We start from the raw sequence: 144,179 nt of genomic DNA on the forward strand, positions 1-144,179 counted from the left end.
ATAGCTGACGTGTAGCTTCGCTCGGACCACCAATGTTAGGCATTATTCGCATAAGTGATCCATTAACTTTGGTAATTTTCTCCACCACCGCTCTGAAGTGCTCTTTGAAAGTTAACTTAGAGTCAATGTGCACTCCTAAGTATTGTAAGGAATCCTTGGAGGTGATTTGATGATCCCCGACAGTTAAGACTAACTCGTTCGCCGACCGTCTTTTGGCTAGCCAACTCCAGTCCCGTATTGGTCAGCCATTCCTTTATTCTTGCTACGGCGTCATTATATAATGCTTGAAGCAGGTCCAGTTTCTTGGCCACTACTACCACTGCAATATCATCAGCATATCCCACAATTTGCGTGTTTTCTGGTAGATCAATCTTTAGCACTCCGTCATACATTACATTCCAAAGCGTTGGCCCGAGAACAGATCCCTGTGAGACGCCTCCTGTGATTTTGTACTCTTTTGCTCCTTGATCCGTGTCAAAAAGAAGTACCCTGTCTTTAAGATAGCTACCTATTATTCTGCGTAAGTAAGCTGGAGTGCCGAAGCTTTGCAGCGCTGCCATTATCTGCATCCAGTTCGCAGTGTTAAAAGCATTCTTGATGTCCAACATAATCAGTGCACAGAACTTCCTTTTATTTTGGCCTCCAGAGATAGCTTCTGTAGCTATATTGACGACTGTTTGTATTGCATCTACGGTGGATCTTGATTTGCGAAATCCATATTGACTATTCGATAAGCCACCTGGTCTTTCTAGAGTCAGCTGTAGGCGCTCACTAATTATACGCTCGAAAATCTTCCTTAGGGAATCCAGCATACAAAGTGGCCTATATGAGGATGGTTGGTCCGGCTGTTTACCACGTTTCAGCAATAGGACAAGTCTTTGTCGTTTCCACGAGCGCACAGTGGCCTGTATTGCGTACAAGTAGACATAGATAGATGTTCGTCACTCATGCATAATTCAGTGATATAGAGAAAGTGTGTTTGCCTATCATACCGAGCCTAATCCTGTACCAGATAGCATCAAAACCGATCTCTGTGCAATTTGTGCCCTAGGTGGGTCTTATTCCGACGATTTTGGTTCGTTAATTTCTAACTTTGCCTTTCCGTTTGCCCGTTACAATCTTTTCATACACATGTTTCAAGCTGTTGCTATCAGGATATTGCTAGACACGGTCATTAGGATGCTTTTCGAAATTTTAGGGTGTCATCCACTAGGTCTGCCAAGGGAATTCTTTGAGTATATATGTATGGCCTGTTAAGCTGCTGTCGGTCGCGGACTTACTTAATTGGCGCTTAGCCGTCTGAACTGTTTTGTACCTTCAAAGCGCGCCAGTCGTTTCTTAACAGCGATACCTGGCGTCAATTTGAAACACCAAGAGAAATTAAAGTTTTATAGGATTTTTACACAACTCGGGTACAGAATTCAAGCAACTCATTCGTATCAGTGTATAGCAAATTCTAAAACTTTTATTTATTTATTTATTTATATATACGATTAATAATATAATACTTTTCAAGAAATTTCGAAATCTACATTAACTACCTTAATTTAAGTTCTAAAACAATTGCTTTGAGCAACAGTAAAATACATATTTCGGTTCAAAAAAAAATTTATTAAAAGTATAAATATATATTATGAATGAAAAATAAGTAACCTAAATTAGTTTTCGTGCTAAACTTTGCTAAAATATTAAAAAAAAAAAAATTATGAAACTCTAAAATAAACAAAAACTCAATGTGTCTTTGCTTTGTAGGAGATTTTCCAAACTTCAAAAAGACATATTGTTGAGTGGAAACGATAAAATATAGCCAACGGCATGGATATATGCGTAATGATGGTCCAACCCCAAACACCGAAGAATACCAAATTCGTTTGACGAAAGACTGCACGTCCTTTGATGAGCGTGTTGATAAACCATATGGCAATATTGGCCACCAGCAAAAATGTAACAATCTCACGACCCGGCTTACGACGTGCCTGTTTCGAGCCCTTGCAGCGTCGGTGACTAGCATGAAGAATAAACATCGTTTGAAGTGATGTCTCCGCCAAACCAAGAACCTCAGCAATAATACCTTTGGGATAGTAAATATGTTAAATCTTTGTATTAGTTCATATAAGATATATTCGGACTACTGTGCAAATTTCTAATATTAAAAGATTATCTTAATGGCCAGGTAATTTTTGAATATAAGTGGAAATATGACAATACCGCTGTGTCTTATGAGGTCGAGTAACGTTCGTTCTGCTTTTGAAATGGTGGGGGATTGTATATTTACAGAGCCGCTCAACCCCTGAACTTTTGTTTTTGTTTTACCCTGAAGGATAGGCACAGATAAAAATTCACACTTCGAATATAAAAACAAATTTTTATAGCCCTCCCACATATATATTTGAGTCATATGGAAATGCCTGGATTTCATATGAAAGTGCAAAGAAATAGCACTTCCATATGAAGCCAAGGCAATTCGTTATGATATTAAAATTTACATTAACAAATTGACATCTAAAATTTTTTCAAAAATATTGTAGCAATGAGAAAAATTGAACATTTAAAATAATTTTTCTTTTTCAATTTAAGAAAGTTTCAGTGCCCATATAAAGTTGTATATGTATTGAAATTTACACATCAATATAAAAATGTTTGAACAACTCTGTATATTTAGGAACCAGAGTATATACTGAAAGTGATGCCAGTTAAGAAATCAGAAAATAAAAAATTACGTCTTTTAACAAGTGCTTCTTTGTAGTCAGTAAGCGCCTGAGAAAGTTCTCTCTGAAAACGAACAAAAATCATAGATCCCAGAAGCATGGATAGCAAAAATATCGGGTGATATGAACCTTGGACTTAAAGCAAGAGGATGTAATGCTCTACTGAAGATTTATTAACTAGCTAGAGATGGAATTAAATCAATTTGTCTGGATTACAACAGAGCCAAGGTCCGCTCGTGCCTTTCATACGTATCCTGGCAAGAGCATGTCATCTTCAAAACAATTGCTTAACACTTTCTATTTTTGCTTCTTTCCATTAGCTCCGACAGAAATCTTTTGTTCATGTTAATGTTGCAGTGGACCTTAATAGAGATGAATTAAATTAATAAGGGGCCAAGTTTGTCTGGACACCACACATCCAGCCTACAGCGTCTATCTTAGGAGCCAGCACTTGCATAGACACAGCTAGGGCAGGCATAATGTCACTCAGCTGACTTTATTTGGCCTATTCAGTAGGCCTCCTCGCCACTCCATCGCCAGCATAGTGACCCTTATCATTGCTGTGACCCTCTACGGGGCCGTTTCTTTTAGAATACTTAGATAGCAGCCATCAGTGGCTTCGTTTCTGTTTGTTAATTCCACCCGAAGAAGTTACAATATTCCTGTAGCATTATATGTACTTAGAGAGATAGTGAAAGATCTTCTTGGGTCGATACCACGGCCCGCAGTAAGTTTGAGGGCATCTGTAAAGACCCGCGCACTCCTGATCAACGCTACAGAAACCAAGACATTTAAGGCTCTCTGCGGTTATGATCAATAGCTTGTTGTCTGTTTTCGTGACTAGTTCCCCGAATGCTAGCTTGGGCAAATCTAATGCCACTATAGGGCAGGACAGGATGTACTGTGGTCTTCCAGACTATGCTCGAGCTCAATTATGGTTTATAATTCAGCCTGAAAGACGCTAAAATGGCTTGGAAGCCTTATACTTTAGAGAGGGAGAGATCTGCTGAGTCCTATGAACAGGTCGCCAAGAGAAGTGAAAGGTGTATCTTTAGATTAGCCCTCTTTAACATGTCACTATCGTTCGTTGGTGCACGAAATATTCACATTGAATAAGGGAATGATGCAGGCTATATTGTTGTTGTTGGTTCATCCAATAGGCAACCTTTCTTAATATGCACAATCACTCAAAGGTTTGTCACCATAATCCCACAAATTCAACAGGCTCGGCCATACCTAGTGTATTTCTGTTTTGAGCATGTATAAGTGAGAGTTGATCCTGTTAAAATATTCAGACCAAAGTTGGGTTAGACAGGCACGCGTCTGCCTGGTTAGTCGGCTCCCTCTTCTGCAATCATTGCACATTTGGTGCCGATAACAGGTTTAAACAGGCAGAATTGAAGAAGATTTTGTATGGATGGCGCAGATTTTTTACATCTATACCGACTTTAAAACTCTTATGTTTTAAACGAAAAGCTGTCTTTGCCGGTTTCGAAAATGGATGAAAAAGAAAACGTCTTTATCGTGTGTCACAACTTCAGAAATCGGCTTCTTTATAGACGGCGTACTCTTCTTTCATTGTTGTTGTGTTGCTATTGCTTTTGCGACAATCCTTAGCCCTGCTTAAGAGGCTCAATTATTCAAGAAATTTCCATGATTCCAACGGGAGTCCAAGGAAACCACCCGAGGAGACAAACCGTGACAGTTCTTAGTGCAGAGTTTTGGCACGCCTGAAAATTCCCCAGTGGTGTTAGATACAAAGCCCATATTGGCAATGCAAAGCACAAGATCGCCTTCATCGTTCGCCAGCAACGGTTTCTTGTATTTTCCTCAAGTGCTTCCCGTAAGCGACTTGACGTTTTTGTTGCGACTTTGTAGTTGTGTAAAAGTGTTCTCGATACTGGCGACTGGAGAGATATTTGTCGGTACGACGCTCCTTGGCTGGCTGCCTTCGGAGGTTTGGATAGCGTAATTTCCATTTTTCAGGAATAGCCAAGGAGCGGAGGGACATATCGAAGGCATGGGATAATATCTCTCTCCCTCATAGCTAAGATGTTTTAAAATCGAAAAGGCTTTGTCAACTTATATGGTCAGGATGTTATGTGATCAATGCTGTTTCTGTGTTTGGGCGCCCGTTTTATGGCTCATCGTCTGACATTGTCAACCGAGAGATGCAATATAAGTTGGCGGGAAGAAGCGCTGGCCATTTTTTTTCTGCCAAAGTGCGTTGCCAAAGGCGATTGATATTATGACTTTATGTTGCGGAGCTATACGGCGGCGAGGAGTTCGTAATTCGCATCAGATTCTTTGCATATATGGTAGGACGAGTGCATGCCCGACTATTGGAATCTAAGTGTTCTTTGCCCAGTTCACAAAGAAGGCGATATTGCAAACTGCAGAATCAGCCTTCTTAATATCGCATATAGGGTCCCGTCAAGTGTATTGTGCGAAAGATTGAAGCCCACCGTGAATCGTCTGATTGGACCTTATCAGTGCGGCTTTAGACCTGGTAAATCTCTCACAATGCGCCAAATCTTGGAAAAACGCGAGAAAAAAGAATCCACACACATCACCTCTTCGTCGATTTTATAGCCGCCTTCGACAGCACGAAAAGGAGCTGCCTATATGCCGCTATGCCTGAATTTCGTTTCCCCGCAAAACTTATACCGCTGTGCAAAATGACGTTGAGCAACACCATCAGCTCAGTCAGAATTGGGAAGATCCTCTCCGATCCGTTCGAAACTAAACAAGGTTTCAGACAGGGTGACCTTCTATCGTGCGATTTCTTTAGTTTTATGCTGGAGAAAATTTTACTAGCTGCAGAACTTAACCGCTCTGGAACAATATTCTATACAGAAGTGCAATTACTGGCGCATGCTAATGACATTGATATCATCGGCTTGAATACCCACACACTGCTAACTCCAAACTGGAGAAAAATGCGGTAAAGTTGAGTTTGATGGTGAATGAGGACAAAACGAAGTTCCTGCTGTCATTGAGCGAAGAGTCAGCGCCTATGTGCCTTGGCAACCACGCTACTGTTGGCAGCCATAATATAATAAATACTTCGTTTAGCAGCTTTAACACTACCAACGTCAGCTTTGAGATACAGTGAAGAATCACTCTTGCCAATAAATGCTACTTTGGACTAGGTAGGCAATTGAAGAGTAAAGTCCTCTCTCGGCAAACAAAAATCGTGCTCTACAAGTCAGATTTAATGATGAGCTGCACGAGCTACACGCAGACATCAACATAGTTCAGCGAATTAAAACGCAGCGGCTACGATGGCTAGGTCATGTTATGCGAATAAAAGAAAGCTCCGGCTAAAAAGTATTTTTATCGGGACCCGCCTATGGAAGCAGAGGAAGAGGGCGGCCCCCACTCCGCTGGAAGGACCAGGTGGAAAACCACGAAAAAACCAAACTCAATTGGTGTGACCAACCGTTTAAACGGTTAAGAGCCAATTAAGAAAGTTTTACCAATTGGCGCCAGTTGGCAGTGCGAAGAAGCCATCGGCGTGCCTTGTTGGATGGTCATAACCGTTGAAGCGGTTAAGCGCCAATGAAGTAAGTAAGTAAGATCTTCCTATTTGATGTATATTGGAACGATTTTCCGTCATCCCTTGTCAAATTTGGTTTTGAGACAAACCGGTTTCGGCGTTATGCCATCATCAGTGTCGATTTTCGTTCTCTTCCTATTTGGCTCGCACGTGTTCATCCGCAAACCGTCTGTGTCCGCTATCTGAGGCTCTGCTGTCGCGCCAGATCACGTTCTAACACTAGGGCTGCAGCATCAGTAGTGACATTTAGTCTGATTTCCAGGACTCTATCAGCCTGTATGAAGCGAACCATGGCCCTATGGATAATGTTGCGGATCTCGACGCTGTATATGCTTTAAGACCTCTCATTAAAATTTTTTTAAAGTTGCTATACGTGATATCGTGTGATGTCTTCTCGTATAATCCTAGATTATTTTCCTAAAGTCCTAATAGTAGCAGAAAGCACCAGTTCAAGTAAATATTTTTTATTTAACCGAAAACCGTGCCTTATTTATTCAGACTCTGAACGAATTTACAGTGAAATGACTCAGTAACCTTCTTAAATACATATTGTGGCGAATGTTGACATCACTATGCTGTTAGTAAATAATCACAACAACAAAAACAGCAAACGAAGAACATTCCACAAACATAACAAATAGATCGAAGTGAAGAGATATCTCACATACACATATGTAGTCATCAGCTAAGAGAAGAAGTAGTTACTCACACATTCACACGCATATGGCTAGACGAAAAGCATAAACTACCATGACATGTATATAGCTGGGTAACCAAGCATGAGGTGCAGCTGTTCTGGAACACAGGTTGGTGAAACGACTAGACCTTAGGAGAGTTGGCGAACGAGATGACCGAGAGTATAAAAGCAGCGCAAGCTGAGGAATCAGTAATCAGTTTGATTAAAACACGCTATTGTGAGACACGTGATATTGAAGTATAATTGTACTACTCCCAAAGTAGTCTAAATAAATACCATTTTGCAATACTGAACATCGGAGTTATTTATTCGACAGTCAGCGATTCGAGCGTTAGCAGAAGGTGCATAATTATCAGAAATCCCCAGAATCCGTTACAATATATTTCTGTCATTACCTTCAAAACGGTCGGGCACCGTGTCCCATTTGGAGAAATAGCTCCCCAAAATGCTGAACATCCCATAAAGGTAAACACCAGTTTGAGCTACAATCAATAAATGGTTGTCCAGCTCCATTGAATGATGATCGTCACTAGAGTTTTGTACGTATTTGAGATCACGTATCATGATCATACCTAAAAATTTAGAGCGAGAGATTATTATTAACCCAATTTCACGACAGCAATTCTCCACAAACTTACCGGTAATTATCGCTACAATGCAAATAAAATATGTGATAGTCTCCCAAACGGTTACCTCCTGTGTCGCGATCATTTCATAGCCAGGTTGGGTGTACAAAACAAAATACATAATCATAGCTATGATCGTCATCACGATCATTAGTATGCCAAAGAAGAGTCCCTTATGCGATTGTGAACAATCAACAGAGAAATGATGCGCTGGCTTTTGATGTGCTGGCTTCACGGAACTTTTCCTCGAACGGTCAATATCAGGAATAGAACGTACAGTCTTCCACATTTCATAGAGGATCACAGCACAAATCAAAGAATATTCGATGGTGCAAGGGAATAGAAATGGTGCCACCTCCTGCACCAGCGCACCCATAATATTTGTACGCGTACAACCGACTGTTACCTGGGTGGATGCATTTACCACTGCGGACGTTGTGATATTTGTTAGAACGTTTTGGATTGTTGTCGAAATCGAATTATTCATTTGAGATTCATTTATGGCATCCCAATTTACGTTACTATGTGTTGTGGATGCGGATGTTAATGTTCCTTCACTGACATCGCTTTCTTGCTGACCAATATGATAGATTTCGTGTTTGGTCTCCTCCACCAACACGTACAACCATTCGCATAAATTTGTCGCAACCATATGCATTAAACCGAAACGGCATGTGACCTTATGTCGGGCCATATCCAAATATGTTGTATTCAGGAAAATAAATTGTATTTGTATAATTGCTAGTATCATTCGACAAATTGGCGTGATAGCAATGAAGACATCATTGCAACCGGGTTTGCCATTCAACTCGAAATATTGTCCGAACTCCAGACCCGAGTAGACCATAGTGCCGATAGCAAAGGATATGGCACCAACGCGCAAATAAAAACTACCAAAATGTGTGACTTTGTGTTTTAAGTGTACGTTGTTGTTTTGTTCATCTGTGTAAGGAAAAAATACGACACAAGGTTAGGTCAGGTTACGTACATTGGTTAGGCTAAGTTCAAAGACCAAAAAGTGACTTTTCCAGTCCGACCATTAGACTACGATAATTTTGATGCCTCTAACTCTTGCTATACCAGCTGACTTGAGACGAACTATTTTCTGGACTTTCTACTTAATCCCAGACAATGGAACTAACTACTAAACACTTTTCTTTTCCCGGGCTTCGATTATCCCCGCGCTTAGCCATACCTGTCGTAAGAGGCACTAAGCTCCACAGACCCGAAAGTTTGAGGGCTAAAGAATCCTCCTCCGCGGCTGTCGGTTTGTACCGGAATATACCGTATTCGAAAGGCTATACTCTGACTTCAGAATTCCCAAGCCCATCCTAGCGGCAAGAGTATCTATCAAACAGTTTACAATAAGCTCCTTTGCCCTCGTATTTGGAAAGAACTGACCAAACACCCCTTCCTGGTCAGCTCTACAGCACTTTCAACATTCTGTTGTCCAGGTAACCATATAAGTTTGATTTTGAAATGCTGGGCCTTTTCATTCAGATATCTGCGTCATTCAGTGCCGGACTTTGTGTTGTTGACACATAAGTCGAAGGCTTTAAGCGTGGATTGCATCTCTTAGAAAACAGGCATATGCGCCAAATAGCTCTCTGCTTCGGGGATTACGAACATTACCGCTTGATATATGCTAAAATGGTCGGTCAGACAGAAAGGGATTTCTAGTTGCAGGTCCGGTGAAAAAGCTTCCACTCACCTTCCCATCAAGCTTAAACCATCAGTAAATAAGTTGATGACACCCTGACCCTTTTGTCATTTGGGAATGCACATTGTGTAGTTACTAACAAAGATATTGCTAGACGTGAAGTAATCAGTGAGTACTGGTAAAATATGTGTTCAGCAGCTTCGTCGTATGCATAGCAGTACATGTATTTGTGATATGCCACATAATCCACTGGTGATAGGTGCAGAATCTCAATTTTGCCAATAAATGCTACTTTAGACTAGGTAGGCAATTGAAAAGTAAAGTCCTCTCTCGGCGAACGAAAATCATACTCTACAAGTCACTTATCGTGCCCGTCCTGCTATATGGGGCAGAAGCATGGACCATGACAACAGCAGATGAAGCGGCTTTGGGAGTGTTCGAGAGAAAAGTTCTTCGAAAGATTTATGGACCTCTACGCGTTGGCGAGTACCGAAGAAGATTTAATGATGAGCTGTACGAGCTATACGCAGACATCAACATAGTCGAGCGAATTAAAACGCAGCGGCTGCGCTGGCTAGGACATGTTATGCAAATGAAAGATGATGCTCCGGCCAAGGAAGTGTTTCTATCGGAACCCGCCTATGGAAGCAGAGGTAGAGGGCGGCCCCCACTCCGTTGGAAGGACCAGGTGGAAAACGATTTAAACTCCCTTGGTGTGATCAATTGGCGCCAGTTGGCGGAGCGAAGGAGCGACTGGCGCGCCTTGTTGGACGGCCAAAACCGTTTAGACGGTTAAGCGCCAATTAAGTAAGTAAGTAAGTAAGATAGGTGCAGAATATTGTTGAGTCTCTCCATCTGAGTGGAGGCAGGGGCGCAGTTAATGGAGAGCACCGCTAATGCAGAGCTCCAAACCCCTATGGGTTTTTTTCAAATGCTTGAAGCACGCGGGCTTTGTAAGTTTACGCTAATGGGTTAATGGGGGTCCCTCCTCCCAGGGGTTGCTGACGGCATTGCTCCTCTTCATACTGCACAGATTGTACTTCTGTGAATCAGACTGGGATCTTGTAGCGCTGTTGGCAGTGACCAATTCCGTTGAAGCGGTCCAGGAAATAGTTGGACGTGAACAGAAACGAGCCGAGTAGAGGTAGTGGGGGGTTGGGGAGGGAGAGATAACAGAGAGGCAGAGGCTGCTGTCGGTATTGCTTCTTTTCATAATGTAGAGACTTGGAGTGAACAACAGCGTTGAGACTGTCCACCGTGCTCTTAGAAGTGAAATAAAAGTATTGAGGAATCTACGCAGTCGACTTCTAACGTGGTCGAGCTCGGAAGTGTGTTGTAATCACCGTTGTCCGATACCACTGCCAAGAGGGTGATATCTTTTAATTTATCCTTAAATAGTAGATGCTGAAGATCCAATCTCTTGATCCTGCATAAGGTTCAAAACCTTTCCGAAGCAGAAGAGTATAGCGTAAGAAATAATGACCACTTTTATGAGACACGTGGTGCATTTAAAAGGATAATGCTGAAGTAACACCCCTTATACGGGCAAACAAACTCGACTGACTTAGGTATGACACGGCAATGGTGTCTTGTGTATTTAGTACTTCCTTGCACAAAATATATAGACAGTAAGCTGTCATGGAAGCTCAACGTGGAGGAGAGGCCTTCAACGGCACTTTATGCATTTAAAACTGTGCTGGGGTGTACGTGGCGCTAATCGCCTTCTTTTACTCATTAGGTTTTTACAGCGATTGTAAACCCGATTTTATATTATGGAGTTCTTGTTTGGTGGAAAGCCACACAAAAAACAAACCTTACTCAAAAAATTAGAGAGGGTATGCAGACAATCAATGCCCAGAAAACAACACCGACGGCTGCACTGTATGTCTACCTGTCGACCTGGTAGCAACGAACATAGCGTAAACAACTGCAACCAGACTGGGTGCCTCGGGGCAGCTTGAGCGCCAACCTTTCGGCCACAGTAGTATAGTGTCATCAATCACAAGACGACAGACTACCTGATTCCCTATCTGCGCTTCGAGGGAGATCTTAAGGCCACAATAGAGGTGGATGGTTGGCGTAAGGGTGCTCAAATGGCGGACGAGGCGATACATGTGTACACAGATGGCTTCAAAGTAGTGGAAGGGGTAGGGTCTGCGGTATACTGTGCTGATCCGGAAATAAACATATCCTACAGACTGCCAGATTACACTGGAAGATAATAGCTCAAGTTGCAACCGTGTTAACTTTTATATTGACAGCCAAGCAGCAACTAAGACAATAATCTTGCATAGCACAGAATCTAAATGGAGGAGACTCAGGACAGGGAGAAGCATACATCTATATTTGGTCCCAGGGCTTATGAGAATAGATGGGAATGAAAAAGCAGATGAACTAGCTAAAAAGCGCGCATCCCTCTAAGCCTGCTCCGTAGACGACCCAATTAGACTGGACGAGATTAAGAGAAGGCGAGAGGTGCACATGGTCAACCAAGCGGGAAAAGCGTGGGTTCAAGCGCGGGGCTGTAAATTGTCGAAGATTATGTGTAGGTCTAACAACCTTAGACTAACAAAGTTGCTTCTATCATTCAAAAGAGAGGACTGTAGACTCATGACGTGTATTATGACTGGACACTGCCTTCTGGCGTCACATGTCTCTAAATTATGCTTGATCAGAGATATCAGATGTAGGAAGTGCGGGTTGGAGGAGGAAACGATCGAGCACGTTCTGTTATCGTCCCAGCGCTTGCCAGGATAAGACTCCAGCTATAAGGAGTGATACAACTGTCAGATCAAGAAGTAGCAAGTGGCCTAAGTCCTAGAAAGCTTCTAATATTTGCCAAGAGGATGGATTTATTTTATAACATAGGTCCTGGTTTTTGATAGGGTTTTTCAGTTTGGTCGTTAAAAAAACTTCTGGTAACACTACGGACTCATTCAGTGTGAGGTCCTCATGGACCGGCAAGTTCAATCTAACCTAACCTTCCATATTTCATAAATGACAAAGATGCCTTAGTAAGAGTATGAATTCGCTGTAAGGTCTCACGCTTTTGTGGGCTTGGTCTTCTTGAAAAGTGTATCTGAAGGAAGCTCAAATATTTCGCCTCGCCTAAATTTGCTTGCTTTGAGTATCTCAATAAGGTGATCCTGTCACAATTATCAAACAAGTTAAAGGCTACCATCAGCCTAGGAGTAATGAACATAACCTAACTTAATAAACTTATGTTTTGGAATTACAATGAAAAAGAAAACTATACTTACGAAAATTCTTCAATGCATTAAAGAGTGTACGATTGCGCAAAGTTGTCGAATACAGAAAAGCAACAAATAATATGCTGCCCGCATACAAATAGACATAGAATCCTTGATAAACATAGTTGGGTATTTGATGTGAGATCACTTCTGTAATGGGCAAACAGACACCCATCAAAACTAAAATTTTACAATAAAAAGCTGAAAGGGCAGCACTCAGCGCATCACTGAAAAAGAGGAATGATAAAAATTATATATTTCAAAAAATCAGTATAAGGTAAGAGTTTTGAAAAAGCACTCAACACATAACGAAAAATAACGATGACATTGGGCGCTTTCAGCAAACACAACTGTTGATCAATTTTTGAGTGACAAGTTTTTGATCCACCCAACGGTTTGGATTTTTAATCAAATTACTGAGCTGAAATTTTTTTTCGCTACATTCACTCAATGTGTTTACTTTGTTGACTGGCATTTTTTTGACGTTTTGGTTTCGAATACACTTTTTCTTAATATTATAGTGAAGTGCGAAAAATTATTTAAGAAGTCTTTATCCATAAAATTTAATAATAACCATGATTCAATTACTAGAGGTTTCTTCTCCTATGATGACAGATCTTTGACACTCCAAAGGTGAAAAATCTGGATGGGTTGCTTTTACGAAGTAAGGAAAACGGGGAATAATTCAATACCCATCAGTGAAAATTGTAGCAGAAAAATATCTTTGGTAGTATATTAGTAGTGATAATAAATTTCTCAATGCCAAAGGGGAAATAATTCATTTTCTACTAAATATTCAGTGAATTGATAAAGTTATGTTGGTTTGGTCATTCTTTCAAAAATTGTTTGAAGAATGCCGTACGTTAGAATTTTATTCAAAAATGCACTATCTCAAAATTTGTTTCAAAAGCTCCCTATATGAGCATAAGTTCAATGCATTTTGTTATATGAGAGAGTTAATGAAAAGCATTCTGAGATGAAGTGTTCTTAAATCTAACTCTAATATAGGGCGGTTTTGTGACAAATCCTGAATTGGGAAATTTTTGAAAACTCTTTTGAGATAGGACGATTTTGAACAGGCAGCCTACATGGGGTGATACGCTACTCAGCAGCCGCAAAGGACTGACAAAAATATAAAAGAAAATGGCGTATTGTCTAAAACCTTATATTCCGGCATTGACTTTGACAGAAAAGTTCCGCTTTTGTGTGGTCCTGCTACACAGGGAGTATTCAACTTTTTCTTCTGATATTTCGGAAAGCTCTTTACCGTTAAGTATTCATGTAAGTGTTCCGAATAAACCGTTAATTTAGAATAATCGGAACACGTGCATTTGATACTACCTCACGATGTCAGAATATTTCAGATAACTATATACACAATATTCCAAAAATTAACCTATTCCACAAATTCTAAATGGAGATGAATGTTCCGAACATACGGAATAAATAATGAGTATATTTCGTTATGTAATCTCCATTATTTACTGATGAAATTTTTACGTGAATCGATTTACTGGTCCAGCTTTTGACGTTGGACGATAAATTTTGAATTGGTTTAGGTTTCGTATGTTCATAGGTCTACGAAAGTGCACGATTCATGGGTGTACGTACTTTTCATAAAATTACATATGTTCAGCTCATGGCATAGGTAATAAATTGCTCATAAAATAAAAAAAAAATTGTTTTAAGTAATTATGCAGTTCAGTACTTATCGGGTATTGGGAAACTGATTGCTTCCTATTTCTAATACTAATATCGAAAAATCGAAGAAACAACACATTTAACGGATGTCAATTCGATTTGGGAGCAAAATGGCTGCAATTGTCAAAAATGTGTCTGTCGAGCAAACCTTTTGTGATTGAATCATGAATAATAATTATTTCATTGCCAGTTGGCTCAATCAAACGTTAATAAAATGTCTACACTCAAACGACGGAAAAATGTTTGCAACGTATCACTAAAACTGGTGTTCACTGGAAGCACCCATTTTCGGAATTGTATTTGTTCCACTAACAACCGATTACTACTGTACCGATTACTTGCATCCATCTATTTACTTCTAGTATAAACCGTTATTTATACACTATGTACTTACTTGCCCTTGCGGCGATTTTTTTCCTTGAACTGCTTCGCAGCATAATGTTGTTCGGGATCTCCTGGAGCGTTTATGGTGACCATAGAAGTGGTAGCAGTCTCTGCAAGTGAACGACTACAAAGAGCACCAAAAGAAACATTTTATTTAGAATTGTCTCAAAAGGAATATTTGTATATATAAAAGTATATATATATAAAGATGACATATTCTTGAAGTTATACCCGAAAGGACTCTTGGTAGTTCCATTATATTCTTTCTTGCCTTTAAAAAATGCAGATGGTCGGCGCGCCAATATATCATGCAACATCAACGATGGCCGACGTGATACTTGCAATGTTTGCACACTGGAGCCGTTACTATTCTCATGGTAATGCAACTTTTCATTCTTCTCCAACTTTTCATTTTTCTCACCATTTCCAAGCGTTATAGTTGGTAGTAAAGCTTGTCGAGCATTTCCCGTGCTAACCAATTCCAAATTTGTTTGTGAACGCACTAGTGGTGAGATGGGATGTGCCATAATGGGCACGTTATGATAACCGCACTGATCGCAAGGTGTACGAGCTAGACGTTTTGCATGTACAGATTGATTGTAGGAGGGTGTGGTAGGTGAGTTTGGTACGGTAAGTAATGCTGAATCTTTAGTTGGTTCCGGTATAGATGCTGATCGCGGTTTTGTATCGATTGTTTTGTAAAAATAATCGTTGTTATTGGACGATTGATTTTTGCTACTATGTATTTAAAATTAATGATGATGGATAAGAAGCGGTAAAGAATATTTCAAAATGGTTAATTGAAAAAGTGTGGTGTGTTTCTGTGCTAAGCTTTGTTTTGGTGTATGAAACATATGTGACAAATGCCGTGGGAAAAATGCGATTAGTCTAGGATAAATCCGGAATGAGTCGCAAAGGAATATGCGTTTTTGTGAGGTCAATTCTCTTTATATTGGTTTGAATGGTGCCTTTTGTTGGAGCATATCCTATGAAGAGACCAATTGTACTTTTTATGCCTGAACTGGTAGTACCTCCCTACGGGTACTGTCGGACAAATCCTTTTTCTATCCTCCTTTATACCCATAAGGCTACGGTTCGACATGTTCACTTTGTAGCCTTAGGGGTATTGACGGACAAATCCTACCCCTACTGGTACTGTCAGACAGATCCTCTTCATACCCCTGCGGGCACTTTCGGTATTTCTTACAGCTTGTGACATATTTTAAAAATCTAATACAATGAGTAAAATTTTTTTTCCGTATTGGTATTGTAGAAAAATAAGAATAGAACAAACACTCCTATAATGAAATTTTAGCTTCAGTATAGTGCTCCTTATTTTTTTTAAATAATTCGTTTAAATTCCATGTGATATTGTTATTTTTTCCATTTATTTACCGTTTTTCTTATTATTTCTTAAAATTGGCTAGCTTGCTACCTTTTGTTATTTGGTGCTTTAGGTCTAGTTCTGAACCAGAAATTTGTAACCCTAGTTACTAACTTCCCTACATGGTGATTCCAACTATGTCATGTTGGGAACGGTGAAAGTGATATCTTTCGTAGGACTGATTTCCATTCCCACTCCTACTTATCTTTAAACCAAATTAAGAAGAAAGCACATTAAAAAGGGAGACATGAGTCACCCCGAACCCAATTTCGCTCTGGATAATGTAACAGGTTAAACTCTTACTTGTCCAGAATTAACCTCAACATACGTAATGTATGTCCTGCATGCGGTGTGCCCTACATAACACCAACCATCTTTTCAATTGTAATGTGGAACCTACGCACCCAACACCAATCTCCCTATGGTCTGCCCCTGTTGAAACTTACTGTTGTTTTGAACTCCCATTAGAGGACTTTGATGACAATTTGTGAGTGGTCATGCCCATTGAATGGAGCGAAGTACTGTTAACACAACAACAACAACAACAAACTAATCGTGTGTAATTGGAACTTGGAAGGCAAATTTTTGTGTTCACCGGTGATACACTGACCGCTAATCGATTGACAGACAATTTACTCTTAAACAGGTTTTTTCAACATTTCCGGATGAACGCTCAGTGCACACAAATCCAGCGCGAAAAGAGCAACTTTGTGGCTGTGAAGATACTAATCGACAATGAAACCAAAACACAAGCCGTGCATGCAATGCTACAATATTTTTGAAAAATTGTTTGTTGTCAATGTGTTAGTGTAAGTTTGAATATCTTACTTAGTGCTTTTTCTTTGCACTTTCATATGAAATTCAGGCACTTTCTTATGGATCGAATTTATATGTGGGGGCATATGGGAGTGCTATAAAAATTTGTTATATTCAAAGTGGCGGGGCGCCGGCGTACGCCGGTGTTCTTAAAAAATAATATTTAGGAAAGGTTTTTGGGTGTATGTATTTTAGGAAATCAACGTGTTGACCATTTCGGAAAGATTCGGGGTTTTTGCCTCAAGATCTCGCAGACTGTTCAAACATTTTCAGGAGAGGCTGCTTGCGGAGGGATTGTCCCTCCTTCACTTACTCCAGAGAGGCTTCGAACCTAACCCCGGTCTTTGGAATTGGTACTGCTGCGTCTGCTGAAAAGAAATAGAGATACATAAAATAGCCACACTTTTTGTCTGCATATCTCATGCAAAGCGCAGTTTCACCAGGGGTTAACTCCTAATAATCGTCACAAACACAATTTCTTTAAATTATTTGTGGCTCCTTGGCGGTCACGCACAAAGGCGACTTACGGTTGCTATTAATGGTCTATTAATACTCATGACTCTCGTAGCACAGGGCGCCTCCAGTGTTTTCGGCTGTTTTTAAGAGCTACAATTCCCGATGTGCGAACAGTAGCAATCCCTACATCCAGTCGCTATCGCGCCTCCTGACCCTCACACCATATGCCAGTACAGAAGCTATAGGACAGCGACTTCGAACTCATACCTTCGTCGACTTAACTTTCCTAGAAGCTCTAGGTGTAGCCCCGAAGACTTTACAATGGATGGCGCTATGCTGCCGAGCTACACCAGAGAAACGCCATGAAACGTTAGGGATTGATTACTCGGCCAAGGATGCCGCCTTCGAAATCAAAAGAAATCTAAGTGGAAGTCATTGCGTAATGGGTGAAAATCGTATAATCCTCGGCGCATCTGCATGATTAAAATTTTACAAGGACCCTGGATAAATTTTTTAAAATGTAGACCAAAGTTTGCAGACGTTTGTGTTCACAACATTGATTTCAATAGTCTTCCTTAAATCAAAAAGACATTTTATAATGAAAGTGGACCGATTTTAAGTTGAAAGATGCTTACTGCTGTTTTCCGGCCTTATGATATAAGAGCTCATTATGGATGACCGCGTAGCTTCTGTTTTCAGACTTGTTCTAATGTCCACTACGTTAGGGTAGTAGCACACACGGTCATTAGTTCGACTGTCTTCGGAAAGCTTTTGCTTAACCACTTCGAGTGTTCTTGCGAAGGAAAAAACTTCACATTTGTAAAAGGAGCCGTAACGTGTAGTTGATGTTTAAACTTGGTTAATAGGCTATAATCAATGTAATTCACTCCAAGGGACTAGTTTTGGATTGGGCCGCCAACTTTAGGAAATGTGAAACCGGGAGACTTGGGTGTTAAAGGATGAAGTATGAAAATCAAAATTAACATTTCAGACGCTATTGTATAATTTCGCAAATAAACCACAAATGTTTGAATGTAAGCACAAGCGATTTTTCAAACCCTTCTCAGACATACATATATGCTCAACTTAAGTATGAGGTAAGAATCATTTCAATGGACCGTTTATGCCCCTAGAACCTACTAAAGGATTTTGCATCACTGATTTCGATTATTCTTTCAGCCAATCGCAATATAATATTTTAAAAAAATCGGCACCTTTTTTGGGTATTTTGGTTTTTTTTACAACTTGAGGGTAATTTGAGAACAATTTGAAACGCCTTGGGTCATTTTATTTGAATTCATTGTTAATTATTAATTTTTTTTAAAAAATATGCAAAGTGAGCATATAAATTTATTATATAACTTTTCTTTTAGTACTTTGTTTTAATAACTTGGTGAATTGGGTGATGGAATGTCCGTGTTAAGCTGACATTGAAAACGCCTGTTTTTTTAAATAACTTTTGAACATTTAGAACGAGTTAAATTTCGCAATTAGTTTCTTGTAAGTTGCAGTTATGCGCATCCGTTGATACCTCTTTCGACCATATCTGACCAATTTTCGACATGAACAATAAATGGCATAAATAGTCTTAAACGAGTAGAACATATAATAACGCGCCGGACGCCGTCGCCGCCGCCGCCGCGCTGATATTTTTGACTTTCGGCGGCGGCGGCGTTTGTCGGCGGCGTATATCTCTAGTGTATAGGGGTTGAGCAGTTCCGAATATGAGGCAAAAAAATTATTTTGTATGTGAACCGAAAGAAAATAAAAATTATTTTGTATGTTAACCATGTTAACCGAAAGAAACTAATTTTTTTTCGTATTTATTTATTATTCGAATAATAAAGAAATTCGTTAATTTGTCAAACTTTTGCACAACTCTGCGTTTCATTTAACCTTTATGTCAATACGACATACCCGGGTATGTTTTTCACATTTCAAATACGTATGAAAACTTTTCTAATTAGTGTGGAAAATTGAAACTTCTTGAATCCCTGTAAGTATTCAATAGCTGTAATATAAAAAAAATTATTATTTGGACTATTTTTATAGGCGTGGCAGGCATTTTTTGACTTAAAACCTTATTCCCAATACGTATCTACCCGGGTATGTACATATAAATTAGCTCTGCATCCAAATTTTGAATTTGAATTTGAACTCTAAAAGATAAGCAGCCTTTAAAATAAACAGTTATGTGCCAATTATACGAATGTACGAATGCAGCATCAATAGTTTTATTTTTGAAATATGCATGTACATTAGGCCGGGTCGATTTGTGGGGAGGCAAAAAAATCGCCCATTGCTCTGTGAAAATCATATTCTAGGGATCAAAATAAGAAACTTTGACGAAGAAACCATACCTCTAAAACGAATTCTGATGTCCCCCCCTTTGGGTCGTAGGGGCAAATTTTGAAAAATCCCACTTTGAAATGCCTATGTTTTTTCTTTTTGGTGTTTATTTTTCTCTTTAGAAATTTATTTAGTCAGAACATATGTAAATGAAAAAATGAATTTAACTTAGTAATAAAAAAGAAATAAAAAAAAAAATTATTAGAAATTAGCGTTTTTACAACCCCCTTTTAAAACCAAGGCATAACTGTGATGCATTTGCATGTCGTAAACATAGTTGTGTGGGTTTTTTATTCAACCGTTTTAAAAAATGTAGGTATCACTGTGACACAATTGCAGATCGTAAAATTGCTTGTGTTGTTTTTTTTAAGCCACCACAAGACACAGCAGGTAGAATTGAAATTGCCCCTACCCAAAAGTTCGACCCAAAGGGGGGGGGGCATCAGAATTCGCTTTAGAGGTATGGTTCCTTCCGCAAAGTTTCTTATTTTGATCCCTAGAATACGATTTTCACAGAGCAATGAGCGATTTTTAAATCGACCCGCCCTAATGTACGTGTATATACAAATATACGTATATACATATGTACATACATATTTCAGAAATACAACTTTTAATGCTGCTTAATTGATACATATGTAACTGTTTATTTCAAAGGTTGCTTATGTTTTGGAATCAAATTCAAGTTCAAAATTGATATCCACAGCTAATTCAAATGTAATCATATGGTAATTTTCTCATTACGTATTTAGTTGGGCTGCAGTAAGGATCGTTTTATTTCCAATACATTTTTTTCTTAGATTTGAAGGTATACAAGAACGTGAACTCAAGGTAAGCTTTATGAATTTTTAAATTTTTAAATAAATTCCTTATTTATAAATTGCTCCTTCTGGTTTAAACGGCGGTCAACAAGAAAAATCTGCTCTATATGTAAATATCCGTTTGTGCTGATCACAGTATTGATATTTCGAAATGTATTAACTGTCAATAAATATATTTTTAATAAAAACCTTTGAAAAAACTTTAATTACTGGGGAAAAAGGCATTAGTCTTCCCATGAACTCAAAATTTTATATCGCACACCTTCTAACCGTGCGAATTGTATGTGCATACCCGGGTATGCTTCATATTGGGAAGGCGTTGTAAAATTTCGTATTGACACAAAGGTTAAGAACTGACGGTGACAATCGTGGTAATCTAAATTAAGTGCATGATACATAAGTCAGAGAAGCAAATTTTGGGACTGCAAATAGATTTTTCGCACAATGATCATCCCTAGCCAGATATGGGCGAATTCATAATTTATTTAATCTAAAGTAATTTTAATTTCCCGTTGCTTCCAGTAAGTTTGTGTTTGAACTTGGTAGGCATTGTTTGTTTGTGTGTATTTTTGTTTTGTACTTTAAATTAATTTGTCTTTTAGCCACTTATCACTCACTACCGCCAAGTTTACAATTTAAATTTAAACTGCCAGGAAAATAAAGAACGCAACGCAATGACCGAGTAATTTTTCAGTTTCAGCTTAACAATAATTTTTTTTGCAACTTAATTACTATCCAAATTGATAAGAAGATTGATGATGACCCGTTTGTCAGGGAAAAGCGTGATTGATATCATCAAATTCAATTTATTATCATAACTTAAAAAAAATATATTTTGTACAATGGAACAAAATAAATCCATACCACATGCTTGTATGAATATAACGGTATGCACATACCCAGCAAAAACTGGCATAAGCCGTTGTAAGTAATAGGGAATACTGGTTGCACTCCTGACAGATAAACAATATCATAAGACTTTTAGTAACCCCTTATCTCAGCCTTATTTACGCTTCGAATAAGCCTTATCCCAAAAAGTATTTGTGATATTACTTGCTTCGTAACTTAAACGAAGGACATGAAGACTTATCAAAAGCTTTCGATGCAGTCGACTACGGAACGGTACTGCAAGACTTGGAAGGCTCCTCCCGTCTTCCAAGTCTCAAAAGGTGGACCGAAGATAGATAATTACCCAAGAACCTGGGCATCCCAACAGACATCCGATTGAAGAAGCGCCACCTCCCAGGGGTTTAAGAAGTCTTATTTTGTTTTGTTGATTCTCCGACAGGGTGGATAAATGATGTATATTGGAACAATTTCGTTTTCGAACGAAAATCGACACTGATGGTGGCACAACTCCGAAACCGGTTTGTCTCGAAACCAGATTTGACAAGTGATGACGGAAAATCGTTACAATGTACATAGTTTAAGAAGTCATCTCGGCAAGCATTATGAGGAAATACGGCAGCTGAGAACAAGCCGTATGAAAAAAAAAAACACAAACACGGTCCTCAGTGATATTCAAAAAAAAAAAAGGGGACGGACCTCTATGCCAGGAATTTCGCACCGAACCTAGTTCTTAAATATAAATACCCTGAACTCGCAGAAGAGGAAAGCACTCTCCCTACGGAGACGCACGTCACTCTAGCTCAACTTCGAACTGGATACTCTAACAGGTTAAACTCTTACCTATCTAGAATCAACCCCGACATACATACTTCATGTCTTGCTTGCAATGTGTCCCCACATGACACCAACCATCTCTTTAATTGTAATGTGGAACCAACGCCTCTAACATCCCTCTCACTTAGGTCCACCCATGTTGAAACTGCTGTTTCCTAAAACTCCCGTTAGAGGATATTAATGACAATTTGTGAGTGGTCGCGCACCTATTGGACGAGGCGAAGCATTGCTACAGCAAAAACACCAAGGAATCATGTAAGTCTTACTTTATTTGGTTCATAAGCCTTATAATAATGTTGTTATATTATTCCTAGTCGCTTATGATAATAAACATTACGCCTAATGACATAAGTACAGAAAAATAAGGAGGATTATAAGGAATACGCCACACAACTAACTTTCCTTGAATAATTCAGGCCTGCTGACACAGGCTTTATATACGGCTAAAATTTTTTGCTGCGTATGTCTGTACTATGGATGTTGCGAATGAGGAATTTTACACATTTTAAAACGTGATTAGAGTGTAAATACTAAAGTTGATTGAATCCGTCATTTGATTTAAAGCGCCAATAAACTGAAGTTGTTTTTGAATTTTTTATTAGATCACTTATTTATTATGCATAAAATTCGTCTTAATTAATAATTGTAGCAACTGTAGCATTATAAATCTTGATGAGGGTGTCATTTGACAGGATATTACATAATAATTACAAATGTTTGAGCATGGCAATTCGAAGCCGCAATCACTACATATGAAGGCCTAAAGATGTATACTTGCGTATACAGTTATCGGCAGCCAATTAAGAACACGCTAATATATCGTCGGTAGGTATGCCTGTCGTAAGAGGCGACTAAAATACCAAATTGATTCAGGGAGTTGTGTAGCGAAGCCCTCTCAAGGGGTTGCCAGCGCAACATATAGCTTCTCCAACCCAATTGTCAACCTCACCTACCCATGGCGAATCATGTTTCGTGAACAGCCGAGGCTCTGGCGACCCCAAGTTCCTCTTGGAACTGATGGTCCGAGATGGTCGGGCTAGTAATTTAATGGTGCTGTGTTACCGGAACGTACCGGATCTATATCCGGCAAAGGACCATCAACATCGATAACACTCCCCAAAGCCTTCGGGGATGGTCTTTATCGTTAATACAACAACAACAACAACTAGGCTTGTTGCCTTCCGCAAGTTTAGGCAAAGTCGGTCCGACCATAGTTGAACTGGCCGGTCAATAAAGACCTCACATAGACTGAATGTATCCATAGAGTATATATCAGACCATAGTAGTCATATAACATTAGGCGGACAGAGTACCTTCTCCTATGTCTTTATAGCGATGTTGATTTTAGGACCACAATAGAGGTGCGGTAATGGCCAAGGATATGATACACACGTAAACCAATGGCTCAAAACCAATGAAAGGAGTTGTGGCAACATTTACGTGTACTGCTAGTCGTAAGCAAATCGTTCAAGCTGCCAAATTCCTTCTATGGTACTTTAAGGTAGAAGTGGTAGCCTTCTCTACTATTTCACTCTTCTATAGAGCTTCATCAATTTAGCTGTTTAACTGTATAAACATTCTCCACGAAACCCTCTTAGCCTTGTTTATTTCACGTTTATAGATACTCAACAAAGGAGGTCGCAACCCTCGGGGCATATAGAGTAGACGTCCCTATTAGATTAGGTGAGTCAAGTTGAGAAGGTTTGAAACCAAGCGTTGGCCTGCAAAGATAATGCTCAAGTCGTTTGGCTCTAGACTAGGAAAGTTATTCTTATCAATTAAATTAAAGGCATCACACTCAAATAAATTAGGTTTGGTTAGGGGTAGTAGATGTAGAGAGTGCGGGATGCAGGATGAAAAGAAGAACAAGACAAATTTTATGGCAAAAATTCTTTTGTAAAATGTAAGGCGCGATAACCTCCGAAGAGGTCTAAGGCCGAGCTTCTCTTCCAATTTGCGTCGCGCTCCTCTTGATTTTCCTTACAAATTGGCCGGACGGGACCTACATGTCTTTCCGACTCCGAACGGCATCTGCAAAGCAGATGAGTTTTCACTGAGAGCTTTTCATGGCAGAAATACACCCGGAACGCTTGCCAAACACTGCCGAGAAATACTCCTTTAGGAGTATAGGAGTGTTCCAAAACTAATCTGTATTCATACAAAAAATGTGTTCCAATTAACATTGCGATGTCCTAGGAGAGGAGTAGGTGATCCGACTCTCGCTTTGTTTGTGAGTATTCCATAGAGTACATACGTGAGAGTACTTTCCAAAGTACTTTCAGTGTAGTACTCCATGGAGCACCCACAGAGGATCATATGCCAAAGTACTACAGAGGAATTTTGTCGGAAAGAATTATCGGAGTGAACTTAATTTAAAATGAAAGTAAATGAAGAGGGGCAATACAAATTTTATATTTTATACTACGAATATTCTTATGTTATTTAGCATTTGCGTGAATAAAGAAACTAATATTTCTCTATACTATAGTATGTATACATAAAACCAGTGCGCGGTTGCATTTTATCAGAGTTGTCATAGTAAAATTTTATTATCAGTTATTTGTATGCACCGTAGGCACCGTGGTGTGATGGTAGCGTGCTCCGCCTACCACACCGTATGCCCTGGGTTCGCACCCCGGGCAAAGCAACATCAAAATTTTAGAAATAATGCTTTTCAATTAGAAGAACATTTTTCTAAGCGGGGTCGCCCCTCGGCAGTGTTTGGCAAGCGCTCCGGGTGTATTTCTGCCATGAAAAGCTCTCAGTGAAAATTCATCTGCCTTGCAGATGCCGTTCGGAGACGGCATAAAACATGTAGGTCCCGTCCGGCAAATTTATAGGGAAAATCAAGAGGAGCACGACGCAAATTGGAAGAGAAGCTCGGCCTTAGATCTCTTCATAGGTTATCGCGCCTTACATATATATATATATATATATATATATATATATTTGTATGCAATATTTTACTTTTGGCAACTTTGTTCGATCGTCATCGTGTCGTGACCATGGTCGTTAAAATACGAGCAATGATCGGCTGATGGTGGTCCGCAAACGCATTGCAAAGGAGTATTGTTAGAGTACTCCAACATGAAGAAAATGGAACACGTAATCCAACAATTTTTGCAGGGTAGACATTGTTTTTCAGTTTGGTTGTCGAACAAACTTCTGCCAACTCTATGGATACATTAATTCTATATTAGGGCCTTACGAATCGACCAGTTCAATCTAACCTAACTTCTCAATACCACGTACCTACGATCTGTATCTCGGCGAGCCCTTAAAAAGTTGAGTATTTCACCTACTTTGTTTTTTGTAACTATGTTTTCCTATTTTACTGTCCAAGACTGTATATATTTACGTCTATAGATACGGACACTGAAAACATTCGCTACGCAAATATTAGTCGTTTGTATGTATGCTGTAAATTTTATATTTATGTATGTACATACATACATATATGTAAATTGGGTACAATCAGGTTATATGCGGTTTAACTAAGGGCTAACATTTTATGAGGCTAACATTTTATGAGGAAGCTTGTTAACAAATTAAGCGGTCGCCTAATTGCTCAATGTTTATTTGGTCGACTAGTTGTCTAGTTAAGTTGGCTAAATAGTTGATTTCTGGTTAACTTAGTTTTATGATTGCGACGATTGCCGTAAATGCCAATAAATATATGCATAGAAGTATGTACATATGTGTGAATATGGAAAGAAATTTTTAAAATAAATTACCCCTTTCGCGATTTGTGTGGTGGAAAAATTGGTAGGCCATGGCAGGAGTCTTTCACCATTAAGTCGGAAAGTTTAGCCCATACGAAGTAATATCCCTCAATGGAGAGAGGACGATAGTGGAACCAGGTACCAAAATAAAAAATGCAGCTTGGTGTCTTTGTCCCCAGCCGTCTTGATGTTTCTTACTCTTACTCTTTACCAGGGAGGAAAGGCGCACGCTCTTTATCAGCTTTCCGTCTCGGTTTTTGAACAGCTTGTATATAGCGTTGATTCATCGCATTTTATTATTTTCAGTCAGTATTGTGTATCACGTTTTTAATCTCGATCGCTATTTAGTAATGAAGAGAAATAATCTCTCCTAGTAACCTTTCCACGCTCCACGCCCTGTACGACAATTATTAGGCCTCACCTCTAAAAGGTATTCGTAACGACTTCAAAATTCGCCTTCTTTTGGCAGCGATGGAAAAAATGTTTTTAAAAGAATCAGAAAGAGAGCGCCTTCAATATCATGATCATCACCAATTTATTGTTTCGTAAGAAGTTATGTCAGCTATCCCTGTTTTGTGACAACTGACGGCAAGGCAGCACCAAGGGAGGTCAAGTTTTCGTCCACATGCCTCTCCAAACTCAGTGAAGGTCTTCCCCTTCCTCTGCTTCCAAACTGCGGTGTCGACTAAAATACTTTCTTGGCCGGAGCGTCTTAGTCCATTCGCATAACATGACCTAGCCAGCGAAGCCTTTGGGTTTTCATTCGCTGCACTATCGTCATATCTGCGTAAAGCTCATACAGCTCATCATTATACCTTCTTCGATACTCGTCATAGGCATCTCGGACAGGATCACGAGAACTTTTCTCTCGAACAGTACCAGTGCCATCTCATCTTCTCTCGACACCGTCTATCATTCCGAGCCGTCAAACAGGACAGGTACGACGCGCGACTTGCAGCGCGTGATTTTCGTTCACTGAGAGAACTGTTCTTTTCAATTGCCTACTCAGTCGAAAGTAGCACTTGTTGGCAGGAGTTATTTGTGCCCAAAGAGACGGAATCCTTCACAATCTCGAATTTATATCCATATTAAGAGTGACGTGGCTGCCAAAATGCGATTGCAGCGATTCTTTCTTGGATGACAGCAAATACTTCGACTTGTCCTCATTTACCGCAAGACTAACTTTTCTGTACTTCTTTGTCCAATCCCGAGAAGGCTGAACTCACAGCGCGTTTATTAAAACCAAACATTTCAATATCATGAACAAACGCCAGAAATTGTACGCTCTTATAATTGATAGAACTATCTTCCCCAGCATTATGTAAAATAAATCTCATGAAAGGGAGTTTCCTTGTCTGAAGCTTCGTCTGATTTCGAATGGCTGGAAGAGGTCCTTCTCAATCCTTACGGAGCGGCTGGTGTTGCTCCACGTCATTTGGCAAAGCCTTTTTAGCTTTGCGTGGAACTTAAATTCAGACATAGCAGCATAAAAGCAACTTCTTTTCGCGCCGTCAATGGCTGCTTTGAAGTCGACAAAAAAATGGCGAGTGTCGATTATCTTATCGTGAATCTTCTCCAGGATTTGGCGCATCGTGAAGATCTTGTCGACGGTAGATTAACAAGGTTTGAAGGCGCACTGATAAGGTCCAATCAATTTGACGTATGTATATTGGAACGATTTTCCGTCATCGACAATCGACACTGATGATGGCACAATGCCGAAACCGGTTTGTCTCCAAACCAAATTTGACAAGGGATGACGGAAAATCGTTCCAATATACATCATTTATCCACTCTTAACCCACTTAAGCACAGTCTCTACGCCAGTCTCCAGTTCGCCATTATTTGCTAAACCAGCTAAATATCTAATTAGTTATGTATATTGCTATATTAAAATTAATCTAATTTGTGTTCTACTGAAAATTGCACATTAATCATAATTTAACAATAAACATGTTGAATTGAGATGTGGCAAAATGTATTAAAAAAAAAAAAAAACAAATAAAATAAAATAAGTAAGACTTAATTCGCATAAAACACAATACTTTACACCATGCTGTTGGCTTTAACTGCACCAATTGTTGGTAGATTTACCAAACTTTTTATCTGAATTGTATTTTTACAAACAATGTTAAAAGTTTGAATACATCTGAGTTCAGAAACCTGGTTTCAATTTTAAATCAGAGAAGTCTACATTGTTAATCAAAAAACAAAAGAAAAATTCTGCGTTCCAGGCTGGTTTCGAGCCAAAGTGCCTAGATAAAAGTTGTGCGCTATACCCGCTCAGTTATCTCACCTGTATTACGAAATATATGAAAAGACAAACTTTTAAGTTTTATTTTAAAACCAGAGGTTATCTAGATTTTCCTTAAAACTCGAAAACAAAATTTCCAATTTCTGACGATTTTTTAAATTTCCACAATCCATGGACAAGCTAGGGAAAACTTTTTTCCCTCATGTGGCGTTGTCATGGAGTGCTGAAGTATGTTTTTAGTTAAAACAAGTAAGAAAGGCTAAGTTCGGGTGTAACCGAACATTACATACTCAGTTGAGAGCTGTGGAGACAAAATAAGGAAAAATCACCATGTAGTAAAAAGAACCTAGGGTAACCCTGGAATGTGTTTGTATGACATGTGTATTAAATGGAAGGTATTAAAGAGTATTTTAAGAGGGAGTGGGCCATAGTTCTATAGATGGACGCTATTTAGGGATATCGCCATAAAGGTGGACCAGGCCTGACTATAGAATTTGTTTGTACGATATGGGTATCAAATGAAAGGCGTTAATGAGTATTTTAAAAGGGAGTGGGCCTTAGTTCTATAGGTGGACGCCTTTTCGGAATATCGTTATAAAGGTGGACCAGGGCTGACTCTAGAATGCGTTTGTACAATATGGGTATCAAATGAAAGGTGTTAATGAGTATTTTAAAAAGGAGTGGGCCTTAGTTCTATGGGTGGACGCCTTTTCGGGATATCGCCATAAACGTGGACTAGGGATACTCTGGAATGCGTTTGTACAATATGCGTATCAAATGAAAGGTGTTAATGAGTATTTTAAAACGGCGTGGGCCTTATTTCTATAGTTGACGCCTTTTCGAGATATCGCCATAAAGCTGGACCAGGGGTGACTCTAGAATTTGTTTGTACGATATGAGTATCAAATGAAAGGTGTTAATGAGTATTTTAAAAGGGAGTGGGCCTTAGTTCTATAGGTGGACGCCTTTTCGAGATATCGCCATAAAGGTGGGCCAGGGGTGACTATATAATTTTTTTGTACGATATGGGTATCAAATGAAAGGTGTTAATGAGTATTTTAAAAAGGAGTGGGCCTTAGTTCTATGGGTGGACGCCTTTTCGGGATATCGCCATAAACGTGGACCAGGGGTACTCTAGAATGCGTTTGTACAATATGGGTATCAAATGAAAGGTGTTAATGAGTATTTTAAAAGGGCGTGGGCTTTGGTTCTATAGGTGGACTCCTTTTCGGGATATCGCCATAAACGTGGACCAGGGGTACTCTAGAATGCGTTTGTACAATATGGGTATCAAATGAAAGGTGTTAATGAGTATTTTAAAAGGGCCTGGGTCTTAGTTCTATAGGTGAAGGCCTTTTCGGAATATCCTTATAAAGGGGGACCAGGGTTAACTCTAAAATGCATTTGTACAATATGGGTATCAAACAAAAGGTGTTAATAAGTATTTTAAAAGGGAGTGGGCCTTAGTTCTATGGGTGGACGCCTTTTCGGGATATCGCCATAAACGTGGACTAGGGATACTCTAGAATACGTTTGTACAATATGGGTATCAAATGAAAGGTGTTAATGAGTATTTTGAAAGGGCGTGGGCCTTAGTTCTATAGTTGACGCCTTTTCGAGATATCGCCATAAAGCTGGACCAGGGGTGACTCTAGAATTTGTTTGTACGATATGAGTATCAAATGAAAGGTGTTAATGAGTATTTTAAAAGGGAGTGGGCCTTAGTTCTATAGGTGGACGCCTTTTCGAGATATCGCCATAAAGGTGGGCCAGGGGTGACTCTAGAATTTTTTTGTACGATATGGGTATCAAATGAAAGGTGTTAATGAGTATTTTAAAAAGGAGTGGGCCCTAGTTCTATATGTGGACGGCTTTTCGAGATATCGCCATAAACGTGGACCAGGGGTGACTCTAGAATGTGTTTGTATGATATGGGTATCAAATGAAAGGTGTTAGTGAGTATTTTAAAAGGGAGTGGGCCTTAGTTCTATATGTGGACACCTTTTCGAGATATCGCCATAAAGGTGGACCAGGGGTGACTCTAGAATTTGTTTGTACGATATGGGTATCAAATGAAAGGTGTTAATGAGTATTTTAAAAGGGAGTGGGCCTTAGTTCTATAGGTGGACGCCTTTTCGAGATATCGCCATAAACGTGGACCAGGGGTGACTCTAGAATGTGTTTGTACGATATGGGTATTAAATTAAAGGTCTTAAGGAGGGTTTAAAAGGCAGTGGTGGTGGTTGTATATGTGAACGCGTTTTCCATATATCGACCAAATGTGGACCAGGGTGACCCAGAATATCATCTGTCGGGTACCGCTAATTTATTTATATATGTAATACCACGAACAGTATTCCTTCCAAGATTCCAAGGGCTTTTGATTTCGCCCTGCAAAACTTTTTCATTTTCTTCTACTTAATATGGTAGGTGTCACACCCATTTTACCAAGTTTTTTCCTAAAGTTATATTTTCCGTCAATAAACCAATCCAATTGCCCTTTTTTCGTATTTGGTATAGAATTATGGCATTTTTTTTTTCATTTTTCGTAATTTTCGATATCGAAAAAGTGGGCGTGGTCATAGTCGGATTTCGGCCATTTTTTACACCAATACAAAGTGAGTTCAGATAAGTACGTGAACTGAGTTTAGTAAAGATATATCGATTTTTGCTCAAGTTATCGTGTTAACGGCCGAGCGGAAGGACAGACGGTCGACTGTGTATAAAACCTGGGCGTGGCTCAGAAAACAGTTATCGTCCTAGAATCTAAGCCTCTACCAAATTTCACAAGGATTGGTAAATTTTTGTTCGACTTATGGCATTAAAAGTATCCTAAACAAATTAAGTGAAAAAGGGCGGAGCCACGCCCATTTTGAAATTTTCTTTTATTTTTATATTTTGTTGCACCATATCATTACTGGAGTTGAATGTTGACATAATTTACTTATATACTCTAAAGATATTAACTTTTCTTTTAAAATTTGACTTTAAAATTTTTTTTTTTAAAAAGTGGACGTGGTCGTTCTCCGATTTTGCTAATTTTTATTAAGCATACATATAGTAATAGCCGTAACGTGCCTGCCAAATTTCATCATGATATTAATAATAATTTTACTAGTTTTCTTTTCTGCGCCATAAGGTCAACTCACCTACCAAGTTTCATCGCTTAATCCGTATTTGGTAATGAATTATGGCACTTTTTCGATTTTTCGAAATTTTCGATATCGAAAAAGTGGGCGTGGTTATAGTCCAATATTGTTCATTTTAAATAGCGATCTTACTCAAGTTATGGTGTTAACGGACGGACGGACATGGCTTAATCGAATTTTTTTTCGATACTGATGATTTTGATATATGGATGTCTATATCTATCTCGTTCCTTTATACCTGTACAACCAACCGTTATCCAATCAAAGTTAATATACTCTGTGAGCTCTGCTCAACTGAATATAAAGATCTAGATCTACGGGGTGTTACGAAAACAGCGGTCGCAAAATTCCACATTTTGAAAATGTACGTTCTAAATATATTGATCCCTGTCCCATCTAGAAAATTCGTTTATCATAAATATTACATTCTAAGAGAGAGTTCCAATCAAAGTTCCAGGTCTCTGAGCTACCGGGAAGTTTCTTAAAACTCGAAAGCAAAATTTCCAAGTTGGATTTTTTATGAATTTTCGGGATCCCTGGACCAGCTGGGGAAAAAATTTTTCCCTCATGCGGCATTCTCATCGAGTTCTAAAGGACGTACTTAGTTTCAAGAATCTAGCTCTACGGGATGTTACGAAAATAGCGGTCACAAGATTCCACATTTTGTAAAGGGACTTTCTAAATATCTCGATCCCTGTCTCATCTAGAAAATTCTTTTTTCATAAATATTACATCCTAATAGAGCCCAAAGTTGCAATCAAAGTTCCAGGTCTCTGAGTTACCGGGAAGTTTCTTAAAACTCGAAAGAAAATTTCCAAGTTGGAATTTTATGAATATCCCGAACCCTGGACCACCAAGCTAAACAACTTTTTTCACTCATGTGGCGTTGTTATGGAGTTCTGAAGTATGTTTGTAGTTTCAAAAATCTAGATCTACGGGATGTTACGAAAATGGCGGCCAAAAGATTCCATATTTTGCAAATGGACTTTCTAAATATCACGATCCCTGTCCTATCTAGAAAACTCTTTTATCATAAATATTACATCCTAATAGAGCCCAGAGTTTCAATCAAAATTTCAGGTTTCTGAGTTATTAGGAAGTTTCTTAAAACTCGAAAGCAAAATTTTCAAGTTGGAATTTTTTCGAATTTTCTGGATCCCTGGGCCAGCTAGGGAAAATATTTTTTCCTTAATGCGGCATTCTCATGGAGTTCTAAAGTACGCTCTTTTAGTTTCAAGAATCAAGCTCTACGGGATGTTACGAAACTAGCGGACGCAAAATTCCTCATTTTGTATATGCACTTTTTAAATATCTCGATCCCTGTCCTATCTAGAAAATTCTTTTATTATATATATTGTAACGAATTTACTGCAATTCCCCCTATTTGCAATCATCTGCTAACGTTCGAATCACTGAACTGTTGAATAAATAATGCAAAATGGCCTTTATTAAAGTTCTTCACAATATGACGTACTTCACAATAAATAACTCTACTAGTGCTCGCCAGGTGGCTTCTCGAATCAAACTGATTGATTGCTTAAATGAAACTAACTCTCGCGCCTCTACTGTCGCGGCCTTTTATACTTTTTGATTTCTCGTTGCATACTTCTAGGCTTTTCCATTCCAGAACTTACTAGTTAGTTATCAGCTACAAAATCACCAGCCGCAACTGCGTTTATAACTTCTCATATAAAAAAAAAATAAATAAATGTAAAGCGCGATAACCTCCGAAGAGATTTTAGACCGAGCTTCTCTTCCAATTTGCGTCGTGCTCCTCTTGATTTTCCCTACAAATTGGCCAGACGGGTCCTACATGTTTTATGCCGAATCCGAACGGCATCTGCACGGCAGATGAGTTTTCACTGCGAGCTTTTCAATGCAGAAATACACCCGGAGCGATTGCCAAACACTGCCGAGGGGCGACCGCGCTTAGAAAAATTTTCTTCTAATTGAATAACCTTATTTCTAGAATTTCGATGTAGCTTGCCCGTGGTTTGAACCCAGGGCATACGGTGTGGTAGGCGGAGCACGCTACCATCACACCACGGTGGCCGCCAACTTCTCATATGCGCGTGAGTAATACTTGCATAAATTATTGCCCTCTCTTGTGAGCACCTCAGATAAGATACATGCATGTGTTTGTTTCTTCTCCGCTGCGTGTACGTACATATGTGTAGATATAATTATTGATTCGTTTATGTAGATACATAATGATTGATTTATGGATGTGCATGATATCACTGTTTAGCATCGGCTTAAAGATGACAGTACCCCTTAGTGTTGCTAATATTCGTAACAATATTACATCCTAATAGAGCCCAAAGTTGCAATCAAAGTTCCAGGTCTCGGAGTTACCGGGAAGTTTCATAAAACTTAAAAGCTAAATTTCCAAATTGGAATATTTATGAATTTTCATGATCCCTGGACCACCCAACAAGCTAAACAACTTTTTCAGTCACGTGGCAATCTCATGGAGTTCTAAATTAGGTTTTTAGTTTCAAGGATCTAGATCTATGGGAAGTTACTCAAATAGCGGTAGCAATATTCCACATTTTGTAAATGGATTTTCTAAATATCTCGATCCCTGTCCCATCTAGAAAGCTCTTCTGTTCTTTATATCACACAATAATAAAGCCAAAATCTTCGATTTAAGCTTCAAGTCTCTGAGTTATCGGGAAAATCCTAAAAACTCGAAAGCACAAAGTTCAAGTTCGGAGATTTTTTAGAATTTATACAATCCCTGTAGCAGCTAGCAATTGTTTTTCCCTTATGTTAAATTGACACGGGTTGCGATGTGTGTTCCAAGTTTCAAGACTAAAGATCTCCTAGAATTTAATAAAAGTGTATTGCAAGTTTCTTCAGTTTTGTATGGAAATTGGTGGAAAAACATCAAAAGAAACTTATATAAAGCCAGTAAGAAACGCAGAAGTAAATACAGTTTAGTCCAAAAAAGGTTGAAAAATTGCTTAAGCCGATGAGTGGTGTAAAATTTAGACTGTATGATTTAAGCATAATTTTAAAAAAATTTTTAATTCTGATAAGCTCACTTTTTTTTAAATTACTGCCTGAAGCTGCCTAAGATATATCTTTTTTAATTTTATATATCTATTTCTACAAAAGGACAGGGCCGAAAGGATAGCTATCTCCAATGACGCCAGGTCTTCATCTCGATAGATTACTTTTGAGAATGAGCGAACAGTTTAATAGACTGGGTGCCCTCTTCCAGCTTTCACTATATACCATTAACGGAACGAAACGTACAGCTGGGTATACAAAGTGCGGCATGATTTGGGCACGTGCCTGTAACTGAAGCTCTCTCACAAAACTGTAAACAACTCATATATGTGTGTAATATTCCCATATTGTCAGTAGGAAGGTATTACAAAGAAATGTCACCCATGTACGTATGTGTATGTGTGTCGCCTTGCCCGTCTTGATGTCACATTGTTTAAATTTTTCCCAAATTAATAAATAAATTATAATATTGTTACGAATATTAGCAAAACTAAGGAGTGCTGCCAGCTCTAAGCCGATCTAAGCAGTGACGTGAATGCACATCAATAATTCAATCATTATGTATCTACATAAACGAATCAATAATTGCGTCTACACATATGTACACATTCCGACGAGCAACATTTACATACAAGGCAGCGAGAGATGAGATGTCACACACCGATGAATTTACTTATACGCTTATGTGTGTGCGGGAGACTGTAAACTACAAACACATGCATATACCTTATCTGAGTTGTCACAAGAGAGAGCAATAATTTGTGCACGTAGTTGTGGCTGGCGATTTTGTAGCCGAAACAACTAGTAACTTCTGGAAATCGAAGAGCCTAGAAGTATGCAGCGTAAACTATAAAAGCGATGCAGGCGAGTAAGAAGTAATTCAGTTTGATTTGAGTTGTCAAGCAGTTGCGATTAAGACGATATCAAGCGAGCAATAGCAGTACTATTTTGAATAGTAGAGTTTCATTGAGCTATCAGTCAGTGTGGTTATTAAGCAAGCTATTCGTTGCACAGTTGAGTGTATTGTGAAGTACCTTAATAAAGGCCATTTTGCATTATTACAAATTGGAGTTATTTATTCAACAGTTTAGTGATTCGAACTTAGCAGAGGATTGCAAATAAGAGGAGTTGCAAGTAAATTCGTTACAATTGGTGTCAGAAGAGGAATTGTTGAATAAATTCCGAAGATTGGGAATACAACTTGGACATGGCAAAGTTCAGTGAATTGAAGATCCAGCAACTGAAAAAGGAGTTGGAAAACCGGGGATTAAATACAACTGGGAATAAGATCGAACTTCAAGCACGGCTACGAGAGGTAATGGAATCGCAAGGAATTGATGTGGACGAGTTTGTCTTTTATCCGGATGGGGACGAAACAACAACAAAAATTGAAGAGAAAAACGAAACATCGCAGACAGTTACGAGCACAGACTTGAACATGATATTGGCTGCAATAACTGCTCAAACATCGACAGTGGCATCTCAGCTGGAATCGCAGGAGACACGTTTAACATCCAAGATGGAAGAACAGAAAACGTATATGTCATCTCAACTAGAAGAACAGAAAACGTATATGTCATCACAGATGGAATCCCAAGAGACACGAATAACATCGAAGATTGAAGCACAGGAAACACAAATTTCTTCACAACTTGACGAACAGAAGACGTATATGGTATCCCAACTGGAATCGCAGGAAACCCAAATAACATCACAATTGGAAGAACAGAAGACACATTTGGCGTCTCAACTGGAAGCGCAAGAGGCACGTATATCTGCAATGTCGGCACAAATTTCGGAACAGGTATCATCGCAGCTCTTTGTGAAACTGGAAGAACAGGATGCAAAAATTTTACAACTCGAGGACAAAATTGATGCCGAAATAGAAGCGTTAAAAGGTCGTATGGAGCAGTTACAACTAAACCGCCCAGCTGTTTCAGCGAGTAATCCAAAGGTAAAGACACCATCCTTTGACGGTTCTGTTCCTTTTCAGGTCTTTAAGCTACAGTTTGAGAAGACCGCAGCAGTGAACCAATGGAATGCTGAAGATAAAGTTGCAGCTCTGTTCGTGGCACTGAAAGGGCCTGCCGCGGAAATCTTACAGACCATCCCAGAGTACGAGCGGAACCACTACGAAACATTGATGAGCGCTTTAGAGAGACGTTACGGAAGCGAGCATAGGAAAGAGATATTCCAAATTGAGTTGCAAAACCGCTACCAAAAAGCAAATGAGACATTGCAGGAGTTTGCTTCAGATATTGAAAGATTGGCTCATCTTGCAAATGCAGACGCACCCGTGGAATACACTGAAAGGGTAAAAATTCAGAGTTTCATAAATGGCATACGAGATGTGGAAACGAAGCGGGCTACATATGCGAATCCAAAACTAACGTTTGCTGAAACGGTATCGCATGCACTGACTCAGGAAACAGCCTCACTTTTGAGTAAGCCAGCGTACAAAGCTCATCGCGTGGAAGTGGAAAAGCCAGACTGGGTAGACGCAATTTTGGAAGCATTGAAGGGTACGCAGCAGAAGAATAATGATGCAGTCAAATGCTTTAAGTGTGGAAAGCCAGGGCATATTGCGCGTTATTGCAACACCAACCCTAACAGTTCCAACAATGTGGGTGGTCGTAAACGCAGAGCAGAAGGAGATGAGCAAATCTCCAAGACAAATCAATCGTTAAACTAAAGCGAGTCAGCAGCAAGGGGCGACAGCTGACTCCCTCAATTGAATGCCCCATAATCTCTATCTCACAAATTGGAAGAAGGTCGAGCAATCTTACTGTCGGAGGAAATGTGGATGGAAAGGAACGTTTACTGACTGTAGATACGGGTGCATCTCATTCCATCATTCGAGCGGATTTAGTCAACAAGAAGATAAGACCATTGCATGGAGCAATATTGCGTACAGCCACTGGAGAAGACACCCAGGTAATTGGAGAAGTAGAATGTGAAGTAGCAATCGGGAACGTCACGGTACTACACAATTTTATAGTGGCAGATATTGTTGATGAAATCATAATTGGAGTGGACTTCTTAATCAACCAAGGCATCAAAATCGATATGCAAAGCAAGACGATGCGATATAAGAACATGGATGTGCCACTTAATTTCGGCTACGAGAGAGGCTACAGTAGTAAACGAGTGCTGGTGGAAGAGAGTCAGCAAATACCACCAAAATCAGAAGCAGTCATCTGGGCAAAGGTTGATGGAGATTGTGGGACAAACAAATTGTGGGTTGTCGAAGCAGCAAATAAATCAGCACTGAACATACTTGTAGGAAAAACCCTGGCTATGACAAAACAAGATGGACGTATTCCGGTAAGAGTACTAAATGAGTTCAAGTCACCATTCAATTTGACCAAAGGAGCTATTTTGGGAAGATGCCAAGAGGCCGAAGTAGTTATTAACTGTGAACAGCTCCAGGAACACGTTTCATCTAGTAATACTGATCTTTCAAATGATATCACGGCATGGACGCATGGGCTAGAGGAAGCCTATCAGAGTAAGGCAAAACAACTGCTCATAAAATACGCGAACATATTTGACCAGGATGGTTCCAAACCAGGCCGCACCAATGTTGTGAAACATCAAATTGACACTGGAGATGCGAGACCGATCCGTCAAGCTCCACGTAGTGTTCCACTGGCGAAGCGGGTAGTTGTGAGTCAAATCATTCAAGAAATGAACGACAGCGGCGTCATCGAACCATCAGCTAGTCCATGGAGCTCACCGGTAGTACTTGTAAAAAAGAAGGATGGAAAAATGAGGTTTTGCGTGGACTACCGGAAGTTGAATGACGTAACGAAAAAGGATAGCTACCCATTGCCAAGAATTGACGACACTCTGAACTAGCTATCTGGTACGAAATGGTTTTCCACGCTGGACTTGAAAAGCGGCTACTGGCAAGTGGAGGTGAAGGAGGAAGATAAAGAGAAAACAGCCTTCAGTGTCGGTGATGGTCTTTGGCAATTTACAGTGATGCCTTTTGGACTTTGTAATGCACCAGCTACTTTTGAGAGACTCATGGACCAGGTACTGAAAGGACTACATTGGAAAACATGCTTGGTGTACCTGGACGACATCATCGTATTGGGCAAGAACTTTGATTAACATCTTAAGAACTTGGAGGAAGTTTTCCAGAGAATAGCTGGCGCTGGTCTGAAGTTAAGTCCCAAAAAGTGTGCGCTGTTTAAAAAGGAAGTCAATTATTTGGGTCACAAGGTAACGACAGAGGGCATCTGCACTGCGAACGAAAAAATAGAGGCTGTACAGGATTGGCCAAGACCACAGAATCTACATGAATTGAGAAGTTTTCTTGGGCTGTGCACATATTACCGCCGATTTGTACCAAATTTTTCCAGCGTAGCCCATAGCCTCCATGAGCTTACAAGAAAAAACAAAGCTTTTGAATGGAAGAAGGAGCAAGAAGTGGCTTTCCAAACATTGAAGGAGCGTTTGTGCACTGCCCCAATGTTAGCATATCCGATTCCAGGAGCAACATTTATTCTAGATACAGATGCAAGTGGATATTCTATAGGAGGCGTTTTATCACAACTGGTCGATGGACAGGAGAAGGTAGTTGCATATTACAGCCGTTCGATTGGAAAACCAGAGAGGAACTACTGTGTTACGCGGAGAGAGCTGTTGGCATTGGTAGAGTGCATTAAACATTTTCACAAATACCTCTACGGCCAGCGATTCCATGTCAGGACAGATCACGCAGCATTGAAATGGCTTCTGCAGTTCCGTAATCTGGAAGGACAATTGGCACGGTGGATCGAGCGACTTCAAAGCTATGACTTTTCCATTGAGCATCGAAAAGGTAGTACCCATGGAAATGCCGATGCAATGTCACGAAGGCCATGTAGTTTGGAATGCAAGCACTGTTCAAAGGCCGAGGCTAAAGAAGACATTATAGATGTCCGGCTAATGACTATAACGTGTACGGATGAATGGGACAAGGAACAACTAAGAAAGTGTCAGCTAGAAGATACAGATCTGTCACATGTTATGCAAGGGCTCGAACGAAACGAAAGACCAAGCAGAGAGGATATGTCAGCAGAGAGTCCCATTGCGAAGTCATATTGGGCACAGTGGAACAGTTTGGAATTGATATCCGGTTGCTTGCATCGAGTATGGGAGAGTGAGGATGGTCAGTGCAAGAAGAAACTTATAGTTGTTCCCAGAAAAAGGATTCCTGACGTGCTCAGCGAGTTGCACAATGGTCCAAGTGGAGGCCATCTTGGAATCACGAAGACACTCGAGAAAATTAAGCAGAGATTCTATTGGGTTGGTTGCCGTCAGTTGGTCACCGAGTGGATTGCCAATTGCGAGGTATGCAACAGAGCGAAAGGGCCCAAAACCCGAAGTCGTGGCCAGATGAAGCAGTATATTTCAGGTGCACCATTTGAAAGGATCGCCATGGATGTCGCAGGTCCATTTCCTACTAGCAACCGCGGAAACAAATACGTACTGGTGGTTATGGATTATTTCAGTAAATGGCCAGAGGTATACCCAATCCCAAACCAAGAAGCAGAAACAGTAGCAGAAGTGGTTAAAAACGAATGGGTTGCAAGGTATGGTGTACCAATGGAGTTACATTCTGACCAAGGCAGGAATTTTGAATCAGCTGTGTTCCAAGAACTGTGCAAGAAGTTGGTCATTCGAAAAACACGGACAACTGCATTGCATCCTCAGTCCGATGGTATGGTGGAACGTTTCAATAGAACATTGGAGGAGCATTTAAGGAAAGTAGTCGACAAGTACCATAAGGACTGGGATACACACATATCATTATTCTTGATGGCCTACCGATCGGCAGTACATGACACAACGGGCCAAACTCCCGCAAAGGTAATTTTTGGCAATGACCTTCGACTGCCAGCTGATTTGAAGTATGGGATAGATGCCGATGCGGAGAGGAATGTCAAGAAATCCACTGATGTCTTAGAAGAAGAGCTGAGAGAGATACACGATCTGGTAAGGCAACGAGCAAAGATTATGAGGGACAAGATGAAAGCGAGGTACGATAAAGCAATTAATTCGGAAGGGTTTCAGGAAGGAGATTTGGTGCTGCTATACAACCCACAACGGAAAAAAGGGTTGTCCCCGAAATTGCAGTGTAACTGGGAAGGCCCATACAAAGTTGTAAAACGGATCAACGATGTAGTGTACCGCATACAAACCACTACCAAACCACGTACCAAAATGAAAGTGGTTCATTTGGAGAGATTAGCAGCGTTTAGATCGAGAGATTTGTCTGATCGGGACGATCAGACTTAGGTGGAGGGCAGTGTTACGAATATTAGCAAAACTAAGGAGTGCTGCCAGCTCTAAGCCGATCTAAGCAGTGACGTGAATGCACATCAATAATTCAATCATTATGTATCTACATAAACGAATCAATAATTGCGTCTACACATATGTACACATTCCGACGAGCAACATTTACATACAAGGCAGCGAGAGATGAGATGTCACACACCGATGAATTTACTTATACGCTTATGTGTGTGCGGGAGACTGTAAACTACAAACACATGCATATACCTTATCTGAGTTGTCACAAGAGAGAGCAATAATTTGTGTACGTAGTTGTGGCTGGCGATTTTGTAGCCGAAACAACTAGTAACTTCTGGAAATCGAAGAGCCTAGAAGTATGCAGCGTAAACTATAAAAGCGATGCAGGCGAGTAAGAAGTAATTCAGTTTGATTTGAGTTGTCAAGCAGTTGCGATTAAGACGATATCAAGCGAGCAATAGCAGTACTATTTTGAATAGTAGAGTTTCATTGAGCTATCAGTCAGTGTGGTTATTAAGCAAGCTATTCGTTGCACAGTTGAGTGTATTGTGAAGTACCTTAATAAAGGCCATTTTGCATTATTACAAATTGGAGTTATTTATTCAACAGTTTAGTGATTCGAACTTAGCAGAGGATTGCAAATAAGAGGAGTTGCAAGTAAATTCGTTACAATATTAAAAATTGCTTCAAATAAATGTTTTCATACATCTAAAGCAATACGGGCAATCCCCGCTTAACTCATTTATATATTTTTTAATGACCATTGAAGAAGGCATAATGCCGAACCGGTCTGCTTCGAAACCAAATTTAAGAGGGCTGATGACAGAGCGTTCCAGCAAGCATTAAAAAAATGTTTTTTAATTGGTTAAAATAAAAATAAAATGCATTGTAAAATCTATTTCGGGCATGAAAAGCTTCTTAGCAAAAAAACTCGTCTACTTTAGATGATATCATTCCGAGTAGGTTTGTAGGCTCTATCGATTTCAAGGAGCAAACTAAAAGAAACACAACGAAAATTACAGGACAAACTCGGCCTAACCTCGGAGGTAGATATTAAAGCTCGTGATATTCGATTGATAGAATATTCAAATAATTCGTTTGCTTGAATATTCGATTTTCAGAATTCGATTAGTTAAAATCGAATAATCGTATATTGTCTATAGAGTAGAGCCATTGAAGTAGAGCCATTGCATAAATAATGATAGTAATCCTCTCGCAGTGCTATGAACTACGTCGTTTTTTAGAACGCAATTAATAGCAAAACAATAACTACAAACGATATTTTCTTTTTATAGCAGAGCGGTAAGATTGGTAGGGCATTGCCTTCCATGGTCATTTCGGGATCATTTCGGTCACTCCCAGGCACTATTTCGTTGTTTTTGGGGCATGGTTTTATGAGCCATTTGGGGTCACATCGGGATGGTTGTTGGGACTTTCGGAATCATTTGGGGACTATTTCGTTGTTCTTCCGGGGAAATTGCGGGGTCAATTTATAGTAATTTCTTGATGATCTTGGGAACTATTTCGGGTTTCAGCTGGGATCATTCAAGGATCATTTTCAGGTAATTTGGGGATAGTTTTGGAGACTCTTTCGAAGTAATTTCGGGATCTTTTTGAGACTATTTCGGGATTATATTTGGTGGCTGCTCCAGGGTAGTTTCGATGTCAATTTCTGGTTATTTCAGGAGCTCGCGTGGTCATTTTGTGGTTTTTGAGACTCTTTCAGGGTCTTTTGGGAATCATTTTGTGGTCATTTCTCGATGATCTTAAGGACTATTTCAAAAAAATTTCGGGGTGATTTTGTGGATCTTCCGGAGTTATTTCAAATTCAATTTGTAGTCATTTCGTGATGATCTTCGGGACTATTTCGGCTGACTTACATGGTAATCCACACATAGTACATCGGATGCTTTCTTAAACGACTAAACATTTTACCTAAATTTTTTTTCTTTCCACTTGCAGCACCTCAGGCTTCTTTGATCATGAGATATATATATGAGGTTTGTGGTTGTAATGCTGCATACATGACTGATGCACTAAAGTTTCCGGCTTATCTTGCCACTAGTTTCCATATTAGTTAATGGTTGGTCAGGACTATTTCTAGAAAGATTTAAAGATTGGCGGAACAGCAATTTTTGAAATGGTTTAAAAGTGATTGAAAACAATATTGAAGTAAAAATCATAAAAAATGCCGAACATGTCTGGTATTTAATAGCCTCTAATGTAATCCCTTAGTATGTAATACCGAAAACTCCCAAAAATATACCGTAATATACATGAGAAAAAATTCTTTGAGTTGCATAGAACTTTTCGAGAAATCCATATTCAAAGCTCTCATTTGAGCCGATTGTTACTTATCACATCTTTTCATCTTGGAAAGACAAGGCATGACAAGTTGGAAAAGTACAACCTTTCTGTTTTTTTTAAAGCTGAAGATATTTGCGATGACTATAAATAAGTTCCAAAAAATTGTAAAAATGTCGATCTTTGACCAGTTTTTGGCATTCTTCCCAAAATATTGATTTTCCCGAAAGTTTTGTATGCTTATTAATGTTTTTTCCCTGGAATCGGAAAGTCATCATTTTTAAGACAAACCATTCCAAGATTTTGATATGTGCTAACCTATCGAATTAACAAAAATTCAACAAAGAAGAAATATTTGGTACATGCATGGCGTATACGTAATTTTTTTGTTTGAACACTTCATACAAAATCGAATAATCGTTGGATTGCGATTATTGGGCTTACCTAAATAAATCAACTATTCGAATAGTGAAATCCTATTCATAAACGTACAAAAATCTAAAATCGAATACTCGAATAATCGAATTATTCGAATACTTCCAAGAGCCCCAGTAAACATATCGCTCCAAATTAGTATGACTATTTTTACCCAAATAGTAATCGCCTGTCTAACATCAGATCTGCCGATATCTATAAATAAGAAAGTCAAAGTAATTTCTGCTTATTATGATACAGATTAGTTGCAATTGGTTACAATTGCAGCTGTGCATACAACATTTTAAATATATATTTAAAAAAAGTATAAAATAGTAAAAAGCTGTTTTGCATGCACCTATAAATACTGAACTACAAAATAATAATAACAATTGTAAGCGCATTATTGGGATTTGATACATGCAAACATGCCGCCGCTTGAAAAGAAGTTCCAGTACAGGTGATTGTCTTATCGCAGCTGGTGATCCGACAAGGCCTCATCTCAGGAAATGTGGATCCCAGTAAAAATTACTCCATTAAGTTTAAAGACTAATCAGAAATTGATGCAAACTCGCCCATCCGTAGCTATCGCCGCCAAATTCTGAAAGAGGACTTTTATCGCTTTTGTCGGCATTTTCTAGCCGAAAGAATAAACTCGGCAATGTTCCTCTCAGTGAAATTAACTTGTAGTCTAACATTCTTAGATTTTCTGCTTTAAAAATAATCCTGAAGCTTTAAACATTGCAATTTTAAGGAATTTGAAAAGGGGAGAGTTGGTTGACATCGAGGAAACTCACAACACAATGGTAATAAAACAACATATGGAGAAAAAAATTTCATGTTGGTAAAACTGAGATCGGTTGTTAAGCAAATCTCTGATGAGCTAGATACTTTACAACCTGCCAAACTGCCTCACTGACGACAGTTGAAAACATCAAGGATGGTCAAGGCATACTCCAAGTATTCTTTTCAACTGAGTGAAGGGCCCTTTCTTCCACTACTCTCAAGTAAAGTGTTGATAAGAATAACTTCAGGCCGGAACGGCTTTATTAAGTAATGCAGTTACGCTTTCATTCATATTTGTCAATGGAAGGTGAAAATAGCTAAATCGCTTACTGCAAGAACTAGCAGTACTGCGCACGGCTCCATATTTGTATTTATGTTTAGTCCAGAAAAGGCGTAATGTACAGCCGAGTACACGGAGTAAAAAAATTCCAAACGTTTGAGACCTGGACTATATTACGGCAGTTGCTGACCTCCAGGTGCAGAATTTAAAGCATCGTTCGAGGGAGGAATGAGTTACGCAACAAATTAAATAAATACCGCTCTCAGAACCGCCACGGGCTGTATTCTTATGTCCACAGCACACCATCTACATAATGAGGCGAGAATACTCCCCCCAGAAACATGGGCATCCCAACAGACATCTGATTGATGAGCCAACACCGCCCAGGGGCTTAAGAAGTCATCTCCGTAAGCATTATGGGGAAATACGGCACCTGAGAATACAGCCGTATGAAGCAAAAAATACAAGCAGGTCCTCAGTGAACTCCACAAACAGGCGTCGGACCTTTATGCCAGGAATTGCCCAGTGAATTCATTACTCAAAGAACAGTACCTAAAACTTGCGGAAGAGGAACGCACACTTCCTAGGAAAACGCAAGTCACTCTAGCACAACTTCGATCTGGATACTGTAACAGGTTAAACTCTTACCTATCCAAAATCAATCCCGACATACAAAATGTATGCCCTGCTTGTAATGTGTCCCCACATGACACCAACCATCTCTTTAATTGTAATGTGGAACCAATGCCTCTTACACCCCTTTCATTATGGTCCACCCCTGTTGAAACAGCAAGTTTCCTTGGACTCCCGTTAGAGGTTATTGATGACACTTTGTGATGGATCGCAGCTATTGGATGGGGGAAGCACTGCTACAATAACACCAACAGGGAGGAATGATCTTAGACAGTATTAAGGACTTAATTATTTACACAGAGAGCTCAAAAACAGAAGGGGACTGTTTGTGACTTGTAATCGCTGCAAAAACATCAGAAAAAACGACTTCCTTACTCACTGATTGCAGGAAAGTACAGTCTCAGATAGCATTGTAATGATATTTGTGGATAGACATGGTGTCTTAAAGACAATAGAAGCCAACTTCATTAAATTAAAAGCTATACTGAGGTGTTAAGCCTAGCTGGCGTCCATAAATCATCTCAATGTCTGCCTTTGTTGGGATCAGGTATTGAACAAAAGGAATCCTTTGAGGGAAGAATGGGCTTGGATGAGGAATTCTACATAGACTGATAAACAGTGAGGAAGGAAGCTGGGACTGGGCTTTAATCGAAGAATTTGAGGGTCAACGAACTTTATCGACTTCTAGAATATTGCAGTGTATTTCTTTAGTAGGCGTATGCTATAGAGCGAAAAGCTATACTACCCCAGTACAATCCAGCTGCAGGGACTTATGGAATGATGGCTCAGATTATTGGGGGCATGGTTCTGAGACAGCTACGAGGTATATGATCAAGCTAATTTCAATTAAACATAATTTTCCAATGCATAGTTTGCATATGCTTTGCCGGGAACCCCATTTAGGAATAGAAGAATACCAACAGGTACTTTTCAAAACGTGCTTTCAAAAAGACAATAAAATCATGCGTGTATAGTCTCTTATCATGGATCTCTCCAGGTCGATAGCGGACTTACCAAGTCTGAAGCCACACTGACCATGTGTTTCAGTTAATACATTAGATAAGCGGCATTTATGCGCTGTTTTTGGGATCGAGTTTTGTGGAATAACTGTAATTCATTTCAATTTAATATGCGCTCTGGCGCATGCTCTTAGCTTTACTACTTAACTTAACCGTGAAGGAAGCTTTCTTATGCAACTCAATCTTCTTTGCTTCCCGGTGCGCTGCTATGCTGTAATATACCATCATTATCAGTAAGTGTCGCTTAACGGCCTACGCGATTTTGCCGTTTGGTAACAAGTCACACCAGCTATCCCTGTTCCGCAATAAATGACGATTACGATTGGGAGCACCAAGGGAAGCCAAGACTTTCTACACCTGCCTCTCGCAAATCAGTGAAGGTCCCCCCCTTGCTCTGCTTCCAAACTGACGTGTCGACTATTTTGGCCGGAGCGTCTTCGTCCATTCGCATAACATGACCTAGCCAGCGAAGCCTTTGAATTTTTATTTGCTGCAATATCGTCAAATCTGCGTAAAGCTCATTCAGCCCATCATTCACATTTTGCTGTGAAAAACTTCGCTTTGCGAGTTGGAAGCGCTTTCGAAGGCTAGTAAAAGGTACAATTGAAAAATGTAGAAAAATAGCTTAAGCCATTTAAACATTGTGGCTTGGATAGAGATGTGAAACCTGAAATATGCATAGATTAGAACCCGATGATAAGAAAAATAAAGGAAAAACCTTAGAGGGAGCTTGTATCGTGTGATAATGAGAAGAGTTAAACAAGATATTCAAAAACACGCATTAAACGACGAGGCTGCTAGTGGCGGCAGAATTTCCAGATCTTGAAGCAGGTCCTAGAAAACGTATATTATTGGCCATGAGAAACCGAATAATTCTATAAAATACTTATTTGGGGGGTTTTTCGTTTGGTCGTCAAACAAATTCTGATAATACAATGACACATTCAGTCTAGGTGAGTTCTTTATTGACCGGACAGTTTAACCTTACCTAAAACGACGCATGTTTCTGGAGATCTTTTAAAGGTAAGGCCAAATCTAGTCAAAACATAGATACATAACTCCTTTGACCCCCAGCGAGTTAGGGGGCTTATAATATATCCGTCGAAGGTATATCTGTCGTAAAAGGTGGCTTTAATACCAAATTAATTCAAATGGGTTGTGTAGCGCAACCCTTTCATGGGGTTGCCAACGAAATTTATAGCTTCTCCAACACAAATGTCAACCTCACCCGTGGCGAATCCTGTTTCTTTAGCAGCCGAGGCTCTGGCGACCACAAGTTCCAAATGGATGTAGGGATAGAAGGGCAGTATGGCCTAGAAGGTATCATGTGGTCTTACTAAATCGTTCCCAAAATGGTGCTCGTTAGGGCAGCATACCGGATCTATATCCCACAAAGGACCATCAGCATCGATAACACTCCCCAAAATCTTCCGGTAGTGCCATTATAGCTGCGAAAACGACAATAACCTAGCTCCTTTTGGTGGTAAGTTTGACTAAAGTAACAATGATCCTTTGTGACCTGTCCTTTTAATTAAGTAGAGTGAAAAAGTAAAAAAAAAGTAAATTTTTTCCGTCAAATTTTAGGACAGCAATATATATATATAATGAGAGTCATAAAGAATACCCTTGATTTGCATTCGTTTCCATTACTGAGGTTCATTTAATAGGAACAGCATTTTGTCAAAATTGCATATTAGTATCTTATCAGATATTTGAAGAGAATTCTTAATTGACTGAAATCCCTTTCACAGTGTCACTAGGTCTTTTATATGCCCAGTGAATGCTTTTCTGTGAAGCAATACTGGAGACCATGAATTTTTTCCGATTTTCTTTGAATTAGTAAATGGCGAGTGATGTTACAAAACAACTGAGATGTGAGGTTATGTAATAGGATAATTATGATCATCAGGGACTTAGCATGAAAACCAGTGTATAAGAATGAATTTAAGGGGCTTTATATAAACTTAATCAATATTACATTAACAGATTCGCAAGCTTCATATTACTGTTATATGCAGTACACTAGCACTTGAAAATTTATATATTTTATAGGTAAAATAAGTAGGACGATTGCACTGCTCCTTTTCTTATTTCGAAGGTTTCTTAAAAATATTTCAGAAACCGCGAGCACAGTACCAAAACACTACTGTCTTTATGCACATATGTAAGTAGAATATTTTTTCATTTGTATATTTGTATTTTCATTTTTATATCCTTTATTAATTCAAACAAACTTTGGCACATATCCTGGTATGTCATTGTGATAACGAACGCGTTGTTTCGGTTTTAATGCTGCAAATGGTGCAACAACAGTAAAATCGGATACGGTCCAACAGTAGCTGGTCAGAGAGGATTCACGTGCCCGATAGAGATCGCTTAGTGACATATTACGATGAAAGTTTAAGACGAACTGCGGTTAAGTTAAGAAATAATTCAAGTTGCTATTGTAGTAGGATCTATTTATAAATGTGTAACAATTTTTTCAGCTGCGAAAGCCGAAAATGCTCTAGAAATATGTATATTTGCATGGATGTATTACAGCCACATTCTCGGCTCAAAAAAATTAACTTTTTGCACTTACAAGGTGACTAAAAATATATTATAATAGTAATTTGGCGTGAATATAAATAAAATAAATACTTGACGTAATTCACCTACAAGGTGATTTAGGCTGAGCTTCTCCTTCAATTTGCATCGTGCTCCTTTTTAATTTTTTCTACAAATTGGCTTGTAGATCCCATATTTTTTGCCGACTTCTAACGGCAGCTGCAAGGCAGATGAGACGGGGGGCTACCCCGATCACGTAAGCACTTAACGATGAATGGTAATGGTCGTCCAACCAGGCTACTCGCTGTGCTAACTAGCACCAATTGGTAAAACCAAGGGAATTAAAATCGTTTTCCACCTGCCCTTCCACCAGAGTGGGGGCCGCGATCTTCCTCTGGGTTCCGATAAAAACACTTTCTTAGCCAGAGTGTCATCTTTCATTCGCACAACATGGCCTGAGCATTATTTTCGTGTGCAGAGAGAGAACTTTACTTTTCAATTACCTACCTAGTTCAAAGCCGATGTTGTAGTTTGTGTTAATGTGGGTGGTAGCCGTGGTGTGATGGTAGCATGCTCCGTCTACAACACCGTATGCCCTGTGTTCGCACCCCGGGCAAAGCAACATCAAAATTTTAGAAAATAAGGTTTTTCAATTAGAAGAAAATTTTTCTAAGCGGGGTCGCCCCTCGGCAGTGTTTGGCAAGCGCTCTGAGTGTGTTTCTGCCATGAAAAGCTCTCAGTGAAAACTCATCTGCCCTGCAGATGCCGTTCGGAGTCGGCATAAAAGTCCCGTCCGGCCAATTTGTAGGGAAAATCAAGAGGAGCACGACGCAAATTGGAAGAGAAGCTCGACCTTAGATCTCTTCGGAGGTTATCGCGCCTTACATTTATTTTATTTTATTTTTAAATAAACGAAGTGTTCTCTTTCGAAATTATGGCGGCCAACAGTGGGGTGATTACCAAGGCGCGAATGAGCTGGCTTTTCTTTTATGACAGCAGGTATCCCGCTTAGAAAAACTTGCTTCTAATTGAAAGCATTCGTTTCTAAGTTCTTAACGCTTCTTCACTCCAAAGTTGAACCCAGGATTTTCAGCTGAGGATGATACTACCACCACAACACGGAGCCACGGCCAACTTTGATGAATTTTAGGTCGATATTTCCTTTCTATGTGAGAAGGGAAAGACCATAAATCTTCTTGTTTTTCAAATAGGAATTTATTACCTTTTCAGTTTAAAAACCACTGATGAATGATTTCAAAATAGTCCCGAAAAGATTCCTCAATATTTCCTTAATAATCCCGAAATTTCTCCGAAATTATCTTGAAATAGTCCACCTTCAAATGGCCTTGAAGTGATGTCGAAAAGAATGAAGAGAGCCCGAAATATTCTCAAAACAATTCTAAAATATTCCGCAAATTACTCCGAATTTTTTACTGAAATAGTCTAGAATAGATTTCGAAACAATACTGGAATGACAATAAAATAGTAACAAAATATGATCTCGAAATTATCCGAAGATAGTTCGAAAGAGTCACGAAGTTATTGAAAAATAATTCCGAAATGATCTTATAGTACTGAATTGTTCCCAAAAATATCCCCAAATGGTCATCAAGTGATTCCGAAATATTCTTTTAATAATCCTAAAAAATTCGCAAACGATACCGAAATTGACCTGAAATAGTTCTTAATTGATAAGCAAATCAATACATACATAGGTGATAATGAAATAGTCACGAAACTATTTTGAAGGGATCTGCCGATTAGGTGGCACTCTACTTACACTGTGCATTTCGGCCTGATTCTAATACATCTAACCTAATCTGAATAGATCGTTTATATTCAGCAAGTCGTACTTCAGGCATCTTTCACATATTCACTTAATTAGATATAGAAGATATAGCCATTACGATAGAGGAATTGATACTTCACTTGCTAATTCAGTCCAAAGAACTACCCATGAAATGTTTCCAAAATAGTCTTGAAATAACTTCTGAATTTGTTCTGAGGAGGTTCTCGAAATATTCCCGAAAGCAACCCTGAAGTGCATTCGAAATATTCTCAAAAGGATCTTACAATAATCCGCAAATTATCATGAAATGATGCCAAAATTATCCAGAATAGATATTGAAAACAATCCTAAAATGGCAACATAATAGTAACAAAGTGATTCCGAAAACAGTTCTGAAAATAGCTTTAATAATTCCGAATTATTCCCAAAAACTATCCGGAAATGATCATGAAGTTATGCCGAAATGCTTTCTGTATCCTAAGATAGTCAACAAATGATAACGAAATGGTCCACAAATAGTCCTGAACTATTAATTGAAACAATACTGAAATAATAATGAAACAGTCTCAAAATGGCCCAGAAGAGATCCGCCAATTGGGCGGCAACCTATTTAAAAATTATCAGTCAGTTCACAGTGCCATTTAAACTCTTCCGACACGATGATTTTGAACACGTCTTGTAAATTTTAAAAGGTTTTGAGCTTATCGTATTTTATAAGCTTTACAAATAGGTTTACATTTGTTTTTTTTTTTTACAGATATCTATATATATAAAAAGAAGTGTACATTTTGATTGTCACTCCATAACTCGAGAACGGCTCGACAGATTGCCATGCAATTTTTAGGAAAGATACAGGAAGGAGAGATGATGGTTAGTTGATTTTGAAATCCCAAATTGGTTTAGCCATATATATATAAAAATTAAATTCTGTGTGTGTGTGTGTTCGCTATGGAAACGTATTTCCCACACATCAACCATCACCAAATTTTGGTTATGGGTTCCTTCGATCAACGGGAAGGTTTTAGGCTAAAAATAATTTCGATATATAAAAGGTGCGTGGCACCTCCCATACAAATGGAATCTTTGGTACTGCATACCTTTGAAGGTATATATGCCAGAACATTGAAATTCAATGAGGAGTTATATGAGGTCAATCCCTAACACGACGAAGAAAATGTGGAATTTGGAGAAAGGGGGCGTGGCACCTCCCATACAAATGGAATCTTTAGTAATGCATAACTTTGAAGGTATATATGCCAGAACATTGAAATTCAGTAAGGAGTTATTTGAGGTCAATCCTTAACACCACCAAGAAAATATGGAATTGGGAAAAAGGGGGCGTGGCACTTCCCATACAAATGGAATCTTTGGTACTGCATACCTTTGAAGGTATACATGCCAGAACATTGAAATTCAATGAGGAGTTATATGAGGTCAATCCCTAACACCACCAAGAAAATTCGGAATTTGGAGAAAGGGGGCGTGGTACCTCCCATACAAACGGAATCTTTAGTAATGCATAACTTTGAAGGTATACATGCCAGAACATTGAAATTCAGTAAGGAGTTATATGAGGTCAATCCCTAACTTACTTACTTACTTAATTGGCGCTTAACCGTCTAAACGGTTATGGCCGTCCAACAAGGCGCGCCAGTCACTCCTTCGCTCCGCCAACCGGCGCCAATTGGTCACACCAAGGGAGTTTAAATCGTTTTCCACCTGGTCCTTCCAACGGAGTGGGGGCCGCCCTCTACCTCTGCTTCCATAGGCGGGTTCCGATAGAAACACTTTCTTGGCCGGAGCATCATCTTTCATTCGCATAACATGGCCTAGCCAGCGCAGCCGCTGCGTTTTAATTCGCTGGACTATGTTGATGTCTGCGTATGGCTCGTACAGCTCATCATTAAATCTTCTTCGGTACTCGCCATCGCCAACGCGTAGAGGTCCATAAATCTTTCGAAGAACTTTTCTCTCGAACACTCCCAAAGCCGCTTCATCTGCTGTTGTCATGGTCCATGCTTCTGCCCCATATAGCAGGACGGGTACGATAAGTGACTTGTAGAGTATGATTTTCGTTCCCCGAGAGAGGACTTTACTTTTCAATTGCTTACCTAGTCCAAAGCAGCATTTATTGGCAAGATTGATTCTTCGCTGGATTTCAGTGCTGATGTTCTTGCTAGTGTTGATGCTGGTTCCCAAATAAACGAAGTCTTTTACTATTTCGAAATTATGGCTGCCAACAGTAGCGTGGTTCAATCCCTAACACCACCAAGAAAAGGCGGAATTGGGGAAAAGGGGACGTGGAACCTCCCATTCAAATGGAATCTTTGGTACTGCATACATTTGAAGGTATACATGCCAGAACATTGAAATTCAATGAGGAGTTATATGAGGTCAATCCCTAAAACCACCAAGAAAATGCGGAATTTGGAGAAAGGGGCGTGGCACCTCCCATACAAATGGAATCTTTAGTAATGCATAACTTTGAAGGTATACATTCCAGAACATTGAAATTCAGTAAGGAGTAATATGAGGTCAATCCCTAACACCACCAAGAAAATGCAGAATTGGGAAATTAGGGGGCGTGGAACCTCCCATTCAAATGGAATATTTGGTACCGCATAACTTTGAAGGTATACATGCCAGAACATTGAAATTCAGTAAGGAGTTATTTGAGGTCAATCCTTAACACCACCAAGAAAATATGGAATTGGTAAAAGGGGGCGTGGCACCTCCCATACAAATGAAATATATTATACTCCATATATCTGGATGTCGTAATGGTAGGATAATTAAAATTGGTAAGGAGCTATGTGACGTTAAATCCTAAAACCTCCAGTAAAATGTGAAATGGGGAAAAACTATGGCTGCCGTACAAACTTAAGTTATTTTAACACCTAAAGTTTGACTGCATTGTTGAGTTTAGCTGTCATGCCTTTTGGACGTTTAGTAATCTGCCGCTGTTAAAACGATTGTTAAGCTTCAGTCTATCTACATCTTCTATTGAAATCAAATTCTGTGTGTGTGTTCCCTATGAAAACGTGTTTGCTATACTTCGATCAGCAGCAAATCTTTTCTCGAGGTTCCTTCCATCAAGACGAAAGTTTTTCATATTTCAGATTTTAAATTTAAATGTTTTTGTTTTTTGACTATGCGAAAGAACTATCTTAGCTCCATCATCATCTATCATGTTAACAAAATCAATTTCCTGGTGAAGTGGCGAAATATAAATCGATCGACACAGTTACAGATGAAGATAAAATTGTGAATTATCCAAATGTATTTCTATACTCCTTAGAACCAAAAGGAATTCCTCCGCATATATCAACTTTTAAAATTGGCTCACCAGTAATGCTTCTTCGGAATGTAATCAAAGCAACAATCATCAGCGGTAATAGCAATACAATAATATAAAATAAGATAAAATAAGATACAAGAATAATAGATGCTCTGAGCTGAGCTTCTACTCCAATTTGCGTCGTGCTCCCTATAATGTTTTCTTACAAATTTCCGGAACGGGGCCAACATGTTTTACGCCGACTCCGAGCGGCATCTGCAAGGCCAATGAGTTTTCACTGAGAAGCTTTTCATCGTAGAAATACACTCAGAATACTTGCCAAATCACTGCCAACGGACGGCCACGCTTAGAAAAGCTTGTTTCTTATTGAAGAAATTTGTTTCTAAATTTTTGGTGTTGCTTTGCCCGGGGCTTGAGCCCAGGATATTCGGTGTGATAGGCGGAGCACGCTGCCACCACACTACAGCGGGCGCAAGATATAGAAGATAATAGCTGTATTTTTTCTTTGTTTGCCCATGTACATATGCACTTAAGCTTTTTATGGACTGGCCTAACTTTATCTGCACGGCCGATATCTTTATTATATCATTTCGGTTATTTCGCCACACCCTGTAGATACAAAAGTGTGCGTCACGAGTCTGAGTGAGATCAGATAACTAAGTTTCACTCCTTAATTACACAAGTTATTAGCACCTAAAAAAATTGCTCTTCGCATCATTGGAAATATTTTGCTTTTTATGATTGCACTTTTTGTTTACATAATCACTTGGAGTTGGCGGGCAAGTTCGTTGTTGTTGTTTGTTGTATTGACATTTTCAAAATCGTGTAGCAGTAGCAATTAATTTTACCTTACAAACATCACCAATTCAGAAATTTTGCTTGCGGTGACAAGTTTTTCTCTAGTTAATATTCGCTTACAGTTTTTTGCACGGTTAGAAATTTGAGCCTAAATCTTAAACCTTTCATGCGTTTTTCAAAGTCTTTTCATCTAGGTACATTTTAAACCTCTCAGTTTACTACTCTGTTTTCTTATTCAATTCAGAGCTGAACAATAATTCTAAAATCTCGAAATTATTTAAAAAAATGCTTAAAACAACCTAAAAATAGAATGCTTTTGACTTTAAAACAAATCGCATTGGCTCGCAAGAGCGCCCTCAGCGGGCTATGGGGGCATAGAATATACCCCTGGCAGGTAAGCGAAACCCTCCAACCCAATTTTCAATCTCACCCACCCATGGCGAATCCCGCTTCCTTGACAGCTGAGGCTCTGGCGACCCCAAGTTCCCTGGAGCTTGGGGGTGGGAAACGGGATGGCCTAGAAGGTTCAATCTGGTCATATAGATGGTCGGGCTTGTACCTTAATGGTGCTTGTTACAGGAATGTACTGAATCGATATCCGGCAAAGGACCATCTAAATCGATAACGCTCTTCAAAACCTTCGAGGAGTGTCTTTATCGCTACAACAACAGCAACTTTCTTTTGTTTCTCTTTAGCTCCAAAAATATATATATATAAGTTTCGCTAGAATGACACGAAAAATTATCAATACCAATGTTGAAGTAACTAGTTTCCTTGAGCAATATTACTCTGATGGTAATTTGTGCATATAGCGCCTATTGAACGGGATGAGGTACTGTTATTAATACAACAGCAACATATATAAAACATTACCACAAATCTCTTCTAATGTTTGGCCGGCACAAAAATAAACTACATAAATTAGTTTCCTTCCAGTGTGCGGACTTAGCACGTTTTCTAATTAACCAAACTTTTGGACGTACCGCTAGACGTACAGTTTAAGCTTTCGTTAGTGCCTTCCGTCGACGGCCCAACGTAACGATGGTCCAATGCACACGGTACAAAGCAACGTTTGACCAACGCCCAAGACTTGCTTATGTTGGTCCCAATTGACGATATGACGATACAAGTGGACATGTCATCAGCTTGTTGGGGTTACAGAGCTATTTTAAACCTCTTCCAATACTGGAGGGCGGCTGATGCGGATAAGATCGGTGGTGAGACCTGATTTTGTTAAGCGACTTCAGGAGAACGAAAACCTTAGCTAGCTTTAACTTTTTTTTTAAAGTGCAGGCTTACGCCGCTACCATGGGGGAACTATACAAGGTGGCGGAAAGGTGAGAGCTGATTTGTACTATTTTAATATTATTTCATACATCAACTTTACAAATATTATTGCAAAAACAACCTTGTATGGTTCCGCCAAAGATTATCGAAAATAAAGATGTTGCAGGGACGAAAAATCGTGTGAAGCAAGCTTCACAAAATTCTAGTAGGTCACATTCACCACTTGCCACAGCCGAATTTGTTAAACTACCACTGTCTGTATTTGTTATTTAACAATTATTTGTACACTTTTTATTCAGCTAATGTGTTCAGAATTTTAACTTTTACTCTTTAAAACTCCAATCAGTGTATTTCTGTGCTTAAATAATATTAAAAATTGTGTTAAAGTTTTTGGTGTGGTGAAAGTGACCTACTAGAATTTTGTTACGCTCCGCTGCTTTCCACCGAAGTTTGCGCGTGCAACATCTTTATTTTCGAATCTTTGGTTCCGCCATGGCCGCTATCGAATGTCACAAATATCGGAGCAGCGGCGGCGTAACCATAAAATCATAACAGGATAAAACAGCCAATCGAACCTACCTTATGCAAATCAATGTAATCGATTAATGGTGCCATACCATAACGCTAAAGCCATAACCATATTATAGCCAACCAATTGGCTTTTGGTTTCTCGCCATATCCATAACCTAAAAATATTTGAGTTGGTGAATTCAATAACTTTTTGTAGATTTTATTCATTGTTTTGGATACGTTCTGACTAAGAGCCTTATTTTTTGTGGAATATGTTTGTAATTTTTTGCGTTTTCTTCATTTTTATGAAATTTTCACGATTTTTAGGTTAAGGCACCATTAATCGATCATATTGGAGGTGGTTATGGATATGGGTATGGTTACGACTATGGCGTTTAGGAAGGCGAGTAAGTTTAATTGGCCCTTAAACCTCTACTTCAGAAATTCTTAAAGAAAAATTTTAGAATTTTGTGCATGGTAGAAATCAAAAAAGCGATAAACCAATATTGTGGTAGGATTCTGAATACTGCGACAATATTTTTTTTGCCTTAAAGTATGCAATTTAAAACTAATTCAAGTTATACGTAAAACCTGATACAGCGACCTAAAAAAAAACGTAATAAATTCGGGCAGCATTCGCGACGCTGGTTTCCGTAATTGCTAGTTCCAAATGCGACGCGCAGTCTTCAACACGTGAGATAAATCGTCAAGTGGTTACTAAATTAAATAAATTAAATTTGATTGCAATTGTGTGAAATAATAATTATTATAGTAAAATAACTATACTAAAACAATATCCGTGTATGTTATTTATTTAGAAAACTTCAAAGTTCACAAGCCGCGGTAATTTAACAAGTGCTCGCTAAAGACAAAACGTCCAAGGAGTGCTGAAAAAAGCATGCGTGTGTGTACGTATGTATTGAGGTATGTACATTAATGCACATATGTATCTAAATATGTACAAACTTGTGTGTATATAAAAGTGTTGACATGCTGCTGTTAAAAAAGTGCAATAGAATAAGAAAAATGTTGTTCAAGGTGCTTTTTGTAAAAAAAAAGATCAAGCAAAAGTGCACAAAAAAAAAATGTGTGAGTGCGAGCGTATGTAAGTGAAGTGATAGTGGCTAAATAAAACCTCTAGCACGAATTAAGCGAAATTTACAAACAGGAACTAAAGACGTGGAGATTGAGAGAAAAGACTTTCGAATTATTTGTTAGGGTGAGTAGTTAATTTTTGATTCTACTGCCCAGTTTTTCAGTACAAGTTATACTCAGTTTGTTTTGCAGTTTTTTATTAATTTTTAACAGAATTTTGAACTAAGCTTATCAGTATCGAAAAAAAAATTTGATTTAGCCATGCCCGCCCGTCTGTGCGTCTGTCCGTTAACACGAGTAAATATTGAGATATCTTCACCAAAGACGGTATACGGGGATATCTAGACCCAGAACCGATTGGTATTGAAAATGAGTGAAATCGAATGATAACCACGCCCGCTTTTTATATATACAACATATTGGAAAATACAAAAAACTCCACTATTTAGTAAATAATACACCTAGAATGTTGAAATTGTATGTGTGGATTGCTATTGGTCGAAATTTGGAAACATTTTTGAAAATTGACGGTTCACCGCCCACTTGTGATAAAATCAATTTTACAAATATTACACAAGCCTGCAAGGTTTTTTTTGTTTGGGATCAGGAAGTAATTTCTAACGTATTTCTGCGTGCTGAGTCCGAATCCGTCCTCAGATTTAGTCCAGCACGTCAGGATTTTGAAACATCCTAACCTAAAAGTGTAAAAACGCTGTTTTTAGCTTTTTTTGAGTTTATATTTTAATAATAGAAATTTTTTTTGTGCAAATCTGCTTACAGTATTTTTGAGAACAACTCTTTCCCCACAAGATCCATTTTCGAACGGCTCGATTCGATTTTTTTTTTCCCGAGATATGGTCAATTCAAGATGGGGTATGTTGTCGAAGCAAAGAGGATAAATATAATAAGAGTCGTCACTCGTTATTTATTTGGCATTTACTCGATGTAAACTGTGAGGTTGTCGCTACTTTTTTTTATGAGAGAAATTTTTGAATTGCCTCCCATTTATCCATGCGGTGTTGCCACTTTATGCAAACGTGATTTTTGGAAAGAGAATTAAATAATTAATTGAATACAGTCGGAAAAATAAACACAAATACCCCATGAAAATTTATAGAAGACATTTATAAACATCTCGCCCAAAAAAAAAAAGTAGCGACTACCTCACAGTTTACATCGATTAAATGCCAAATAAATAACGAGTGACGGCTCTTATTATATTTATCCTCTTTGGCCGAAGTCACATATCATGAGGTGGCCGCTAACACTTTGGGTCACGAATTTATTATTGATATAAGTGCTACTAAAAAAATTGAAACGTATGCGCGTGAAAAAAACGCCTATCCTCGCTTAGATAATTCTTAGGAGACCCATCTAGCGGCTGTGGTTAAACAACTAGCTAAAGCTACAGGGTACACCGACAAGTGGAGATACAACACTCTGTTGTATTTTTGTGTATAACATCTAGCTGAATCAGTTGTGATAGATAGTAGACGCGCATAGAATACATGGAATTAGTGAAGAGGGTGAAGCATGGACACATATTTCAGTTACTACAGTACTAATTTTATGCGTAGCAATTTCAGAGGTGTATTTAAAGTTTGTCGCTTAGCAGTCCATATAAAGTTTAAGCGTAAACGTATATAGACGTGAAAAAAAACACAGCTAATATAAACTCAAAAAATGCTAAAAACAGCGTTTTTCGCATATTTAGGTTGGGATATCTCAAAAACCTGACGTGCTGGACCAATTCTGAGGACGGATTCGGATTCAGCACGCAGAAATACGTCAGAAATGACCTCCTGATCCGAAACAGAAAAACCTTGCAGGCCTTGACCTCATGATATGTGACTTCGACAACAGACCCCAATTTGAATTGACCATATCTAGCGAAAGAAAAATCAAATCGAGGCGTTCGAAAATGGATTTTGTGGGGAAAGAGTTGCTCTCATAGATACTGTAAGCACATTCGTCATTCAAAAATTTCCTATTCGTAAAATATAAACTCAAAAAATGCTAAAAACAGTGTTTTTCGCACTTTCAGGTTAGGATATCTCAAAATCCTGACGTGCTGGGCCGAATATGAGGACGGATTCGGATTCAGCGCGCAAAAATACGCCGGAAATGATTTCCTGATCCAAAACAAAAAAAAAAAAGCCTATTTTTGCAGGCCTGTGTTATTAATTATAAGTCAAAAACCGCTAAACCTACCCTAACAAAATTCAGCAGAGAGCTTCCCTTTACTATAAAGTATGCTTCGAAGAAAAATTAACTTTCTTTTTTTTTTGTTCATTGTACTGACGTAGGGATTGTCAAAAGGAGATGGTAGTTTATTTTATAAGTAAATGCATCTTAGTATTTGGCGCTTTATTTTTCCACAACACATAAACATTGAAAGTTTCATGTATTCTTTCATTGCATTCTGCTAACATCAACACGCAGATTTTTGACAATCTTAACACGGATATGTTGTAGCTATAGAGATGAGTTACCTATTGAACAATTGAACTATTGTTCCATCGTTAGATCGTAAGTTGTTCTCAGAGAGCGGGTGCGAAAATAAATTATCAGCTGTTTGTGCAAGTCAATATTGAGACTATGTAGAGTGCGTATATATCCAAACCTAGATAAATGTCTGCGTAGTCCTTGACAACGTGAATCAATTGTGAATTGATCGAATATTGCTGAATAAAAACTGTAACTTTCAGGGGAAAGTATTACAATTTTAAAACAATTAAGAAAGTCCAAGTCCGGGAGAAACCGAACATTACATACCTACCCAGCTTTGCACTTGAAATGCTGTTGTGTGGTTAATAGTGTTATAAGGCTGTGCAATAATACATATGTGGTTTTATACTGCACTCATTTTCGTGCAAAAGAAGCAAAAATGATACAGAAGCTACCACTAATGAACTTGAGCGGGTAAAAATGCAGTGTAACGGCTGTAGCTATGAAAAAATGTGCATGCCAAAATTCGTTCGGATTGGGAGATTTTTGTTCAACTTATGGCAATAAAAGTATTTTGGAAAGAGTCACAAAAAAAGGTCAAGCCCATTTTCAAAATTTGTTTCAGTTTTGTTCTTAGCTCAACTATACCACTACTGAGGTAGAATATCTGTCAAATATAGTTAAATACGATAGAGTTATAGAAAGCTTTGTTAAGGTTAGACCTTTAGGAAAAGTGGGCGTGGTCTTTAACCGATTTTTATTATCTTCACTCAGTCTATATAATTTGGCAAGTATGGTGCCTCTGCCAAATTTCATTGTAATATCTTTGACGGCTTTTGATTTACGGCTTGTTAAACTTCCAAAATTGCTTCATCTAAATGTGGGTGGTGGCGGCCGCCGTTGTGTGTTGGTAGCGGGCTCCGCCATTCACACCGAAGATCTTGGGTTCACGCCCTGGGCAAAGAAACATGAAACTTTTAGAATCAAGTTTTTTGAATTAAGAACAAGCAAAGCGGGGACGCCCCTCGCCAGTGTTTGGCAAGCACACCGAATGTATTTCTTCCATGAAAAGCTCTCAGTGAAAACTCATATATTTGCAGATGTCGCTCGGATCGGCGTAAAAAAAAGTAGGTCCCGTCCCGCTAATTTGTAGGAAAAATTAAATATGAACACGATGCAAATTGGAAGAGAAGGTCGGCCTTAGATCTCTTCGGAGGTTATCACGCCTTACATTTATTTTTATTTAAATGTGGGTGGTGGCACGCCCATTTTTCATTTTTTTGTTTGTTTTGCGTCGTAAAACCAATACACCAACCAAATTTCATTAGCTTAGCGGTATACGTTTTTGAATTATTTCCATTTTTCTAAATTTTCGATATCGAAAAAGTTAACGTCCGATTTCGCTCATTTTCAATACAAATCTATTCTGATTCAGGTAAGCCCGTATTCCAAATTTGATGAAGATACGTATCTCAATATTTGCATAAGTTATCGTGTTAACGGACGGACATGGCTTAATCAAATTTTTTTCGATACTGATTATTTTGATAAATGGAAGTCTATATCTATCTCGATTCCTTTATATCTGTACAACCAACATTTATCTAATCAAAATTATAATACGCTGTGTACAATTACAGCTGGGTATAAAAAAGAAGAAAGAATTTAAAAATTTGTTCAAACGTCATTGTCTGTCAACGGTTTTATATTGTAATATTTGTATCATGGTACTAGCAATATAGGAGTATTACATATATGCTTATTGTACACTAGACTGGGTTTGCCCCTATACAAAAAAAAAAGTTGCTAATGTCCGCCCCGAAATTTAAAGATTATGTTGAGAGGGTTTCGGAAAAATTTTTTAAAATTTTTTTTGATCCGTCGAAAAACAGCCGAAACGGGTTTTTCGTTGTAACTTGGTTATTTGACGTCCGATTTTTAAAATTGATATGTCATTATTTTGGCCTTGAGAAGCTTCACATTTCCGTTTAATGTCTTTTTAAGCTATGAAGTCGTTTTCACATGATTAGGTCAGCTAACAAAATCTCCGTTTTTCGAACTTAGCCTCTAAAAATAGATATCGGCTTACGAAGTTCAAAAATCTGCATTGAAAAGTAAGACTCTGACTTCTGAATACAGTCAGACTCTGATTTCTGACTTTCACCTCGTATAACAGCTGGTTTGCTAAATTTCTCAAAAAAAGAATCCAGCCCTTCTAATAAGGGAAAAGAGCGGACCACGCCCAAATTTTTACTTTTTGAATTTGCTGAACGCGTTAACAAAAAAATAAAATAAAATTTCGAAATGTAGAATTTCGAATTTCGAAAGCCGATAAGTTTTTTTTGGAGGCTAAGCTCGAAAAGGGGAGATAGCACTTTGTTTACTTAAGCCTCCATCTCTACGAAAAAGTGGGTTTGTCCAATACCCAGAAAAAAAGTTGATTTTGTCGCATAGTGTTATTATTATAAATACGAAACAACAGGTTTGACTCACTTATTTACTTTGACTTCCCCTATTCATGATATTTGGCATATCTTTGTTAACTATTCAATGCACACCCAGCAATTTTTCCTGTTTATTATTTTAGTAATATGGTTTCAAAGCAACATTTTCTTGCATTTTTAAGTACTTTCGTTTGGTGAGGAAAAAAACATACACTAGGGGGGGGGGGGGGGGCGGGGGGGGACGTCAACTAACCAAGTTACAACGAAAAAACCGTTTTGGCTGTATTTCGAAGGATCAAAAAAAATAAAAAAAAAATGTTCCGAAACCCTCTCAACATAATCTTCAAATTTAGGGGTGGAGAATAGCAACTTTTTTTTTCGACCCAGTCTATTGTACACTTCGTTATAAGCAGCTTAAATGTAAGGTTTATACCTGAATCTCACCAATGGCATTCTTTGATATTTTGGTAACGGTATTGTCAATGGACGCGCAGGCATTTATTTAAGTTTTTATAAAATATATTCCAGCGGCTCTTCAAACAAAAGTATCTGCAATCCACACTAACCAGTAATTTGTGTTTTATTATATTTTCTTGTCATTGCACATTTTTAACCACTACAATATATATTTATTATCACTGTTTTATTTTTAAATTAAAAGTTTTACTTTTATTTGGTTGCATTCAAGTTTGTAGCCCGACTAAGTTGCGAAAACGACTGATGGGTTTTCGCACCTTCGATTTTCTTGCCAAATTAATTGTGAACATTTTTTATCATCTTCAAAAATAATGTATATTTTTGTATTAGTTTGTACGTTTAAATCGCTAAACAAGGTGAATATACATACATATATATGTACGTACATACGTGTCTATCGATAAATATAAAGTAAATAGTTGTCTAACATTTTTGACACTTTTATCGCTTGCAATTTATTAATATTTTAATACAGGCTATGTGTCATACATTGCATACATTGATTCTACATTGTTATGCGCTATAACGTATTTTGTCGTACATCTTAAAATAGATATATATATGTAGTTAAGTAATGTTACACGCGTTAATTATAACCACTACAAATTTAAACACATTACTAACAATAAAAATCAGCTGTATTGAAATTAATGGCGAGTGGGTCGTAATGATGAAATATTATTAAAATCGGATCAGAAATAATCTAATTCAGTATTACCTCTCAGCTATTTTTTATAACCAGCTGGCCTAGTATACTGCGTGTCATGACTTCCTTCGCCGTATACCAAATTTACATATAACGATATTATTTTCTTTTCATACTTAACCCTTAGTAGATTTTTCCTAGAGCTACAACTATCTCTTCCTAGATAGAAGCACGAAATAAAAGAAAAGAGGAAAACAAAATTATAAACAAGATGTGTCGGTTAGCCAAAATTTGACAGCTAATGCATCCGCTAATCTACAATAAGGGCACGCTATTTAATCTACATATGAAGTAGATTTACTTTACTGGAAAAGTTTCGAAATCAATTACTGCAGGGACGTAAAATAATAATTATTTTTTTTTCGGAGTTGAAAAAGTCCTGGTAATCCTAGGTAAAAATGTTTGAGTTCCCTATAGCATGCGTACTTTTTTTCGAACTTTTTCCATAAAAGTCCACAATTAAAAGTCAAATCTGTATTTTTTTTTTTTTGAGTCCGATAGAACTAGTTAAACTCGGACTTTTAAAAATAAAAGTCCGGAAATAAAAATTAAATCCGGACTTTTATTTTTTAAGGCCAAACATTTTTTTTAGTTCAGATAAGCCGTTTCTTTGTTATCAAGCCGGACTTTAATTTTGGCCTTAAAAAATAAAAGACTGGATTCAACTTTTATTTCCGGGCTTTTATTTTTAAAAGTCCGAGTATAATCAGGTAATAAAAATCCGAAAATAATATTTATCTTGACCCAAATATATTAAAAGTCCAAAATTAATAGTTTTGCAAGAAATTATATTACAAAAGGAATAACAGTTTCAGCCCCTGATTTGAACATTAATCCATGTTTATCGCCGAATCAATTTGGGTACCATTTTGGGACTATTTACGGAACCGTTCGGCGCTATTTCGAATCATATAGAGATAAACTCTTGAACACCTCAGGATTGTTCTCAGATCATTTTAAAATTGTTCTCAGTTTCAGTTTGTGATCCGAGAGGGGCTATTCTGATATAAAACGGGGACTTTTCTGAGATTGCGTTGGGTATCATATCGGGATTGTACTCTTAACAATTTGGGGGCCATATCCCAATCTTTGGATTGGTTTCGAAACATTTCGGTACGATTTCAGGCTTGCTTTCGAGATTATTTTGGTATCATTTGTTGACCAATTTTATTTTGATACTTCAGTACGTTTCGATGATATTGACCATTACAGAACCCAAAATATAATTAATGTATACACTTTTTTTTAATTTACTTCAATTTTATTGGCAATCAAGAGAACGAGCAAACAGGACTTCATTTTTCGTGTTTTGCTTGTATATATGTATATAGAATAAGCAGGCAAGTGCACAACTTTGCATCCTCTTTACAACCAAACTATAGTTAGAATGGTATCAGTGCAAGTCATTAAAAAAATTTCATTATAGCGCTAAAATATCAATTTAATAATGCCACAACTACAAATGACAAACACCTATTTAAACTATGAGACTATTGACACCCACACAGGCGCTACGTGTAAACAAAGAAAGTACTCATCATGGATCAACTACATATACGGTTACATAATCTCATAGCAACAACATACCTGTGCTCATCTGCGGGTTGGTGATAGGCGAATAGAATGGAAAGAATGTGGGAAAATAATGCGCTAAATCAATACAAGGCCCTATACACATTTGAAGAAGGTTAGGCAGATAAACTTTCACTGAAAAGCTTCTTATGACAGAAATATACTCCGAGTGTTTACCAAACCAATGCCGAAGGGTCCACCCTGCTTAGAAAAAATTTTTCTAATTAAAAAACTTGTTTCAAAATTTTTGTTTTTGTTTCGCCTCTTACTTGAACCCAGGATCTTCTAGCGCTAGGCGGAGTACGCTACCATCACACCACCGCGGCCGTCATGCTAAATAAGATGCACTTATTAATAGAACCCAAAGCGATGAGAAACTAGTTATATAAATACAACGTGAGAATCAGCAAATATGAGCTAAGTGTACCTTCATTGCTGATATTCAAAGTGTTTACTAAAACAATCTATAAGATTCAAGTTCAATTTATCGTATTTTTCATTTGCATATATTTAGGTCGTTTTTTGTTGGTTGATAAATAAAATAAAACAAAATAAAATAAAATAAAATACAATAAACGAAAAATGAAATAAAATAAAGTAAAACAAAATAAAAATTAATAAATTAAAATAAAACATTAATGTGAGTACCAAGTACTCGTGGAGTTCGATGTGCAAACATACAGGCCTAGGTCTGGAAGCTCTTTTTATACTCAGCTGAGCAGAGCTCACAGAGTATATTAACTTTGTTCGCATAACGGTAATCCGTAACGGCATAAACTAATCGAGATAGATATAGACTTCTATATATCAAAATGATCTGGGCGAAAAAAGAAATTCATTTAGCCATGTCCGTCCGTCCGTAAACACGATAACTTGAGTAAATTTTGAGGTATCTTGATAAAATTTGGTATGTAAGTTCCTGGGCATCCATCTCAGATCCCTATTTAAAATGAACGAAATCGGACCATAACCACGCCCACTTTTTCGATATCGAAAATTTCGTAAAAACCGAAAAAGTGCGATATTTCATTACCAAAGACGGCTAAAGCGATGAAACTAGGAAGGTGGGTTGACCTTATGACGCAGAATAGAAAATTAGTAAAATTTTGAACAATAGGCGTGGCACCGCCTACTTTTAAAAGAAGGTAATTTCAAAGTTTTGCAAGCTGTAATTTGGCAGTCGGTGAAGATATTATGATGGTCCACATTTTGGTTGATATCTCGAAAACGCCTTCACATATACAACTACCACCACTCCCTTTTAAAACCCTCATTAATACCTTTAATTTGATACTCATATCGTACAAACACATTCTAGGGTCACCTCTGGTCCACCTTTATGGTGATATCTCGAAAAGGCGTCCACCTATAGAACTAAGGCCCACTCCCTTTTAAAATACTCATTAACACCTTTCATTTGGTACCCACATCGTACAACACATATTCTAGAGTCACCCCTGGTCCACATTTAGGGCGGTATCCTGAAATGGCATCCACCTATAGAACTATGGCCCACTCCCTTTTAAAATACTCTTTAATACCTTCCATTTGAAACCCATGTCATACAAACACATTCCAGGGTTACCCTAGGTTAATTTTACTAAGTGGTGATTTTCCCTTATTTTGTCTCCAAAGCTCTCAGCTGAGTATCTAATGTTCGGTTACACCCGAACTTGGCCTTCCTTACTTGTTTAAGTTAACTAGAGATCACCCATGGGTTGAAGTTAATCGACAACAAAGGGTGCTTAACCAAAAAAACTATTTTCTGGCTTCATCGTCTTCTAATCGGGAACAAACGATATCGACAAGATTCGAGATTTCGATTTGCTATTAGCTGGCTATCTACTTGTTAACAGCTTGTCACTGTCTTCTTATTCGTTTCTAAACGGCTTCTTTTCGAAGGGTTTTATGTTTGTCATCGATTTTAAATTTAAGTTTTATCGGTATCTGTTTCGTAACAAATTGATAATAAATCAACAACTTTTCAATAAAAACAAATACATTTTTGATAAGAAATCGATATATTTTTAATAACAAATTTCTAACACTCCGATAAATCTATAAGTTTCTGTAAACATATTGATTTAAGTTAATTTAGATTTAAATTTTAAAGCTTAAATTTCAATTTAATTAAATTAATTTAGTTCAATCTAATTAAACATAGCTCTAGATTAAGCTTTTTCTTTAATTTAATGAAATTTTGTTTCATTCTCTTCATTTAGTTTAATTTAATTTTTTTACTTTTTATTTTACTTAAGTTATTTTTATTTTCTTTTCATTTTATTTAATTAAATTTTTTTTTATATATTTAATTTAATTAAATTTTATTTGTTTTATATCGTTTAACTTCATTTTATTGTTTTTTAATTATTTTCTTTATTCAATTATTATTTCATATAAATCCAACCGACTAATATAGAAATATATTACAACCAACAAAAACCTAATATGAAAAACATTTCAACCTAAATCTTATTATGTACTTCACCACGTGCTTTGATTTTGTAAACACTTTTTGTATCAGTAATAAAAATCTCTTATTTGCTCATGTTTGCTCTGGCTCTTTATTTACAACAAAAATGCAGTGTATACATCATCTCTTGCATTTGCATTCTCAATTCTGTACATACATATGTATATGCTCAGAGAATTTGATATACACATATGTATGTAAGTGATGTGTGTGCTTCTGAGTTGCTGTGTGATTTCACCCATATCAACTGTACCATGTAATGTGTTCTCACATTAAACTATAGTGTAAAGAGCAAATGTGTTTGCACATCAACAAAAGGTAAACAAATCGAACAAACCCAGCGCATGCTGGTACGTGTCTATTTTTATTTCGGACATGCCATCTATCGATCGCGCATTTAACCACACTCCACAATTGGATGTGCACAATGAGATGGTTCGTTCACTGTATGCGGTAATCATGCAAGATCTGGATTTAGTTCGAATGTATCCAGTAAATAAACAACTCGTTGAGCGAGATGTTTGTGCATTGGAATGGAAATTGAGTGCAATTGATTTTCTTCTAACTATTCAATTTGAGAAGTAAAAATTTATGTCAATTAGTTGCATACTAAAACTAATTATGTAATGAAAAAATTATTTTTTAAATATATTTGAAAAAAAAAAACCAAAAAAATTGAATGGAAATGTGTGAGTATAGAAAAAAATTTGTGTGAAATGGAGTAAGGTTAAAAAACGAATAAAAAGCTTGCATTCTAAAATTAAGAAAGTTATAGAATACACTGGGTGTTGTTGCATTGCATTTTCTGAAGTTTTTGAAGAAACCGGTGAAAATTCTAACATGGAAGAAAATTATTGATGGTTTCAGTGAATGAAAAATTTAATTGAATCTAAAATTATTTAGAAACAAAAAAATATACAAGATAACAACTATTTTTAACTGATTTTGCTGAAAGAAAAAATTGTCTTTGATTAAAGGTAAGTGCTAAATACTAAATTTGAAAAAGTTTATTTGTTTATACATATATATGTGTATGTAATTTGAGAAATTTATATTTTTTTATTATTATTGTTTTGTTGAATATTTATTTATTTAATATTTTTTTAACGTGTTTTGTTTTTAAATATTTCATTGTTTTGATTTAAAATTTTTTTTGTGTTACATATGTATGTATGTACGTATATACATATGCAGATATTGCCAGCATGTTAACGCATGTTGGCAAATACTTTTTAACTAGCAGAAACAATTAGCTTCGGGATTTTTGATAACGGATAACTTTGTTGATTAAAAATCGATTTAATTAAATTTAATTTGTTTTGTTGGAATTACAGCGTGAGAACCAGCAAATATGAGCAAACCCACATTGCTCATTGTTGATATTGAAAACAAAAACGATCGAAAATTCGTTTGTATATATTTTGGCAGTTTTTTGTTGGTTATTTAATTAAATGAAATAAAACGAATCAAAATATCTAAATATAAAATAAATACATATAATTTAGGATCAAATAATGTAAAATAAAAATAAAATAAAATAAAATCATGTTAAATAAAATAAATTAAAACTATAGAAAAAAATAAATAAAAATAAAATTAAGCAAAAAAAAAATAAAATAAAACAATATCAAATAAAATAAAATAAAATAAATCAAACTAAAATAAAATGAAAAATAAATAAATTTAAATAAATTCAAATAAAATAATAAAATAAAATAACATGCAATAAATTATATAAAAAATAATATAAAATAAATTAAAATAAGAAAATAAAATAAAATGAAACAAAAAAGTAAAAATAAATAAATGTTTCCTTTCTGCTTAATTAATTTTTTTTATTTAATTTACTTTAGTTTAATTTTTCTTATATCGTTCAACTTGATTTTGTTGTTTTCCAATTATTTTCTTTGTGTAATTATTATTTCATATAAATCCAACCAAATAATGTGCAATTATGTTACAACCAACAAAACCATAATAAGAAAGAAATTTCAACCTAAACCTAATTATCTACTTAACCACATGCGTTGTTTTTATAAACACTTTTTGTATCAGTAATAAAAATCTCGCATTTGCTCGTGTTTGCTCTGGCTCTTTATTTCCAACAAAAATGTAGTGTATAAATAATCTCTTGCATTTGCATTTTCAATTCTGTACATACATATGTATATGCGCAGAGAATTTGATATATACATATGTATGTAAGTGACGTGTGTGCTTTGAGTTGCTGTATGATTTCGCCCATATCAACTGTACCATGTAATGTGTTCCCACATTACGCTACAAAGAAAAGAGCAAAGGCACATCAACAAAAGCTAAACAAATCGAACAAAACCAACGCCTGCTTGTACGTGTATATATTTATTGTGAACATGCCATCTAGTGATCGCTTGTTTAACCACAGTCCACAACTGGATATCCACAATGAGATGGTTCGTTCACTGTATGCGGTAATCATGCTTGAAAATGGTTTTAGTTCGAATGTGACGAGTGGATGTACGACTCACTGAGAGGGATGTTTATGCATTGGAATAATAGTTGAGTGCAGTTGATTTTCTTCTATTCACTTTGTGAAGTAAAAATTTGTTTTGAAAAAGTGTAATTAAAACGTGTGAGTAAAGAAAAAGAAATAGACTGAGTAAAAAAAAAAAAAAAAAAAATTATATGAAATGCTTTGCAATAAAAAGCTTACATTCTAAAATTAAGAAAGTTATAGAATATACTGGGTGTTGTTGCATTGCATTTGTTGTGTGATGGTTTCTGAAGAAACCGGTGAAAATTGAACATGGAAGAAAATTATTGATGATTTTCAATACGTAACCAGTATAGTCACTTATTACTTTTGTTATTTCGGAAAATTTTGCAGTGCAATTTTTCGGAATAACTTCGTTTCAACGAGCTGGCAATATTGCAGCGAAACACCTGACAATTGCAAAAAAAGAAAATAGTGTAAATTGCAATATTGATTGATTGTTAATATTTTTAAAAGCAGTTGCTTCTTTACTTTTCAATTGCGGATGAATTTTGTATGTTTCTTTATCTTTTTCCCAAGTACTGCCGGCAATCGATTTGCAGCCTCGTTGCAGTTGTTAACGCTATACTGTAATGTTGACCTGTTCTTTCTCATAATATAAAAGCTGAAATTTTTCACGACAAACAAAATTTCTGGTAAAAGGCCAGAACAGGGGTCGACTGCTAATATGCGTCCAAAAATATAGAGAGAGGTGTCAAAAAACCCGTATTGACCTCGATAACAGTAATCCGAAGGCGGAAAATAAAAATTGTATCTCTGTCCGTAGATAATTGCAGTTGAAGTTGGCATTTTATGTGGTTGTTGTAATGTTGTGGACTGAAAAAAGGTTTGTGTAAAAAGGGATTTTGCACGCATTTAATTTTGATCCCATCCCATTGGTGGATCGGCCAGAGTAATTTTTATAAGCGCGGCCGAAGACCGCCAACGCAGAAAGGTGTTCTGCGCAAAAAAACTATGGATGCCACCCCCGGTTTTGGAGGGACCCGGGGCAATTTTTCGGTTTTTCGTTAATAAATTTTGAACGAGTTAATATTTTTATTTTCGGTTGACACCTCTCACGATATTTTTGGACGCGTATTAGTAGTCGACCCCTGTTCTAGAATATTACCAAATGTCAAATTTTTTTTTCAATAATTTTGTGATCGAATTTTATTTTAAAATTCCTTCAATGTTCTTTCAAGCTGTATGTCGGGGATGATTCCGGATAGGCAGTTTAACCTGTTACAGTACCCAGATCGAAGTTTAGCTAGATTGACGCGTATTTTCCTAGGGAAAGTGAGTTCCTCCTCTGCTAGTTCTGGGAATTTTTCTTTGAGTACCGGATTTGTCGGGCAATTCCTGGCTTAGAGGTTTGACGCTTATTTGTGGATATCACTGAAGATCTGTTTGTGCTTTTTTGCTTAATACGGGTGTGTTCTCAAGTGCCGTATTTCCTCATAACGTTTACGGATATTACCCCTTAAGCCCCTGGGCGGTGGAGCCTCATCAATCAGATGTCTGTTGGGATGCCCAGGTTTCTGGGTATTCAACAGAAACAGTTTGGTTAGCATTTCATTTCATTGTTGTTGTTGTTGTAGCGATAAAGAAACTCGCCGAAGGTTTCGGGAAGTGTTATTGATGTTGATGGTCCTTTACCGGATATATATCCGGTATGTTCCGGTAACAAGCATCATTAAGGTACAAGCTCAACCATTTCGGGAATGATTTAATATGACCACATTGAACCTTCTAGGCCATACCACCAATAAATTTTACTGAAGGACTTTTATTACAAAAGGAATACCAGTTTGGGTCCCTGGCTATAATTTTTATAGGTTTTTTTATTCCGGTAAAATTTGACGAAATATGCATTCACATTGAACGAAGCTCTGCATATAAGCTTTATCGGCTGTCTATGGAATATTTGAATAATTTTTCTCACGAAATGTTAATATTCTTCAGTTTTTACTCAAAAATGATAAAAAACGACCATAAAAAAGCGAAGTGAATGAAGCAAACGCGACCCAGAAGCAAGTGAATGTTTTGACAGCAAAAATGAGTGTTCGTGACACTTTGCGTCGCTATATAATACGAAAAAACGTAAGACAATCACCTGCAGTCACCGATATTCACCGAGAGTCACTGAAGTGAATGAATGCTCTTATATGATACGAATTTGGTTTCACTTGGGTGAAAGTGACTCCTTGCGTCGCTTTGCGTTATACATAATAACGCCGTTTAGTGAATGTATTTGCTCGGCGAATGTGGTGGAAATGCAAGTTTGGGGAAAAAAAGACAAAAGTAAAGTGAGTTGAAAAATTGTTAAAAACATAAATTGAATATTATTAATAATATTAAACAAATTTATATACAAGGTAATAACTATTTTTAACTGATTTTGCTGAAAAAAAAATTTTTTTTTTTTTGATTAAAGGTAAGTGCTAAATACTTTATTTGAACAAGTTTTATGTTTATAGATATTTATACGTTATTTAATTTTATTTGTTTTTATTTTTTTACTATTATCTTTTTATTGAATATTTATTTATTTAATATTCTTTTTATTTTTTTTAAGTGTTTTGTTTATAAATATTCGATTGTTTTTATTTTAAAAACTCTTTTTTTGTTACATATGTATGTACATACATATGTACGTATTATAAACATCCAGATATTGCAACAATGTTAACACATGTTCGCAAATACTTTTTAACTACCTTAGCTTCGGTATTTTTGAGCTTCGTCGGTTTCTTATCGGGAACAAACGATACCGACCAGCTATTGTTTTATTATCAGTTTATAATTGATAGTGAGCTATTACCTTCGAGATTTCGATTTGCTATCATCTGTCATTGTTTTCTTTTTAACGGCTACCTATCGAAGGCTTATATATGTGCCGTCGATTTTATATTGAAGTTTTAAAGGTATGTGTTTCATAAAAAACTCACGAGTTGACGTTAAAAAATCGAGCATGTCGATAGCAAAATGCTCGTTTCCCAAGGCAGGCGGTTCTATGTACCGGAGCGAATCGAAATTTTTCCCGACCAAGGACTGTCATTTCAGTGTAACCCCATTTAATTTGTTGCGTCCCTCTCACAAATTGTCATCCTCCCAGCAGCTCCTTGCAGCGGGACTGCTCCATATTCTCTTGCTCCGGGAAGGTATCGAACCCAATCCGGGTCCGTCTCCTGACCCCGGTCCTGAGAAATGGTTTTGCTGCATCTGCCGGAAAAGAATCTTTTTAGGACGGTCATACTCTTGTCAGTGTGTCTCGTGTAAGGGATGGATGCATCGGACAGGTTGTTCTGGGCTAGATCCCAAAACCAGACGTCCACGTAACTTCTATAAATCTTTTGTGGCTCCTTGCTGTTCATGCCCTAGGCCTTCCCGTAGTCTACGCCTTAGCGCCCCCACTATCTTCCAGCAGCCCCGCTCCTCAGCAAGCCACAACTAGTACCCGCTGCTCCAACGCATACCTACAATCTCCGTAGTAGAGTAGGGAGCAATGCCGGGCATCAGCCCCTTCCCCGGTCTTCTCCCCCCCCCCCCCCCCTTATTTTCCGGTAGCAATTGTGTAGGTCAGGGAAACAGACTCTTGGTCCCTACCTCCCTTTGCACCGTTTGCCAGAACAGAATATATATGTTTGCGACATCCGCCCAATGCAGCTCCTGCCATGGACGGTGCCACTTTCCTAGATGTTCTGGTCTCCGGGACGGCCACCCCCCGACGGGTTTCATTGCGCCATGTTGCCAGGCCGCATACCCAAATACACCGGGTACCCCAATGCTTACACAACGACGTCCAGTCCCAGGGCCACAACAACAGTTTCGTCCTAGCCTTCCACAACCCAGGTGTAGTCACCCGTCACTTACTCCCAGTGACGACGTCTCCCCCCATGCACTTCAGAATTCTGCAGTTAAACTGTAATGGATTAACTGGGAAGATCACGGAGATAGTCGATTTCATGAAGGCCGCATTGCTGCGATTCAAGAGACTAAACTCACAGCAAGATATGCTCTGCAAACCTGTTCTTAGTGGATACCGCCCTAATATCAACGCCTTACTCACTCAACAATCGCATTATCTTAGGCGATTTCAATGCCCATCGCGATCTATGGTATTCAAACTTGCGGGCGGACAGTAGGGGTGAGATGTTGGCGGATCAAATAGAAGAAACGACGTTCTGCACAATAAACAGAGACGCCCCCACACGTATGGTACGAAGCTGTCACAGTTCGCCGGATATATCAATCGTGAGCTCAGAACTCGTAAACTGGGTCAACTGGCAGCCGATGGTAACATTGGCATCCGACCACCTGCCTATACATATTTCGCTCGAGCGTACCGCAGACTTCATCGTCACACAAAAACGCACTTTCATAAACTTTAAAAAAGGAAGGTGGGACGAATACAAATCCTATACAGACAACCGCTTTTCTGCCCTCCCTATCCCGACTGATGACCGCCAAGGGGAGCGAGCTTTCCGCAATGTCCATGAATCCGGCTCGGCCCGCTTCATTCCCGCCGATAGAATTCCCGAAATTCGGCCCCACTTTCCGGCGGAGGCCGCAAATTTAGCGAGAGAATGTGACATTATATTCACAGCCTTATAAGACAACTCGATCCCGGCGACCCCCAAATAAGGGATATAAATCAACCATCAGATTGCTTATGGATGAACACAAGCGGGCGAAATGGGAGGAGCACCTGAGCGGTTGTAACCTCTCTGCCGGTGTAGGTAAACTTTGTTCCATCGTAAAGTCCCTATCGAATCCGTCTAGGCAAAATGACAAAGTTTCCATCGCCATCGCCTTTGGACGGCATAGCCATGCCGATGCTTAAAAGCCTAGGCAAAGAGGGTTTCAAATATTTAGCACATGTCTTCAACCTGTCTCTTTCCACCTTTGTCATTCCCGAAAAATGGAAAATGGCCAAGGTGGTCCCGCTACTAAAGCCTGGGAAACCAGCTAACATAGGAGAGTCATATCATCCGATATTTCTCCTATCGCCAGTATCCAAGACGCTTGAAGCCATTTTGCTCCCCTACTTCAAAGCAAATTTGCAGCTGGCCTGTCATCAGCATGGCTTTAGAAAACTCCATAGAACGATCACCGCGCTAAATGCCATTAGCACCCAGATAAAATGTGGTTTAAATCAAAACCTCCACCATAGAACAGTACTCGTTGCGATAAACCTATCAAAAGCTTTTGATACGGTCAACCATGGCACGTTACTGCAAGACCTGGAAGGGTTTACCCTTCGTCCATGTCTTAAAATGTGGACCGCAAATTATCTGGGTGGTCGGCAGGCATCGGTGCAATTTAGAAACGAAACATCAAAACCAAGAAGAATTAAACAAGGGGTGCCACAGGGCGGTCTCCTATCCCCACTTTTGTTTAATTTCTACATATCTAAGCTACCTTCGTCACCAGAAGGAGCTACTATCGTTTCCTACGCCGACGACTGCACAATAATGGCCACAGGCCCAGGCCCACAGATCGATGAGCTTTACAACAGAATAAACGGCTACCTCCCTTATCTCTCTGGTTTTTTCGCCTCGCGAAACCTGGCATTATCACCAACTAAATCTTCCGCGACCTTATTTACAACTTGGACGTCCCGAATGTTGACCATTTTGAACATCCACGTCGATTGCACTACGCTACCGACTGTCCTATGCACATTTTGGTGAGCATGCAGCCGCAATTGTACCGAAAATCCAGAGCCGTAATAAAATCTTTAAATCTCTTGCTGACAGTACTTGGGGAAAAACAAAGAAACGCTCATTACCACATACAAAGCAATTGGCCAGCCGATTGCGTGCTACGCGTCCCCTATATGGTCGCCAAGCCTAAAAACTACTCTCTGGAAGAAGCTACAGGCCTGCTAAAATGCTGCCCTCAGAACCGCGACGGGCTGTCTTCTTATGTCCCCAGAACCCCATCTACATAATGAGGCGAGAATACTCCCCATCAGGGAGAGAAATAAGATGCTAATGAAACAGCTCCTGTTGAATACCGAGAAACCTGGCATCACAACAGACTTCTGATTGATGAGCCAACACCACCTAGGGGCTTAAGGAGCTATCTCCGTAAGCATTATGAGGAAATAGGGCACCTGAGAACTCAGCCGTATGAAGCAAAAAAATACAAGCAGGTCCTCAGTGAACTCCAAAAACAGGCATCGGACATTAATGCCAGGAATTGCCCAGTGAATCCAGTACTCAAAGAACAGTACCCAAAACTTGCGGAGAGGAACGCATACTCCCCAGGGAAATACGAGTCACTCTAGCCCAACTTCGTTCTGGATATTGTAACAGGCTAAACTCTTACCTATCCAGAATCAACCCCGACATACAAAATGTATGCCCCGCTTCAAATGTGTCCCCACATGACACCAATCGTCTCTTTAATTGCAATGTGGAACCAACGCCTCTAACACCCCTTTCATTATGGTCCACCCCTGTTGAAACAGCAAGTTTCCTTGGACTCCCGTTAGAGGATATTGATGACAATTTGTGATCGGTCGCACCTATTAGGTGGGGCGAAGCACTGCTACAACAACAACTACAACAACAACAACAACAACAACAAAATGCTAACACTCCCATAACAAAACAATAAGTTTCCGAAAATGTGTTGATATCCATTCGATAACAAATGGATAATTCGTCGATTAAAAATCGGTTTAATTAAATTTATTTTGTTGAATCACAGCGCGGAGCAAAGTGTATTTTCATTGTTCATATTCAAATTGTAAACAAAAGCGATCGCGATCATTCAAGTTCAATTTACGCGTATTTTCGTTTGTATATATGTTGGCCGGTTTTTGTTGGTTGTTGAATTAAATTAAACGGATTAAAAAAAAAAACAATTTAAATAAAATAGGATCAAATAATTTAAAATAAAAATAATATAAAAAAATTCAACTAAAATAAAAAAATATAAAACAAAATAAATTAAAAGAAAATAAACCAAACTTAATTAATTAGTTATAATAAAATGAAATAAAGTTAAATAAAATAAAACAAAATAAAGTAAAAAAATAAAAATAAAATATAATAAAAAAGTACCATAAAATAAAAAAATAAAATAAAATAAAGTTAAATGAAATAAAATTAGTTTAATAAAAATTGAATAGAATAAAATAAAACTAAATAAGATAAACTAAAATAAATTTAGATATAATAAAATAAAGTAAACTTAAATTAAGGAAAACCAAGTAAATTAAAATAAAAATGGAATAAAAGAACTTTAAATAAAGTAAAATAATATAAAGTAAAATAAAATAAAATAAAAGAATAAAATAAAATATAGTAAAAAAATAAATTTAAATAAAAAATAAAAAATTATAAAATAAAAACAAAAATAAAATGACATAAAATAACTTAAAGTAAAATATAAAATACTAAAATGAATTAAAGTTAACTTAATTTAATTAAAATTAAATTAAACAAAATAAAATAATATAAAATAAAATAAATTAAAATAAAATAAAATGTTTAAAAATACAGAGAAAAGGCTAAGATAAAATAATATTAATTAACATAAAAAGGTTAAATAAAAAAATAAAAATAACACTAAGAATGTGTGCATAATTGTAAAATAAAATAAAATCAATCAAAATAAAATAACAAAAAGTTCTTTTGCTGGAATCCAGCGCACGAATCAGCATATAAACAAAATGTAATTTTCATTGCTGCTATCAAAGTTTTAGCAAAAACAAACGAGATTATGCAAGTTGTAGTAACCCATTTAACGGTCGCGGCCACTAGGTAAGCACAATTTGAGATCTATAATAAAATATACAAATGAAATGAAAATGGGGAATTACGGTTAGAGCAACAGAAATTGTATTAAATTAACTATCGACACAGTTTGTTTAAATGATACCGTTATGGGTATCCCATTCTTTATTTAACAAACATATGCTTATACATTAGGCCGGGTCGATTTGTAGGGAGGCAAAAAAATCGCCCATTGCTATGTGAAAATCATATTCTAGGGATCAAAATAAGAAACTTTGCCGAAGGAACTATACCTCTAAAACGAATTCTGATGTCTCCCCCTTTGGGTCGTAGGGGCAAATTTTGAAAAATCCCACTTTGAAATGCCTATGTTTTTTCTTTTTTGGAGTTTATTTTTTTCTTTAGAAATTTATTTATTCAGAACATATGTAAATGAAAAAATTAATTTAACTTAGTACTAGAAAAGAAATTAAAAAAATTATTAGAAATTAGCGTTTTTACAACCCCCTTTTAAAACCAAGGCATCACTGTGATGCATTTGCATGTCGTAAACATAGTTGTGTGGGTTTTTTATTCAACCGTTTTAAAAAATGAAGGTATCACTGTGACACAATTGCAGATCGTAAAATTGCTTGTGTTGTTTTTTTTAAGCCACCACAAAACACAGCAGGTAGAATTGAAATTACCCCTACCCAAAATTTCGACCCAAAGGGGGGACATCAGAATTCGTTTTAGAGGTATGGTTCCTTCGGCAAAGTTTCTAATTTGATCCCTAGAATACGATTTTCACAGATCAATGAGCGATTTTTAAATCGACCCGCCCTATTATACATACATATTTCTCGTAGTTTACAAAGTTATCTTTAAGGTTTGGGGAAATGCTTATTTTTTATCAAATATCTACGGTCTGTTAGCTACCTGAGAGCTTTAAAAGAAATTAGTAAGATATAACCGTTGTTATCAATTCGATTGTACATATGTAGATAATATTAGATAAGTGAAAATACCTGAAATATAACTCGCCGCTTAAGGGTTATTTTGTACATTCGAAATTTTTTTTTTGATCATTGCCAGACACTGTGAAGTTTTTCGTGTATTAAGTAATTAGCGACGGACATACATACATTATGTACCTAATATCTGAGAGTCTACAGTAGCTAAAGGCACTTATTTACGTTTTCCTTTTTTAAAGCACAAACATAATGCCTAGCGGTTCGGGGGAATCCAAAATGTTAATTGTGAGCTTTGCAAACTTTGGGCAATATACATGAAACCAGTGAATGCTTTTTTTTTAAAGCAATCACTTAAAACTTTTATTAAAATTTCAAAAATGGACATCACTACTTTTGTGTATATGGTCCATTGTTACAACTATGTACTAGAGGTGTTAAAGGTATCGATATACGGCGGACGTACACGATATTTAAGGGAGGGTATCGAAACATCGCGAAACATCGAAATTTTTAATTTTGGTTGGATCCAAACAAAAAATTCGAAAGACCTCTGCTAAACCCGCAGAGGGTTAGGGGGCTTAGAATATACCCGCGGTAGGTATACTTGTCGTAAGAGGCGACTAAAATACCAAATTGGTTCAAGGGGTTGTGTAGCGCAACATATAGCTTCTCCAACCCAATTGTCAACCTCACCTACCCGTGGCGGATCATGTTTCATTAACAGCCGAGGTTCTGGCGATCCTAAGTTTCTCATGGAACTAGGGGGTGGGGAGGGCGGTATGGCCTAGAAGGTCTAACATGGTCATACAAATCGTTCCCGAGATTAACGGGCTAGTACCTTAATGGTGCTTTGCTACCGAAACGTACCGGATCTATAACCGGCAAAGGACTATCTACATCGATAAAACTCCCCCAAGCCTTCGGGGAGTGTGTGTCTTTATCGTTAATACAACAACAACAACCTCTGCTAAAGGTCAGTTTTTGTGGAGAAGGTATCGAAATAAAAGATATACTATATTTGATTCTTTATTATAACCTAGTTATTGGACATCCGACCCCTAAATTTGATGCATAAGTATTTTGGCCTTGAGAAAATTTATATTTCTATATACTTTTGAGCGCTGAAATGGGAAAACGACATCATAGCTCAAAGTTACGTTAGATGGAACACCGGTACACCGATTTCTCGAAAAAGTTGTATGGAAATCAAACAAATTTATTATCTTGGTCTCAGTAAGATGGGTGCGAAGTACTGAAAAACCCAATGGATCAGCCCGTATTAAAGCTTTGTGCATTCAAACTGGAACATAAAAACGCATTTTCAAACTTATTGTTCTAGCAAGCAGCAACCCAAAATGCAACAATTCAATGAAACAGTTGACAAAGCAAAAAAAAAAAAATTAAAAAGTTTGCAAAGGGGCTGCAATTGCTAGGTCTGCTCGCCAGCGATAAGACACTGCAGACATGAACCAATCAATTTGCAACAAAGCAGCATGCAAAAAGTCACACAATTTGTGTAAGAAACACTAATTGTTTACATTTGCCCTTGCAACATTGTTTGACAACAGCGACGCACCTTTTTCATGCAATAAATTCGTGGTAAAAACAAAAGTCGACGAAAAATTAATTTTCAAGCGATTTTTCGCATGACGCTTAATTAAAATTTTTTCAAAGGGACGTTCTATTTAAATTTGTAAAATACGAGTTTCATGCGATTATTGCTGCAAGTGGTGCGTTAATATTGTAATGTTGCAATTGTAGGATGTGCAATGAGTTTACGCTCGAATAATGACTATTCGAAAAAGGTGTAACCAATAATGAAGGTCAGTTTCATGCGTATGCAGTACTTTTTATAAGGGAATGACAACGTTTTAAAATAAAGTGCTTATTCGATTTCGTTGTGGTTTCGGATTCGACTTCATTCTTGAAAATTAATTTAGCTTTTAGTTTTGGTATAAAAAATGTACTTAGAGACCGTTCCGATTCCGGCTTCGATTTTATTCTCTTCGGTCCCGAACTCTAGGCAGTTATGTGTTTTCGGACTTAAGGGCGGTGCCAAACTGCCGAATCAAGGACATCAGTAGGTTTATTGATCTAACCAAGTGGTTTGAGTAAAACTGTACCCTGCGTATATCAATCCAAAACGTAATTGCTTCCAGGAGAAAGTGCATCAAAATTGCGTCTAGAGCGCTACTTGGGTGCGTCTCAATAGCGGGGCAGCACAGCAACCAAACAACCAACCATTCTCCTAAATGCATTATGGTTTCTTTCCGGCTCGGATTTTGATTTGTTCTGCAAAATTTTTTTATTTTCGTTCTTAAAGGTTCCATATGGCTTCGAGAATTTCGTTTTGAAGAATTATGTTTTCATTAATTTGTTTCGATTCCGGCTGCAGGTTCGTTCTCCAAATTAATATTGGTATCTGCCTTGCTTTTACCAGTTCCGATTTGGTTCCACAAATATCATTTTGGTATCTGTCTCCGGTTTGTTCCGGTTTCGGGTCCGTTTTCTTAAAAATTAGTTTTGGTATCAGTTTCGTCATGGCTCGGGTGTCCAGCGTAGTCAACTTCGGATCTGTTCCGGTTTCGATTTAATTTTGTTTTTCAAAAATTGCCAGGGTTTCATGCCTCACTCTCTACAATTAATTGGTTTAATTTTCGATTTTGTCGTTAGCTTCGTTCCCTTTCCGGTTTCGCTCAAAAAAAGGTTCGGGTTCGTATTGGTGACGGGCCCGTGCTCGCTTTTCAGCATGAGTCTTGGTATCTGTATCAAATTGAATTTGGTATCGCTTTCGGGTTCGTTCCAGTTCCGGTATCGCTTTTTTTTTGTTCCGACCCCGGTAACTGTCCTTCTCCAAAATTAGTTTTGATTGCATTCCGTCCTACCAAGTTGATTTCTGCTTCGATTTAGGTTTTTCAAAAATCTTGAATCCGGAAGGAAAATTCAGCTCAAACTTAGTTTTGGTATTCTTTTCGATTTTTTCTTCCAAAGATAATTTAAAGCTTAATTTCGATATCTCTTCCATTTGGGTTTTGGTCTGTTCTTTCCAAGTAAACTTTTTTTTGTTTGGTCATGCTATAGTTCACTTGTCAATATTTAACATGTAACACTTCGAAAACAAATCGTTAAGATTTCAATAACCGTTAGATTTTAAAAAAGACACGGGTTTTGGATAATATACCAATAATTTTTTGATAACAAATCCATAACTTATCGATAAGTTTGTTATCGATAACGAATATATAAATTTTAAGCGTATAAATTCTAAATCTCGTCAATAAAACGCCGATAATAAACCGATTATAAATAATTAAAATTAGATAACTCGTCGACAACGGTTGTTATCGATAAAAACTGGTAACACTTCTATCACCAATCAATAATAAGCGTGTTTGGTTTCGGTTTAGGGCTGGGTTTTGGTCTCTTATCTTCCCTTCTCCCACAGCACTCCTACACATTACACCTACACATTATGCTTGCACTTTCCCTACACTGACACTCGGTAGTCCCACGTACAGCATACCGTTTCCACATACTATGCCTAAACTTACACTTATCTAACGCTTGCATTCTGTTTTCCCTCATACCAAGAGCACAGATGTTTACATATTAAAAACTGAAAGCTTGTAGCAAGCAGAGGATTTTGTTTTAAATCAGGGAGGCTGGTCAATAAACTCTTTCCATCGCTTAAACTATTTCCTTCGCTCATCTTGAATATATAGGTGGAAATTGAAACAAACCTGCCTATCTGGAGCTATGATAAGAAATTCGAGTAATGGGATACAATCTTTCAAAAATTTAACGGAGTGTATTTCTGCCAGAAAATCTTCTCAGTGAATACACATCATACGCATAGAAAGGACCCGCCAATTTGTAGGAAAAATCAAAAGAAGGACGACGCGAATTGGAAGAGAAGCGCGGTCTAAATTCTGTTCGGAGGTATTTCGCAACTTTTACGTATTTTTTTAATACTCTGATAAGAAATCAATAACTTTTCGTTAACAAATCGATATATATTTGATAATGTGTAGATAACTTTTCGATAAGCAGTCGATAACTTCTCGCTTGGAAATCGAAAAATTTTGGTTGGCTTACTGACAACAAATCGATAATATGTCAATAAGTTTTCGATGAATAGTTAGTAGCTTTTCGATAATAAATCGTTAATAAACCGATAACTCGTCGATAACAAACTGTCAACATTTCGATTACAAATACATAGAAAGTCCTCCAGTTTCGGTTTTTCGACTTCGACTTTGACCTCTTATATTTCCTTTCCTCTCTTCTCTTCTTTTTGCTTTCGTTTACTGGCCTTGCCTAGTATCTATAATATCATCCCCTCATAATCGACATGGTTATTATATTGATACATTTTTTTCGACCTCTGCTGTTTCATCGTCTTTTCATATACTTCTTTTGCTTCGTCGTTCCACTTTCTCCTCTATTCATATATGTATATATCATCGACTTGTTTTCCTCTCCTCGTTAATTTAAATTAATTGATTTGATATCTGATTTCGCTCATATAATTTCTACTGAGCACTCACGGTTCACTGTAATGACTACACTCACGCTTGCATTGTGTATTCCCTCACATAGCATACCACTTCTAAGGAAACATTTACGTTAATACTACTCTTACGTTTACGTTCTGGATTCTTCAATACCGTGAGCAGAGATGTTTAAAAATCATAAATCCTCCAGCTTACATTGATCTCTACACAAAGAAGAAGCATTCAGCCTCCCATCCTAATTGCAAATATTTAATACTCCAAATACTCGAAAAAATTGATATGTGTATAAATAAAGTAAATTCCAAAAAAAAATTAAAATAAATCTTTACAATATCATTGCACAAAAACCCTATCTAAAATGCTTCGTAGGCCACTCAAAGATTACGAAATTTACATTATACATTAGCATTACTTCATAAGAAACTGAAGCACGTACAGTGCCCTACATACAAACAAGGTTGCTTATAAGCACATCAAGACTTTAAAATGAAAAATTCATAAATAAAAACATCGGCGTCCAAAAGGATATACATCGTACAGTGCATACAACAAGTTAAATGACTACCTGCAACGGGATACCTACAACTAAAGCACCAAATTTAACTCACAGCCACTCAAGTGAAATAAAGACTCAGCTCTTACTATCTTGTCGATGGTGGGCTTACGACAGGATACAACAACGCAATCTCATTTTGAGATTTTGCTGCAGAAAATTGGGATTTGCATAAAAGCCACTAGAATCATCATTGCAACAACAGCACTTCAGCAGCGAGACCTTAGTGTAGGACTTGCATAAGAATATAGGGTGTATTTGATATTTGAGAAAGTAGAAACTGATTGCTAAGAAAATTTGAAATTAACATACTGTAACGAATTTATGGAAATTCCGCTTATTTTAAACTTTCTGCTAATGTTCGAATCGCTGAACTATCGCATATATAACTCCAATGTTCAGTATTGCAAAACGGTCTTTATTTAGACTACTTTGGGAGTAGTACTTCACAACTAAAATAATACTTCACTAATAGCGTGTCTAAATCAAACTGATTACTGATTCCTAAGCTTGCGCTGCTTTTATACTCTTGGTTACCTCGCTGGCCCACTTCTCCTTAGGCCTAGACGTTTCACGTACACGCCTTCTAGAACAGTTGTATCTCATGCTTCGTTATTTAGCTACATATATATGTCATGTATATCTGCAGTTTATGCTTTTCTTGCAGCTATATGCGTGGGTATGTGTGAGTAACAACTTCCGCTCATAGCTACATATGTATATGGAGTATTCCTCGTCGCCTTGTACATAAGTATGGCAGCTTGCTCTAATGTGTACATGGTCATAAGTGTGGCTGCTTGCTGTTTTTGTTTTTGCAATTATTTACTAACAGCATAGTGCTGCTAATATTCGCCACAATATTTAGAGGTTTAAACAGGCTAGGTTAGCCTGAACTTTCCACATCGTGAGAACTTCACATTGACTGAATGAGTCCGCTGAAACTGAAACGCCCTATCAAAACCAAGGACCAATTTTAGAAAATAACCCTGCTCTCTTGCCAAATACTATAAGTTTTCTAGCATATAGTGTACTTGCTGCTTCTAGATCTGATAGCTTTGCTACTCCGAAAAGCTAGAGTGTTAGCAAGCGCAGGACAAGAGCACATTACGTGCTTCCACGCTTTTCCTGCTTGGTCCATCAAATCTAGCGCTCGCCTTCTTTTAATCGCGCCCAATCTGATAGATTATCTCTGGCCTTATATTCTGCTCTCAAGCTGCCCCGAGGCATTGAGTCACGTTGCAGTGGTTAATGCTAAAGTTTACAGGTGGGTTGTGCAGAATGGCATACTGTGTAGCCTTCGGGGTAGTTTTCGGGATACCTGTTATGCTGAGCATTGAGAGCCTGCATACCCCCTGTAATTTCTTGAAGTAGATTCTTATTTGTATGGCTGCCCACCAAAAAACTACTATATTGGAGGATAGGTTTTAAAATCGCTGTAAATACCCAATAAACGAGAGAGAGGGCGATATATCCCACGTACACCCCAGTATTATTTTTCTCAGATATCTAAGGCGATTAAATTGGGTGTAGGTTAGACGAATAAATTGAGTGTAGGTTGCTGATAAGCAATTCATAATGAGTTGTAAATCGGAAATGCTCCAAAAACCCAGATACATTTGGCTCCGATCTCGACAGATGTATATATTCTGCAGCAAATCGTTGTGACCGGGAAACCATTGATTGTGATATAACATCCTATAAAGAAATATTTTTGGTGATATCAAAAGAACTTGGCACTTGCACCCTGTATAAAATTTGATAAGCCATGGGAAGTGCTGCTGAGTTCAGAAGGCGTTCAGGTGCTGAAAAAGTGTCTTATAATAGTAACATAAAGGTAGAGCTCAGTGAGTGCAATCAGTAAGTGGGAGAGAAAATATTTAGCATTATGGAGTAGAAAGTACTTTTTTGCTTAGTCTACTTATGTACACACATGCATCATATGCGCTATTCATAAAAAAACACACTCATATGAAAAAGCGGAAAGGGGGCGTAAACGCATAAGCAAAAACTTAGTAAAAGTAAACATAAATGCTATACTTGGGTGCATATCCTGTAGGAATCCAACGACTTGTAAAATACTGCACCACAAATATGAATGGATCCCAATCTCAACTAGTTCGCTAGATATCAAGTCATAATTTTGCTTCGCAACAACACCATAGCATCGCGAAATGGACCATAAAGATTCCACCAAAATCTAATTATTAGTGCTAGTGCTCGGTTTTGATACCGCGACTCATTAATTAAGAAACCAAAAATATTGTAATTTAACCTCGTCTAATTTATGTATTTGAGAAAATCCTCGGCCTAATATTTGTATTTCTAGGAAGCTCTCGAAAAAAGGCTTTTTTAGAATCTGTACTCTGCCTCGACTATGCGCAGGTGTACCACCGTTTCCTCCCATTCTGGATAAGTGCAGATGGTACAAGAGGTTTTGCCGTACCGTACCACATGAACTCCAATTTGAGGCCGGTGAGAATCACAAGTAATCTAAATATATCACTTATTTTTTTCTTAAGAACGGATGCAGATCGTTTTTCGTTGTATCATGATCACATCCTCTTAGAAGCTCTACAGGTGTGCAAACGCTTCCACTTATTGCTAACATCCAAAAGCCATTGTTAAAAGAGGTGGTTCTTCATAAGTCTTATCCATCGCTACTGCGACAATCTATACAATTACCAACCATACTTGATGTTAACGTCGCCGAAAGCCCAAATTCTTTTATATAGCGAAAATCGAAACAGACTCTCGGAGTCCACAGTATGCATCCAATTCAGCCTTGATGTCAAAAGAACTTCTATATATTTGACACTATCAGTAAGACTCTTAACTATTGACTATTAAGAAAAGGCAGTTACCGATTCTCATAAAATTCGTGAAGTGCACTGGTTCTGTCATTGAGGGGAATAACTCCTCAGAAACCTCACAGATCTTTGAAGGTTCCTTGCAACTGGCTGACTCCCATTTACGCCAACTATCTGCGGTTAGACTATGTTCCCAAATCTTGGAAAAGCAAAGAAGTGCTTTGACGTCCCTCCCTACGAATTTAGAGTCTAAAGTTTGGATCAATTTGTCTCGCTTCTATCTCGGGGTACATTTCTAAATACCCTGATGGACGTCTTACAGGGTTATCTGGGCGTCGTGACCAAGAAAAATTGAGCTCGTTATGTGTAAGTGGAGGTACACAATTTCTAAATTAAGAATACCCTCTATTGGTACAGTACGACAGGCGCTGTCTGAAAGGGTGGCGTACCTTAGGATTAAACTTAACGGAAAGCTGTTATGGAAGCTTAATGTGGATGTAGGCTTCGGCTACCTTGTACTGATGTCGAGGGTCAATTGAGAAACGCTGGGGGCTCGTTCCAGGAGTGGTAAATTGGCTGTATGATATGGTAGCCAAGCCTTTTCTCTTCTAATCTAGTAAGGAATTGCTTGACCTCATTTGCTGTGGCATCGAAGTTCTTTTTATTTTGGTGCAAGACGCCTCTCAGGTTGAGCCCTTATGGCGAATTAAACGTGTCTGTCAGTGGAGACTTTGGGAGTCCCCTGGATACTTGTTTCTGATTGAGGACAGGTGATCCTTGAGTCAGCTAAGAAAACGCTGGGCTGACACCACCTCTTGCGGTGTTTGTAGGTCTTTATGGCCCCTTGTTGACTCTAATCGCTCTGCGAAGCCATTTGGGTTTAGAAAAGCACATATACCCATGGTTATTGGAGTGTTAAGAGGGCACTGCAGAATCGTATGGCCGCAGCCTTAGCTGTATGAAGGACGACAAAGTGAAACCGGTGCTAATCGTATGCAGAGCGGGACAGAGGCAACGACTTTTTCAGAACCACCTTAGACTGCATCAGTTATAAACGTGTTTGAAAGGTCTGTAAAGGGGGATACTTGCTATTTCGTAGGACATCATAATATCAAAAGCGTAAGTTGAAAGCACAGCGAGGAGTCAAAATTACAATCAGTACCGTCTCTTAATGCGATAGTTCTTCTTTAATATAGAACTGGTACGATTCGCTTCAGGGTATACATGTTGTACGTAAGCGTAAGTATTTTCTTTTCAAAAGAAAATGCATTGATATTAAGAACGCCACAGGCATGCAAGGCTAATGTTTAATGTGTATCTTTATGGGTAAATGTCGAGCTTGGATTTTCGAGAATCCCATGTCGTCAGCTTAATGCTAAATTTATTTACATACACACATATATGTGTACGTACCTTTACTCCGTTTTAGAGGTGTGTTCTTTTATCTTTTCGGTAAATAAGATATTTGCTTGTTCACATGTGCACCGCCAGTACGATTTATTTGTTTAATATTAAATGGAAAATACTAAAATGTTTATCCTGCACACATAAGTTTTTATTGTAAACCAAAACATTTACCTATATGCGTATGTAAATCTTTGTTTCTAGCAGAGTGTGATGGGAGCAATTGTTGCTGATTTTGATAATTCCTGCATTTGATATTGTGGCCTTCCCCTTGCTATATATGTAAATATGAAGAAGGTATGTAATTGATATTGATTTTTGTTATTTGTATATCGAGCAATTGATGTCTTGTAAAAAAAGCGTGAGTACAATTTACTTGTGAACTTCGATGCAGGTTTACGTCAAGAAACCAATTTTTTTGATTTAACTACACTCAGAGGAAAACGCCGTTCTAAAATCCAGCACCACCGGACTCAATTCAAGCTCTTCATGCTCTTACTTTTTGGTTCTTGAAAAACGAGCGACAAGTTCTTAAAACAACAACTTTGTGCTTGAACTGAGACCATTTTCTTGAAAAGAGAAGGGCTGGTCTTAAAATATGAACAAATGTTCTAATAATGAGAACAATGTTCTTAAATTAAGTTAAAGAAAAAAGAAACGGTACAATTTGTGTGCACTAAAATGTTAAGTACAACATTTGGCACAAGCTAGCAAGCAGTCATAGTGGTCATTGTACAGGTCTTCAAGTAGGATATGTAGCAGCAGGCACATACACAGCCACGCTCACCTGATAAAATGCTTGTTCTTGTTCGTTTTTTTTGTGGATGCTATTTGGCACTGTTGTACTTCTTAGGACAAAAAAAAGTTTAGTAGCTGCTATCGAAAACTGCTTAAAATTTTTTTTTCTTATATTACAAAGAAATATACTTATTTACTTTCAAACGAGCACTTAATTACATCTCTCTTTAATAACCATATATTTTGGACAATTTTAATTAACAAATTGTGATACTTTATTACCGGGTACGATTGCTAAAACACGACCAAAACCGTCGGGGGAGTTATTAATAGACCCGTTTTGGCCTCGCTTCCAATAATTCGAATACTTTTTCTCTTCGGACTATTGACAACAGGACAAAACGTGTCTATTCATTTTTCTTTCCGCTTTTTTGGACGGGTTATTGCAGTCGACCTCGGTTTCAAACTGTTTTTCGCGGAGAACTTTTGAACGGGTAGAAAACTTAACTCACGTGTTTGTATTCTTAATTCTGAAATAACTACGCGTCCTCAGATCAATTGGGGTATCTTTTTTATAATTTTCTAAAGGACCCATATGGGTGCACTTAAAATTTCCTACTAAATTCGTTCAAAAAAATTTACCATCACAGCAACCCATATCTGATATTCCGATCCCTTTCTTGCTTCCCTGTGTCGCTTTCGACGAAGCAACCCCGGTAATTTTGACACTTTGTTCAGTGTCAAAACTCATGTTCCACGCAGGTTCCACTGGGTTCCACGCTAGTTTGACACTGACCGAAGTGTCAAACTGCCGTGTGTTAGAAAGGGAAAGAAATTGTTTCCCTCTCATACATATCATACTTGTAAACCTGTACAATGATAGTGGTCCAGCGGTTGTGATGTTGTGGTTGCGATCGCGTGGCGCGAGTTCGATCACCGTATTTTTTAAAACAATTTTTTTAACTTTTATTTTTCGTTCAATTATATTTCCATTCACTTATGCACAGATAATTCTCAAAGTTGTTATGAAATGTTTTAAGTATATATGCAGATTACATCTTCAAATAAAAATATTTTCTCAATAAGAGAAACATGTAAAAATTCATATTATGCATTGTTTCGTAAAATTTTGGTGTTTAATAAAAATAACTTTTTGTTGTTAATATTTTTTATTTATGACAGAAAAATTATTACTAATAAAAAATAAATGGGTACCTATTGAAAAAAAAAAAAAAACAATACTTTCCCCTCCCATCAATGATCAATAACACACCGTTCTTGAATTGAGAACGAAAGCTGTTAAATCGACCACAAGTCGTTCTCGAAGCGTGAGAACGAAAAATCTTATTTTAAGCACAAATAGTGCTTGAAATGAGCACAGAAGATTCACACATCAATACCAAACTTGTCATAAAATACGAACAGTGTGCTTGGAAGAACAGTTCTTAAAACAAGCACATCGGTCACGAGTTAAGAAAAAACGTACTTAAGTGGCTTTTATCAACGAATGTTCTTAATTTGAACTTGTTTCGTTCGTTTTAGAACGATTTTTTCTCTGAGTGTAGAGCTGGCACAGAGGTTGAAGTTAAACCACAACAGAGGCAACTTTACCAGAAACAAATAGTCTTAGAATTTTAGTTAAGAGTTCCGTCGGATTCTCATCGGGAATGATACCGATTCGATATTTCGATTTGTAATTAGCTTGCTATCGATTTGTTAACAACTTGCCATTGTATTTTAATTGGCTTCTTAACGTCTTACCATCGAAGGGTTATAGGTGTGTAATCGATATAATATTGAAGGTTTGAAGGTATGTGTTTCATAACAAAACGATGAATGGACGTCAAGAAGCTGATAATATAGCAAATCGATACATTTTTGATTAAGAAATTGATAACATTTTCATATAATGCTAATAACAAATTGGTAATACTCCGATATAAAATGTATAAGTTTCCTTAAACAAAGTGATTTGCACTTTACAATATATTGATACATTTTTGACAGCAAATCGATAAATTTTTGATAGCAGCCCGATAAGAAATTTTTAACAATCCGATAGTAAATAAAACATATACTGACAAATCCAACACTTTTCGATAACAAACGGATAACTCATCGATTAAAAATCGATTTAATTTAATATAATTTAATTTTATTGAATTCTATTTTTATTTTTATTTTTTTTCTCGGACGTTTTGGCAGCGCACTGCCCTCAAGTGGCCCGATGAGACCAGGCTAATCCTGTTTTTGTTTTTTTCATTTTTTCTTTATACATACTTTTTTTTTTTTTTTTGTTTTTTTATTGGATCCTAATTCTTATTTATGTGTAATTTATAATTTTTTGTTACCGAGTCTTTGAGAGGCAGTGACTTCTTAAGCGCCGAGATCCAAAACCGCTAAGCTACAGAGAAACTCATCAGCTGAGAAATATAGATTCACAAAATACAATAGATTAAAAGTATAAATATAATTTTTTAATTATTTAGACAAGATGTAACCGTCTTTTTTATGGCAAAGAGCGAGTCCGAAACATCAATTATTCTCGAGTGAGAGTTTTAATCTTCACACAAACATAGAAAAGGTTCGTGTAGTTGGAAATTGCTTCTGCATTGTTTAAGAATTATAGGTTTATAATGCCTTGAAACTCGGCATGGAACATTCAAGTTTACTTCGCTCAAAAGAAATGGGCTTGAAATCGATCCATTTAAAAGTCTAGCCATAAATAGTATACCTAGCATTTCTCTACGACTTGCAAGTGTAGGAACATTTATTAGTTTTAATCGATTAGTGTAAGGAGGAAGGTTATACCGAGAGTCCCATTGAAGATTTCTCAAGGCGAAAAGTAAAAACTGTTTTTGAATTGTTCTAGTCTATCCACATGAACTTGATAACGCGGATTCCAAATTATCGATTCATATTCTAATATCGGCCTCGCCAATGATGTAAAAAGGGTTTTTGTAACGTAAGGATCACTAAACTCTTTTGTCATCTTTTCACAAATGCTAAAACTCCTCTCGCTTCATTGACTGTGGCATTAATATGAGGGTTGAAACTAAGTTTGCAATTCATTGTAACTCCCAAGTCGACAAAAACATCAACGCTTTCCAGAGTTTGGCCATTAATTGTGTAGGAAGCTGGCTGTATGTTCCCACGTGAAAAACACATGGATTTACATTTTTCTATGTTGAGAGGCATAAAATTCGCATTACACCAAGTAACTAAACGATTTAAATCCGCCTGGAGTACAGAACGTTCTTCAACAGACGCGTATAACTTAAAAAGTTTTACGTCGTCGGCATACATTAAAATTTTAGAATATTTTATAGTTGTGGAAACATCGTTTATAAAGATCAAAAACAGAATAGGACCGAGATGGCTGCCCTGAGGCACACCGGAGGGAACATCGATGACATTCGAACAAATGTTTTTAAAAATGACTCTTTGAATTCTACCGCAAAGATAGGAGGATACCCAGCGAGTTAGGCCAGGTTGAAAACCAAGCAATTCGAGTTTATAAACAAGTTATGAGTGGCGTACTTTGTCGAATGCTTTGCTGAAATCAGTGTATATAACGTCGGTATGATGATTGTTTCTAAACCTATTAAAGAGTTTAGTTGTAAATTCAAGCAATTTGGTTGTGGTTGATTTGGCTCTACAAAAGCCATGCTGAGAAGTATTTATCAATGTAGAAATCGAAAATGTAAGGTGATTAGCAACGATTGCTTCGAAAAGCTTAGGGATAGCTTAGGGATACTTAACTGTTTTACCTTTCTTATTTTGGTTGCTTTCATTATACTCAGCGTGCTTTGCACACAGAGTATATTAACTTTGATTGTATAACGGTTGGTTGTACAGGTATAAAGGAATCGAGGTAGATATAGACTTCCATATATCAAAATCATCAATGTCCAAAAAATTTGATTGAGCGATGTCCGTCCGTCCGTCTGTCCGTTAACACGATAACTTGAGTAAATATTGAGATATCTTCATTAAATTTGGAACACGAGCTTATCTGGACCCATAATAGATTGGTATTGAAAATGAGCGAAATCGGATGATAACCGCGCCAAACTTTTATATATATAACATTTTGGAAAACACAAAAAAACTTGATTATTTAGTAAATAATACACCTAGAGTGTTGAAATTTGACATGTGGACTGATATTGGGACTCTTGAAAAAAATTTGAAAAATTTGTTTAAAATGGGCCTGGCACTGCCCACTTGTGATAAAATCAATTTTACAATTATTATTAATCATACATCTAAAAATGTTAAACCTATCGTAACAAAATTCGTCAGAGAGGTTGTCTTTATTATAAGGAATCTTTTGAACAAAAATTAACCAAATAGGTTAACGACCACGCCCACTTTTATATAAAATATTTTTAAAAGGGTCGTGGACGAATAAAATAAGATATATCTTTGCAAAAACGAGCTTTATATCAATGGTATTTCATTTCCCAAGTGGATTTATAACAATAAATAGGAAAAACTACAAATTTAAAAAAAGGGCGTGGTAAAGCCCCTATTATGACTAAGCAATTTTCTATGTTTCGGGAGCCATAACTCGAAGAAAAATTTACATATCGTAACAAATTTTGGGTACACATATTTTCCCTATAGTAGAAAATATTTCTAGTAAAAATGGACGGGATTGGTTAAAGACCACGGCAACTTAGATATAAATCAAGTTTAAAAGGGGGTTAGACTAGAAAAATAAGTTATAAATTAGCAAAAAATAGTTTTGAATCAATATATTTCACTTATCAAATTTTATTGTAAGAGGAAATGTGGGAACCTTTTTTTTTAAACGAAAAAGTAATTTATCTGATATGAAATGTGCAATTGAAACTCACGCTGAGTATATAATGTTACACCCTACTTTATTTATTTTATTTTATTTTGTTCATTTTAATTTAATACAATCAACAAAGCCCTAAATAGAAACTAATTTCAACTTAACCCTGAATACCCAACCACGTACTTTATTTTTGTAAACATTTTTTGTATAAAGAATAAAAATTACGCACTTGCTCATCTACGCTCCAGCTCTTTATTTCAAACAAAATAGCAGTGTATCTATCTAATTGAGCACTTGCACGCACAAAAACCGTGTATATGCTCAGAAACCTTAATTTATATAAAAGTGACGTGTCTGCCTTGAGTTGCTGTGTGATTTCGCCCATATCAAATCTACCACACACTTTGCTCCCACATTACGTTACAGTGTAGTGACAATACTTACGCTCGCACTCTTTATTTCTCCGACAAGCCTACCAATACCACACATTATGCCTACGCCTATACATTCCCTCGCACTTCAAACAGTATACATATATACCAGTGCCACATGTTACGCATGTGCTTATACATTCTACATGTATCCCCCATATAGCATACCTCTTACAAATATTACGCTTGCACTTACATCTTACATTCAGGTTTCTCTCATACGGTGAGCCAAAGACGTTTATGTATCAAAAAACTTGTCAGTGTACTACTTAAGTATCCGAAGGATAGTTTTTCAAAGAAAATTATATTAATTCGCGATTAATTCTCTTGAAAAATTTGAAATTCTCTAAGAAAGTATACCATCTACTCCTTCTTCCTGATAAGGTCATTCGACGTAAGCAAGGGGTTAGAAATTTAACAGACGGTGTAAACTTGAAAACCGTAAGGTTTGGCTCCAAGCAGGAGTTTTAGAGCAAGGGAGTCATTAGGAAAGCGGGTTGTGCGCTGGACCTTGGACCTGCCATATTAAAAACTCTCTTGAAGATAGCTACCTTTGACGGCCCTCGATTTGAGAGCAGTTATCAATAAAGTCCAAATTATTAATGCACCATCCCCATTTACGCGAAAATTGCTCTCATCGAGAATGACAAAGGAATTAGGAATTAGTCGAAAAAAAGCTGCAACCGCAATAGATTGCAAATCACTTCGGGATTTTTTTGCCCCCACTGTGTATGACCATAAAATATTGCCAATCTCTTATAAGCAAATTAGGTACTAATTACTTCTTGACAGGTTTGACATTAATATGTACGCGAATGCATTTAACTGTTAGACGTATTGTTAAGTTCAGGGTAAAAAAGAAACAAAACAACAAAAATTGGTGTTGTTAATTTCATACGTGTTAAATAATCAACATACAGTTAGGTGTATGCATTTTTTTGTACATACATCTGTTAAAAAATATATAATCGAATGACTGACTGTTAAATCATTTTCTGATTTCACTGTGTAATTGCATTTGATATTCGCAGCTGAAATATGCAGAGCGTAGAACAAAACAAATAAAAACAAAATGATTTGGCATGGCACGGTTGTCCGAATGTTAGCTCCTGCTGTTAGCAGTGGATGGGCTAAGGATGAGTATGAAAAACATTTACTGTCGCGTGGCTTATTCCCTTGTTGTATTTATTGTGAAAGTCATCAATTTTAATCAAAACGATTAAAATTAAAAAAAAAAAACAAGTAAGGAAGGCTAAGGTCGGGTGTAACCGAATATTACATACTCAGTTGAGAGCTATGGAGACAAAATAAGGGAAAATCACCTCGTAGTAAAATGAACCTAGGGTAACCCTGGAATGCGTTTGTATGACATGTGTATCAAATGGAAGGTATTAAAGAGTATTTTAAGAAGAGGGAGTGGGCCATATTTCTATAGATGGACGCCATTTAGGGATATCGCCATAACGGTGGACCAGGGCTGACTCTAGAATTTGTTTGTACGATATGGGTATCAAATGAAAGGTGTTAATGAGTATTTTAAAAGGGAGTGGGCCTTAGTTCTATGGGTGGACGCCTTTTCGAGATATCGCCATAAAGGTGGACCAGGGGTGACTCTAGAATTTGTTTGTGCGATATGGGTATCAAATGAAAGGTGTTAATGAGTATTTTAAAAGGGAGTAGGTCTTAGTTCTATAGGTGGACGCCTTTTCGAGATATCGCCATAAAGGTGGACCAGGGGTGACTCTAGAATTTGTTTGTGCGATATGGGTATCAAATGAAAGGTGTTAATGAGTATTTTAAAAGGGAGTTGGTCTTAGTTCTATAGGTGGACGCCTTTTCGAGATATCGCCATAAACGTGGACCAGGGGTGACTCTAGAATTTGTTTGTACGATATGGGTATGGGTCTTAGTTCTATAGGTGGACGCCTTTTCGAGATATCGCCATAAAGGTGGACCAGGGGTGACTCTAGAATTTGTTTGTGCGATATGGGTATCAAATGAAAGGTGTTAATGAGTATTTTAAAAGGGAGTTGGTCTTAGTTCTATAGGTGGACGCCTTTTCGAGATATCGCCATAAAGGTGGACCAGGGGTGACTCTAGAATTTGTTTGTGCGATATGGGTATCAAATGAAAGGTGTTAATGAGTATTTTAAAAGGGATTGAGCCTTAGTTCTATGGGTGGACGCCTTTTCGAGATATCGCCATAAAGGTGGACCAGGGGTGACTCTAGAATTTGTTTGTGCGATATGGGTATCAAATGAAAGGTGTTAATGAGTATTTTAAAAGGGAGTGGGTCTTAGTTCTATAGGTGGACGCCTTTTCGAGATATCGCCATAAACGTGGACCAGGGGTGACTCTAGAACTTTTTTGCACGATATGGGTATCAAATGAAAGGTGTTAATTAGTATTTTAAAACGGAGTGGGCCTTAGTTATATGGGTGGACGCCTTTTCGGGATATCGCCATAAACGTGGACCAGGGGTGACTCTAGAACTTTTTTGCACGATATGGTTATCAAATGAAAGGTGTTAATTAGTATTTTAAAAGGGATTGGGCCTTAAATCTATAAGTGCACGCCTTTTCGAGATATCGCCATAAACGTGGACCAGGGTGACTCTAGAATGCGTTTGTACAATATTGGTATCAAACGAAAGGTATTGATTAGTATTTTAAAAGGGAGTGGGCCTTAGTTCTATAGGCGGACGCCTTTTCGCCTTAAAGGTGGACCAGAGGTGACTCTATAATGTGTTTGTACGATATGGGTATATAATTAAAGGTATTAATGAGGTTTAAAAGGGAGTGACCCTTAGTTGTATATGTGAAGGCGTTTTGAGATATCGACCAAAATGTGGACCAGGGTGACCCAGAACTTCATCTGTCGGGTACCGCTAATTTATTTATATATGTAATACCACGAACAGTTATCCTTCCAAGATTCCAAGGGCTTTTGATTTCGCCCTGCAAAACTTTTTTATTTTCTTCTACTTAATATGGTAGGTGTCACACCCATTTTACAAAGTTTTTTCTAAAGTTATATTTTGCGTCAATAGACCAATCCAATTACATTGTTTCAACCCCTTTTTCGTATTTGGTATATTATTATGGCATTTTTTTCATTTTTAGTAATTTTCGATATCGAAAAAGTGGGCGTGGTCGTAGTCAGATTTCGGCCATTTTTTACACCAATATAAAGTGAGTTCAGATAAGTACGTGAACTGAGGTTAGTAAAGATATATCGATTTTTGCTCAAGTTATCGTGTTAACGGCCGAGCGGAAGGACAGACGGTAGACTGTGTATAAAAACTGAGCGTGGCTTCAACCGATATCGCCCTTTTTCACAGAAAACAGTTACCGTCCTAGAATCTAAGCCTCTACCAAATTTCACAAGGATTGGTAATGTTTTTTTCGACATATGGCATTAAAAGTATTCTAGACAAATTAAATGAAAAAGGCCGGAGCCACGCCCATTTTCAAAATTTCTTTTATTTTTGTATTTTGTTGCACCATATCATTACTGGAGTTGAATGTTGACATAATTTACTTTTATACTGTAAAGATATTAACTTTTCTTTTAAAACTTGACTTAAAAAATTTTTTTTTTTAAAAAGTGGGCGTGGTCGTTCTCCGATTTTGCTAAGTTTTATTCAGCGTACATATAGTAATAAGAGTAACGTTCCTGCCAAATTTCATCATGATATCTTCAACAACTGCCAAATTACAGCCTGCTAAACTTCTAAATTACCTTCTTTTAAAAGTGGGCGGTGCTACGCCCTTTGTCCAAAATTTTACTAGTTTTCTATTCTGCGTCATAATTTCAATTCAGCTACCAAGCTTCATCGCTTTATCCGTATTTGGTAATGAATTATCGCACTTTTTCGATTTTTCGAAATTTTCGATATCGAAAAAGTGGGCGTGGTTATAGTCCGATATCGTTCATTTTAAATAGCGATCTGAGATGAGACCCAGGAACCTACATACCAAATTTCATCAAGATACCTCAAAATTTACTCAAGTTATCGTGTCCACGGACAGACGAACGGACGCACGAACATGGCTCAATCGAATTTTTTTTCGATACTGATGATTTTGATATATGTAAGTCTATATCTATTTCGATTCCTTTATACCTGTACAACCAACCGTTATCCAATCAAAGTTAATATACTCTGCGAGCTCTGCTCAACTGAGTATAATAAAATAAGTAAAGATGGGGTTGTGTTCGGTTGTGCCGGAGACCACATACCTTTCTTAAATCGAGTCGAACAGCAATCTGATTAAATTTAAAAAATCGTAATATGTTTATAATCAGTTACATAAGATACATATTAAATATAGAGCAGGTATAAACGATAATTTCGACAATTCTACAATACGTCATTGGTAGGTTATCCGCACACTAAGTCTCACGTTTTTAGCTTTCAACATGAGGAAGCTATGACGGTGAATTTATTATTTGAACCATTTGTTATACATATGTATATTATATATGTCACCGATCTTTTAGGAATCTGGCCAAACCTCATGTCTATAGCTGTTAAAACGAGAAAGGAATTACGAAAACACTATTATCCGAATAATCGTCTGTATGGGATATACAGCAGCGAATACGAAAATAGTAGTGGACATTTTTATCAAATTCGACAACTGAAATTTTTTGTTTGTTTGTTTTCGATAATTTAAAAAAAACTTCCTTGAATTTTATAAATGAAACTATGCAAACCCTCCTCTAGAAAGCTTTCTACAAAAATTCTAAAATTCTCTACTTTATTATCTAGAGTTTAATGAATTTTTATGGGCTATTTGCCGAAAAAAATTGTCGTAAATATCGAGACAAAGGGCTACCTATCTACCAAATTTCAGATAAATCGAACCGTGAATAGAATTTGTTCGAATATATCGGTCCCTCATCCACCTCCCGGAAAACAAGTATCGTTAATACTCATCCAGGTAAAGGGCAACCTATATACCAAATTTCAGGCAAATCGAGCCATGAATAGAATTTGTTTAAATAGATCGATCCCTGCTCCACTTTCGCTACCTACGGCTACTTACATATATACCAAATTTAAGGCAAATCGAACCATGAATATCTATTTTTTGAATAGAACGGTCTCTGGTTCTCTTCCCGTAAAGAAAAGTAAAATAAAATCAACTAATCTCGTCATCCTGATCATTTCCATATACTTATTGCTGGGTCTATATCTTCTCCTTTGAGGACTTACAATTTTGAGATTTGTGCCAAATTTAATATATCATTTTATTTTCTTACTTACTTACCTGGCGCTTAATCGTTTGAACGGTTATGGCCGTCCAACAAGATGCGCCAGTGGCTTCTTCTCTGGTTTAACTGGCGCCCATTGCTCATACCCAGGGAATTTAAATTGTTTTCCATATGGGTGCTGCTCTCCTCCTCTGCTTCCATAGGCGGGTTATATTTTAATTTCATGAAAGGTATTACAACTAATTGAATTAACCGACAGGTAAGTAAGAATAATACAAAATATTTGTTTTGATTTTGGCAAAAAAGAATTCTGCTATTAATGCAACAAAAAGTAGACCGCTTAGTGACAGACCTAAACCAGTGTACTCGTGCAAGTAAATTACTTATGTAATGTGCTTTTGGCAATTGTCAGCTCACTTGTGCTAACGAAACGTGTTTGATAGCAAGTGAGAATCAAAGCAGCTCCTTTCATATTTGATCCTTCATTGCTCTCTGTTGGTAGATTTCATCAGATATGTAGATTCCACTTCATTTAGCTTAAAGTCAATGATTTTAATGCACTATTTAGTTTAGTAAGTAATTTATGGTTTTATCAACACATCATCTACTTTTGCATATTAGGGTGTGCCTTCTTGTCAAGTACATGATCAAAAATTTTAATTTATTTTTAAAGCATACAAAGTTTACTTCTAATTTTAAACTTATTTATACTACCTTAAAAACCACTAAATTCATTTAAGAAATTTCTAAGATACCTTGCTCTTAATTTGAGTCCAGATACTTGAAAAATATAATTTGCTATGAAAAGTTTAAAATTAAAACCAAAAAGTTTTACCCGTACCGCGTTTGAAAATGTTTTTGGTCTATATTATAATTTTGGAGACGATAAATGCAATGTTTAATAAATTTGGGGCTAAATTTTAGTTCAGAAATAATTTTCTGGACTAAAACTTAAACCAACATGTTTCAATTCGAAACCAGTCATATCCGCTCCTTTCATTTTAAACTCTGCAAAGTCTTCATATAAAACCAAAAAAAGTTTGGTCATATATGTAGACCACAAAGTTCAAGATTTAAAACAATATTTTCAATCGTGTTTGTTTTTTGCTCGGTATTATCATTTTCCTCGTAAATTTTGTCGAGTAGCAGCAAACAAAAACCATTGAACGCTATATGTGAGCTGCTACAGTCTGCGTACTTCTCGTGGAGTGATGGTCCCGTTAAAGTAAATACTCTTAGAAGTGATTGGGTTCATAGTGGCTAAAAATACCATATTTCTAATCAAGTAGGTGTTGAAATTCTCGCCGGAGGTTAAACACCTCGGATTTACTTAAGACAGTGAGCTGAACTGAAACAAGAATGTCGAGGACAGATCCATAAAGTCTATCACTGCCATCTACTCCTCTAAAGCAGCCTTGAGGGGTCTAAAGCCTCGCCATGCAAAAAATAGTGGGATATCCTGGGGTAACTTTAGGCAAACGCACCACAGTGAGAAAACAATCATTTTGCGGTTTTTTGTTGGGATTTTTTATTTTATAAATATTTTTTCCCGATAATTTTTTTTCCAAAAGTTGGCTAACGAAAAAAGGGTGGGTTATGCTGGCAAAAGCTTGGGCAAACGAACCATAGTGTGAAAACAATCAGTTTGCATTATTTTGATTTTGAGTGGTTTTCAACTTGTATATTTATTTTTACGATAATTTTTTCCCCCAGGGTGAAAGTGTGGGCTGTTATGGGCTAACTTTGTGCAAACGAACCACATAGTTTTTTTTTTTATTAAAAAAATTGCATTTCGGGGTGCCAACTTCACAGAGCTTGGACTTTTTCCGATAATTTTCCTTCAAAGGGTGGGCTATCCTGAGGTAACCTTGGGAAAACAAACCACAATGTAAAAACAATAAATTTTTTCCCAGGGTTGGCTTACGAAAAAATTGTGGGCTAAAAATTCGCATTTTAAAGTGTTAGTTTCACACACCGCCCCTTAATTACTCTTCTCTTGCGTCCAGCCCTACAAATATCAGATACCGAACTCTGGGCGGTTTTGTGCTGTCCGATCTAAAAGTGAAATAAGAGAAGTAAAAATGCTTTAAGTAAAAACAATTAAATATTCATCATTAATCGTTTTCAGGAGAAAGTGCATCAAAATGGCAGCTAAAGCAATGCTTGTGTCCGGTCTTGCCAGCACAATAACCAACAAAATGACCATTGATTTAACAGAAAACTGTCAGATATAGCATACGGCCAACGCATGGGAATCCCTATAAATGATTTTTATCGTAGCTTACCGAACGAAGGCATTCCGAGAACACCAGGCCGGCAAATTTTAACATATTTAAAGGAGTGGGGGCATTAGATCAACCAGTGGCATTACAATAGGCCAGCCAGCCAAAGTGTACACCTTTAGTTTTCTCTTTGGAGCTACTAAAAACTAAAGTAACCTAAACATTGACCATTTCAATTTTTTTCCTCTGACTACCTCAGATCGATAGCTGAGATCTGTTACGGGTTGTATACCTATTTCTGGGGAAAAATTATTTACTAAAATTGAAATTGCCGAGGTAAAAATAAGATGATTAAAGACCCTACTAAGCTCACACACACATACCCTGTAGAGAAAATCTGTAGTTCGAAAATGAGATGCTTCTAGTGCATTCGGAACTAGCACTAGTTCGCCCTCTATCTCTTTTATATGTTTTCAACTGGTGAATTTAACACGGCGATCTTTTCTAGGTGTTGGGAATTATCTCCGCTGCATTACTTTTACTGTAGTTTCGAATTAGATACAAATTTCCACTTTCGAACTAGTTCTTTTATTGGCACTTTTCGATACCTCCCAACTAGCTAAAAAATCGGTAGTATGGATCTATTCGGTTTATTGGTACTATTCCAGTAGTTCCAAACTAGTGCAAAAATTTACAGTTTAGATCTAGTTCATTTGTTAGTACTCTCTCTTTAGTTCCGAGCCTGACCAAAATTCTACATTTCTTCTAATACGCTTTTATCTCTTTTCTCGTTGTTAAGTCTAATCCGAAATGAATCCATTGGAAGAACCCTTTCTTGCCAATTTGCTTGCCGATGTGCTATAGCGTTCACGTATAGGAAAGGCTTTAAAGTATGAGAAAATAATCATACTTAAAGTCGAACCTCTTTAAAGCTAGTAGGAATTTTTTCGTAGATAGCATACACATTTATCGCATATACTATCGGCTTATATTCAATACACTCTATCATCAAAATCCCAGAGCAAAAAAAACATTTTGACAGCTAAGTTTTACATTCCTTATAAAATGAAGTACTCCATTGGGTTATGAGAAATCCCGTTTTGTCCAGAATAGTTTTTTGTTTGAAGCTCAATTTAATTATTGTAATAAGTCAGAAAGAGCTTTTAGCTATTCAAATGAACTACTATAAAATCCAATGTTACTAAGCTCTTAAGCGTGCCTATAAATATTCCACACAATTAGGACTAAAAGCATGAATAAAGGAATAGCAACAAAAAGGCATTACTTAGAGACCAATTGCAAAGCGAGCAGCGGGGCATTCATATGGCTGAGTGGATAAAGGCATCTGCCTTTACAATAGTATAAAGTTGCAGATTTCGATTTCAATACTCAGCTACCGAGAATCTAGCTGACGAAGAAGTGAAATTCAGAAACATGCCCTCGTAACCATCGCCATTTGTAAACTTTGCAATTTTCTCGGAGTTTAAATCTTTTCACCATTACGCCCCAACGTTATCCGATTAAAGCTATAATACCTATGCAATAGTATAGACATTTTTAATCTTCTTACCGATGTTGGTTTATATCATAAGCCATCCAAGTATTTACTTTACGAAGATGACCTGTAGCTGTATGGAAGAATCACATCTGCATCAGATGCGTTGATCTTGCAGGATGATTTAAATTCTTTTGATGACTCGGCTCTCCATAATAATCTGATACTAAATTTTAAGGGAATTTGCCAAATGACGGTTTATAAATCTATGAGTGCTTTTTCGGCTATATATGTACATTATCTCAACTATATCTCTTGATTCATGTCTGTCAACTATATCATACCGAAAACCTATGTTAATTAAGCTTTTTTACGGCCGTACGTGAGCGAGTACTATTTGGAAAGCCCCTTGTCTCCCTATACTGCATTGTACATGCTAATTAACATTTTGCCACTCGAAATCAGAGGATCTGTTCAAAATCTAATGTTTATCGTTGACATTATGACTTGTGTAATTGACTGCTCAGCTCTTCCTAGACAAATACCTTTCACTATTCCTAATAGAACCTTTCCCTCTTATAATATATTTAACATTGAAGCTCGGAGATCTAATTATCTTAACTTTGGCCCTCTAGTTAGAGAGCATGCATGTCAAGGCTCTTGTTTAAGTTGCGTGTTGAGTCTTACGACCGAGCAAATGCAACTGTTCCTCTTGTTGTTGCCATTGATGACTTAATAAACACAGAATATGAATATATGAGTACAAAATTTCTTGCTGATATAGGGTTTTGCATTTGAAAAAATAGTTTATGAAATTTTGAAAATGAAAACGAATGCCTTTTGAGCTAAGTTTTGAGCTTGGAATTCATATATGAAAGTTGTGTCAGAGATCAGTTTTCCATTAAAAACTCTTTTTCTTTAAAATTGCTGATGGAGGGTATTGAATATAAGCCGGCGATATGTTGAATATAAAAAATGAGAACCCAACCTATTTTTTTTTAAACTAGAGGCAATCTAGTTGTTCATGAACTAGTATTAATTTGGTACTTTAAATCTAGTGCTGAACCACAAATTTGTATCACTAGTTGCTGACTTCCCTACAGGGTACATACACATACAATATGCACTCAGCGAACAAGTGTTTTGCATATTTTAACACCTTGAATTTCAGATAGACCCATAGATGAATGAATATATTCTTATTTATATACACATGTATATATTCTTACTTACAACTACAACTCGATATAAATGTTCTAATGAAATTCTGCACATGCTATGTTATGTTACGTTATGAGAATTTTAAGCTTTTTGGCATGCATTCAAAAATGCAATGCAATAAATATGTATATGAGCAGATATGTATTTTGAAATGCTTTGAGTGTCGGTTTATTAAATTAACTTAAATAATCTTAAGCACAAGCACAGCTACATACTTGCTATGTTTTACTGACTTGCGTATTTGAGGCGTTTGAGCGAGTCAAATTTTAAATGGCTGCATTTAATTAAATTAACCATCATAAACTCAATTGAATTTCTTAAGTGAATTTAGGCATGTAATTGTGTGATTAAAATACTATTTGTAATTTAAGTTTTGTTTTGTACATACATAGATTATGCTCTATTATATGTTGATGCTGAAGATTCAGCATGAGCTCTGAGCTTTAAGCAAAATATATATCTGTAATTGTAAAGCAGGCAACTAAGTCGATTGAGCATGAAAAAAATACCGGATTCATCCTTTTTATAGTCTTAAATACGGAAAAACTCGCAAATTGTTTAAGCTACATGTTTTTTTTAAACAAATTTTTAATAAATTTATTAAAAAATTTACCTCAACATGGCCCGATATATAGTCATCTGTAGTACCAGCTTCCGTTAAAAAGCAAATTCACCAAGGTCCGCTATGTGCTGTCTTTTTTATGTCCCCAGGACACCACCTACGCAATGAGGCGAGAGAACTCCCAATTAGGGAGAGAAATGAAACGTTGAACAAACGGTTTCTGTTGAAAGCCCAGAAATCTGTTTATCCCAATAGACATCTGATTGAAGAGGCCACACCTCCCAGGGGCTTAAGAAGTCATCTCCGCAAGCATTATAACGAAATACGACGCCAAAGAACACAGTCGTATGAAGAAAAAAACACAAACAGGTCCTCTGTGATATCCAAAAAAAGGCGTTGGACCTATATGCCAGGAATTGCATGGCGAACCCAGGCCTTAAAGAAACAACAACAGGATTCGCAGAAAAGGAACACACTCCCCCTAGGGAGACGAGCGTATCTATCTCAACTTCGATCTGGATATTTTATTAGGTTAAGGTCCTACCTATCCAGAATCAACTCCAACATACAAAATGTATGTCCTACTTGTAACGTGTCCTCACATGATACCAAGCTTTTTTTCAATTGCAATGTGGAACCAACGCCTCTAACATCCCTCTCACTCTGGTTCACTCCTGTTGCAACTGCAAGTTTTCTTGAACTCCCGTTAGAGGATATTGATGACAATTTGTGATCGTTTGCTACAATAACAACAACAACACAAATAACAACCAAGTTATCTTAGTGTCTTCTGTAAAAGAAAATCGGTCAAGTAGATTGATCACACCCTAACAGACAGACAGACATAGATCGACTGTCCTAGATATGTGCACTCTACGAGCTCAACTCCTGCATGGATTCTTTACTCGACCCTCGCCTCTGCTCTTTGAGATCAAACTTGAACCCAATGAGATACCGCTTTTGTGGGTATAAAAAGATTCTTACGAGTTTAGAACCAACCACATTTTATAAATAAAAATTAAAGTACGTGTGTGTGTCTGTCCAATGGGCGTCCGAAGTACTCAACCGATTTTGACGAAATTTTCACAGCAGGTTCTCGTCTTTTTCCGGCTACAAACAATTTTGAAAAAAGTGGGCGGAGCTACACACACGAGCCAATTAAAATTAATTTTCCAGAACTACAGAACCACGCTCCGCACAAGTCCAACGTTCCAACGTGCGGGAATAACGACTATGAATAAAGAGGAATGCTTAATTGCAATATAAAAAGTGAGACTGAAAGGAGAGAAAGGGGGTAGGAGTTCGTTATGCTGTCTGACAGGACTGATATTCGAAAAGTATTCCAGAACTGTCGGCTAATGAATATCAACTGATTCGTTTTCACATTTGCGACTTCATTCTCTTTTTAACCAGGTCCTCACAACAGGGTAAATACTGTTAACAAGGCCATAACAGGGGAATCGGCTCTCACCATCTTTCAACGCTCTTCCCTGAAAAAGGAAATTGACTTTGAGTAACACAAATAGTAAGGTAGTACTTGAAAAGAGAGATGTAAATAAGAAACTGTCAAAGTCTCGATAATTTTGGAACCGTCGTAAACTGCGACAATAATGCCCGTCTATGAAACTTTCCAATTAGTGATACCTTGTAAAAGTCAAAATAAATGTATGATGAACGAGGATTTGTACTAAAGCTCAGTACGAGCTTAAAGAAAGCTGATATTTCATTCCGTCACAGCTTACTACGGGAAAGTAAGTAGTTTAGTAACAAATATCTGGTTCTGCCTGCCTGGTAATATCTAAGGGCATGCGAAATAGAGTGGAACAAATACCATACCAAATAGTGGGTAATAAATATGAAAACATCTGGAATGCATTTATCACATTATGTACCCAAATTTTCCAGAAAGGTACTTCCTAAGGATTTTAGAAGTGTACAGATAGGGTCCGGCATTTATACAAACATTTCCAACATTAAAAAGTTATCAGCAGGTAAGCTTTGGATGTAATCCTAAGATAGAAACCGTCCGACTGCATTTGAAATTTAAGGTTCTTCCATGCATCTTATTGATCATAGACAATACCCAGTAAGACTACTGAGAGTCCTATGGGAGGTCTCAATATGCTGAAGGGCAATGTAGTTACATTCAAGAACATAGGAACCCAACCAATCTTTGTAAAGGGCAAAAACCAATCATGAATAAATTCAGGGAAGATTGATTAAATCCCAAGTTCTTACTGGAAAAATACAGTATGAGGCGATATAAGGCGAACATTTAGCTCTCAATGAACCTATATGTAGTCTAAGCGCACACGTCCTTTTCCTTGGTTCATCTTGTACAGAGTCTATGCAGATATACTCTCCTAGTCTAAAGGAAGTGAACCTAATAAAAAAGATCTAAGGCCAAAAAGGCGTCACCAAACCTGGTTATATTTCTCTCTTAATTATTTGGTTGGGTGATCGCCTGTCCCATTTAATCGCACTTGGCTAAAACTGTTCAAACGGTTAGGAGCCGTTTATAGCTGAACTATCTCCTTGCTTGAAATCGGTGCAATAAATCATCCATTAAAGCCATATTTGGAACGAAATTTTCATACTCACTTACTTTAAACTAAAAGTAGAAATATATTCCTTTTTTTCGTTAACACTCAAAGCTTTTTAAATGTAAAATGAGATTGCAACACTTCACCAAAGTGTTTGCCTTAGTTGCACTTGTTGCGCCCTGTTGATTGTGCACACTTTCCAATTTCTGGCACCGGATATGAACATCCGTTAGAGTTGATGAACAGTTTCCATTCGATTCGATTTTGGTACCCATTCTCCAGGTTATCGCCCACTCATTGGTTAGTAGTAGATAAGATTTGAAAGGGCAACATGCGTTGAGATGAGTTAGGTTGTTATGTTGCTTCGTTGGTTCGGAAAACAGGCTTTGACTCTTCATTTTCATCTCGATTGACTTTTTGGCTATCAAACACTCAAACATATAAACATACACCAATACAAAGCTTGTAAAGTGACTTAATTTAGTCAATGTTGATAGATTTACTATATTTAGGGAAGTGGTTGTAGGATGGTCTCGTTGTCTTACGTACATATACATGGGTGTAGACAAGAGGAGCAGTAATGTTGCTGTCGTACCCTTAGTAAATAAATGTGTTCATTAAAGCAGTTAAAAATACATAATGCTTATTAAATACTAGCTTTACCCGGCGTACGTTGTAACGCCCGAGATGGAGTGAATGTTGCGTTATTTTTATACTCAGCTGAGCAGAGCTCACAAAGTATATTAACTTTGTTCGCATAACGGCAATCCGTAACGGCATAAACTAATCGAGATAGATATAGACTTCTATATATCAAAATGATTTGGCCGAAAAAAGAAATTTATTTAGCCATGTCCGTCCGTCCATCCGTCCGTAAACACGATAACTTGAGTAAATTTTGAGGTACCGTGATGAAATTTGGTATGTAGGTTCCTGGACACTCATATCAGATCGCTATTTGAAATGAACGAAATCTGACTGTAACCACGCTCACTTTTTCGATATCGAAAATTTCGAAAAATCCAAAAAGTGCAATAATTCATTACCAAAGACGGATAAAGCGATGAAACTTGGAAGGTGGGGTAACCTAATGACGTAGAATAGAAAATTTGTAAAGTTTTGGGCAATGGGCGTGGCACTTCCCACTTTTGAAAGAAGGTAATTTGAAAGTTTTGCAAGCCGTTATTTGGAAGTCGTTGAAGATAACGTGATGAAATTCGGCAGGAATGTTACTACTATTATTATGTATGTGCTAAATGAAAATTAGCAAAATCGGATGAAGAACACGCCCACTTAAAAAAAAAAGTTTTAAAAGTCAAATTTAAACAAAAAATTGATTAAATTCACAGTATATAAGTAAATTATGTCAACATTCAACTCCAGTAATTATATGGTGCAACAAAATACAGAAATAAAAGAAAATTTCAAAATAGGCGTGGCTCCGTGCTTTTTTAATTTAATTTGTATAGGATACTTTTAATGCCACAAGTCGAACAAAAATTAACTAGTCCTTGTGAAATTTAGTAGTGACGATAATTGTTTCCAGTGAAAATGGGCGAAATCGGTTGAAGCCACGCCCAGTTTTTATACACAGTCGACCGTCTGTCCTTCCACTCGGCCGTTAACACGATAACTTGCACAAAAAACGATATATCTTAACTAAACTTAGTTCACGTACTTATCTGAAGTCACTTTATCTTGGCATAAAAAATGGGCGAAATCCGACTATGACCACGCCCACTTTTTCGATATCGAAAATTACGAAAAATGAAAAAAATGCCATAATTCTGTACCAAATATGAAAAAGGGATGAACCTTTGTAATTCGATTGGTTTATTGACGCAAAATATAACTTTAGAAAAAACTTTGTGAAATGGGTGTGACACCTCCCAAATTAAGTAGAATAAAATGAAAAAGTTCTGCAGGGCGAAATCAAAAGCCCTTGGAATCTTGGCAGGAATACTGTTCGTGGTATTATATATATAAATAAATTAGCGATACCCTACAGATGATGTTCTGGGTCACCCTGGTCCACATTTTGGTCGATATTTCGAAAACGCCTTCACATGTACAACTAAGGGTCACTCCCTTTTAAAACCTCATTAATACCTTTAATTTGATACCCGTGTCGTACAAACACATTCTAGAGTCACCCCTGTTCCACCTTTATGGCGATATCCTGAAATGGCGTCCATCTATAGAACTATGGCGCACTCCATTTTAAAATACTCTTTAATACCTTCCATTTGATACCAATGTCATACAAAGACATTAAAGGGTTACCCTAGGTTCATTTTCCTGCATGGTGATTTTCCCTTATTTTGCCTCCAAAGCTCTCAGCTGAGTATGTAATGTTCGGTTACACCCGAACTTAGCCTTCCTTACTTGTTTCTGTTTTGTTTGTTGATAATTTAGTTTATTGTTCTGTAAATTGAATTGAATTTTGTACGCACATTTGGTGAAATTTTCGTTTAAAACATTTCGTTGTTGTATGTTATTGCAATGTATGAGGGTACGCAATAGTTTTGGGTTTTTCGTTCGGTGCAAAGATAAACAAATTTTTTGGCGTTACAACTCTAGAACAAGCAACATATAGCTGGCCATGGGAAAAGCACGGACTCTCTAAATTTAATCCTGCAACAGTGAGCGATTGTCCTTGTGCTTTTTTGATTGTAATTGCAAAAGCAAGGCGTACAGAAAAGAGCTTAAAATTGAATGGAAAATCTGTAGGACTCATTGGGGTCCGTGGTATGAGCACATCTTCACCTTTGCTTTTACCGCTGATGATTGTTGCTTCGATTACATTCGGCATTAATTTCTTAACGCAAAGTCTGTTTCCATTGCACAATTTTGGTGGGGTCTAAATTCCGAAGAAGCATGATTGGTGAGCCAATTTTCAAAGTTAATATATGCGCAGGCATTCCAGGTGGTTCCAAAGAGTTTAGAAATTCAATTGGATAATTCATAATTCGATCTTCATTTGTAACTGTGTCAATCGATTTATGTTTCGTCAATTCACTAGGAATTTTGTTTTGAATGCGACCATTGATTTTGTATACATGATCAATTTTGGGAGCTAAGATTGCTCGTTCCGATAGCAAAAAAAAAAAATTATTTAAAATTCTTAATTCTGAAATATGAAAAACCTTCGTCTTGACCGAAGGAACCCATATCCAAAATTTGGTGATGATTGAAGTGTGGGAATACGTTTCCATAGCGAACATACACACAGAATTTGATTTTTATATATATAGATTTTCATTCAATAATTGCAAAAGATAAAATAGAGCTTTGCAGATTTTTAACGACAATCTAAAATCTTATTTATTAATGTTTTACCATTTACAAAGAAATTACTTCAGACAAAATTCTGATGCGTTGGTTATTAAATATACGAGGGGCTTGTTGAATTTGTAATTTTAATACTGGGAAAGGTCACAGTAGTGCGATCCACATTTTGCGACCTTTTGAAAACATCTGCAACTTAGTGACACGCAGCGGTAATGAAATCGTGGTGAGGAAGAAACTAGAGGAGCTCAAGTGATCGTCGTTGTCATACTATAGCGAAAAGTCCGCTGAAATTAACATCGCCTCTCTTGGAGTTCGGTCAATAAAGACCTCACATAGACTGAATGTGTTCTGTAAGCAGAATTTATTTGATGATCAAATAGAAGAACCACAATTAGGTGTCAGGACTTATGCTACAGAATAACTCCGTCCTCTTGGCAAATTCCAGAAGTTTTCTAGGAAACTAGAGGAAATGGGAGGGGAAAGTAGAGAAAGTTGGAGAGAAGTGAGAGTAAAAGTAAGAATAAGGTAACAGTTCAAGACAAAATAGTAAAAAAGGTTAACAGGAAGAATAAGAATAGCATTAGGATAGAATTAAGAGTAATAGTTATAGTTACACTTCGATAAGAGCAAGAGTAGGAATAGTAAGAGGAAAAACCGCAACATTTACGGTACAATGAAAGGGAAGGGGAAGTTTAATGGGTCGATTAAGGAAAACTTGAAAATGCAGAGGGGAAAGGAAATAAGAGAGAAAAAAAGTGTTAGCCAGAGGAGAGGTAGGTGGATAGATAGAGAAAGTTGGAAACATTTCTGACGGGTTTGATCAAACGGCTATTTCATATTAGCTTAAATGTTTCCAGTGTCAGTCAGAGCTGTTTAAAATAAAGTTCTGATAAGCCACATATTTCTTTTTTGCTATCAATGAATTTGTATAAGCTAGAATTTTTTGAAGCATCGCTGCTGTAAAACTTGTGCCGTTCTATATTTTTACGCATCCACCTTTTTCTGCTCAATGACCCTACCTCTTAACGTTTAGTTAACATAGATGAATGTTGGGTCTTGGGATCACCAATCCCAAGTTTTCATATTACAAGCCTCCCAGATACTCATCCGCAATTTCATAACACAACTCCACATTGCCAAACATCTCACTGACGTCAAAAGTCTGTTTCCATATTCTTTAGTTGTAGATAATGGGCCGGGGTGGGCGTGAGCTTAGCACCTTCTAAGCGACCATATATATATACGATAAGCGAGAGCACAATGGCTACTTCGTCAAAATCAACGACAGCTCTTTTAGTTTGATTTCTATGGTAGTACAGTGAGGAAGTGTCGCGCGCGCGCTTTAAACAGAGTACCAAAGAGTACGTGTGACACGTGTTCACCGTACAAGCATTGAAATCAAACTAAATAAATAATTGATTTTGCTTTCTTGCTCGCTACGCGTTCGTGTTTACTAACACATTCTCAATTTGGGCTGATAATGGGCTACTATATAATATTTCACATATATACATGTAGTCAGCAGCTAAGATCAGAAGTTATTACTCACACATACACACGAATATAACTAGAAGACAACCGTGAAAGTGAGATACATAGAGGAGAAATAAATAAGCAGCTGTTCGTGAAAAGTCTACACCTTAGGAGAAATATGCGAACGAGGCAACAGAGAGTATAAAACCAGCGTAAGCTGAGGAATAATGAACAATTTTTTTTTGAAACGCTTTTAGTGAAGTACACTACTACTGTAATTGTGAAGTACTACTAAGTACCAAAGCAGTGTAAGTAAGGAAGATCTTGCTGTACTCAACATTTGCGTTATTTATTCGACAGTTCAGAGACTCCAACGTTAACAGAAGCTACAATATAATCTACAATTTCTTAAAATTCGTTACAATATATTTCCACAAAAGGAAAATAGAGACCACACGTTACTTCATATTTCAGAAAGGCATTAATGGGGTATTTTTTACGATACTGAAAAAATCGACTCCATTTTGTAATAATGACTTCACCTGTCTGGTTTTATTGAGTCATGGGCTTGCATAGTTTTCTTTCGAAAAAAAATTTTATTGAAGAAATTAAATAAAACTTGAAATTAAGGAATGACTAAACTGCAATATTTTCTATTGAGAATCTCCAGCCGGGTATATAACGCTCGGTTCTACTCGCACTTTTACATTCTTTATTTCTTAGTGGGTATATGGTGGGCCAGTTTAATGCAAACGCTTTCCATTAATGAAGAACAGTTTTTTCGTTTAAAGAGGTTCTATCCTCCGCACTTGGTCATATCTGACCTACGCCGCTGTGCACCAATACGTGCATATGTATGTATATTCATAGAAGCATTCATCAACCAAATGTATGTATATATGTATGTATGCAAGTACAGTGTAGCAAGTTTCTTATTACCAAAAATTTCGAAGTTAGACAATTGCGGCTTGTTGTTGTTGATGGCTTTTGGGTAATAATTGCAAGCGTTTTGTTGTTATATTTGTTGTTGTTGTTATTTTAAGTGAAGTTTACGGTGTTTACATTACGGTTAACAACATGTAACTCGCTTATTGAGTTATTTGATTTTGTTGTAAAGTGTTGGCTCTTTGCATGGACGTTCAGCTCTAAAAGTGTAGTAACGAAAGTAGAGGCAGGGGCAAACGTAGGCGAAGAATAATCAGGGACAGTGTCAGAGTTACAGCAAGGTCCATTAGTTGAGTGAAATTCGAGCAAAGTGTGAAATTTTTTTTGCTAAAATTTGTTAAGTGCAAGTGGCTTAGGATTTTAAGGATTTTGGGGTAAATAACGAAAGTGTTAGAAGTGTAGTGCGCTCGAGTGTGAAAGAAGAAAAGCAAAAAGGATAGAGAGTGAGAATGAAGGAATTTTTTGAAGTGCAAGCAGCAGAATTTGTTTGGTATTAGGTAAAATATTTCAACACATATCTGTCGTGAAGTGAAGAGCTTATACATATGTATATAAACTCATATTTCCACATTCATATTTACATACATATATGTATGTCTGCTGCCAAGTGTAGAAAGTGTGGATATTTCATGCCTGTTGTCACTTCTGTTATTGCTGCTGCTGCCTATGCGGCTGGCATACCACATTTCTAATGCTTGGTGGTGAATGATGATGGTCTTAGATGTCAACTCATTCATCTGCTTAACAAACATAGATGAACAGATTACTCACGCACATACATACATATATCTATAAGACCCCATTGCAATATTCTCATATTACTGTTACTGACGCGAAATGCGAGTAAATTGCGGTTTGAGGTGTTTGGTATCTATGGGTAAACATGGATGTATGCACATGTGTATATGATGTTTTTCGTGTGATGTATGCATATGATAGGGCGTATACGTAATATACATACACACTGTGAACCAAAAGTAATAGGACCATACTGAATTTTGCTTTCGGATTTGTTTTTAAAGATCAAAGAAAAATGGAGTGAACAAAAGTGTGGAGGTCTCAACTCGGGTAGCGCCGAACATTATATACCCAGATGTAGAATTTTGATAAAAGCAGTACAGTATGCTGTACGTATACATATCTACATATATACGTATATTTCTTCTGTACGTGTGTTTGTCACTGTGCTTCTCCTAACGATTATATCGATTTTGATGAAATTTTGTGTGTGTGTTCAAAAGGGTTTGAGCTTGCTTTACATGCGATATATAATTTGATCCGGCAAGTGGACCAGATTCCGACCTTTTCCGAACAATCCTATTTATGGCGCGATTCGGTTGAAATTCGGTACAGTGGTACATATTTGACAAAGATAATACTTGAGAAATTTTCCATTCCGGGAAGTGGAGCAGGGGTCAACCTATTCTAAATAAAACAGTGTATTGTGCGATTTGCTTGAAATTTGGTATAGGGGTACTTATTTTAGAAACTTTTCTTTCCGGAAAGTGGGAGTGGAGGGCCTGGCCTGTTCCAATAAATCTTATTTATTGTGCGATTTATTGGAAATTCAGGTCAAACTTTTCAGGAGTTCCTCTGCGACAAGCTGTATACTAGGAAATTTTTCTTTTCAGCAGGACATAAGAGATCAGAGTGGGAATTGATGAGGGTAATGAGAAGGGTGGGTTAGGGAGAAGAAAAAGGAGCTAAAAATGAAAATTGAGGGGAAGTATGTGCAAGAAAGGAGATGAAGGGAAATAAAGGGAGGCTTGGGGAGGGGAATAAAGTGGGAGTAGAAGAGAGAAAATCGGGAACGTAAAAGGAAAAAGGTACGGACAGGAGACAGACATCAATTATAAAGGGAAGGAGAGAGAGGCAAGGATTTATTTTTTTTGTAGAACGGGACAATTATATATAAGAAAAAAATATACGGCGAGATAACCTCCGAAGAGATTTAAGGCCGAGCAATAATATATTCGGAGTGCATGCCAAATCACTGCCGAGGGGCGACCCAGTTTTTTTCCAATAAAAAAAAGTTTTTTCTAAAATTTTGATGTTGCTTTGCACGAGGCGTGAACCCAGGATCTTCGGTGTGGTAGGCGAAGCAAGCTACCATCAAACAATGGCGGCCGCTATTATCTGTCTATAAACAATTATCTATCTTTATCTAAAATAGGTACTTTTTCAGTCGCTACTTTTAAAAGGCAAAAGTTATGGTACCATCACTTTCAGTAGGTCTAGCTAGGTATTTGCCCTCATTGAGTAGAGTGATCTGCAGACAACAATTAGAGTCAGTGCGAACAATAACCTTGGCTGCCCTTTCTGCATTAGGAAAGCTGAGTAGCCTTTTTCTTCTTAATGTAGCTCTGCTTTGCCGCAATCACTCACAAGCTGTTATCGATATCTTCTGGCCTAGGACTCTTAGGTATCCTAGACCATAGAGATATGGACGCTAGAGGCGTTGGCTCCACATTGCAATCGAAAAGATCTAGGGGCACATTACATGCAGGGTATACATTGCGTATGTTGGCGCTGATTTTGAATAAGTAAGAGCTCAAGCTATTGCAGTATCCAGATCGAAGTAATATCAGACTGGCGTGCGTCTCCCTGTGAACTTTGTTTTCCTCTACTGCGAGTTTCGGCCATGGGAATTTAGGTTCACACTGTTCGGTTCCCTTAATAAGTACACATATTCATATCGCCAAATGTTACTTTGTTGCAAGCGTCAGCTTTGTGGGCGTTGTTGCATGCAACGGACAGTGTTGTATGCGGTGACTGCCGGTGACTGCCTTGTGGTGTTTTATTACCAAATGAAACCAGTTGCCGTGGCTTTGTCAACCCTTTAACGAGTCTGCTTTACCAACACACAATTCTCAAATTTTGTAGCCCCCTTCACTCTTTGACACATTTTCGTTTATTTTTTTACCGAAATACACACACGCCCCTTAAAATTCTAATGTTAGTAACTGTTGTCTGCTCTGGTTTACGCTTCCGGCTGTAGCTGCTCTTTGGTGAAAGCGTTAAAGTGGAAGCTCGGTTTATCGGTTTGCAAGCACGCACTCAAGGACACACACACTCTCATACACATTTCTACAAATATAAATGAACACTTTCAAATACGCTTGTACATATGTTTGTGTATGTGTGCGTTGAAATTGCAATTTTGGTTTTATGGCGTGTTAATCGATTTTATTATTGAATTAGAAATTGTTGGCACATTTTGGGTGAAAATATAAAATACATTCGTAAATTTTTGACTTTGCAACAGTTGCCGACAAAATTTATAATGTTGAAAATATTTTTCAAATTGTATAGCATTGTTTATTTGATTATTTAAATGCAAACACATACATAAATCTGAAATTTAAATTGAATAAATGTTTCTCAAGCAGGGAACTTAATATATATATGTACCATATATGGGGTATTCCATCCCATTTCTACCAATTTTGAACCCGACCCCTTTAGAGTTCGCTGAAAGTTTTTCTTCTTTTTCTAGCTTACGAAAGACGTTTTTCAGAAGTTTTTCAAATTTTTTCTTCTAACTCAAAAAAAGTTATGAATTTTTTAAAAAACACCGTTTTTGTTTTCAAAATGCTATAACTTTTTCAAAAATTGACCTTTCGGGATCTTTTTTTTTAAATTTGTTTTTAAATGTACTTTTCGGAAAAAAATTCAAAAAATTTTTAAAGTTTTTTTTTTTCAATTAAATAAAAAAAAATCTCGGCCCACTCCGGGATTAGTGGGGATGATTGCAGAATTGATTGAAGTTTTTTATGAGAAAAAAAGGGCGAAATTCGAAAAATCTCGAAAAACTGAAAAAATAAAAAAATAAAATTAAAAATTGTTTTGAACTTTTTCCGAAAAGTACATTTAAAAACAAATTTAAAAAAAAAAGATCCAAACGGTCAATTTTTGAAAAAGTTATAGCATTTTGAAAACAAAAACGGTGTTTTTTTTTAAATAGACAACTTTTTTTGAGTTGGATGAAAAAATTTGAAAAAATTCTGAAAAACGTCTTTCGTAAGCTAGAAAAAGAAAAAAAAAACTTTCATCCAATTTTAAATGGGTCGGGTTAAAAATTGGTCGAAATGGGATGGAATACCCCATATACATGGCTGGCGATACTGAAAATGCCGAAAAAATGTTGAAAAAAAAAAAAAAATGTCGAAAACCAAAAATATGGAAAATTTAAATATCGAAGAATAAAATGCCGAAGAAAATAATGTCGAAACAATATAATGAATGATTTCGCGCGAATTTTAAACATAATTCATTATATTCTTTCGACATGTTTGGTATACATGTACCCCTTCGTAGGAAGTATTTTTCTTTCTGCTTTGCACAGGGTTATTCATGTAAATGCTCCATCAAAATATATGCGAGCTAGGGGTAAACCTAAATGTGCACAACAAATCATCAGCTTTTCTCAATAAAAGTAAATAATAATATACTCTTCCAGCTAGTGAGTATGGTTTGTATGGTTTACAACTCCAAGAAAAACATCGACCAATACATAGGCGGTTTTTCTCGATGAATAAATGTTCCATATATCGATCGACATCGCTACTTAATGTGCAAAAACTAGTATTAAATTTGACCAACATGCTTTAATTGCACAAAAAACTCAGTTAAGCGTTGGCTTACTCATAGTTATTGTTTAATAGGATTTTAGAACTTTGCGTTAAAGTGTGTCTTGTGAAAATTGGTATGCAAATTGATGTATCGAATCAAAAATGCATCGAGTTATTTTGGCAAGTGATGTCTCTAGCGTAGTTTAGCTTACTGAGACAACGGTAAATTTCTTAGTTAGTTTTTCGTCATCGTTGAGCGTTCCATTTATAATCGTATATAATGTCTATAAATATTGTTACTGTTACCTCTAACAAAGGAAAAAATAAGCTAGTGTTAGATGGATTCGTTTTTCATTTGGAAAAACAAAATAACGATGTGTTTTATTGGAGGTGAGAAAAAAACAAATCTATTGAATTGCAAGGCACGAGCAATTACAGAGTTATACAATAGCAACCACCAAATAAAAAAGTCATCTTTTCAACACTCTTATGATTCGCTTGCATTTGAGCATAAAGTTTATAAAACAAACGCCAATCTGAAAGCGCGCGCAATACACACTAATGATAAACCATCACAAATAATTACTTCAGCAACAGTCCAGTGTCACTCTGAGTGTAGAATATATTTGCCAAAACATAGGAATTGTTTGCAAAAGATTAAAAGAGTGAGAAATAATATGTTAAAAGAACCTAAAAGCTTACATGAAATAACTATACCAGAAATGCTTCAAAATGTTGAAGGTGAAAGATTTTTGTTATCTGATAAAAGTTTTGAAAATGAAAAGATTTTAATCTTTGGAAGTGTATCAAACTTAAAAATACTAGAAAAATTACGCGTTTGGCTTATGGACGGTACATTTGAAGTGGTACCGACAATAATGCGGCAGCTTTTCACCATTCATGCATTTATAAATGAACAAGTTGTATCTGTCATTTTTTGTATAATGAGCAGCAAGACAAAAAAGTGCTACAATGAGGTGTTTTACGAAATTCATCGACTGTCCTGTGACCATAATGTAAACCGCAATCCGGATATTATTATTATCGATTTCGAAAAAGCTATCATATCAGTTACCAAATCATATTTTCCTAATACACCCAATAAAGGATTTATCTTCCATTTCGTGCAGATCTTGTGGTGTAAGATTCAAAATCAAAAACTTGCCTCGAAATATGGCACAGACGAAAACTTTTCCTTACAACTGCGCATGTTAAAAAGTTTAGCATTTTTGAATCCAGATGAAATATCAGAATTTTACAATGAACTCAAGCCACACATGGACAATGACTGCTCGGAAATTTTAAAATGGCTCGATTCTTTTCGATATTATAGGAACTTCAAGAAAACGAAAATCATCTGGAGTAAACGCAACAAGTAACATAAGCTATCCACCTACGTTTTGGTCAATATCTAATCAAATAAATACTAATATTACAACGACTCAGAATTCAGTGGAAGCATGGCATAGAAGGCTACAAATACTAAATGATAAGTCTCATGTGGGAGTATATAAATTAATAACTTATTTGAGAGATGAATATATAGTTGCCAAAAATAAAATCAGCTTAATTAGTACTGAAGATGGAACAAAAGCTAAAAAAGTATATCAAAAGAGAAAACAACGTATTCGAAATATTCTTCATAAAAAGACGGGGTGTACAAAAATTGAAGTTTTGAGAAATTTAGCATATTCCACTTCGCTATGCTAACGCGTCCGCAATTTATTTGTAACTCTAGATACTTCCATATATTTATTATTGTTAAAATGCAACTTTGAAATAAATTTAGTTTGTTTAGTAAATTCGAAATTATGTTAATTTATAATAAAATAATAAATTTGTGTCTTTAATTTGAAATTAATGAAAGCAATTTTCTGTTGTAACCGAAAATTGAATGAATGTATGAATATACAACCATAATAATAAAACACTGCCTTAAAATTTTATTTTTGGAGTTTTGCTTTAAGTATACCAATTTCGACATTTTTCGGCCATTTTCGGTAATTTTTCTTTTTTCGACATTTAATTTAATTCGAAAAAAAAAGTTGTCTGTATAATGAGATTTTTAATGATTCGGCCTTTTGTGATTCGACATTTTTTTGTCGACATATCGTAAGGATCCCAAAGGCAAAAACTACCACCAAATCAGAAGAGCACAGATATGAGAGTTTCAAGGTTCTATCCAAGTGAGAATAAAATCAACTTTTTTTTTGTTGTAGTAACAAACTAAACATTACCAAATGTTGATATGAGCAATCCATTGCCTGTGGGGTTAAGACGCCTTACCGCGGGAATATTGTCGGAAAGGTTAAGTTTAACTAACCAGTCCATGGGAGTCTCATGTAAACTGAATGAGTCCATAATGCTACCAAAAGTTTGCTCAACGACCAAACTGAAAACACTTATAATAAACAAGGACCTAAAAAAAAAAAATAAATGTAAGGCGACCCCGCTTAGAAAAATGTTCTTCTAACTGAAAAACCTTATTTCTAAAATTTTGATGTTGCTTTGCCCGGGGTGTGAACCCAGGGCATACGGTGTGGTAGGCGGAGCACGCTACCGTCACACCACGGTGGCCGCCAAACAAGGACCTATGTATGTTATAAAATAACTGCACCCCCTTTGGAAAATACTAGAAGTCGCCGGGAAATATGCTACATACTTGCTGTTTTTAATCCGTGCTGTGCTACTCCTAATATCTGGAGGTAAGTGAAGAGAGCGTAGGGAACGAGGAAAAAACGTGCACGATCGTTTCCTCCAAACCAACATTCCTGCATCACCTATAATTGATAAGCCCTCATTTAAAAGCATAAGACACTAGAGAGAAATTTTCAGATAAAATAACCATCATGAGCCTACAATCCCTTCTTCTTACGGATAAGAGCAAATTTGTTAATCTAAGGTTGGTCTCGCCTAATCTGATTGGGACGCCCTTTTTAAGTAACTCATCCGCTTTTTCATTTAAATTTATATTCATATATGCCCAGGGCTCCAATATAGATGTTCACATCTTCCTATCCCGATTCTTTCCAGGGATTGCTCACACTCTAACATACTGTTACATGTTGTGATATGCTATATTATTGCCTTAATTGCTGCTTGGCTGTGCTTAAGCTATTTTAACACAGTGTTTCTACTGCTTTGGCCATGGCAATTACTTTCGCATGAAAAAAAACTACAGTGATCTGGCAACATCTGTTAATTTCCCGACCACCGCATCACTCCGCACATCATACGACTTCCATTACTTTGACACTATCGCTGTAAACGAGTATCGCCTCGCCTACCATTTAAATGCTTTGCGCCAACCTTCAATCTCTATTGAGCCTCATCGAAGAGAGCTCCTTTAACATTCAACTCTGATTTTAAATATTGATGGTAAAAACTTTGAGGAGAAAATTTGCCTTCTATATACTGCCGTCCCTAATTAAATAATCCTGATATGTTGTCATTAAATTCCCTTTACATTGCCATCTAAAATGGTTGCTTAAAACTTCAAAAGGATAGCCGGGGATGACGTGATCCGTCTACCTAAAAGGTACTGGACCCGCTACGTAAACTCAAGGACTTCAGGTCGATATCCATAATTTACCTTTTATTTAAATGTCTAAAGCATAATATGACCTCTGCAGTAGATGCTGGTCATAAATCAACTGCTCAGACGGTTCGATGGGACCCGTCAAACTTACGGCGTACGCTGCTAGAACTATCTTTTCCAGCATTATGTTAAAGAAATCGCCTTTTCTGAGGCATGGTTAACCTTCGAATAGTTTGAAGAGGTCCTTCCCAACCCAAACGGACCTGGTGGTGTTGCTCAACGTCTTTTGACACAGCCTTATTAACTTTGCAGGGAAGTTATATTCAGACATAGCAGCATACAAACAGCTTCCTCTCGCGCTGTCAAGGGCTGCTTTAAAGACAACGTAAAGATGTTGAGTATGGGCTCTATTACCGTGAGTCTTCTACAGGATCTGGCGCATTGTGAAAATCTGGTGATAGTAGATTTACTAGATCTGAAGCCACACTGACAACGTCTAATCAGTTTGTTGAGGCTTAAGTTTTTCGCACAGCACTCCAGATAGAACCTTATAGGCGATATTAAGCAAGCTATTCCTTCGTAATTGGTATGGTTTACGGGATCGCCTTTGTTGTGGATTAAGTTTAAATCTGGAGACATGCATCCATATGATCACATTTTGCATACCAGTAGATGCATGCACTTTACCAACTCTCAGCCTACGTGTTTGATCAACTCTCTCGGAATACCCTCTCCGTTATTATCTCGCGCCTTGCGATTTTTCAGCCGGGATATTGCCATTCTCACTTCGTCATAATCGAGTGCCGGAACATACTTTATATCATTAGCGATCGGGTTTGCCTTCTCTCTCGCTAGCTAGCAATGAGGAGAAATGTTTCCTCCACAACTTAAGCATAATCCGCATGACAGTTTCCAGGTTATCATTATTGTTTATGCAGGCATTTTTCGCGGTTTTGAGATTTTCCGTCAACCTAAAGCTAGTATCTTTTAATAAAAAATTGTGGCCAGTTTCAATTATCTCCTGATTATTCCTTGTTGTTCTGTTATCTGTCGTCTCACGAACAGTAGAATTATAGTTTTTACAAGAAAATCCTCTTTCCTTAGCACTTTGATGTGAATGTTTCGCGTAATTCACTTACATTTATTGATTCCTTAGATATTGCACCACTTATATACCACTTATATCGTCGTTATTTGCTCGCAGGGTTTATACTTCGAGCGAGCAGGGAGCGGGATGGCCCAGAAGGTTTAATGTGGTCATATTAACCGTTCTCGAGATGGTCGGTCTAGTACCTTAACAGTGCTAATTACAGGAACTTACAGTCATCATCGATAACAACGTCGGTTACACTCCTCAAATCCTTCGGGGAGTGCCTTTATCGTTAATGCAATAACAACATCAACAACACCTCATAGTTATTGGTACTGAAGGATTGATGGATGAGTAATATTAACTTAAGTTTGTTTTCAGTTTCCGTGGCTTTAAAAATTAGTCTTTTTCCATGCCGTTCTGCTCCCACATTATTTTGGTTATGGTGGGTAACCAACGATTAAAAATCCGCATTTAAAGTCATTATTGGTTTCATGCAGGGCCAGGCAGCGGGCTTCCTCGTACGTATTTAAAATAACTATGAAAAAACAGCGACGGTACATAGAGACACATAGTTTCTAGAAGGGACATATTTTAACAGTTATTATTATTGTTTTTTTTTTGAGTCGAAAAAGTTTTGGTCATAAATTTGTCCAAGGCGAAGGTTTGTGGCATCTTTTTTATTTTTCGAACTTTTTTCGAAAAAAAAACTCACTATTAAAAGTAAAATCCGGATTTGTATTTTACAATTTCGAAAATAAAAGGTAAATTCGTACTTCAATTTTTTAAGGAGAAATGAAAGCCCGGCCCTATATCTATGGAACGAATGAAACGAATTTTTTACCAAGGAATTCCTATAAATGTCTGGATTTGAAAGCTTTACGGTTATGTAAAAGGTTTTTCTAAGTATTACCAGAAATTCCTTAGAAAAAAATCCAAACCAACTCTCATTTTATTAACATTAATTTTTTCTATGGTAGACTTGGACTTGTTTTATGCCATAAAGTTTGATCTAATTGAGATAGAAATTCGAATCTAATTGATATGAAAATCGTCTCATTTCGATAAACCGTTCCATAGTTTAAGTAAAAGTCCAGATTTAACAATTTGTTTCGAACTAAAAAATTAGAAGTCCGAAAATAATTTTTTCTGAAGGTAGCTGGTTTCTAGCAACACAATATCTGGCAACTATCTTTGCCTGGTTATGAAACGCGTCGTTTACAGCGCTATTTTCAATGAAAGGTTAATCGATTATTATAACTTTCATGACCATAAAATGGTATATTAACTTTGGCCCGATATTTGTAACGTGAGAAATGTAGAAGATAGACTCACCATTAAGTATACCGAATTGATCAGGCCGACGAACTCAGTTGATATAGCCATGTCCGTCTGTCCGTTCGTCTGTCTGTTTGAACGCAAAATAGTCTCTCAAATTTTGAGATATCTTAATGAAATTTTGCACAAGGATGTACTTTTGTATTATATTAGACATTTGTCGGATCCGGTAGGATCGGACCACTATAACATATATCTCCCATACAACCGATCGTTCAGATAAGACGATTTTGGTCATTCCTGCCGCAGTTTAGAAAGTATAAACGTGAAACTCGGTGATATATATTCTAATATATAATGAAAGATATCCTGAAAAAATCACTTTGATCGGAGCTATATATAGTTATATCCCATACAACCGATCGTTCAGATAGAAAGATTTTTGGCCATTTCTCCTTTAATTTAGAAAGTATAAACGTGAGACTCTGTGATATATATTTTAATATATCATAGAAGATTTTCTGAAAAAATCACTTTGATCGGAGCTATATATAGTTATATCCCATACAACCGATCGTTCAGATAGAAAGATTTTTAGCCATTTCTCCCTTAATTTCTAATATAAAAACGTTAAACTTGGTGATATTTATTCTAATATATCATAGAAGATTTCCGGAAAAAATCACTTTGATCAGAGCTATATATAATATATATCCCATACAACCGATCGTTCAGATAAGACGATTTTGGTCATTCCTGCCGCAATTTAGAAAGTATAAACGTGAAATTCGGTAACATATATTCTAATGTATCATAGAAGATTTTCTGAAGAAATCACTTTGATCGGAGCTATATATAGTATATATCCCATACAACCGATCGTTCATATAGAAAGATTTTTGGCGATTTCTCCCTTAATTTCCCATATAAAAACGTTAAACTTGGTGATATTTATTCTAATATATCATAGAAGATTTCCTGGAAAAATCACTTTGATCAGAGCTATATATAATATATATCCCATACAACCGATCGTTCAGATAAGACGATTTTGGTCATTCCTGCCGCAATTTGGAAAGTATAAACGTGAAACTCGGTAATATCTATTCTAATATATCATAGAAGATTTCTTGAAAAAGTCACTTTGATCAGAGCTATATATAATATATATCCCATACAACCGATCGTTCAGATAAGGGGGTTTTTTGCCATTTTTATACTGAGTTGAGTAGAGCTCACAAAGTATATTAAGTTTGATTGGATAACGGTTGGTTGTACATATATAAAGGAATCCAGATAGATATAGACTTCCATATATCAAAATAATCAGGATCGAAAAAAAATTTGATTGAGCCATGTCCGTCCGTCCGTTAACACGATAACTTGAGTAAATTTTGAGGTATCTTGACGAAATTTGGTATGTGGGTTCCTGAGCACTCATCTCAGATCGCTATTTAAAATGAACGATATCGGACTATAACCACGCCCACTTTTTCGATATCGAAAATTTCGAAAAACCGAAAAAGTGCGATAATTCATTACAAAAGACCGATAAAGCGACGAAACTTGGTAGATGAGTTGAACTTATGACGCAAAATAGAAAATTTGTAAAATTTTGGACAATGGGCTTGGCACCGCCCACTTTTAAAAGAAGGTAATTTAAAATTTTTGCAAGCTGTAATTTGGCAGTCGTTGAAGATATCATGATGAAATTTGGCAGGAACGTTACTCTTATTACTATATGTACGCTTAATAAAAATTAGCAAAATCGGAGAAGGACCACGCCCACTTTTAAAAAAAAATTTTTTTAAAGTAAAATTTTAACAAAAAATTTAATATCTTTACAGTATATAAGTAAATTATGTCAAGATTCAACTCCAGTAATGATATATATGGTGCAACAAAATACAAAAATAAAGGAAAATTTAAAAATGGGCGTGGCTCCGCCCTTTTTAATTTAATTTGTCTAGGATACTTTTAACGCCATAAGTCGAACAAAAATTAACCAATCCTTTTGAAATTTGGTAGGGGCATAGATTTTATTGCGTTAACTGTTTTCTGTGAAAATGGGCGAAATCGGTTGATGTCACGCCCAGTTTTTATACACAGTCTTCCGTCTGTCCTTCCGCATGGCCGTTAACACGATAACTTGAGCAAAAATCGATATATCTTTACTAAACTCAGTTCCCGGACTTATCTGAACTCACTTTGTATTGGTGTAAAAAATGGCCGAAATCCGACTATGACCACGCCCACTTTTTCGATATCGAAAATTACGAAAAATGAAAAAAATGCCATAATTATATACCAAATACAAAAAAAGGAATGAAACATGGTAATTTTATTAGTCTATTGACGCAAAATATAACTTTAGAAAAAAACTTGGTAAAATGGGTGTGACACCTACCATATTAAGTAGAAGAAAATGAAAAAGTTTTGCAGGGCGAAATCAAAAGCCCTTGGAATCTTGGAAGGAATACTGTACGTGGTATTACATATATAAATAAATTAGTGGTACCCGACAGATGATGTTCTGGATCACCCTGGTCCACATTTTGGTAGATATCTCGAAAACGCCTTCACATATAAAACTAAGAGCCACTCCTTTTTAAAACCCACATTAATACCTTTAATTTGATACCCATTTCGTACAAACACATTCTAGAGTCACCCCTGGTCCACGTTTATGGCAATATCTCGAAAAGGCATCCACATATAGAACTAAGGCCCAGTCCTTTTTAAAATACTCATTAACACCTTTCATTTGATACCCATATCGTACAAACAAATTCTAGAGTCACCCCTGGTCCACCTTCATGTCGATATCTCGAAAAGGCGTCCACCTATAGAACTAAGGCCCACGCCTTTTTAAAATACTCATTAACACCTTTCATTTGATACCCATATCGTATAAACAAATTCTAGAGTCACCCCTAGTCCACCTTTATGTCGATATCTCGAAAAGGCGTCCACCTATAGAACTAAGGCCCACGCCCTTTTAAAATACTCATTAACACCTTTCATTTGATACCCATATCGTACAAACAAATTCTAGAGTCACCCCTGGTCCACCTTTATGGCGATATCTGGAAAAGGCGTCCACCTATAGAACTAAGGCCCACACCCTTTAAAAATACTCATTAGCACCTTTCATTTGATACCCATATCGTACAAACAAATTCTAGAGTCACCCCTGGTCCACCTTTATGGCGATATCTCAAAAAGGCGTCCACCTATAGAACTAAGGCCCACGCCCTTTTAAAATACTCATTAACACCTTTCATTTGATACCCATATCGTACAAACAAATTCTAGAGTCATCCCTGGTCCACCTTTATGGCGATATCTGGAAAAGGCGTCCACCTATAGAACTAAGGCCCACACCCTTTAAAAATACTCATTAGCACTTTTCATTTGATACCCATATCGTACAAACAAATTCTAGAGTCACCCCTGGTCCACCTTTATGGAGATATCTGGAAAAGGCGTCCACCTATACAACTAAGGCCCACGCCCTTTTAAAATACTCATTAACACCTTTCATTTGATCCTCATATCGTACAAACAAATTCTATAGTCACCCCTGGTCCATCTTTATGGCGATATCTCGAAAAGGCGTACATCTATAGAACTTAGGCCCACTTACTTACTTACTTACTTAATTGGCGCTTAACCGTCTAATCGGTTATTGCCGTCCAGCTAGGCGCGCCAGTCGCTCCTTCGCTCCGCCAACCGGCGCCAATTGGTCACACCAAGGGAGTTTAAATCGTTTTCCACCTGGTCCTTCCAACGGAGTGGAGGCCGCCCTCTACCTCTGCTTCCATAGGCGGGTTCCGATAGAAACACTTTCTTGGCCGGAGCATCATCTTTCATTCGCATAACATGGCCTAGCCAGCGCAGCCGCTGCGTTTTAATTCGCTGGACTACGTTGATGTCTGCGTATAACTCGTACAGCTCATCATTAAATCTTCTTCGGTACTCGCCATCGCCAACGCGTAGAGGTCCATAAATCTTTCGAAGAACTTTTCTCTCGAACACTCCCAAAGCCGCTTCATCTGCTGTTGTCATGGTCCATGCTTCTGCCCCATATAGCAGGACGGGTACGATAAGTGACTTGTAGAGTATGATTTTCGTTCGCCGAGAGAGGACTTTACTTTTCAATTGTCTACCTAGTCCAAAGTAGCATTTATTGGCAAGATTGATTCTTCGCTGGATTTCAGTGCTGATGTTGTTGCTAGTGTTGATGCTGGTTCCCAAATAAACGAAGTCTTTTACTATTTCGAAATTATGGCTGCCAACAGTAGCGTGGTTGCCAAGGCGCATATGCGCTGACTCTTTGCTCGATGACAGCAGGTACTTCATTTTGTCCTCATTCACCATCAAACCCATCTTTACCGCTTCTTTTTCCAGCTTGGAGTAAGCAGAACTAACAGCGCGGGTGTTTAGGCCGATGATATCAATGTCATCAGCATATGCCAGTAATTGCACGCTTTTATAGTATATTGTTCCAGTGCGGTTAAGTTCTGCAGCTAGTATAATTTTCTCCAGCATCAAATTAAAGAAATCGCACGATAGGGGGTCATCCTGTCTGAAACCTCGTTTAGTTTCGAACGGCTCGGAGAGGTCCTTCCCAATTCTGACTGAGCTGATGGTGTTGCTCAACGTCATTTTGCACAGCCGTATAAGTTTTGCGGGGAAACCAAATTCAGACATAGCGGCATATAGGCAGCTCCTTTTCGTGCTGTCGAAGGCGGCTTTAAAGTCGACGAAGAGGTGATGTGTGTCGATTCTCTTTTCACGGGTTTCTTCTAAGATTTGGCGCATTGTGAAAATCTGGTCGATGGTAGATTTACCAGGTCTGAAGCCGCACTGATAAGGTCCAATCAGCCGGTTCACGGTGGGCTTCAATCTTTCGCACAATACACTTGAAAGGACCTTATATGCGATATTAAGAAGGCTGATTCCACGATAGTTGGTGCATTTTGCAGTATCCTCCTTCTTGTGGACTGGGCAAAGAACACTTAGATTCCAACCGTCGGGCATGCTTTCGTCCACCCATATTTTGCTAAGAAGCTGCTGCATGCGCCTTACCAACTCCTCGCCGCCGAACTTGAATAGCAGCGCCCACGGCCTTGTTGTTTTTGAATCTGGTTATTGCTATTCTAACTTCGTCATAATCGGGCGGGGGGACATATATTCCATCATCATCGATTGCGGGATCGGGTTCTTCATCTCTGCGCGGTGAATTGCTGCCTCCATTTAGGAGAGCAGAGAAGTGTTCCCTCCATAATCTAAACACTCTCTGGACATCAGTTACAAGGTCGCCGTTTTCATTCCTACAGGAGAACTTAGGCCCACGCTCTTTTAAAATACTCATTAACACCTTTCATTTGATACCCATATCGTACAAAATAAATTCTAGAGTCACCCCTGGTCCACCTTTATGGCGATATCTCGAAAAGACGTCCACCTATAGAACTTAGGCCCACTCCCTTTTAAAATTATCATTAACACATTTCATTTGATACCCATATCGTACAAACAAATTCTCGAGTCAGGCCTGGTCCACCTTTATGGCGATATCCCTAAATGGCGTCCATCTATAGATCTATGGCCCACTTCCTCTTAAAATACTCTTTAATACCTTCCATTTGATACACATGTCATACAAACACATTCCAGGGTTACCCTAGGTTCCTTTTACAACATGGTGATTTCCCTTACTTTGTCTCCACAGCTCTCAACTGAGTATGCAATGTTCGGTTACACCCGAACTTAGCCTTCCTTACTTGTTATATTTCAATTTTATTGGTCGATATTTCGATCTCATTCTGAGATCATCCTCAGGAACTGTGGACAAAAACAACAATTAGTTAACATGTAAACAATTTTCATACCCTAAACATAATACCACTTACATAATTGAATATGTTTTACCGACTAACAAGATGTAAGAAACAAGAAAGCGTAGAAGTCAAATAAATATGAAAATATAAACAATTTAAAACACCGTAAGTATAAACAAAAATATACAAAAACAAAAATACGTAGAATGACGAACAAAAAGACATAATCATTTGCATTAACATATAAATGTACATATGTACATATATAATGCTCATCCCACTGCATTTGTTGTGTTGAGCTGCAATTCTAACTAGAACAGTGTTGTTGTCTTAAAAATAAGTCGCGGTAAACGCGCGCCAGCTGATCAGTGTCTATTTTATAATTCATTTTCGTGTCATTAGAGGTGTTCGTTATGTGCAGCATTTCTAAAGTATATCTTTTGCCGTAATTTATCTCCTCGTGTAAAATGGATACATTATCGAAATCGGGATAATGCTCGGTATCTTTGCAATGTGATGACAATGCCGTCTTATTGTCCGAAAAACTGCTTCTTAATTTCACATTTGACCTGTGAGCGGAAATCCTTGTCTTGAGTTTCATTTTTGTTGTCCCAACATATACCTTTTCGCATAAGTGGGACCCGTCACCATTACACGGAATCCTGTAAACTACATCAGACTTCTCTTGTTTGGGAATTCTATCCTTTGTATTGCTGTAGAGTTTTCTTAGCGTGTGTTTATAAGTTGACACGATCTGATATTTATCTCTGTCATAGAGCTTTGAAAATTTTATTCTTTCCGTTATTCCTGGAACATGAACTACTGATTTGTATATTTTTCCCTCTCCTTTGGCTATGTTGGTTCTCTCCTTATTTTCGGTAAAGTATGTTCGAAGTGATTGATTTATGGTTGTCATAGGGAAGTCATTCTTTGTCAAGGTTATTTTTATTTCGTCAATATTATTTTCGTGAAAAATCGTGTTGCTCATCGAGAGAACTCTTCTAATGAAATTGCTTGCGGTGTTTATTCAATTTTTTAAACTGCCTCGAGCTCATCAAAATTTAATAAATTATAATATTTGAAGGTAAATAAAAATATTTTTATTTTATATTTATCTTAAAAATCGTTTAGGTATGTACATCTGTTCACTATATATTTCTTATATTATACATTCGATTATTTGGAGATTACGAACGGGATAATTGTACAGCCCCATTCATGAAAGGTATGAGGTCTTCGGCACAACCGAAGACAGTCCCGTCCTTACTTGTTTTTATTTGCATTCCCCGCATCGTATAAGAAGAATTAGCGTCACTATAACCACTTATCAAAGCGCGGGTTTATATTTCTTATTCTGTCGAGCACACTTTTCATTTTAATTAGATTGAACGTTGCTTTGTCCATCGCGACATGCAGGTTTCGTCGACAACGAACTTGTAACAATGAATTAACAGCCCGCTGCTTACGAAACCCGAGTTCAACGAGGATTATTATTATAAATAACGAAGAGTAATAAAGATAAAGTAAAATTATCACTTTCATATTGCTGTAACACACCTCTAAAATTTAGTACATTCTCACAAAAGCCACTAATGTCACCGCACTTGACTTAATTTGGAAACGAAGAAAACATTTTTTATTTCACAAAAGAACCTAAAATTGTTTTATCTATGTGCTTTCGTTTCACATATGTATGCACGTTAAAAATTGCACATTTTATCAAGAAAAAGGTGAAAAGTTCATAAAAACAATGGACACTAAACATTACGAATATTGCACATTTTATTACTATTTTGCTCTTCACTTTATATCATACACTGGCTTCATTTCTTCGGCAGTTGCTGAAAATGAAAGAAATATGCAGTAGTTAGTCCTTTTTTATAGCGTGATGTTGTCGTTGTTTTTTGTTATTTCTAGAATTTTCATTTCTTGTTATAAAATGTAAACGCATAAATTTGAAAAGTAAATAAATGCCAACATTCACACCTTGCCACATGTGTTTCGAGCTAATATATGACCATTCACACCTACACAGCTACAAACGCAATAAAAGAGACAAGGAAGCTTGAGAAAACAAAAATAAGAAATAATATACATATGTAGTTTGTTGCCCAAATATGTGTGCATATAAGAATCGTCTGCAGAAAGATGTTTATGACCAAAGACAAAGCCATAACAGGAATATTATTTGAAATTGGTGCATTTACACTAATGTTTTGGTGCATCCATGAAAGCACATTTTTAGTTGTTTGTTTTGTTGAAATTGAGAGGGTCATAAAAATAATTGTCAACCAAGGAGCTGTTGGTTCTATAGTAGAAAGGTAGCCAAACACATAAAATTTGCGTAATAAGAGCATGAAGTTAAAGACGTTAATATAGTTAAAATATTAAAACGCGTAAAGATTGTTTTGGTGTTACAATTGTTGGTTTAAATAAATGTTGTTTGCATGAAGAGGTTTATAATAAAATTTAAGTTTCAAATCTTATTTTTTAAAATTTATTATTAAAAACAAATCTTCGTTTTGAAATTTTTTTTCAGTAAAAACCAAAATTTAACTACTATTTGATTTCAATAAAATCCAAATTTTAACTATTGTTTTGGATTTCTACAAATAAAATCCAACTTTAGTTAAAGTTTTTCACTTTCATAAAAAATAAATACATTTTTAATGATAATTTTTAAAAATTGCTTTTGTTTTATCGGCCTATTGGTAAAGAATTCCAGGTTCGATCCGAGCTCAAGGCTAGAATAATAATTTTTATTGTTGAAGGCTTAGTTACCTTCGAAATGGATCTGTCTGCGCAGCTATGGCAGGTGTCTGAAAAAATTTCTTCCATTCCAAAAATAAAAAACAATTTTACCAAAAGTATTTAATTAGCGAGACTTGCACATATTGCTTTGTACAATGGTTTCTGTTATTGCCTTTTTGTTGCTATTCTTAGAGACCAATTGCAAAGCGAGGAGCGGGGCATTCATATGGCTGAGTGGTTTAAGACATCTATCTGCCTTTACACCAGTATGAAGTATGAATGTTGGAGATTCGAGTTCAATACTCAGCTTCCGAGAAGCTAGCTGATGAAAAAGTTAAATTCAGAAACATGTCCTAGTAACCATCGCCGTTTGTTAACTGTGCAATTTTTCTCTAATATCAATAACAAAATACAATTTTCCAATTATAGAAAAATTAAAAAAAAAGATCATTATCATAAAAATTATTGTTCAGGCCTTGGCACACGGACCTTTCTGGACCCAGAATAGATTGGTATTGAAAATAAGCGAAATCGGACGATAACCACGTCCACTTTTTCAATATCGAAAAATTAGAAAAATGAAAAAAAAAAAAAAAACAAGATAAATCAAAAACCAATACCGCTAAGCTCATGAAATGTGTTAGGTGGATTGATTTTATAACGCAATACATAAATTATAATAAGTTTTGGAATATGGGGTTGGCACCATCCACATTTAGAAAAAGAAAGTTTGAAAGTTTAACAAGCCGTTACACAAAAGCTACCTCTGCCGTTAAAGATATTACATTGAAATATGGCAGAGACACTATCCTTGCCAAACTACATAGACTGAGTGAAATAATTAAAATCAGTTAAACACCACGACCACTTTTGCTAAGGGTCTAACAGATTGATGTTCTACCTCAGTAGTGGTATGGTTGAGCTAACGTTTAACGTTTTTTATTTTTTTATTTTTTTAATCAAAGTCAATTTTAACCTTTACAATTAAATATCTTCTTAAACTTAATTTTTGATTCCCATATAAAAAGTTAAGTTTTAACAAATTTTTTGATTTCTATATCAATAGCAAAATTTTAGCTAGAATATTTATCCTTTATAGTTAAAGTGAACTCTTACTTATTATTTTTGATTTATATAATTAAAGTCAACTTTTATCTATTATAATTTTATTAAATACTTTTATGATAGAAGTAAAAAAAATTACGATTGTAAAATAGTCACACCCATCATGTTCCAGGTTTTTATATCTTTATTGCGGACAATTACGGAATAAATTCCCGAAATGTCGCAGCTTTCAATGTGCCATGGTTATGCTCAGAGTTTCGGAATAACTAATATCGCCTGAGGTCGATTCCAATCTATTAGATATTAAATATCAAAACTAAAGCTTGGATGAAAAAGTTCGGGCAGAATGCAACTAAAAACAATACAGAAGTTGTCCCGAAATGATCGCAAAATCAACCCCGAAGTGTTGCTGTTATTGTTTCAAATCTATCCCTAAATAGTCTAGAAGTGATTCCAAAATTAGTCCTGAAGTGATCCTGTAACGGTCCTTAAATGGTGTCGAAATATTAATGAAATGCTTCAGTAGTTGTCCTAAAACTATGTATAAAATAATTCTGAAGTTAAACTGAAATATTTCCAAGTTGGTCTTGGAATCGCCTTGAAGTGACTCCGAAAATAGTCCAGAATGAATTCCCAAAATAATCCCAAAGTGCTTCATCAATCGTTCCAAGATGGTTCCGAAATAGTCTCAGAATAATTCCAAAAACAGTTCCGAAGTGATGCTACAACTCTCGTAACGGTTTGGAAATAGTCTCCAAATAAGGAACTTGGGGTTGCAAGAGATTCGACTGCTAAAGAAACAGGATTCGCCACGGGTCGGTGAGGTTGACAATTGGGTTGGAGAACCTATAAATTGCACTGGCAAATCCTCGAAAGGGTTGCGGTACACAACCACTTGAATAATTTGGGTATTTTAGTCGTCTTTTACGACAGGCATACTTGCCGCAGGTATATTCTAAGCCCCATAGCCCGCTGAGCGGCCGTCGTATGAAACTTTGATATTACGCATATGACGGGGTCGTTAATTTAATAATTACCGAATTGTATACTTGCACAGACAGTAGTAGGCAAACACTAAAAATTTCATCGTTGAGACTTTGTTTTATTGTATGGATCGGTGTGTCCTAATCTTAGTGAAAAAAGGATAAGTCCCGTAATAACCGCCTACTTATATTTTTCGCTTTAATTCTTTTTTAATGTAAATTGAAAAATTTACACGCGGTGTATTTGAATTCAGGCACCTTTTCCTCAAGCTTGTCTGTGAGTGTTAAATGAGTTGCAAATGAGTCAAAGTATTTGTTTTTTTTTTTTTTTTTCATTCGCAAATATAATTCATCTGGCCTCAAGTTTAGGAGTTGTGCGAAAAACTTGGTTTTTAGCAAATAAATCCAGAACATTAATAAACATTAACCAAACATTATTTACACATTTCGCCAATTAAAAAATTCCGATTAAAAAAACACTTTATGTACAAGTAGTTAAGGAAAATGCGTTGATGCTTTAAATTTTATTTACGGTTTAATGACAGTAGTATTATTAAATTAACACAAATAATCTATTTAATTATTGCAATTAGCGCATGATATATTTGTACAAATAAATTTACCAATTTACATACAAGAATATAAATGAGTGAAAGCATTTTTACGTCACTTTAATATGTTTTTTTTTTTGTTTTTTATTGGTTTAATAAAGTGTTAAGTAAAAACAAGTAAGGAAGGCTAAGTTCGGGTACAACCGAACACTACATACTCAGTTGAGAGCTATGGTGACAACATAAGGGAAAATAGCCATGTAGGAAAATGAACCTAAGGTAACCCTGGAATGTGTTTGTATGACATGTGTATCAAATGGAAGGTATTAAAGAGTATTTTAAAAGGGAGTGGCCTTTAGTTGTATATGTGAAGGCGTTTTCGAGATATCGACCAAAATGTGCACCAGGGTGACCCAGAACATCATCTGTGGGGTACCGCTAATTTATTTATATATGTAATACCACGGACAGTATTCATGCCAAGATTCCAAGGGCTTTCGATTTCGCCCTGCAGAAATTTTTCATTTTCTTCTACTTTGTATGGTAGGTGTCGCACCCATTTTACAAAGTTTTTTTCTAAAATTAAATTTTGCGTCAATAAACCAATTCAATTACCACGTTTCATCCATTTTTTCGTAGTTGGTATATAATTATGGCATTTTTTCATTTTTCGTAATTTTCGATATCGGAAAAGTGGGCGTGGTCATAGTCGGATTTCGACCATTTTTTATACCAATATAAAGTGAGTTCAGATAAATACGTGAACTGATTTTAGTAAAGATATATCGATTTTTGCTCAATTTATCGTTTTAGCGGCCGAGCGGAAGGACAGACGGTCGACTGTGTATAAAAACTGGGCGTAGCTTCAACCGATTTCGCCCTTTTTCACAGAAAACAGTTATCGTCCTAGAATCTAAGCCTCTACCAAATTTCACAAGGATTGGTAAATTTTTGTTCGACTTATGGCATTAAAAGTATCCTAAACGAATTAAAAGAAAAAATGGCGGAGCCATGCCCATTTTGAAATTTTCTTTTCTTTTTGTATTTTGTTGTACCATATCATTACTTGAGTTGAATGTTGACATAATTTATTTATATACTGTAAAGATATTAAATTTTTTGTTAAAATTTGACTTTAAATTTTTTTTTAAGTGGGCGTGGTCGTTCTCCGATTTTACTAATTTTCTATTCTGCGTCATAAGTTCAACTCACCTACCAAATTTCATCTCTTTATATGTCTTTGGTAATGAATATCGCACTTTTTGAGTTTTTCGAAATTTTCGATATCGAAAAAGTGGGCGTGGTTATAGTCCAATATCGTTCATTTTAAATAGCGATCTGAGATGAGTACCCAGGAACCTATATACCAAATTTCGTCAAGATACCTCAAAATTTACTCAAGTTATCGTGTTAACGGACAGACGGACGGACATGGTTCAATCAAATTTTTTTTCGATACTGATGATTTTGATATATGGAAGTCTATATCTATCTCGATTTATTTATACCTGTACAACCAACCGTTATCCAATCAAAGTTAGTATACTCTGTGAGCTCTGCTCAACTGAGTATAATAAATAAAATATAGGCTTGCTCATCTGAACTTCACCTTTTTTGCATCCGAATTGTAGTGCTGCCTCTGTTATAGCGTTGCTAACCGATTGCCTCAAAGTAATAGTAATTACTAAAAGGCCTTTATGCCTGTAAATTTAAGTTAAATAAATTGCAATTGACCTCTACTGTATGTTGACACTAGGAATACATTGGTAAACCCTCGGATTTTTTTTATTTCAAAGTATGAAGGGATTAAGTATTAGGCCCGCCCATATTGCTATGGAAACGCGTTTTAGTTCACAAATGAGACAAGTGAGTCACACAATGGCTCAAGACCATAAAATTCTGCTAGATCACCCTAATTGGCAAGATGGCTGGCCATTGCAAGCTTACCTGTCATGCCCGGCAAACTATTATAGCAAAACTCTGTATTTTCTTCGTCTACCTTGCAGCTGCAGCTCGAAGTAAGCATAAAACATATAGGTGATGTCACGCCGATTTGTAGGAAAAATTAAAAACAAGTACGACGCAAATTGGAATACAAAATCAGCCCGAATCTCACTGGAGGTAAATTGTGCCAAGTATTTATAGACCCGACAGACGTTGGCCAGCCCTTAATTTGATTTAGCTGCATAACTTTAACCTCTAACTCTCTCCCTTTTTCTTAGTCCTTTTATTAACTCCTCTCGCTGCATCTCTTTCTCCCTCTCTGTCTTATTCATCCCTTCTTTTCTCTCTAGCTCCCTCTCCTTCTCATTCCCCCGATCCATCCATTCCTATCACTCTATCTTCGTCTAACTCTAAAGAGTTCTGAGTCTCTTTCTCTTTCCCTCGTTGTTCTGCCCCCTACTTCTTTTTATTCTCCTCCATCATTTAATCCAAGTCCTAGTCCAAGAGGGTGGTATTTATTTTTAAATGCTGTTTCACAAAAAAATTAAAACAATTTAGGGGTATGAAAAATAGATGTTTGAAGATGCTCAGATCTACTCAATATGCTCATACAATTTCAAGACGTTCCATAATTTGATGAAGATCTACCCCAAATACTGTGACACAAGCATTTTATATATAAAAGACCGGCTATAAAAATTGTATTAATTTTGAGAGTGAATAAAAGCGAAACGTATTAAAATATCCGCAAAAGTGCGGCAAATATAAAACAGCAGTTAAAGCAGGACTTATAATTTTCCCCCTAAAAACGTGAATTTATCGTCTTTTTCCATAAGAAGCAGACCATTCGGAACAATTTCAGGCCTTTCGGGATTATTTCAGGTATCATTTCGAAAAAACTTCAAAACCACTTTGAGACTATTTCGGGAAAATTTTGGGCAGTTGAAATATCCTTTCGGTTACACTTCGGGTCTATTTTTGAAACCATTTCGAAACAATTTCAGAAAAGTTACAGCATCATAGAATAATCCCATAATTACCTTGAAATGGTTCCCAATTAATCCCAAAATATTCTTGAAACGATTCTGAAGTGATCCTGTCCCGAAATTTTTGGGAAGTAGTCTTGAAATTATGCTGAAGTTGTTCCAAAAATTGTTCCGAAATATTCTTGGTTTATAGTTTTCCCCAACTGATACCTAATATAATCCCGAAGTGGCCCTGAAATTGTTCCGAATGGATTGATCCGGTATGTGCGCTTTTCATGAAAAAAAAACCAAAAGTCCATGTTTTAGGGAACAAATGATAAGTCCAGCTTTTACTGCCGTTTTATTTTTTTCCGCACTTTTACGTATATTCTTATAATGTGCTACCACCAGATTTCGTACCGATCCACCTCTATGTCATCGACGTCACAGTCGGCGACTCTCCCCCGAACTACGCAGCGTAATGATTTTGGTAAAAAGTTTGAGCAAAATACTTTTATATTTCGTAAATGACATAGGCCCCCTGAACTAACTTTCTTACAGCATTTTTAACTTCAGCATTTCGATTCTTTTAGAGCGTTTGGAGAATGTTTACTTCAAGGACCTGTGCAATTTGTGGTCATTCATGGATGATTGTAAATATCTTCATACCCCAGAAAAGTAGTTGCAATTCCCACAATGCTTTTCTCTGTTATTTTGTTCATGCTAATCGGCCAGGTTCGCTGTCGCAATATTGTAAAGCCGATTGGCTCGTGATATCAATCCAAACTGCCGTAAAGCAGAATAGGTTTATAATATATATAAGTCTATTGGAAATTGTTGTTGTTATTGTGATGATTATCCTTTGCCCGATATAAATAAATGCGGTACTATCGGGCAAGAAGTGCCGTTAAGGTATTAGCCCCACCATCTTGGGAACGTTTCGATATGATCACTTTGAACCCTCTAGGTTATCCCACCGCCGTTACCTTTTCTCCGTGAGGTATTGGTACCGCTATTGCCTCTCCTTCTTAATATATGTATGAGTGCTCCAAGTGGCAACAGTTACGAGAGATATCTGGCGTAACTTGTTACGAAACGGCCAAAATAGCTTAGGCGGTTAAGTGCACATTTATAGTGAGGATGATGATGATGAAGGTAGAACTGCTATTATAGTGAATCAATTTCACCTCCAAGTTGGGAAGGGATCGATATTTTTTTCCTTTCCAAGTTCTTTTTTCATAATCAGCTCTACTGCATTCTTTCAAAATGAACCAAAAAATATTTTAATCTCATTACTTTTACAACAACAAGGACTCATCTTAAAAGCTTCACATTACACGCGCAGCACGTACGCTATTATCCAATCTAATCTGCCAACTGCTTATGCCTTAATACCCACGCCCATCACTCCAGCTCCATACTTCCCATTCATTGCAATTTTCAAATTGTTTGCCGCCATTACAGCGTAAAATTGACAACAAACAAATTCATCTTGATTATTGCTAAACGCCAAGCTGTTGCAAATGTTTAACTTTGTGCCACAAGGATGAGCTACTCATAGTCAGCAGCAGTGGTGGGCAAACGGCAGGGGTAGCAGCCGGAACAAATAGTTACTACTCACTTTACCTGCACAGAGATCAACCGTGGTTAATGCCGATCGGCGAATATGCAACTCAGCTGTCAAAAAAAAAAAAAAAAAAATTACACGTAATGATAGTAGCCAGAAAAAAAAACATTTGGCAGCAGCAACAGGAGGCAAATTGCAAAAGCGTAGAATTGCGAAAATAAAAAAATAAATAATAATAAATAAAATAAAATGAAGAAAAACTGTTAAAGTTGCATACCAATTTGCCTGAGCGTACACACCTGACATGACGCGCATACAGCAACACCAACAAAGAAGATGACGCCGCATGTGGCATGTTGTTATAGCTGCGTATGTATGTGTTGAGATGGCAGAAAAAAATGCGAAACCGCCCGCAAAGTCAACCAAGCAACCAACAAGCCAAGAAACAAACAAGTAAACATCATCTTTTGGGTTGACTTCTTGTCTGCTGCTATGTTGGTTGCTATATGGTTGTTGTTGTTGCTTCTGGCAGCATGATAAACGATTATTGAGATTTATATCTATAAGCGTCTTTTCGTTGGCGCATTGTTTTCTCTTGCTTCAACACCCACAAACGCGACGAACACTCTTTGTATGTGTGTGTGTGTGTATGTGTAGCAAAGAGGTCGATGTTGGCAGCAGACCCCAGCAGCAGACTAACAAACTAAGAAATCTAAATTTGACGGCGTTGAACAAACTACCAGAGGAAAAAAATTCGAAAAGGAACCAAAAGAAAACAAAAAATGTTCCAACACAAGAAAAATTGAAAAGACGGAAATGAAATTATGGCAGTTGCAGCTGCAACAACAATTTCCATATTGCTTCTAGTTTCAGAAGTGCAGAAGGTAGCGTGTGCGAGCAGCAGTATGCCTTCACTGAATGGCAGCAGAAAAACCGAAAAGCTGACACATGCGTTGACTCGGCGAAATATCTGCTGCCCATCGCTTGATGGAGTTGAATTGAATTTTATTTGAAGGAAAATAAGTTTTTGTATCGGTAAGAGTTTTCTTGGAGGACACAGCACATGAGCACAATTTAAATATTTTACTAAAGCAAAGTGAGTAGTGGGAAAGAGAAGAGAGGGAACAGGCAGAGGAGTTGAGATATAAAATTTTATGCTGTGCATATGTAAGTGTGATAGAATATTTTGGCAAATACTTCCTCACCCCTCTCTTTCAGACAGACTTAAGTTTTTGCCAAAGTGAAATTTATACTGTCTTGGGGCGTGACCACGCCCACTGCTCTTATATATTCGAAAAAACTCTTGATGATCACGTGAGACTACACACGTAATCATATATATTTTCTATATTATACGATTTTTTTGTTACCAAGTTATATGAGTTCTATACAGGCCTGTAACCTTCGATATATCCTTTCTAAGACGACGCTTGATATAGGGGGGAAAGGTGCAAATATTGGTAAACCATTGAAATATGCTAGTGCACTTGAGTTTGAGTAATATACCCCTTCGTACAGTTCGGATTATGGTCACCGATGCAAGTTTGCTTCCACAATCTTGGTCACATACACGGCTGTTGGTCTCACCGTTATGGATGGATCTGCCAATTGCGTTGATTTCTTTATTAGTGATTTCCTTTCCATGCGTTCGTAGTCATGAAAAGAAAAATCACGAACCATACTAACTATGCTGAGAATACAGCCTTCTGTCGTGTAAAGCCACAATCATTCCGGTGAACGGCCCGGATGTAGTGCCTCATAGTAGTAGTGAATGTAGAATCTTTTTTATTAGTTTTCTCAGAAGCGCCTAGAATTCCCTAAGCCCGAACGGAAATGTCTCCGCACTAACGTGGTGAAATTCTGGTCTTGGTCTGACCAGTTAGGTGTCCGCTTCGCTTCATTGCACTTAACATAAATGAGAATAAGGTTCTGCCTGTCCGAGCTGAGTGCTGGCACACGATCTTTGTGGTAATTTATAAAGGTGCAAAAATAGGAATGTGTGCAAAAATACGATGATGTCCCGTTCCTATCAGCTTGGTTAGTACACTACGACCCCGAAAAATTAGCACCTACCATCCACTGCGCTTAGAAGATCAGCCAGAGTGACAAGATTAATCAAAACCATTTGCGATACTCTCGTCCGTATGGATCTGGATGCTCGTACTAGCTCTGTTGCTGTCGAATTTGTGCCGTCTTGATTCTCCTCACTGCTGCTGCGATCAGTGGCCGCTGCAAACTTCCGCGCTGCTGTGACTAGTTAACCACTATCTTACCTCCGAACAGCTTGTAGTCTAGCCGTTACCATTCCAATAACTCCGTTGCTGCCGAGACATTTTGCTAGTGACAAGTTGTTGCCGCCTCAGTTTTTAAGCTAAGCCCACGATAGCTTCCTAAACTGGGTCCGATGACTGCAAATCCCACCGTAATACCATCCGTAACATAGTAACGAATTCCTCGAATTCTTTCTGGATGAAAGAAGGAAATTAACTGCCATGAAAGACGCATTTTTGGGACCCTCAGGGGGTTAGGGTGCTAACAAGTATACCCACGGCAGGTATGCCTGTTTACCTGGGTCGATTTGTATGGACGAAAATTAACCAATATCGCGCCATCGATTTTTCGATAGGATTTGGGCTCAGGAAAAGAAATTCCACTATATAAAATAAAAATGTAAGGCGCGATAGCCTCCGAAGAGACTTTAGGCCAAGCTTCTCTTCCAATTTGCGTCATGCTTCTTTTAATTTTTCTTACAAATTGGCGGGACGGGACCTGCTTATTTTATGCCAACTCCGAACGGTATCTGCAAGGCAGATGAGTTTTCACTGAGAGCTTTCCTTGCAGAAATACACTCGGAGTGCTTGCCAAACACTGCCGAGGGGCGACCCCGCTTTAGAGAAAATGTCTTCTAATTGAAAAACGTTGTTTCTAAAATTTTGATGTGGCTTTGCCCGGGCGAGAATGCAGGATATTCGGTGCGGTAGGCGGAGCATGCTACCATCGCACCACGGCGGCCAAAACCCAAAAAATATATTTTTTTTTCTCAAAAAACTGTTATCGGCAACAATTTTACAACAGTTTAAAAAAAAAATATTTTTTGTGTCTTGGAGAGTGTTTTGGTCGAAAAATTGACCCTTTCGCCATTTTTTTCCGCAGGCTCGAAAATACTTTTTTTGGGTATGCGTAGTGGAATTTTTTTTCCTGAGCCCAAATCCTATGGAAAAATCGATGGCGCGAAATCGGTTAATAAATCGACCCAGTCTAATGCCTGTCGTAAAAGGCGACTAACATACCCAAATAATCCGAGGGTTTATGTAGAGCACCCTTTTAAGAAGATGCCAGCCCTTTATTGAAGTTTATAAGATGCCATTTTCAGCTTCTCCAAACCCAATTGTCAAGCTCACCAGCACGTGGCATTCCTTTTTCTTTATCAATCCAAGCTCTGGCGACCCCAAGCTCTTCAATGCACTGGGGGAGATGGCTTAGGCTTTAATGCGGTCATAATGACTTGTTCCCGTGATGGGCAGATTTATACCTTAATGCTGCTTGTTACCGGATCTATGTATATCCGGCATCGGATCATCAACATCGATAACACTCCCCAAAACCCCGGTCGGTACGCAACTAAAGAGTTCATAGTGATGTATGAAACAAATTTAAATAAGACTCTCTGCTTAAAAGAAGTCAGATTAGAGAAAGTGGTGCTATCCGAAATAGTTTTTGGACTTTCACCGATGCTTTGAAAAAAGAAATGATAACAAGCTCCTTAAAAATATTTGCATTGATGACTTTTTAAAGTTTTTAGTTGCGTGGAGATCTGAAGCTTCGTATACCATCCTTTGTTAACAAATTTTAAAAAACATGATTCGTCGGAAGCCAAACTCACTTAGTTTTATTTGCGACGACTTCGGACTTCCTGGTTTGCACTTGTTTGCTAAGTTGATGACAAAAAATGGCATTGCAGAGAATTGAAGTGGAGGGGAGAAGATCAGTCGCAGGTCGCTAGACGTCGACCTCCAACACACTGATAAATCGAGAACAAAAATCAAAGATGAAGAAAACAAAGGCACACTTGAAGCCATGCGACCGCATCAGCGACCAAAGTAAACAAAGCTTTAAATGGGCGGACTTGGTTGCATACAAACGGATGTGGGCGCAAATGGGACGAAGTGAAAAATGCGCACGAAAATAAACACAAATATTTATATGTCTGTATATATTACTTAAAATAAATAAATGTGCATATATACTTAATATGTATGATACTTCTAGCAAAATAAAATAAAAGAAGAAGAAGAGCAAAACAAACAAAACAGCTGCTTAGAAGCTCGTGAGGAAGCGTCGACAATGTTTGTATGGGTGTGTCTTACAAGAAGAAACTCAAAGCACCAAGGCAACCCAGCAATGTTGTGCGTGTGGGTGAAGCAGCAAAAGAAAATCAGCTCTTGAAGGACTATGTAAGCGCCACCACCTTAGAGCGCAAGCGACAGCATTGCAATGCCTCGTTACCACGACAAACGAGCGGGCGTGTCCAAGAGTGCAGTGCATATTATTATGTCTAATATGTAACAAGAAAAATTGAAGAAATAGCACACAACGAGGATAAGGATGTAGCAAATTTAAAGTATTTGTGTGTTTGTATGTATATGACGGCGGCAGTTACTTGCAACTTCTATGCACACGTCTTTGACTTGACGCTACTCAGATTTCAAGTTAAGCAGCAGAAAATTGAAAAATGCACTGCAGGCGACGAGACGTCGCACCCGAGCTGTTGGATCGCACACACACACCAACACCAGAGGAGATGTCAGAGGCAAACGCGTGTTGGTATGTCAGCGCGTGGTATGGCGTTAAAGGAAAATAGCCCGCGGCAGACAAAAGGCGAAGAAAGGCTGCGTATTTTTGAAAAAAGGGCAAAGGTGTGTGGGGCATATGCCACCAACTCAGCAGCACATTGTGCGGTCACATGACATACAAGACAAAGGGCAAAAATGAGAACAACACAACTATGACAACAACAATAATATTAATAATAATAACAATAAAAGTAACAAACAACAAGTGCTGAATGGCAACAATCAGTGAATGACTACAAAAGTGAAGCAAAGTCAAGTATGCAAGTTTCCACATACTTACTGCGCTAGAAAAAAAGTCAAAGCCAAATTGGTCTTTG

At 37.2% G+C, this 144,179-nt stretch overlaps 1 protein-coding gene across 3 annotated transcripts; it reads right to left on the reverse strand.

Moving 5' to 3' along the window:
- Positions 1-1,543: 1,543 nt before the first annotated feature.
- Positions 1,544-62,819, reverse strand: OtopLb (Otopetrin-like b). 3 transcript variants are annotated; one of them, XM_067779985.1, is made up of 7 exons: positions 48,212-48,363; positions 14,818-15,321; positions 14,597-14,710; positions 12,511-12,728; positions 7,603-8,532; positions 7,360-7,536; positions 1,544-2,071 (listed from the first exon to the last, which is right to left on the reverse strand). In XM_067779985.1, exons 1-7 carry the CDS (start codon positions 48,361-48,363, stop codon positions 1,731-1,733), a joined length of 2,436 nt encoding a protein of 811 aa, XP_067636086.1. In that variant the 3' UTR covers positions 1,544-1,730. The 3 variants fall into 3 exon arrangements, with proteins under 3 accessions (XP_067636086.1, XP_067636087.1, XP_067636088.1); XM_067779986.1 differs by having other exon boundaries at positions 1,546-2,071; positions 14,818-15,256; positions 48,212-48,360; XM_067779987.1 differs by lacking the exons at positions 14,818-15,321; positions 48,212-48,363 and adding an exon at positions 62,627-62,819 and having other exon boundaries at positions 1,548-2,071.
- Between the last annotated feature and the right edge of the window lie 81,360 nt (positions 62,820-144,179).

This window comes from Eurosta solidaginis, chromosome 4 (genome assembly GCF_040869045.1).
Source record: "Eurosta solidaginis isolate ZX-2024a chromosome 4, ASM4086904v1, whole genome shotgun sequence".
NCBI classification, from domain to species: domain Eukaryota; kingdom Metazoa; phylum Arthropoda; class Insecta; order Diptera; family Tephritidae; genus Eurosta; species Eurosta solidaginis.

Bases quoted from the DNA above. Each gene is read 5' to 3' on its own strand.
- OtopLb (XM_067779985.1), bottom strand. From the start codon at position 48,363: ATGTCACTAAGCGATCTCTATCGGGCACGTGAATCCTCTCTGACCAGC. The intron at 14,711-14,817 runs GTATAACTTCAA...TGCTCTTTGTAG, and splicing joins ACTACCAAGAGTCCTTTCGG to TCGTTCACTTGCAGAGACTG. The intron at 7,537-7,602 runs GTAAGTTTGTGG...CTAAATTTTTAG, and splicing joins CATTGTAGCGATAATTACCG to GTATGATCATGATACGTGAT.